Source organism: Centruroides vittatus, unplaced genomic scaffold (assembly GCF_030686945.1).
Source record: "Centruroides vittatus isolate TY-2023 unplaced genomic scaffold, ASM3068694v2 contig_882, whole genome shotgun sequence".
NCBI classification, from domain to species: Eukaryota; Metazoa; Arthropoda; class Arachnida; order Scorpiones; family Buthidae; genus Centruroides; species Centruroides vittatus.
In genome coordinates, this window is record NW_027122574.1 from 636,832 (window position 1) to 741,033 (window position 104,202).

At 35.5% G+C, this 104,202-nt stretch overlaps 4 protein-coding genes across 7 annotated transcripts; all 4 read left to right on the forward strand.

The window, feature by feature from the left end:
* The first annotated feature begins 4,929 nt into the window (after positions 1-4,929).
* Positions 4,930-56,658, forward strand: LOC136983415 (protein bicaudal C homolog 1-B-like). Of its 2 annotated transcripts, XM_067280135.1 has the most exons (20): positions 4,930-5,188; positions 7,640-7,686; positions 7,853-7,922; positions 9,189-9,268; positions 9,359-9,514; positions 9,595-9,648; positions 10,710-10,943; positions 19,195-19,413; positions 22,446-22,503; positions 22,594-22,667; positions 23,374-23,545; positions 28,069-28,167; positions 36,206-36,292; positions 45,937-46,093; positions 47,052-47,140; positions 50,328-50,446; positions 50,519-50,597; positions 54,666-54,811; positions 55,675-55,771; positions 55,840-56,658. In XM_067280135.1, the coding sequence occupies exons 1-20, from the start codon at positions 4,966-4,968 to the stop codon at positions 55,959-55,961; spliced, it is 2,382 nt and encodes a 793-aa protein (XP_067136236.1). In that variant the 5' UTR covers positions 4,930-4,965; the 3' UTR covers positions 55,962-56,658. The 2 variants fall into 2 exon arrangements, with proteins under 2 accessions (XP_067136236.1, XP_067136237.1); XM_067280136.1 differs by lacking the exons at positions 55,675-55,771; positions 55,840-56,658 and having other exon boundaries at positions 54,638-54,805.
* A 10,655-nt stretch (positions 56,659-67,313) lies between these two features.
* LOC136983422 (docking protein 2-like) lies at positions 67,314-71,970 on the forward strand. The gene is made up of 7 exons (XM_067280158.1): positions 67,314-67,477; positions 68,544-68,916; positions 68,997-69,070; positions 69,137-69,351; positions 69,415-69,578; positions 71,406-71,729; positions 71,797-71,970. The coding sequence occupies exons 1-7, from the start codon at positions 67,397-67,399 to the stop codon at positions 71,829-71,831; spliced, it is 1,266 nt and encodes a 421-aa protein (XP_067136259.1). The 5' UTR covers positions 67,314-67,396; the 3' UTR covers positions 71,832-71,970.
* Positions 71,971-76,684: 4,714 nt separating this feature from the next.
* LOC136983426 (uncharacterized) lies at positions 76,685-79,079 on the forward strand. Its single transcript, XM_067280163.1, has 5 exons — positions 76,685-76,979; positions 77,042-77,162; positions 78,026-78,142; positions 78,208-78,396; positions 78,458-79,079. Exons 1-5 carry the CDS (start codon positions 76,749-76,751, stop codon positions 78,772-78,774), a joined length of 975 nt encoding a protein of 324 aa, XP_067136264.1. The 5' UTR covers positions 76,685-76,748; the 3' UTR covers positions 78,775-79,079.
* Positions 79,080-79,700: 621 nt separating this feature from the next.
* Positions 79,701-84,410, forward strand: LOC136983420 (protein NDNF-like). 3 transcript variants are annotated; one of them, XM_067280153.1, is made up of 4 exons: positions 79,701-79,740; positions 81,073-81,270; positions 82,645-82,760; positions 82,829-84,410. In XM_067280153.1, the coding sequence occupies exons 2-4, from the start codon at positions 81,086-81,088 to the stop codon at positions 84,169-84,171; spliced, it is 1,644 nt and encodes a 547-aa protein (XP_067136254.1). In that variant the 5' UTR covers positions 79,701-79,740; positions 81,073-81,085; the 3' UTR covers positions 84,172-84,410. The 3 variants fall into 3 exon arrangements, with proteins under 3 accessions (XP_067136254.1, XP_067136253.1, XP_067136252.1); XM_067280152.1 differs by lacking the exon at positions 79,701-79,740 and adding an exon at positions 80,252-80,329; XM_067280151.1 differs by lacking the exon at positions 79,701-79,740 and adding an exon at positions 80,411-80,707.
* The last annotated feature ends 19,792 nt before the right edge of the window (positions 84,411-104,202 follow it).

A 104,202-nucleotide genomic window follows, 5' to 3' on the forward strand; every position in this document is an offset into this window, starting at 1 on the left:
AAAACGTTGAATGTGTTAGTCACATTTTAAAAGTAAGTCAATTATTTATGCAAATAGATTATTTTTAATTATATTTTATTGTCTTGTTAATATATTAATGCAACTAATCAAATACAGGCTTCGAGTATAAAGTTTTGTTGTAACAATTGAATTAATTAACACAAAACAAAAATTTTAATATTAATGTAAACAAGTAAATAAAATAGTTTTTATTAATTATATACATTATATACAGTAAACCTTTACTGTATAAATAATTCAAACTTCGCATAAAATGGGTTTGAGACACCTTAAACCCAATAAAGTAAAAAGAAAAACTGATGCCCGTGATATTTGCCTGGAAAGTTAGACAACTCGTCACTGAAAAATACTAAATAATACAAAATAGTTCATAAAAGTTATAGAACCCCAATCTCAATGTAAGCACATAATTGGTTACATTTATAATATATTTTAAACAATATGTCCGTGAAATGTATGTACCAAATTTTCGATAAGACAAGCTTAACTTCTCCGAACTATTTGGGATACTTTGCAATCCTAACTTCTTCCATTAAACTTTCCTCCTTGATTAACGATTATCAATATAGAGGTGTAATATTACGAATAATGTATTTACGAAAGGATATAGGAGCTTATGCTTTCCTTTAACCGAAAACACCACGTGTATAAGTCTTTGTAAGTCGTTCTATAACAAACTTTTAGTTCAAGTCTATTCCCTCGTGGGCTTCCAAGCATTTGAAAAGATAGATATTGCCGGAATAATGTTTTGATCTTATATACAGTCATATTGTAGTCTGTATTAATTGTATTGTTTGTAACTGCAAGTAAAGATCGATTCGCATCGTTAACAAAACTAGACCAAAGAACGTTAAAATAAATAATGAAGTTTTATGGCATTTTTCCTGAAATGAAATAATGCTAGCACACCGTATTAATGTTTCCGATATTATTGTTTCAGGCAAACGTCATAAAATATCATTGGAATTAAGAAATACAAAGTGATCCATTATAAGTTCGAAAGATTATTTTTTTATCGATTACAAAAAAACTCAAGCAACGATTTGCTTATCTTTTCCAGCTGTTACGAGATTTTATTTAAAAATTATCTTTTATATTATTAATCATAATAAATAAAGTTGTGTGTGGCGCCTTCTATGAGATTTTATTATAAACTTTTTTATATTATTAATTATTATAAAACGACCCAAAGCTCAATTTTGACGATAAAGATGACTTTTATTTTTTAATAAAAAATTGTAAATGCTAATAAATCTTCATTAAGTCTAACCCCACTTGACGTACGACACACGATCCCCCCCCTCTATCTCCCCATCCTCTCGACCTTTAATTAATCATCAAAATTTTTAGATTATCAATGCTCCTTATACATAAGCTCAAGTTTCGTTTAATATCCCCATTCAGGGATATTAAACAAAATAAATACAAACACAAGCACACATACATACATATCCACGGAATTTTCTCCTTTATTGGGGGTTCGGGAGGTTTCGAAACGTAATTTGCAAAGAATTCGGAGTGTCAAATTTAACACGATTCCAATACTTTCCCTTATTATGTATACATAATAGCAATTATAATTGGTGAGCCAAAAATCTCTTCCTTACGCATGAACTTCACTTATATACTCTAATATACACCGTATAGCAGGATAATTTGACATAACCATCCAGAGTTTATTATAACAGACATTATTTCAGCACCATAGATAATTACGTAGATTTCCTATCTTATCACTATGACTGTGTAAACTTATTATTTTAATCAATAAGTAAGTTTTTTCTTATCCGTGACTATTATTGCATAAAGTTTACTTTTCTTTTCTATCGTCTATTTTTCTCTGGCCATTCTACTTATATTTCTATTACTACTATTATTATTGTATTATTATTACCGGTATTATTAGGCTACTATGTTTTTTCGTAATTATACACTTATAAATAAATATATATACTGTATTTTGTATTATTGTTAACGATAATAAATTTAATTCAATAACGAGAAATCTTAAAAAAATTCTGCGACGAGTTACGTAACTTTCCCAGCAAGAGTTAAAATTGTGTGTAGCGCCATCTGTTATTAGATTTTATTAAAAATCTTTTTTATATTATTAATTATTTTAAAATGGTAAAAAGCTTAATTTTAAGGGTAGAGATAAGTTTTATAAAAAAAAAACAAAAAGAATTTCAGTAATTATTTATCGTGACATCGTAACAATTCCGGCTGCAATTTTTATGCATATTTTTTAAATTTATTTAATTTAAAATACACGCTCTTCATCTCAAATTATTAGTATCATGCCATTGTATATAATACTTTTTCTGTTGGCAACAGAGTCTCATTCTGTCATCTAACTCCTTGAAAATTTTTGAACTTTTGAAATAATGTGACTTCTGGTTGTCATTTGAAGTTCGTGTATAGTTAATTGGGGCCTCCTACGCCTAAGGATCCCATATCTGGTTTCGTCTTTCATCTATCTAACTCCCGTTCTCGATATTAAAGAAAGACAGACGGACATACAGATAGACTGATAGAAAGCTTCAGAAAAATCCTTTAGATTTTTCTAAAGCATTCGATGCAATAGATATAGCATTATTGTTAACAAAAGTGAATAAAATTTAAATGAGAGTCCAAGCTTATATATAGAAAGTTACTTAAACAATATATCTATAAATTAAGCCTACGTAGTAAGAGAAAATGGTAGCTATTCTAAACCCTTTATCTAAAGGTAAACCTCCGGAATTCAGTTTTTGGCTCAGGTTTTTATTTATTTATTAACCTTTCTTATTGTATTGTAATTATTATTAATTGTATTCCATTGTAATTAATCTTATTATAATGTATATAATTATTTTTAATCAAAAACGAATTAATTATAAATTTGCTTCTAAGATTCTTCTTTTTATTGTTCACATGATACACTTGAATCACAAGTGTATTTTATATTCCGTTTGTATTTCTTTAATAATTGGTGAGATACTACCGTTTTAAATTCAATGGAAAAGTGGATTCAGAGCCATAGTAATACACTGGCAACGGGGCAGGTGTCAAGAGCACGAAGGGTGCTTGGTGCCCCTCATGCCTCACATTAGTTTTTAAGTCTTTAGCAAACACGCACCGTGGACTAAAAAGCGAATGAATTGCCAAGGGCGCTAAAACATTGTTACGACTCTGAGTACGTTGCAGTACAGTATAGTACTGATACTTTACTGAACTAACGCGAAATATAGTACAATAATTTGTTTCCAGGTATCAACTCAATAAGTAAACTTCATATTACAATTACTTTTTCCCCCGAAAGTTTTTTCGTAGTGTGATAAATCTTTTATAGTACCGAGATACTTAAAAGTATCTCGGTTGCTAGAGTGTTCACGTTATCATTGTGTGTTTCTACCACTGTTAGATAATACAGTTCGAAATACATATGATGTACTGTACATACATCTCTTCGATAATAAAAAAGATCAGTGTAATTTTATTATATTCATTATTTTAAAGTAAACTTTCGTTTGAAAGTTGAGATTTGCTATTGAACGAATATTTTCAATAGTTCTTTCTACAGGGAATTCTGAGCACCCGCTCTCTAATTATGATCACCGTGTATTATCGGATACTAAAGGAATTTCTTTGAAACAAACCGGAATAATGTTTTTTTGTTGAAAAAGCTTGAGACAATTGCATCGGTTAATTTATACCAGTGGTAGTTCCCTGGGATTTAAAGAAGACTTCTGGTTTTTCTTTGTTTACTATATTTTATTGATTATCTTTTATCTCATTCGATATAGCCTACTGTATTCAATGTGGGTGCTTTTGGTTTCTAAGCATTTCGTTACTTTGCTGCACACGAATTCCACCATGTTTAGTTCAATTAGGACAAGATGATTTTTTTCTAATGAAGTGATCTCAGTGAAAATTTATTGACAGGCAGAATATTTTTGTTTTTCTGTAGAGAAGATACAACTCTCTATTTTGAGAACATTAACAGCTTTCAAGTAGTATTTAAGGCTGATTATAACCTCTTATAACTTCCGGATGACGGCATTAAAACGATAATGCTTTTTCTATAGGAAACTCCTTTTCCGTAAGTTCTCGAAAACGGAGGCAGAACGTTTGGAAAAGAATTTTCCCATAGAAAAAGCATTATATTTTAAACCTTTTGTGTGTCAAGTTTTGCAAAATTATTAACAATGGCAATGTTTGTTTTGTGTAATAACAATGACATCTTGATTAAATAACAGAAATAATAATTATGAGCCAGATTTCTTGCTTTACATTCTAATGCAATTTTTTTTATTTCGTTAGAATATTAGGCTATATTTTAAAAATTTTCTGTACAAAATAATTTATAGTTTTATATTCTATATAATGCTTTATGTCATTTACGTTGAGGCATAAACAAACGTGTTCAGATTTAATTCATATCATAGATAACGTGTAATCCCTTTTTCCTAAGCGAATACTTACTTGTAGTATAATTATGTTAAGAATTATAATATAAACTTGTATAAAATTAATAATTCGAAAATACTTTATATATATATTATAAATATGTCTGTGGTTGACTTCACCTATCACACTATACTTATGGAATTTAAAATCACGTAAAGTTTGTGGCACCCTTTGATTCGATGACGCATTGTATTATGGTATCTTTTGGTGCTGTTTTTATTTTTTAAAAGGTATGAGAAATAGTTTTATATGCTGTAATTCTTTATAATTTTTAAATGAAAACAAGACAAAAACTAGGGACACGTGGACCAGATTTGTTAGATTACATCCCGGGGGGAAAGGTTCGGGGGACGTTTGGCTTATAAAGTCGTTCCGGAAAGCGGAAAAGCCATTTCCGACGGGAAATGAAAATCTCCCGCGATTTTTCCCGTGTCGAAAACCCGAAAGACACGAGAAAGGCCCGCTGCCGGAAGAGGGAGCCTCTAGACCAGCGGGATGGAACGCGCCTGCGCGACCGAAGTTATATCGGGCGGTGGCGCGAAGAGTGGCGGTCAGTGCGAAGCTAGTCGACCAGCGGAGCGGAACGTCGGAGGAATGCCGGGAGAAAGATATCGAGTGTCTTCGGAGTCGTCGGCGGGGTCGGCGGAGGGTAGGCCCGCCGAGACGGTGGAGGAACGAATCAAGGTCGACAGAAGGAAGATGGAGTTGCTGATATCGGGTGAGCGCCTCATCGCCATTTTACTCGGCCTGCGTCCGGATCCGAGCCACCGCGACCGTCCCGGAGTCAAACGGCGGGCCGGAACCGGGATCGACTTCCGGGAGGTCCGATGGACGAGTGTCGGAGGAGTCCGTCGACCCCCCTCCCCCGGGCCACCCACGTTCGGGTCGAGGCGATAAACTGACGGCGTGGCGTCGGTTTAAATAGCCGCGGACACCACGCCGTACTCTGTTTATCCTTCGCCGGTCGCGACTCCACCTTCCCCTACCCTTCCGGCTATTTTACACGCGGTGTTTAATTCACGTCTCCAGCGAGATTTTCCCGAATTTCCAGGCAACCGCGCGCCGTTCTCCATCAGAATTGTTTTCGTCTCGCTTCCCGGATAATAAATCGCAGGCGTTGATCTTCGTTTTCTCTTTTAACGTCGCCGTCCGAAGTTTTTTATTTATTTATTTTTATTCTTTTTAAATTTTTTTCCGCTCGTTTCGTTTCGTCCTTTGATAAGTCTGGCGATAATTTCCTACTTCGCGCGCCACGAGAATTCCGTCGGTGGCCTTTCGGGTCCGTCGCATCGGGGGCGCGCGATGGGCGGCGGGGAAAAGTCCGGCGAAGCCGTCCCGTCTCGACATGTGGTTTATGCCAAAGGACGGATTTCCCCCGCGGAATTCGCGGGCGGGGCGTCTCTCTCTCTCTCTCTCTCTCTTCCTAGTCGAGGCCGGGACCAAAAAATCCGGACGGACCCGGCAATTATTTACCGCGAAAGCGGTGCTTCTCCGCCGTCGGGAGATTTTCCTTTCTCCTTGGAAAGACCGACCGACGCTGACGCGCGCCACGCGCGGTAACGGCGTCGCCTGGGATCTTATACGCGGCGCGCCGTCTCCGTTTTCGGCCATCGACTAAAGGATTAAATGGGGGAACGTCCGTCCGTGTCCGGAAAGAAGAAAGCGTCCGGTATCAAATCTGGAGCGACGAGAGTCGGCGGAATTAAAGCCACCGAAGGCGTCGGCGGCGCAATTATTAGTCGACGCCGTTGTTGTTGTTTTTTTTCGTGGGTTTAACGAGCGAGAAGATTACTCCCGGCTCCCGGCAACGGCCACCGAGCAATTACAGAATTATTTAATTGCGGGTTGTAGCCGAGACGCGAATTACGGTATCCTCCCCGCCCTTTCCCAGAAGCCTCCTCCTCCTCTTCTTCCTCCCGCTCCGGGATTAGCTGGGAAAAAACGACGCGCGGCGGAAGCCGGTGGAGAGGCGGCCGCTAGTTAATTTTAGCTGGTTAGCGGCGTGGTGGATTTTTGCGGCCCGATCGTCACCGAAATAGAAAAGCGTCCGAGGGGGACGACCGGGTGGGAGGAGGGCGCGCCTATTTATAAGACGGCGCCCCCTTTTTTTACGGGGGCACGACGACAGAGGAGGACGGGCGGTCCCGATTCGCGCGGCCTTCGTCGACCCTTTCCCCGTTCGCCTCCCCGCCACGCGAACCGACGACAAAGACCTCCATTGAAACGGTCCGGGCGACGCCGAGACGCCGATTCGCTCGACCCCGCTTCTATCGCCCTCTCTTCCGGTGTCGGGAAGATTTTTTCTTTCCGTTTCCGCCTCTCCCCCAAATTCCTTTCTCCGCCGAGGACTCGTATCGTTTCTCCTTTCCGTCGCGGATTGGTTAAATCTAATTCGTCTCGGAAAGTTCCGCCGAACCGTTCAAAGTCCGTCTTCCGCGTATTTACCCAACTCCGGTGCGGGGATTTTCTCTCCCTCTGTCGGATTTTCCGCCCCCGCTGCCATCGAATTCGGGTTTATCTTAAGGGAAGGCGTGGCCGGGTCCTAACAACAGAGGAGGGTGGCCTTCTCGCGCCCGGACGACATTTTAAGCGTACTTTTTTAGACCGGGTGGGAAAGTAAATGGCGTGAACGTCTTCGGACGTCGGTCGTTCCGAAAAAAAAAGAAGTCCAGCAAAGACCCGATTGTGCGTCTATAATTAGTCGCCCGTATCCGATGGCCGATGGTTAAATTCCCCCTTCTTCGCCCGGGCCGCTATAATCCTCTCCGGTCCTTCCCAGAATTCGGCGCGCCGACCTTCCCGGAAATCCCGGCCAAGATAAATAATAACCGCTCGGCGCGTGGCCACGCGCCGAGCGGCGTCCCGTGGTGGAATCCGGAGGCCGGAGAGAGCGATAAAACCGGAGCGGTGGCCGGGGAGAGGCGGCCATGTGTCGCCTTGCAACCCGATATCGGCACATCTGTCCGAGACGCGGTTAATTGGCTGCGTCCGGCAACGGAAGAAAGTTTTTTCCCTTCTGCACGAAAACGCTTCGTTGTTATTATTCTTCCCGGTTTCGCCTTACGTTTTCTCTCTCACCCCCCTCCGAATTAAAACTCGCGCTCCCGTCGGTAATTTTCCGGGGAGGGTTCTCGGACGCCTCTCTGACCCCGAGCTTTTCTATTCGCAGGTCATCTGTCGGAATGTCGCATGTCGGGACCCGAATTCTTCCTGGCGGTAAGTAGAACCTTCTCGGATGCGAAGCCCGGGCAAAAGAAGGAAGAGGGGGGACGTAAATGCAGATAAGAAGAGTGGGAAAGTTTTGCCGTCGGCTTCGTATCTTTGTTTAGTTGCGCGTGTAGTATTTTCCGGAGCCGCTGATAGAGCGTTTTTGGTTGGACAGGTGATGCGGCAGACGGACACGGTGGTTTCGTGGCCGGAGAGACTGAAGATCGGATCCAAGTCGAAGAAAGGTAAGTGCGGGTTTTCTTCTGTTCGGAAATCGAGGATAAAAAGGAAACCGTTCGATTTAGCCGTAATGATTCATTTCCCTTCGATTCGCTTCTTAAAAAAAACAGCCGCGGGTGTCGATCGCCGGACGACGTTTCCCGTGATCCAATATTTTGTTAAATCGAGGTAATAGATCCAGGATGTGAATACTTAGTTTAATAAATGTGTTGTCGCGCGTCGGATCGTACGTCCGGCCCCGTGCAAATAAATCTACTTAGGCGAGGCTCGCGAGGTTCGACCTCTTCCGTACGTTTAGTGAACGAAAAGGTCCCGTCTTTTTTCTTCCTCCCTTTCGAGTGGGATTTTAAGAGGTCGACTCTCCCCCTCTCTTTCTCTCCGAAACGGTCGAAATTTCGTGGAGGCTGCGGGTCAGAGACATTTCTAAATCCGGCGGAGATCTCGTCCGGATATAAGTTGTTCGGGGGCGACTTTTTTAAAATCTCTCGACTTTTCTCGCCTATTTCGACCTTCCCGGGGCCGGAAACCATCGATCCGATGCGTGGCAATTTGGAAAACGGTTAAATTTAAAAGAAAAGCCTAGTTAACCGGTTAAAAGACTAATAATTCGAGAGGAGCGAATGTCGTTCGGGGATTTATGAATGAAGAAAGAAGGGTGCCTTACTGCGGTGTCCCGTTACGTGACGTTTTTTCCACTCGATGTTTTTCTTCGCCTATTTTTTCCGATGACTTCTTTATGGCAACTCTCTATTTATAAACTCCTACCTATCTTCCGCCGGGCGGTTGCAAAACGCTTAAAGGAGACTAAACTTAATTCCCGCTCGACGTTAATTTTCTCCCTCCGGATTACCGCTCGATCTTACGAATTATTTTGTAATTTCTCGTCTTATCCGAAAGACCAACGGATTTAAAGACTATTTCGGAATATATCCGTATCTGTTCTCCCCCCATGGAAGAACGTTTCAGACTAGGCGCTGGTTTGTTCCGAAGCGAATTCGCGGTTGTGACGTAGCCGAGAATGTCTAATTATCTAATTACCATTCGGAGTATCTCTCTTTGCATCGAGAGAACAATCCAAATCAATGCGCACCAGGAAATGTGACTGGATTTCCTGCTTAACACTTTGTTCTGCCTTCCTTCCTCTTCGATTATCCGACTCCCACGGAATTTATTTGTTTTAAACGTGGCTCAAACCCCCTCCGGTATTCGAGTATACGTTACGTCTAATAATGTTTGAAAATAATTTAATCTTCTTAATGAAATATTTCCAGATCCACAAGTTAAAATAGAAGGTTTGCCTATAAATGTCGGAGTAGCGAAGGAAATGATTATGCAAGTTCTAGATGTTAAGGTAGACTTATTAATCGCTAATTAAACGGGTCTCTTTAGGTTCGTCGCTTTAGTTTAATTATTTAACGTATAACTTTTTCTTCCGTTGCAGAAGGACCAAGTGACCTTAAGGATGGACATTTCCTATACCGATCATTCCCACTTGATCGGTAAAAAAGGAGAGACCATTCAAAAGGTCAAAAGTGATACCGACTGTCACATTCACTTTCCCGATTCTAACAGAAACGGAGTCGTCAAAAGCAATAGAGTATGAATAGAATTTTATTTTATTTTATTTTTCAGAGTTTTATTAAGTAAATTGTTAACACAATTCCCGATTTAAAATAGGTGACGCTTACCGGAATGGCGGAAAACGTCGAACGGGCTAAATTGGCCATAAGAGTAAGTGGTGACGAACTTACGTTATTTGTTTTCTCCGACGTATTGTGTGTGTAATTTTTACGAATTTATACCGGGACATTTTATGATAAAATCGCAGTGCCGTAACTAGCCGAGAATTTGAATTTAGGTCCTTTAATTAATTAGTTTTGGGAAAATAAAACAAATATTAATACATGCATTTTTGACCTCCCTTCCGAGTGGATCCTGTGCGGGTGCACCCGTTGCACTTGCACTGTGAATAAGGCAGTCGAGACCTTATCGGACCGTGCCGGTAGGAATAAAAATGCCAAAGGACCGATGTTATACACGTGACCCTTTGCGAGATATATCCTTCCGAAATCAGCCCATCTGGAATTTTGAAAACCCTAAAAATGGGGCAACGTTTTAAAGCGAAAAAATCCGGAACTGTTTTTCAAAATAATGCTAAAAATCATCCGTTTTCCATTTTACTAAAGACCACTAAAAGCTCACAAAACAGCCATTTCACCGACTACTTCCGTTATATTTATATAACCTACTATATATACTTGTATATAGTGTGTGTGTATATATATATATATATATACAGTAAGACCCCTCTTAACGCGGGGGACGCGTTCCTAGATGACTGAGCGCTAAACGAAACGGCGTTAAATGGGGTCATCTTAACACGTAAATAATGGGGATAAGTGAAACAGAACAGAGAATAAGAAAATTTATCAGTTGTTTTTTGTAACATTGTTAAATACTTTTTGCTTAGCTCCGGCCATACATTCTTTCCGGTAAGATGATTTTGAAATTCCTCTCATTACTCTTGCATTTCGCTGGAAGAAATGCTTTTTCTTGTCGCTTTACTTTCTTTTTCTTTGCAATTACCCATTGTAAAAACGTTATACTACCGCGTAATACCGAAACAGCGTTAAAAGCGGGGTCTTCCCTTATATACTAGACTATATCGCTGTATCTCGCAAAGCATCACGTGTAGACCAATTGTTCTCTTGATTTGTTTACTCCTATGAAAACCGCCTTCATTTATACTTATTTTAGTATTTAATGTGTTAACGATATTTTTGCGTTTACAGAAATTGATGCCGATAGTTTTAAAATTGCTCATTCCCTCGCGTTGTCTGAATGAAAAGAATCAGACCGTATTTTCTGACATTTTGAGAAGTATAAGAGAACGACATCTCAGCTTTAAGTTTAATCCTCCTGCCGATTCCATAAGAATATTGGTGATAAGGGGTCAGAGAGCCGAAAAGGAAAAATTTGAGGAGATACTCGGAAACATCGACAGGCTGGTGGCATCCAATCGACAGGTGGGTTTATGAAATTAAGCACACGTGAGTTAATGTTACCTTAGGTAGCCAAGATGGAGGCTCGTCTCTAATCCCAGCAAGGAAACAGTGGGATGCGCGTTCTAACCTAACCTATTCTAATAAATTACCATAATTATTAGCAACCAAATTATTAGAATAGAGTAGGTTAGAACGTTCGTCCCACTGTTTCCTTCCTGGGATTAGAGACGAGCCGCCATCTTGGCTACCTAAGGTAACATTAACCTTTTAATGTAAGATTTTATTTTGGATTTAGATTATTTTAATGTAAATAAATGTGTAATTTAAGATTTAAAATTAAACAAATATGCAAAAACAATAAACAATACCGGAAATCTTCGGATACAAAGAATATTGTGATGAGGAATAACTACTAGGGAAGAAAATATGGAATAAATTTTTTGTTTTTAATTTGCATAAATATTAAATTTAATTATTTAAACTCTTAATTAAGCAATATTTCTGGTAAATTATTTGGTGCATATTATTTATAAATACCTCTTAAGTTCAAAATATATGTAAATATATGTAAATTGTAAAGTAATGATGTAAATTGTTTGAATATTTTGTTGTTATATTCTCAAGAGCAAACAACAGTTAAAAATTTTATAAAGATTAATTTAAAAAAAGTAATATTTTTGTAGCATTGTCAATATATTATTTGATTTAAGTATAGTGAATACTGTATCAGATTTAGCAGATACATGGCTGAGGTTTCAATTTTAAACCTCCATTTGGAAAAAATTATAAAAAAAATACTTGTAAAAATTAATAAATTATAACGTATAATATATTATGAAAAAATACAAAATACTTCATCTGAGCATAGTAATATGAATATCAATGTATTTTTACTCTGATTAAACAGACACTACCTTCTGTAGACAAAGGACAAAAGTTTTCTGCCTATCCTATTCTCCAAAACTTCTATAAGCAAACAATACAATGGATTACTTGCTTCTTATGTACAGCAAATTGCCAATTAGTTCATGGAAATTGCAACTTTGTCTTCAGCAAGGAATAACAAAACCAATTTTACTGTAAACTAAATGATATAAACTGGAATTAAATTCCTATAGCCTACTTTTGGTCGTAAAGACATCGCTAAATTTCAAAATGAAAATTCCAAAACTCCTCTGTTATGAAAGATTGAAGTAAATGTGAACTCATAATCATATTTAAGGAAGATTAAGAAAGATTAATGAAAACAAATAAGATAATTTTTATCTACCAACTTTGGGAATCATTGAAATGACAGCAATTTTGGTAGTGGAGGGAGGCTAAATCTTCATCAATGGATACTGATAAAGATAAGTAATTAAGAGTAAATGTTGCAAAGCAGAAATTATAAGAAGCATCTCTTAACATTTGCTTGCCCATATCTATTATTATACTACTGATTCTATACTGCTCGCATGTGAGATTCTGAAGCAATGTATCAAATCGTATTCAGATTCTTTCCTGGCCCGTCCAAAAATTTGTCGACATGTCTCGACGAACATCAATTGTGAAAAATAATCAGCATGATTATCAAACATGTTTGGAATATTGCAGTCTCCCAATTGGTATTGGAACTCCATTAAAAGTTCTTTGATGAAACAGAGTGGTTATTCGTGTCTGTAAGACACAGATTTAAATAAGATAGATGAAACTGCTTTATTATAGCATAACACACGAGTACAAGTGATTTATGGGGGAGCTTTTTAAGATAGTGTGGACCGATTACAGTACCACATGGCATATTCACCGCATCCAATACAAAATAGTAAGTTTACTTTAATTTTAGCATTCTAAATAGTTTCGAACAGCATGAAACAATATTATGAGACATAAATTGATGTCAGATATGATTACTCGTTTTTATTTTATTTTTTAAATGTTCTTTTATATGTAAATCACAAAATGAAATCAATAAATTTCAAAGATTCCTGTAAATTTTCAATACATACTTTATTAGATAAATTCAAATCCCTCATCAAGTTGAGATATTTGGGATTAAAGTATGAATTATCCTCACACTGCACCCACACATTCTGTCAGTATTATAATGCAATAGACTTTTTTATTACTAAATATAGCATTATCTTGGTAACCATCTGGCATAAATGACCAGCTTTTACAGATCTCAAATATTTTATATATATGGATGGGTGTCAAGGTGGATTTTTGGCAGGAAATCTTGTTCTAAAACTATTGTTCTGCATTGTGTTTCTCATAATTTGATTTTTTTTAAAAAGTTAGTTAATTGTAATATTTTATTAGTTTCATAAAAGTAAAATTTTATTTTTTTAGATGCAGTAGCTCCTCATTATATTCATATGTAGGGAGACAAACCAAATAAGGGCTATTTCAGATAACTGACATATCTATCCATTATTGGCTGAAAGTTGAAGACAAAAATATATTCAAATGAGTGATTATATAAGAGGTTACTGTACAGTGGTGTAGCGAACATAACTGGTGCCCGGTGCACGACACTTTATTGGTGCCTCCCCTCCAGAAACACATAGTTTGTCTTGGAGACCATTTGGGGTGCAAGGGGGTGTATCATGTACCAGGCTCCACTCGCAGAGGGGTGCCCGGTGCATGATACACCCCCCTTGCTATGCCACTGTTACTGTATTGTATAATTGTTTTTAGATTTCTTGATGAATAGTAATAAAACTGGAGTAGTAATCTATATTTATATAACAACATTATAAAATAATTAAAATGATTATAGTAATTTATTTATTGACACTTGTTAGTGTATATAAATACACTATAGTGTATTTATATTATTAAATTTATGAAGTGAAAAATAACATATAAAATAAAACTTAAATTTTTAATGCTTTCTCTATATGTACATATTATTTATAATTTCAATTGGAATATATACAGATTGCTCATAAAGTTATGGTGGTATGTCAAATGCTATATTTATTGTAAAATTTTTATGAATGTGCACTGAACAATCACTACATTAGGAACACTTTCAAAATAATGAGTTGGTTCGTGTTCCTCAGTGATCGTGGTTTCGCAAACACTGGAGATGGGCTCTACAAGATGCCGAATATCTTCTATTTTAAACTGAACCCGTGCTTGCTTGAGCAGTTTATTCAGTTGGTGCACATTTTGTGGAGGAGTGGGTGACAACTTGCCACACATGTTCAATAGGTTTGCAGTCTGAGTTTGGGGGCCAAGGCAGTGTGTGAAATTCATTGTTATGTTCCTCCAACCATTCTCACCTAGTTACATGCCATGTTTCAACTTAATGCACATCTTTGTCAGGAAACGTAGCCTGGAGATATGGATGAATGCCTAACAAGTTCCTGTATTGTTCACTATTCAAGATTTGTGAGTTGATGAGCAATGGCCCCAGATCTTGCCAAGAAAATGTTTCCCATACTATGATATCACCACCACCAGCATGTTGAACTCAATTGTGCAAGGGGGTACAACTTTATGCTGTTTGCCAGATCAGACTTGGCCATCACTGTGGTTCAGCATGAAACAAAACTCATCACTCTAGATCTGTGGTTCTCAATCTTTTTGAAGTCGAGGAACACTAAACTTTCACCTTTTTTTCTGCAGAACACTTACAATAAATCAGCTTTAAAGGAGGGGTGGCAAACCTTTTTGAAATCAAGAGCACACTCGGTCTAGTATAAGATGTCATTGCCATTTGCTGATTACATTCCCATACAAAAATTATTTTAGATCGTGTTGCTTTTTTTTTCCAACACTTTTTAATTGTATATTTAGTTTTTTTTTTGTGGAATGCTTGAAGTGGCACCCGTGTTTCATGGACTATGAATTGAGAACCAGGGCTCTAGATCAATGGTCGGCAACCGGTGGTCCGAGGACCATTGATGGTCCGCAAGAAAATTTGGGTGGTCCGAGAAGAAATTTGGACATTGTTCAACTGAAGGTTACACGAAATATTATGAAAGAAATGCAAAATGCTTAGTTGCATTTTTCACTTTTTGGGATTTTTTATTTGAATCTGAAACTAAATACAAAGTGACTGTTATCAATAAATAATGAACAATAAACAATATTGTGAGTGCGATTGTCATCCTTCGTGGAAAAGCACTAAGAATCCATTTCAAACAAGCAGCAATGAACTTTAGGCTTGCACTAATTTGTTATAATTAAACACACAAGTTTCATATTAATATAGTAAAATTGAACTTTTATGATCATTAATCTACAGATTTTGTATCGTTTAAAAAAATTCATGATAGTAGTCCGCAGGATTCAAAATTGTGAGTTTAGTGGTCCATGAGGTCAAAAAGGTTGACTGCTGCTCTAGATGACCTTCTTCCACATGTCTAAGGTCCAATGACAGCTTTCCCTTGCCCATACAAGGTGTTGTTTTCAATGACACGTGGTTAACAGAGGCACCCATGCAGGTTGATTGCTATTGAACTCCACCCTAGGCAAGTACAGTACATCACATGGTCATTGGACAAGACAGACATGTTTTTGACAATGTTGTACTGGTGGTTAAGCTGTTTCACTGGCACGTCTTTGTTCAGATGTCAGATAGTCATTGGTTCTGAAAGCGAGTGTCTTTGTTTTTCTCTTTTTTCCTGCGCCGTCTATCGGTCGGAGTCGGCACATTGCCGACAGGCACCACAATGTTATTGTCTATTTCAATGACTAATATTGCAGGGCATTTTATTTTTAGCAGTGCCCACCTCACATGGTATTCTTTTTTTGAATGAAAATTTAATATAAAAGAAATGAATTAAAATTTGCTTATTTCTTTGGCTTTTAAAATAATACATAAATTCATGAAGGTAAATGTCAAAAAAGTAATTTTATTATTAAGTTATATTTTTTTTAAATTTGGGTGAGTTTGCGGTATATGATTTTACTTATATTATAATGCTATAAAATTATTTTCATATTTAATACATATTAATTTTCATTGTATGATATATGAAAACATGTCAAAAGTGTTTAGGACTTACTAGACTAATAGGTATATTTCTAGGCCAATCAATATAATAACGTTACTGGTATGGAATCAAGACAGTGCTTAGTGTAGGATTTAGGTAATGTATTATGCTTAGCTGCATCTCTACATAAGTAATATTGTGGTAATTTACTAGGATGTAATATTCTATATATAGTAAATGTTAAAGGGCAATTCTTCAAAACAATTTTTTTTAATTAAATCTTTAAATAGTTCATATTAAAAAATTAAACTTATAAATAAAAATGGGACAATTTTCCAAACTGGGACTGTCCAGGAAGTCTGGTCACTTTACTTTTGTTGCACCTGTAAAATTTGATTTTTGATGCTTATGGTGTTTTGTGTCAGCATCAAAATAGTTATTACAATCATCAGGTTTTAAAGTCCGCAACTTCCAAAGTATTGAACTGGAATGTCTACAACATTCGTTGTCAAAATTGGGCTATGCAGCAGAACTCCCACGCTGCAGTATTGGGTGTTTCAGTAATGATGACTTAGTGTATACAGATTCCTTTCAGATTTCTAGAACTTGTATTATATGACTTTACATACCCAACAAAAAAGGACATAATTTATGTGCCGCCATTACATCTCCGATAGAGCACTGGGACCACATTACTGTTGCAATTGCAATCATTCAGCAAAATATGCTACAATGCATGGGGTGAACTGGACTACCATTTGAACATGTTCTGTGTGCATTCTTTTGGTAACGTGACATATCTGTAATCCAATAATATAAACTTGGATAGTTTCTAGTTCTTTTGCTGTATCTATCACTTATTAAATCTGAATTATTGTTGTAAATACAGTTCCTGAAAATAATTCACTGTAATATAATAAACCTATATTTCTGTAATTTTTATATTTGATTTTAAGAAATTTTTAAATATAAAAAAAATTGAAATATAGTTTTATTTTTTAATGAATTCAAAAAAAAAATGTAAATAATGTAGCCAAGTTTGGATTCATTAGTTGTAACTTCTGGATAGTCCTTTATTTCTATACCTTGACTCTTTAAATGTATGTAATTTAAATTTTATTGAGTGAAGGATAGTGGATTATTTCCAGGAAAATCTGGAATTACTGGAAATTGCTGGTCCATTAGGGATCTTCAGGTGTCAAGCAATTGAGGCTACTCAGGTTATCTTAATGAAGGATCATTCTGTTAGTCTTCCAAGGACAGTCCACTTCACACCTGTTGATTCATCTTGACAAATGTGATTCCTATGATATTTAATTAAACCAAAACTTACAAGTTGTTTTAAACCTGTATGTTTTGGTTTATTTTAAAATGTTTGTGATAATTTTACTTTATTTATTCTAATTTAAACATTGCTATTTTTATTATTTTCTGTTTATAATTAAGATATAATTTTGAACATAAAAGTATACTGTGTATCAATATTTAAAACTGTTTCAGCAATTTTCATATATTGTTTAATTTGGTAAATTTCAATAAAAAGGTTTCAGTTTGTTTCTAATATACTGAAAATTACTTAGGGATTATTCTGTAGCGCTACTCCACTATTGTTGTTTTATGTGTTTTTTTTTCTTCCATGTATATGTATTTCCTTTTATTTTGTGTTGGTGTTACTATTTGTATGTTAATCCATGTCGTGTATCAATTTTGTGCCTTGATGACACCTTTTCCATGTGGACTGTGTGCAAGCCTGTTGCATGTAGTGTGTCATGTGTGGGAAAATGTATTTCCTGATGGCAGGATATATAAATTATGATGATAGCACCTTGTAGTGTCACAGTATGGCAACACTTCTCCCCACAGTTGTTAGTCTCTTGGACCTTCACAATGCCGAAATGATCAGACTCGTGCATCGCATAGAAAACATAGAATCTCTAGAGGCTCTTGAAATATACAAAGTTGGATTACATACTAACTGCATCAATTCCAAGGATGTGATTAATACCGTATTTTACGGACTATAAGACGCACTTTTTTCTTCGAAAAATTGCATCCAAAATTCAGGTGCGTCTTATAGTCCGTAAAATACGGTATTTTTTTAAAAAATTGCTTGAAAACTAAGGCGCGTCTTATAGTCCATAGCGTCTTATAGTCCGTAAAATACGGTATGTCTCCAGCTTGGAAGTTCTGTTACGAAGGGGAAGACAACCCCACAGTCCTGTTTAACGTACACTTCTAACCCTTTATTTGTGTATATAATAATTATATTCTTTCATTTATGCTATGCATACTACATATGTTAGCAACACGTATGCATCCATGGCAACGCACGCGCACAATGGTTTTATACGCAAGATTGGAAATGTTCCAAAAAATTTTTTAAATTGTTGCACATAACTGTTCTTAGAATCTCAGTATTTGTAAACCTGATGAAGACCGAATACTAAGGTCGAATACGCTTGTTATTTCAATTAAATATTTTTACTGGATAGTCAAAGGTTTCAGTGAGTCATTTGTATATTTTCCAGTATCCTCACAAGAAGGTGATTAACCTTTTCTCAAGATATGTATGCAGTTTTGTAATCAATCATTCTGTGAACAGATTCTTGAGAAACAGCTTGATAATGGGACATTTTCTCAAATTTTTCTGTGGCTTTAAATCTGGTATGAAACTCTAACTTGAGATTTTTTTATCACTTTAAACTTCAACTTAACAAAGTTTCACTGTAATGTTATTTGGTGAATAGCCTTACTTTTTATTCATTATTTGAAATTTATTTTAATGTTACTGTAATATTTTTTCTTAAAAAAAATACTCAATATTTCCTTAAAAGATGTTATTACATGATTTGAAATTTGTCTTCAGAATACAGTGGCGTAGTGAGCGGGGTGCAAGGGGGTGTATTATGCACCAGGTGCCACTCGCAGAGGGGTGCCCAAATGGTCTCCAAGACAAACTATATGTGTTTCTGGAGGGGGAGAGGGGTGCCAATAAAGTGTCGGGTGCCAGTTATGCTCCGGGCGTCAGTCATGTTCACTACGCCACTGCCAGAATAAATTTTGAATTAGTTGTTTGTTTGTAGCTAATGTAATTTTTGTAATAATTTATAAGTTCACTGTTGCTATCAATTATATAAAATTGTAAAATTACTCAAAAGTTTTGTTAATTAGAGAATGTTTTATGTGAAATTTAAAGGGCAGACACACAGACGAATTGACCAAAACTTCAGCTTTTTTATAGTTGAACATTTATTTAAATGTTACAGATTATATATTAAGAATATTTATTGCAAATATATTCATATAAAAAATTTTAAACAAATTTTTAAATTTTATTTTGTTAGGATGAAATTGCAATGGAAATAGAAATGGCAATATCACATAATAATAATTTCTTCAAAAAGGATTTGCCTAATAATCCTATTTTGAATCGTATCATGCAGTCAACAAATACTACCATTAAGATGCTGTTTCTTAATCAAAACAATGATGTGACTAAGTCTACGATACACATTTTAGGTCGAAAATTTGAAAATGTTTACAAAGGTTGGCAGGAAGTCATGGTAAGAATTAATTATTTTTAGTTTTATACTAACTATTGTTTTTATTCTATATATTTGCTTTTGATTAAAATGAATAATTTGATTTTTATTTAATAGATATAATTAACTTGCATACTGGATCTGGCTTATGTCAACCAACATACCCAATGTGTGTTAAGATGAAAAAAACTAACCTTTGAATGATTAGAGGTAGAAGAGTGATGTGTAATTAGCACGATATTATGATTTCACTCTGCAAGTATAGTTTAAACCAAATTATCATACTGGAAGAAGTATGTTATGGATAGAAGGCAAACTTGAAACCTATTCCCTGTATGGTTCTGTAAAATGAAAATATTTTTAAGCAAATCTTTCTGTAAACAATTAAGTTACTTTTATATAATTTTATTGCAAATTGCAAAATCTTCTAAATATTCTGGAGATGAAAATGGATTTTCTGTAAACAGGAATGGCAAACTCCGTTTCTTACATTACAGTTTGAAAACTGCAAGTGCCTAATAAACTGTAGTACAGTTGACTCTGTTTTCCAGCTTTCTTTTCCAGTTTCTCTGGGGTTGCAGAGTACTGTGGGAAGCTTAGCCTCAAAAAACTCATTAATTACAGGTTTGACAAATGCAAGTACAGTATTATCTGCAGGCATATTGGATACTTGGATCCAATTGATTAAACTGAATAGCATTTGGCCAAAGAAGCACTTTTACTATTACTCTGTTACACACTACAAATACTTCTGCATTTCATAATTTTATTTGTTCTATTATTGTGAAAGGAAAACCAGGCAAAACTGCATCAAAACATTTTATAGCAAGGTCTTGGAATGGGACAACACAGTGGAAAATGGGGGTTTTGTTGCAGAAACTTACCTACTTAAAGGTTTGTATTGTTTCTTATGAAGGTTTCAACCCTTTTCAGAGATAGAGCATTTGCTCTTTAGAGGAAAATGCTCTACTTCTACACAACTGCAGCTGTAACCAAATATAAGCACGATTGTATTTAATATTTCGAGGATTAATTTTCCTGTCACAGCACATCTTGGGTATGTTATGCAACATATGCTGGACCTAGTATAATATGAGTTTATGAAAAATGTCTACATGTCATTACATATATATCTTATAATATTAAAAAGTAAATGTCAATACTGTAGCAGTCAAGAGAGTAATTACTAAAAATATTTGCTGAAGCTTCTGAAGAAGTTTCATAAAAAATTAAATATGTTTCAAAAACATTTAACACTAGAACCACAAAGACTTTTTACTACTAGAATCATCACATGGTTAGATTTGATCTATCACTTCAATGTTCTGAAAAACATAATTGAAAATTCTAAAATGAGAATGGAAAAATTACAATGGAACCTCGCTTAACGAGCATAATTCGTTCCAGAGTCTTACTCGTAATGCAAAACACTCGTTAAGCAAAACAGTTTTTCCCATAGAAATTAATGTAAAATACGATAATGTGTTCCATGCCGAGAAAATGCTCAAATGTTTCATGTATAACGTTTATTCAAAAAAAAATTGTACAATATACACTGTTAAGCATATATTGTAGTGTGAATCATCATCATCTCTTCTTCTAGCGCAGAATGAACCATCCTGGAATGAGAATTTGATTTGCAGAGAACAAAAAAAATCATAGATAATATGTTTGATAAACACTCCAAATGATATGCCAAATTCTTGGGTTATGTAAAGGCTACAGTTAAATATTAGAAATTAATTAATTTGACTAGAGGTAGGCAGTTATGCTGCCATCTCATATTAAATTTAATAATTATAAATAGTTAATTTTTAATTCAGACATTTCTAAAATTTAATTTGGAATCGGTCATTAAATTCAATGACCCAAGAATTTGGCATATCATTTAGTGTGTTTATTATATAACGGGCTATGGTTGTTGACGTTTATAAGTAATATCTGTGAACACAAGTTTGGAAAAATATGTGATCACAAGCGACACTAAGATGCTAGCGGAACGAGTGCTAAACGCAGACTGATGGAGCATGCCTCATACACACAATTTGGAACTTCCCCTCTCCTTGTCACTCATTATGCAAAACATTGCTCGTTAAGCAAGGCAAATTTTTATAATTTGTTTTGCTCGCTATGAGAAATACTCGTTGTGCGAGGTTTCACTGTATTTGAAAATGCATATTAATTTTTTTAGTTTTGACAATATCTTTAAACTTCTTTCAAAGATGACTATTTTTGATAATGACAGTTTGAGAAATGTTTAAAACATGCTCACTTCAAATACATATTACTAGAACTAATATAGTTCCTTTCAGACAATTACTTTTGAAAATAACTATTTTCTTCCATATATAAATATTTTTTACCTAAGGTAAAATATGGTCAAAAATGATCCCTTCTGGCAATTCTATGTAAACAGGCATAGAGATCCAAGAATAAAGTTTATTTAAGAATCATTATTTAAAACAGAAGAATCAAAATTTAAAAAATTTTATGAGTTTTTCTAAAATAAGTTAGATTTTTCGAATTTCATATGTGATTAAAAAGTAGGTGAATAGCAGTGGTGTAGCGAGGGAGGTGCAAGGGGGGTGTATCATACACCAGGCGCCACTCACAGAGGGGCGCCCAAATGGTCTCCAAGACAAACTATGTGTTTCTGAAGGGAGGCACCAATAAAGTGTCGGACACCAGTTATGTTTGCTATGCCACTGGCAAATAGGTCAGAAATTAATAGTTATGCATAAGCCATTTAAGCCGTAGGCCAAAACGATAAACGAAACTGTCAAATTTCATCGGCTGCTTTTATTATGTAATTAAAAGAAAATTTTCCTTAAAGATCGTATACAATTTAAAATCAAAATGTATCATAATAAAAAGTACATTGGTACAAAAATACTGGATTTTGTAACTTTATTTAAATTCTACGTTTTTACACTAGTCTAAGCTTTTTTTTTTCAAATTTTTATTTAAAATAATGCCGATTATTTTATTTAAAAAATATGAGATACAATTTTATATATTTAATAAATAAATCTGTTTTTTTACTTTAAAAATAGGATCATCTTCCACTATCTGTTGAATTTAGTGTGGACGCAAATCGTATAATTGACACTGGTAAATAGATTTATTTATTTTTTTACTTATACAATAAGATGGAAAAATTAGCAAAATTATTAAATTTTCCATTTAAATGCATTTTTTTAGTGACACTGAACAGACTTTTTCAAGTTCTTAATATCTCTATAAATATAAAATCAAAGACAAGACATACTGAAAAGGTAAGAAATAATTAATAAAATATCTCAATTATAAATCAGTTTTTGTATATTTGATTTGTATTTTTGTATAATTGTATACATCAAAATTTGTTCTTTATTTTATAAAATTTTGGAATAGATAATTTTATATAAATATTAGTACAGTATAGTATATAGCCCTTTATAAATGAAATCAAGTGTTAAAAAATGTCCATACTTAATTATATCAAGCAATCTTTATATTCTTTATTTAGAAACATGTTTCAGTATATAATAGTGATATACCGGTACGATAATTTTCGTGCCAAACACCGTATAAACGTTGCAAAAAGTTCACCGAGTTCGGCATTATATCCGCATTTACTTGTCGCAAGTACTTTCGACGAACCTTACTGTCGTCGTCTTCGGGCGAGTGCATAAATTTGCCAAAAAACTTTAAAAAGGAACTAATCCGATGCAGAATAGAACGCATAAAGCTTTACCAAAGCCGTTAAGAACGTAAAGCGAAAAGCCTCGCTCGAAGACGAAGACAGTAAGGTTCGTCGAAAGTACTTGCGACAAGCAAATGTGGATATAACGCCGAACTCGGTGAACTTTTTGCAACGTTTATAGTGATATACTTTTTACATTTTAAACTTTAAATTTCTTAAAAGAAATTTCTGAACATTTCAAGATTTTTCCATGTTTTGCTTTTAGAACTTAAATTAATGATTTTATTTTGTTGCAGACTGTGATTATAACAAGTTACGAAAAGTTTTCAAAAATTTTGTTTGAAATCAGAAAATATTTATTAAATGAAAAAATTTTGTCAATTCAAATTCCCGACATGTTACAGCGGAATTCGATTGAATATTCTCGCAATTTGAACGAAGCACTTTTAAGATTAGAAAAGTCGACCGGTGAGTTTTAAATTATATACAAATATTTTTATATATTATATTTCTTTTTTTTATTAACTTGATACATTATTTATTTTATTACTTTCCTGGCTATTATATAGTATAACAGAGGGAAAGTGTGATAATCATTCAAAAAACAATTTCCAAGATTTTTATATTTTTAGACTTGAGATCTTGAAACATTTGAGAAATGCAAAAAATATTTGGTGGTGTTTTCTCTATGTATGAATGTTTGTGAGAGGAGAGCACAATTTTGTTTACCCACTTTGAAGCTTAATAATTCCTGTGCCTTTTGTCAAAAATTTCTGAAATTTTGCAGAGGTTTTTTCATCAGGGATTGATGCTATTAAATTTTGATGGTTAAAGGTTGATGGGTTGGAGATGGAGAGGTGGAGAAAAATCTCTTGTCTTCAATTCCATCAAAGTATTTAAAAGCTCTTTCTATTGAAAGCAATGCTAGTGATTACAATCTTTCTTCTGACTGAGTGTTCCTTGCAAATGTATGAATTCACTTCATGGTTGAAAAACTATACACACTCAACAGACACACTTTCAGAAAAAGTTTATTAGTAAATAGATTTTAAAGATACATGCCAAAAATGTGATCTATTAAACATTAAAATTGTTTTTTTTTTATAAAATATTTAACTTGTCTCAGGGTTATTTTTACTACTATTCTTTCTGGAAGTGACATGATGCTATTAATTGCATCCAACTCATCAGACTACATATGAAAAGTTGAACTTTATTTTTCATTTTTCTGGTTGGATGTATGAAGTAGTCACCTTTTTAACTAAACAAAAAATAAGTGACAAAAAACCTGTGAGAGTCAGACTTCTAATTACATGAAAATGTCCTTTTGAGTGAGTTCTGTTATCTGTGAAAAATACTTTGCCTTTCACAGATAGAACTGCTTAAAACAATGTTATTCTATAATTGATCTTTAGTCCAGATGCTTTGAGTGTTTGCTATTTTTTGACAAATTGATCTTTATTCGTCTCAAAGTGCAAAAATTGTTAGTTTATTGTGTCTTATAGGTTAATTTACGATAATCAGCAGCTATGGTGCTCACTTGCTGTAAATAATTTAACACTTTAATTTTGTGCGAGGTCCTTCACTTATTTGACTTTATTCATATTTTTCCCATTAGTCTTTTACCTTCAAAATTCAACAAACTAACTAAATTCTCTTAAGAAACAACAATGACATTTTACAGTACATATACTAATAAAAAGCATTTTACAATCTGTAAGTGTACATACTACAATTGTTTCAAAACAAGTCACTTAGTAAACAGTTTAATGCATTAAAGTACGTGAAATTCATGAACAGAAGTTTCATACTTGCACATTTTTTACTGTATTCATCTATACATTAAATTCTCTTTTATTTCCTACATATAATTAGTGTGTTACATCAAAAACTTGACTTTAAACCATTTAATTCGGGTGATGTAAAGATGCGATAGATCATAAAATTCTTTGTTTAGGTGATACGACTTTCTTGACTTTCTTGTGGAAACAATGTATAATGAATGAAGTATGGATTTGATCAATTAGAAAGCATTAAACTAGATAATCTTGAGAAAGAGTGACACAAAATAAATTTTAGTATGATATATGCCACATCATTGAGTAATACAAACTTCAAGAGCAGAGTCATTAACATGAAATTCATAATAATCTAATGAACCTCAGCATTATTATTTGAAAATTTGTAATTTCAATTTTAGTTTAAAGAGAACTTAAAACATTTCATAACAATTTATAGTGATTAGAATTTGAGCATTTATATATATATATATAGGTATACCTTGTAATATAGTGGATTAGGTTTAGCAATAAAAACAGCCCTGTTTTCACTTGCCAGTGTATACAAAAGCATAAAAACTTATACTATAAATATGGTTTTAAGTGCACTAGCTTTAGGCCTAAAAACAGGTATTAAAAATAATTCCCAAAAGTTTTTACTTCTAAATTTTCAATACTTTCCTTTCTCTAAAAAAATCATGAATGTATTGAAAGCACTTAATGAACATTGTAAAGCAAGGTATGCTTATATATAACATATGTTATAGGCCTATATGTTATAATCAGTGGCATGCCATGACATTTGATGACAGGGAAGCCGTGTTTCCATAAAAATTTTAAACAAATACTGGAAATGACAAAATAAACAGTTTGTTTATTTTAATTTTAAAATAGATAATCTTTTTGTTTCGTGTCAGTTAAGAACTTAGAGTTGTTTTTATCATTATTTTTTATAAACTATTTGGCAATTTTTTCCGAAAAGTCAATAATTACATTATTATAAAAATCTCTTGTCTTCGATTCCATCAAAGTATTTAAAAGCTCTTTCTATGAAAGCAACACTAGTGATTACAATCCTTCTTCTGACTGAGTGTTCCTTGCAAATGTATGAATTCACTTCATGGTTGAAAAACTATACACACTCAACAGACACACTTGTAGATGGTACTATAAAAATTAATGATATTAAATCATATAATTCTTTTAGTACATCTTTGTTCAGATCATCATTAATTATAATATTTTTTATGTCTAAGAGTGACTTGCCAAAATAGTCTGAACATGAATATAAATGTTGGAATTCATTATGTAATTTAGATAATTTAATGGAGAAATTTTTGATTTTTTTACATAAAGAATAAAAACTCGCTTCGGAAAATTCTTTCATAATATTTAAAATTATTAACATCTAAAAGTGATAAAAGTTCTGAAGATTTTGTCTGAAAATTTGTCAATATAATTATAATTAAAAGAAAATTATAATTAAATATAGCTTTGTAAAGAAACATACATAAAAATAAAACCTTTATTTTTTAAATCTTGGAACAATCCACTTAGTCAAATAGCTCCCTACGAGTGAATAATGAATAAAATCATTAGAAGCATTGTACAATATTTTGGTGTGTGGCATCCACCAGCTAAACTGCCAGAGGTTGGTGCTCTGTAAAGCACGTTCCCAAATGCCTGTAATCCGGCTGCCTCACACCATTCAAATATTTTCGTCGTGGAAGCTATCCCATATTCGACAATACGGCACTTCCGTTGGGAATATGCATATACGAATTTATATTCGAATATACAATAGCAATCGTATCGTTTTTTCACACGCATAGAAATTTGTAATAAAATACATAAAATTAATATTTTATTATAACTGCATTAAGTAATTCAAAGTACGTTAAAATATGAAAATAATCGCGCAATATGTATTTATATTTTAGAAAATACAAGGGAAACGGCATTTTCACAACTTCCACGGATGGCACGCCACTGGTTATAATATATAATGTTATAATTTCCTATAATTTTTTAAAATAATATTTTAAATATTTACTTATCTCTTTTTCAATCTCTGATTTTCTTAATGAAATTTTTATTTTAATGCTTGCCTTTCAATCATTTTTAAGTAAAATCATTATGAAGGTAAGATTTCATTTATTTAGTAATGATTTTTAAAAATAAATTAGATTTGATAAGGAAAAAGAATTTTAAAAGTTTTCATTTTATTACATGTAGAACAAAATGCTTTTGTTGTAAAAACTTAGAAAAGTAATCATTTGCAGATAACATTGCACTTATAAATAACTTTTGAAATATATCAAATTATTTTCAGTGTTACCTAATATGCTCAATTAAAATATGCTTTTCTATGATTCATCAAATAGATGTTTTAATTAATTTGTACCAATATTGATTTCTTATCAATAAAATAATATTTTAGACATTTCAAAGTATCGCATTTTTATTTTGAAAAAATCCTCAAAACGGTCATTCAGTTCTTTTTAACCAAAATTTATTGATTTAATTTGAATGTAAGATAAAGCCATTGAAATGACTAGAAGTTTCGTTTTTATATTTATTTTACTATATTAAAAACAATTAGTCAAACCTTGATATACCGCTCTTCTATATACTACTAAAGAATGCTGCAAGCAGCTCTGTTGATCTTCTCCATAATTATTAGTGTTCCCCTTCAAAATTTGTATATCACTAAATGCATAATTTTGCATTGCATTTGATTAAAAGTCGCCAGATATAGTGATGATAAATTCAAACTTATGTGCAGACTTCATTACTAGATGTAATTATTATTATTTCGGGTACTTCAGTCTGTTATCAATTTCAGAGGTGAGCAAATGCTGGGCAATAAACAAATTCGATTGTAGTTTACAATGGTAAATAATTACCAAAAATAAATGACAAATGGAAAATCTTTGAAGAAATACATTTATATAAATAGCTGTACATATTTGAAAAATTTAGAATTTATCTGCTTTCTTAAAGATCAAAATAAGGAAAAGGCTTAACTGAAATTTATTTTTTCATCTTGATCTCCAATAAATTTATACCATAATTTATATAATATATTGCTTTAGTATATAAAATAATGCTTTTTTTGTACAAATTTTTTAAAATTTATTAGTACCAATCATCATAAATAGTTATGTTTGTAATATATAGAAATGTAAATTAAATATGAAGTTCTCTTTATAGGATACCATACTAATTTACAGTTGAATAATTATGCACCAACGATGTTATATTCTTCTAATTTTTATCCTGACATTTGGTCTACTCAACCATATTTACCAGGTATGTTCTTATAACCTACTCCTTTTATTTAATTATGTAATTAAGTGTACTGTACATAGACCATTGAGAAAAATATATATTTCTTTCTGGACTATATATACAAATGAGTCCGACTCCTTCTGTCCTTTCACACGCTTTGTGAAAGCGTGTGAAAGGACAGAAGGAGTTGGACTCATTTGTATGTATAGTCCAGAAAGAAATATATATTTTTTCTCAATGTGAATTCGTCCTGGCAATTTTTTAATACATAGTGCATCATTTATTTGCCTTCTTGGTGCTTAGACCATTATTTTATACTAAAACAAACTAACTTGCATAAATTATGAGATATGTAATGGTAAATTGATCTGTGGATTATAGGCAGGAAATTATGATATTATATAATATCCTAAGTTTATTGAACTCAATGGAACATGTGTTTCTTTCACATAGCTTTTTATTTAAGACATTTAAATTCAAATTTTTCTCAGAACAGTCTGTTAATTCCGTCATTGGTAATATTTTATCAAATAACAAAGTATATTGCAAAATTCAAAATTATTCTGTTTATTGTTCAGTCAATTTTAAGCTGGGTCATATCTCCAAAGTGAATTAAAACTCAAAAATTATGAATATATGGATAATTTTCTCCACCACAAGTTAAATTCAGGGTGGGCATTCCTAAAAAATAGAAGGATTATTGGAATAATGTCAGTTAGCATGGTAAATATTTTTTTTGATGGGGAAAATTAGTTCCAAAAATCACCAATATGTGATATTTGTATACAAAAGAGCTGCAAACAACAATGAAAATGACAATGTGTTTGACCTGATATAACACAATTTAGCCAAGTAACAATGTTTGCATTGTTACTTGGCTAAATTGTGTTATTCACTGAGAGGTAATTTCCATTCAGATAACACAATGTGGAAGGACCTGATTGAAACACTCAATGTAATTTCTGATTATGGTCTTTATTTAAATTCCTGAAAGTCATTTTTGTTTTTTGTATGTCAATCAACTATTGTTTATTTTTGGAACTCATTTTCCCCATCAGAAACTTACCATTCTGATAATTGTTCCATTTTTTTTATTGAATGTTTAAAGTTTTATGGACTTTTTGCCAACCTTGTATATCAGCGTAATTAGATGATTGATAAGTTAGGATTATGTTATAGCAATAGCAAGAACTTGAAAATTTGTTTCTGTACAACAAACCCCTTTGTAAATTAACAAATCAGACTTACTCCTTTCAGGATTATAACCACAAGCAAACTTTTAGCTATTAGATTTTGCTATTTAAAGTGTGGAAGCAAAATACATGTTGACCGACAAAGGAGAACATACCAAACAAATACTAAGCACAGTATATGGTTAAACAAAGTATTTTATTTTGCAGAATATGTACAGATTCTTTTGGATTCCAATTCAATAGTAAATAATTACAACACTGCGGCAGCAAACAATGTGCACCGATTGCGCCATATAGTCTCTTTTGTGATCATTTTATAGTATAACTAGTACTTACAACTAATGTAAACTGAGGGAAGATACCATTTCATTTTCTTGGAACTCACCAGAAGTGACCCACCTTTTGGCAGTTCCTTTTTGTTCTCTCTCCTCATCACATAGCTTTGTAGAGAATTTTAAAGTTACATAGAGATGGTTAAAATGTTATCATATTTACAAATATTTTAAAAAGACTTCCATTATTAATTAACACAGATTTAGATACAGGCCACTCTAATCCGATGATCTGACATGTTCTTTATGTCAAGTCTTACCCTATCTAGCTTGATGCAGTCATATATGACATGGTCAGGATCTTCAGTCTTATCACAGGTGCTGCAAGTATTGGTACTAGAGTGTCTGTGCCTGTATAAATAGTCATTAAAATTACCATGATAGGAGATGAAGTTGGTGACACATGTAAATATGCTTATTATGAACCCTTTGATGGACATCTGGGATAAAGGAGTGCAGGACTCTACCCTTCTCATAGCCTTGCCAGGTGTTGCAGTAGTGAATTCTGATCATCAGTTTAACACAACATTGAGCCTTATTCCTTGCTTGCCAATGTATCCACCTTCTTGTTTCCTTCAATGCTTGTATATTCTCTTTAAACCAGCAAATATTAATTGAATTCTTCGAAGTATCAAACACAAATTCGTGTTAATACTTTGATACTTCGAAGAATAATACAACACGGTTTCACAAAAATCAACAATTAATTGAATTATTAAGATTACCTGTCAGATTTAGTTTTTCCCATATCTTGTTAGTGAGAAGATTTTTGCTATTATCATCTTTTATAGCTGCTATTGCAGATTACTATCTGTACAGATGGTAAAGGAGCTGTTTCTGTTGTGAGAGTTGATCCAACTGATGGCTTCCTTAATGGCTAGCATCTCGTCATGGAAGTTACTATACAGCTTGTTGATTCTTCTAATTTGATGGTAACAATTCCTATTATTGTGGTAGTAAACGATGGCTGCACTGGCCCCCTCGTGGCTTTTGCAGCCATCAGTGTAGATTTTCTTCATCCCTGTGTTTTTTTAGTTGATTTCTTTGATAACTGGTATACTTCCGATTGGAAGACATCTTGTAGTTAGAGTTGTCTTGTCGATGCAGGCATCTTTGACATCAATGTATGATGGGATGGTGTCCTCGGTGAGATGACGACATAGAGGTCCCTTTTCTGTTTGATTATTAAGTCTAAAGAAAGAGAGCCAGCTAATACCTGTAAGGCATTATTTGAGATATTAAGAATTACTGGTTCATATCATACTACTCTTTCTCTTTACATGTACTGTACAAGGTCTGTCCTATGACTATGACTCCAGACTGATACTGCATAGGAAACGATCGGGATGATTGTTCCATTATAGATGGACATCAGAGCTTCACCAGAAAGGCCCCAGTCCTTTCTGGCCACCTTCAAAATCCAGGCAAACATGTTTCCTGTCTTGTCTTTAATGGTACTGGTTGATGATACTTGATGTGGTCACTCCAAGGTATTTCAATTTGTTGTTGATGTTAATATTCTTGTTGTCCATTTTTATTGAAGGGAGTCTTCTATCTGCTTTAAATTTTGTAAATATTCATCCTGCCAAGACTACCAGCATTAAAACACTCTAATTTATTATTCCGTCACCATTTATGGATTTGATTATGTATCCTGTTTACCTTTCTCTCTAATTCCAGTCTGCATTGTGCCAAGTAGATGAGTATCAGGTAGTTGGCATACACCGTGATGTTTTCCTTATTTAGGATGTTCTGGTTTAGCAGGTCATCCAGCAGGATGCTAGCAGTGCTCCAGTAGAGCAGGCGGAACAGGATCCTTGTGGACAGTCAGTTGTAACTCTTTTCTGGACATGTGTATCTCAATAGTTTAAGATGGCTTTGCTGTTAGTGAAATAATCGCATACTAACCTGTAAATATTGGCAGGACAGTTTAGAAACCCATAACTATCGTGGATAAGGGGCCACCAAGCATTGTCGAATGCCCCTTGAATATCCAAGCTTATTGCTATTGTCCAGATTGCTTTGTTTTTGTTTTCACTGATTTCCTTTCTACCTTGTAGATGGCATCTTCTGCACCAACACCTTTTCTGAAACCATATTGCCTTGGGTTAAGCAGATGGTGGACACTAAGCCAAGTTGGTAAGATGTCTGGTGATAAGACAATCTAACAATTTTCCTAAGATTGGTAAGAGGCAGATAAGACAGTAGCTCTTGATGAAGTCAGGAGGCTTGTTGTTTCCTTTGTAGATAGGAACTACATCAGCAACTTTCCATTCACTTGGGTAAATACCAAATGTGAGACAGCAGTTGTAAAGATCACAGAGGATGGTTGGGAGCCTAGAATGTATATTATCAATGATCTTTATGGTTAGCTTATGTCCCCAGGTGCCTTACCATTTTTAAGCTTTCTTATAGCCCAATCTATTTCATTATTAGGTGCCATTGGAATGATATTTGACAATCTTAATCAAAGGGGCATAAGGATTACTCCTTATGCCCCTTTGATTAAGATTGTCTTGATCCCAGTCGTCATCCTTGAAAAATTCCTCCAACAGACTGAGGTTTGTAGTATGATTACCATCCTTGTTCTTGAAATCTATTAATTGGAACTTAGTTTTAATTTTGTTAGTACTGATTTTGTATAAAATACCCATGGATTATCAGAACTTTCTCCAGCTTTTAAGTTTGTTACTATAGATGTGGTCCTTGTACGCCTTTTGTTCTTCTATATATTCCCTTTTATACTGCTGTTTTAGTTCATCAGAATGGCAAGTTTAACTTCATTTTTAAGATATGAAGGTATCAAAGTTAATGTTATGAATATCCAGATCCTTGCTCCACCATTTCACAACTCTTTTGTTTTGTTTGTACCTGGGAATAAATTTACTAATATTGTTACTTATGTAAAAGTCAGAGAGGTTGTATTTTAGATATCTATGATCAGATAGCAAAGCTTTGGCACATACTTCCTGGTCATGGATATGTCGTGAGGCTAAATGATTGCATATAGTTAGATCTACATTGGATGTCTCGTTAGAACTTTCGAAAGTAGGGAGATGCCCAGGCTCATCGAGTATAAACAGGTCTTTCTCATTAATGAAGTTTTCAACTGCCTCACCTCTGCCTCACCTGTCGTTGGTCTCCTCGTTGAACCGAAGGTATGCATGGGCATTCAGGTCACCTGCCATCAGGACCTTGTGAGTGTTCTTATAAGTGTCCACTATGTCATCTGGGTCCTCCAACACGTTCTGAATATTGGCTTCTATTGGGATGTAGATACTGCCTGTTATCCATTTATATTTGTTGTTAGAAATCTCGGTAAACATCTGGAATTGATTACTGTATTTAGGTATTACCAACGATAATATTAATTGTACCTGACTAACTATCATTGTTCATGGCGCCATGTCCTTGCAATGGTATAGTTTTCTCATCTTGATTGACCATCTGAGTGGGGTGCCGCTTCTTTGATAAGGCTCCTGTATGATCAGAACATCCTCATCGCCATAGGCACAGGCAAAAAGTTGGGAGACGGCCGCAACTCCCCTCCCTAGATTAACTTGCACTATGTTGATTTTAGTCTCTCTAAGGTGATATGGGCTGTTGTTTTGGTGGAAGCTCTAGAGGTAATAGCTTTGATAATCTTCTGCCTTTTAGTGGAAGTGGGTGGGATGGTTGGCCTTGTGGACAAATGTAGCTGCTTTACTCCTGATTCGGTTTATGCAGTTTGGAGCTATACTTTTGTTTTTATACACCAAGAACCTGTAGTCGCCACCACAGTGGTTACAATAATTCCATTCACTGATACACTCCCTGGCAAAATTGCTGTACCTACACTTAAAACACTGTATTATATTGTAATGGTCTTCGACAGAGCAACAAACCCAGTCGAGGTTTATCTTCATCTTCAGTAGCATCCTTTGGAGCTTCGGCGATGCTTTGCATATCCAGTTGTTCATTTGTGGTTTTTTTCTCCCATTTATTTTTAATACTTATTTCCTTCTTAAATTCTTCTATATCCTCTTCATATTGGCATGAAAGATTGTTGGATCAAGTATGATGACACACACACATATTAATTGTACCTTAATCTAAATTTATTTTGTATACTAGTACTTTTTACATATTAACAGGACTTATCTGCATCCATATTTTCCAGTATAATAAGTCCTGTTAATATATAAAAAGTACTAGTATACAAAATAAATTTAAATTAAGATAGAAAGGACTCAAAGGCATAATAATTAATTGTACCTTACTATCATTGTTCATGGTGCCATAAATGGCTATCTTTGGTAAAATCTTCTTTGGCTCTCCAGCTAATAGATTCTGAATATTAATTATTTCTTGTATTAAATCTTTACCTCTATCTTTGCCCTCCTTTTTCACCAGAGGGCTGCAGTTCCTAATCTTATGCACTTTGGTGATTCCTATCTTCAGACTACTTGGGTTCAGGTTGTCTTTTATTTTCTTCTTGATGGTTTCTGCATCTTCTTTATCATCTGAGCTTTCTATTATTATGACTGCACCCAGCCTGGAAGAAGAGTTAAGACTTACCTTCAACTTATCAGTGAATGTCTATACAGGTTGTTTCACTATAGAGTTCTCCAGTAGTTTGTCAAGCTTCTGTGTTATCTCTGAGTTCAGTATCCTTCATCTTATGAGTGTTGATGAAAAAAATCTAGGACATACTGAGAGTGTATTCTTGCACCAAATTTTGAGTTTGGGTTTTCCTCCATATATTTTTTAAGTTCATCTTTGGTGGAGAACAGTTTTGCCCTACTTACCTCTAAAGGCTCTTGGTCTGTAGGTGTGGTTCCATCCCCACACATAGTAGGAACTAAGGAAAAAGGGATAATAGTGTAGAGCAGTGGTCCCCAACCCTATGCCCGCGGGCACCATAGCGCCCGCCAATCGTTTTACGTGTGCCCGCCACTGTGCGACCACGATAAAAATAAAAATATTTCGGTTTTCAATAAAATGCTATGTAAAAGTTTTTTCACTTTGAATGATTAACCATTCAAAAGTAGAAATGGCGTCCAACACAGATGAAAGCAGAAAGCGAAATGCGACCGATCTCTTTTTCCCCTCCGCCAAATCTGCACCAATGCAATTTCCCATACCTGAAATGAAGTAAAACGGTCCGTTCTGAATACCGTAAGATCAAAGTAGGGAAACGTGTAGGGCCCGTAACTTGGAGTGACCTAGAAATTTCAGCAGTCGTTAACTAAAAAAAAAAAAAGGTTAACAGCCATCCGTGTGTCAGAAGTAATCTTCGTCACGATATCTCTGGCACCGTCTACAAATATTTCTGGGTGACACCACGATATCTGCACCAGGTGTCACCCATGCTAATGTGACATTATATAAGATTTGTTTAGAAGCAACTTATTTAAATGGGGCCCCAATTTAAATTTTGTCTAGGGCCCGCTAGAGGCTTAATCCGGCGCTGTTAACTATGTCCAAATATAAATTCACCTTGAAAAAATAAATGGTGCCTGTCGTCCAGCCGGTATTCTAGAATGTGCTCTTACGTACAAAAAGGTTGGGGACCCCTGGTGTAGAGAAATGGTAGTGAAAACTACTATTTATGTGCTGCTTTTAGCACCCCCCCATCTCTGGGGCAACAGGGCCACCACGGGTAGGCAAGCAGCAAGTCAAACACATTGTGCAATCGACTAAATAGCGTAGTGTTGAACGACACTAAACAAAATAGAGTAAAATAAAGGCTCAAGATAGCTTCAGAATAGCTTTGATAGTCACACACACAAAACGCTCAGGGACTCGGCCCCAGAGAAGATACCAGGGAGAGTGATAAATAGTGAAATAGGTATTTCATTTTTTCCTATATCCTGGGATGTACAGAACTTTGCACAATTTCAGTGGGAGGCCACATGGAACTCGCACAGACTGATGACTCATTGTCATATTCCTTTGGTTATCCTTTATACCTAGTTGATACTCCTTTTATTGTAACTATGATAAAATTCCATTTCTTTTCAGACTAGCACTGTTCCTCCAGTCTATCTGCTCGTGACAATGAGGAGCACAGTCTTCTACATCTGTCCACTCTGATTCCAGTCTAAAGAATGTCCCACACTTTCTCACTATCTTTATTTTCTGTAGTTCCATGAATTGGTCCTCAGCACTCAAGGGAAAAGAGTTAGAAAAGAAAGTTCTGGAAGTGAGAAGGAACAGAGAACAAAGGGAAATATTCTAAAATCTATGATTAAATTAATACATAACTAATCATGGCATACTGCCACAAAAGCAAACATTTTATAAAATTTTTTTGCCATAATATTTTCAAAAATTTCAAGACTAATTCATCATTGTATTTATATAAAATTCTGCCAGTCTTGAATCAATACAGTTTTAATTAAAATTAAGTTTTACAAATACTGCATTGAAAAGTACAGAATCAATCTTGACTTGCACATATATATATGCTCACACTTGCACAATCAAAGATGGATTAGTTTAATTTAATAAAGCTGTGTGTAATAGTAATATATAAATATTTTTAAACTTTAGTGTCTCCAGATAGTACTCCCGATACAAGTCCAAGAAATTCTCCAATGTCGAACCTTTCAGACAATAAAGAAGATACTTTTGGTTCAGGTGAATTATTTATAAATATTTATGAATGTTTCATTTATAGGAGCAGTATCTGCTTCATTAGATTTAATATTTTGTTACTTTATCATTAATTTCAAATATTAAAAAATTAAAATAAAATCATAATTTTAAGAATTAATCCACATTATTTACATAATAAATTTACATAATAATACAGAAGCATCCTGTGTATAAGCTGCCAGGATTTGCATGTCCTATAATTTTCCAACTAGAAACAAAAAATTACACTTCATATTCTGTAAGGATTATTACCAATGTTCACTCTAATATTTTTGTAGCTGAGCAGAACATATTTCTCCGAGCAAAAGATTTTTGCTTAGCATATATATATAAAATCTGATTTTTTCCTATAAAAATTAAAATAATTAATTATAAAGTAGCGATTAAAATTCATTTTAAAACATACTTCCATACAAAATATTATCTTTTGTCAATGATTTAATGTATTTAATCGAAATATACATAGCAATAATCATGTTGCAGACAGAGTGAGAAATAAGTAAACAACAATTCAAATCGGTGTGCATGCTCGCCTGCGCTGCGCACAAATTCTCGTGCACGGCCACGCAGCTAAGCGAGAACATTGATTATTACATCTAGAATAATACTGCAAATTGCTAAACAACTTCAATATGCATGCCTTTGTGACACATGATTTCCAAGAAACAATCATTTTCTTCCAAGTGTTCTCCAACATTTGCAATGCAATTACAGTAAGATCCTGTCCACTTAATGCTGATTCGATATAATGCAGTCTGCTTGAAGCCTAAAAAAATGTTCAAAATTTACACTGATTCAAATTATTGCTGAATTTCATTGATTCGTATATAATACAATTATTCCCAAACACAAACCAATCAGCATAAGGTGTCAGTTTGTCATAATGCTGCACTTTTTTTAAATCTATGTTTGTTTGGTGAAATTTGGAAAAAAAAATATTATCATGAATGCCATAAGCAATATCAACTTTGCTTGGCAAGAATTAACTGATAAATGCATGAACGAAGTATGGAAGTAGTTATGGCTGGAGGTATTTAAGGATTTTCAACGAGAAGAGCCTAGGTTGACCAAATTGTCAACCTAATCGATACAGCAGGACTAGGAGATGTAAACTTTCAAAAAGACAAGCAGGATATTGAGGAGTTACTGCAGTTTTCTTGTGAGAGCCTTACCAACAACAACCTTCAAGAACTGGTGGAACAAGGAATTTATGTCGAACTGGAAAATAATGATTCTGAAAATGAAGAACCCAAAGAATTTCTCTACAGATTTCCTTACTAAAAGTTTGGTAACGACAACCGAAACTGTTGTAGCGAATGATCCCGATTTTGAAAGGAGTGCAAAAGCAAGATGAGGTGTTTTGAATGCAATCTCTTGCTACTGACATTTGCTTGAGAGAAGAAAAAAGCAACAAATGACACTAGATGACTTCATACAAAAAATGAAGAATTTCAAGAGAGCCAAGACCTTCGTCACAAAAAATGAACTTTACATTTCTGTGTGCATATGTTCATTTTTATATTAATTTGCATAATAATAATGTTAAATAAACAGATTTTACTTTAATTTTTTGGGCACATGTTCCCCTACCTCTATTTACTCTGTGTTAAAATGACCTTATTTAACAGTTTCATTTAGTGCTTTGTCATCTAGGAATGTATCCTCCACATTAAGCGGGGTCTTACTGTATCTCTGTCACAGCAACAATTCAACATTTCACTTTATTGAGGAAAATCACAATAGTGTTGTAAACAATCTCCTTCATATATTCTCACAGAGTGACATAATATTGAGTTAATTTAGAGGTTACAGAATTAGTCTATCATGCCAAATCCCACAATCAACAAAACCTTTAGCACCTACTAACGAAATAGGCACAGAATAAACTCAATCTTTTGGTGTTAATAATTTGTCAGTCTTCTGGCTTAAGGGTTTTCTGATCAAATAGTCTATAGTTATGATAATTTACCATCCCTGATAAGCAAAGCATTGCTTCATCTCCAAAGGTAATTATCATCAGCTTTGAGTTTTGGTAAAAAAATTCTGATAAAATTGGAAACAGCAGAGTTCATCAACCAGCTATAAAGTTATCACAGAAGTGAAGGCAGTTATGAACCACACCCAAACAGTCATTTGTGGTATACCTAATTGCAAAGAAACTTGTCTAGTTTGAGAAAGTGTTTCCTGGATTGAATCTAATCGTTATTCTCCTTTTTTGCTGCTAAACACTACTGTCTCTTGAAATTGCTTTAACCAACATCAGTATTATCTGAAGATGGTTCTGTTCCAGAGGTCTGCGATAATATTCACTTATATTTTGAAAAACCAAATTCCACACATTGCTATCTCTTGAACAGTTACCATTTTCAAGTATGATATCATATACTCAGTTTTATTTCCCAGACATTATCGCAATGAGTTAAAACTGCTTACAGAATGCTTGTTGTTTCCAGTTGTAAAATTATAGGACAAAAACGCCAACAATAATTTGGATTTACCCTATATATAATTTGAAATCAATTTATTGAAATATTATTTGATAACTAAATTTTTCTTTTACACAAATTTCTTGAATAACCTTTGCTTGGATACTGATTGCAGCACCACTTTTATGTTTATTAGAGTAAAATTGCATATTTTACGGCAGAGCTGAAATTGAATAGAAAGAATAAATTGCCAAATTCAAATAATAATAATTAATAACAAATTTGGAAATAATAAAACATTTATTTATTTTTAATCGTAAACACACAAATCTCAAATTTATCATTATTTAATGCTATAATTCTGCTTTGTTGTTCTTTCAATAGTGTTGAACAACCTTAGCCCTAGTGTTAGCCAGTCCACATCTCACTTTAATTTCCAATGCACCTTACAATTTATCATATTCCAGGAGTCCAATGTCTGCCAACATTTTGACATTTTTAGATTGGTACCTTCAGATAGTGCTTTTTGTTTATTGTCCTAGGATACTCTGCTCTACTGTGGTCCACATATCTTTTTATTGTCACATTTAATTAAATGGATGGCCAATCTATTTCTGCTTAATTCCAAATGACTTCTAGTATGCAGAATATTTTGGAATATTTTGTTTTAATAAGTATTTGATTTCCATGGTAACTATTGAGATTCTGGCAATGACATCCATTTTCTTTTACTCCTTTATCAGTAGTAACAAAAACAGTAAACAGAAGGATGATAACAAACATGCTACAGTAGTGTGTTTGACTTGGGCATGGCTTCCCATATAAATTCCAATGATTTAATATTGGTTGAATACCAAGTTGAAATGAACATATGATGAGTTTATGTAATGAGGGTTGATGAGACAGCTTGAGTGGTATCAATGAAAGGAAATAATATAGGTAGGTACAGTTCTATTTCCAATGCCAGGTTGTTAGAAGAGTTGGCTGGCAATGAATTGGGTCTTTACATATATATGATGGAGCCAGTCATTGAAAAGGAAAGTTGATTCAAATCAGTCAGTACTAATATCTGTTATTGAGAAATTTGAAAATTTTATTGCTATGAGAAAGAACTTGATAGGAACTATTGTAAAATGGTTTAAGGAGATTCTGAATGGACTTCAATGAAAGTATGTGTAGCTTTGAAGAAACAAGTGGACAAAAAATAGAAATTTGTACAATATTTGCATCTTGGCCATAGTTATAACTTTAACATAAAGGATTTTAGTTGTCCTGCATAGGCAGAAAAAAGTGCTATAAACCTAATTCAGAAGCATTATACTGTAATGGCCTGATTGAATGTCATATTTAAATATGGATCATAGGCCAAGCAAGTAATGTAGGAAGTGTGGTGTTAAGCTATTAAGTGTCACACTACCAACTATTGGTGTGAAACTTACTGTTTTTTTAAAAAGGATCTAAAACTTTCTATGCTGTTATTATTCCATATTACTATTCCAGGAAAGTCATGGACATGTACCAAATCAGAACCACTATATATTACTTTTCCATATGTATAGTGAGTGACTTCAACAAAGAGGACTCAAACTTGCAACCCTGTTTAGTAGTAAGATGTGTGGGAATTCCAAAGTGGACTGTATAGAAATTCCAAAATAATACACTGTATCTGGACTGCTGAAATATAAGATTAAAAACACATAAGCAAGAGGAGAAATTTAGGCCAATTGTAGATTTTAAATTTTCGGTTTTATATAATTTGGAGCAGTACATTAAACAACAGTTAAAATATATTGAAAATTCTATTTATAGTGTAGATAATGCTGATATTGTTATTAATAGAATAAAAAAGTTAAAAAAAGAAAACACGGATAAATTAATGAGCCTTGATATAAAAAATATGTATCCCAATATAAATTGGGATTTAATTAGAGATAGTTTAATAGAATTGAATGTAGAAAAAACTTAATATGAAAATTATCACCTTAAAACATTTGTGCTGGACAATTAAACAAAAATAAAAACGTTTTCGATCGTTTTCAACGGTCATCTTCAGTTACAACTCAAATTAAAAAAGAACGATAAAATGGAATTAAATACGAAAATAATAAATGCGCATGCGCAACTATAAATATATCGCACATGATGCCTAATATACAGAATAAATGAATAAAATTATGTAAACAAAAATACGTGGCCGCATCTCTTGTATGTTGTTATTGTTTATCTTTATAAAACGATTTCCATGCGGTTGATAAAGAATTCCGCGTCTCTATGATTGATACATCCCGTTTTTTCTTGGGCTTTATATATTTCTAGCTTTTCTAGATGTTTGATTGTATGTCTATTGTTCGTCGGCTTGATGACAGAAGCTTGGTCCCACAATACCTCAATATCTTGTTGCTTGGCGTATGAAGCTAGAACCGTACTGTCCAGATTCTTATTAATCGAGTACTGGTGTTCTTTGATTCTTTGCTCTAAGTGCCGTAAAGTAGCTCCCACATAAACAATATCCGAATTAAATCGTTGGTCCTTTATTGGTATGGAGTAAACCCCGTTAAAGAGTTCCGATCTTCTCTCTTCTTGTCATTCCTTAACAATTTGTAAACTGTCGGATTACGTCGGTAAACGATACGTATATTATTGGCCTTAGCAATTTCGTTTATCATTTTGTTCAAGAAGGGATAATAATTGATTACCATCTTCTGTTTACCGTTATCCGCGGGAGAGTGATTACTTCGATTCTGGAACGTTGTGATAAGTTTTTCTACTATATTTCTCTGGTAACCTTGTTGTGTTGCTATTTCGAGTATGTAATCCAATTCTTTATAGGTATCACATATGTTTGTGCAATGAGTATAGGCACGCTTGATCCAAGATCGGAACGCCGCATACTTAATATGCCTGGGATCCACCGATTGATTCGGGATGATGATAGTATTTAGACCCGGTTTCCGGTAAATGTTCGTCTTGATTTCCCCTTCTCCGCAGGTGATATTAATATCGATGTAGAAAAAACTTTAATTGATTTGATACATTTTGCATATAAAAATAATTATTTTAAGGTGAATGATAAGTTTTATAGACAGATTGGAGGGTATAAGTATGGGGTCAAAGATGGGGCCAAAATTAGCAGAAATAGCTATGATTAATATAGATAAGAAAATAAATAACATTAAAGGCATAAAATTAATTAATAAGGCATTAAACATTATACATTCCTTTATAAATGGTATAAATAAAAAACTACAATTTGACATTGAACTTGAAGAAAACAAAAAAATTAATTACCTGGATATCACTATTGTAAACAATACTAAAAAATTTGAATTTATAACATACAAAAAACCTTGTGATGTTAAAAAAAACTACGAATTACAATTCTTACATACCTGATTATATAAATAAGAATACATACCTGATGGAATTAAAAAAGATTTACACACGTATAACAGAAGAACATAATATTAACATTAAATTAGAAGAATTAGATAATAAATTCATTTTGAATGATTACCCAAAATTTAAAATTAATAAGTGGAGAGCTGGTTTTTTAAAAAATAGATTTAATACTAAATATAAACCTGAAAAACAGTATAAAAAATTTCCATACATAAAAGATATATTTGAAAATATTAGTAAAATCCTTAAGAAAGACAATATATGTTTGGCCCCGTCTTTAACAAATAAGATTACAGATAATGTTTCTAGATATATTAATAGATGTAACCTTAATAATATAGATCAGTTAAAAAAGACAGGTATTGTGTATAAAATAGAGTGTAACTGTTGGAATCCATGTAGTTATATAGGAGAAACTGGTAGAGTATTAGATATATCGAATAAAGGAACATGAAGCGGCTATCAGGTTGAGGTATAAAAATTCACCTTGGTATGAACACACGGAAAATAATAAATGTAAAATTAATCGCGATAATATTAAAATTCTACATCATGAAAGGGATATATATAAACGTAAATTTAAAGAACATTTAGAAATTAAGAAAAACCAAAATAATTTAATAAATATTTCTGATGGGATGCAAATCGATTCTAGATGGTATAGTGTGATAGAGGGCGCTATACAGTGATGGAATGGAGATGATGTTGCGATTGATTTAAAAGTGGTATTTTAATGTATCACTAGTGGGTTTGATTGTTCGCACGCTATTTATATTTTAGTGGTATGTATTATATTAGTTATTGTATATACTGGTTATTTACAAAAAATGTCATAATGTATAATGGTTTTTAATAGTGATGTTATGCAAACACTTCAAGTGCATTTTAAATGGAAAGCAAATGGTTGGATGTGTTGATGTAGTGGTAGCTCATACACAACTTTTACTTTAAGAGTAAGTAAGTGTGACATCTTGTAATGTATTTGTGTCATGTGCTGGGTATTATACCTTCTCTTTTATGTTTTTTTGAAAAATTAGCACTGAGGAGGGGTTGGATGAATATACCAACCCGAAATGCATATGTCATTTTTTAAGGAATAAAAGAGAGTTCATAACTTAAAGTTTGCTGTGAGACCGTCTACCAAACACCTTTTGGATTTCAGAGACGAATTATATACATTCCAAAATAATGTTTCTGGCCAGTGGATGAATCTTTCAACATAGGTGAAGCAGTAGGAATAGTCATACAAAAGTGGTTCCAAAATGTCCAAATGAACATGTTGAAATCTTTTAGACTGCAAGAAGGTTCCAGGGAATTATGTTGTGTGGTGAATCATCTTTGAATACTGATAAGCCAAACAGAAATATGTCCAGTTAGCCACTTTCATGTTTGAGGAGTTTAGAAGTGACACATATATCCAGGTGTGAAAGATCAGAGTTGAAAACTTTAACAGTGAAGCGACGAAAGCATGTAAAGACAGTTCTGACTGATACATCACAATAAAGTTAGTACTTTTGTCAAGCTAAATTTGTTGGACTGCAATTTGAAAAAATTGTAGACCTATAAATTCCCACTGTTCATCCATCTTTCCATAATCTCTAGAACAGAGTTAGATAGACAAAAGATGAGACCAGATATGGAAACTTTAGGGAAAGGAGACCCCAATTAACTATATACGAACTTCTGATGCAAACTGGAAGTCATATTATTTCAATTCAAACATTTTTCCCTAAAAAGTGTTAGATAGATGACTGGCATGACTCTATTGTTAAAGGAAAAGTATGGTATATAGGGCAAGCCACTACAAATTTGAGGAGGGAAGCATACATTTTAAATTAAATAAATTAAAAACATGATTTAAAATTGTAGCTCAGCACTGTGACAATGTCACAATAAATAATTGCTTGTTAGAGATTAGACTATTACAATCCTCTACTGAAGGTGCAGTCAGTGGTACCAGCAGTGTTTTCTTGTGGATGTAAGCAGCAGCAATCAATAATGGGTGTTTGTTTCAGTGTCAAACAATCCAATAAGTAAAAATTTTGTCCAACCAAGCAAAGACCTTGGCAAAGTTGGTCTTGTGGTCTATGGATGGCTGTGAGCAGCAGGAATAGATCAGCTGAAAGTGTCCTTTGGGATAGTCTGTACAATGTTGACAGACATTGGTTCCAGGAGATCATTAACTTCCCAATTTTAGATTATCATAATTACAATTTGGTGTGACCTTTTATGCTTGCTGATAATATTGGATGTGAGTACATTGACTCTCTATGGCTGCAATAGTTACCTAAGATGTTATCCTTAATTTTGTTCAATGATAGCTCATTCATATGGTGAAGCAATTGAAACTTTGCAACCAAAACCATCTCAAGTCTTGTACCAGTAAATGCAAGCATTTTTCCTCAATCTGAGAATCTCTTGATAAGCTTAGACTTACTTGTTAATGTTATACAGTATATATTTGACATTATCCTATGTTCCTCATGAGATCTGCTTGTGCTAGAATTTCCCTTTTCAAAGTAATCACAGTGCCAATTATTAGAACTATAACTGTAATTTCCTAATTTTCAAAATGACAAACTCATAATGCAAGTGTGAAAATTCGAACCCGACAGAACCAAACGCTAGCAATAAAATGTTTTATTGTTTGGTTCCCACGGAGAAAACATGAATAATGAGGAACAACACTCAAATAACGCTGGTTGGTGAAAAAGCAAAACGTGACCCGAGATGATAAAAGGGCGACGAGAGCAGGAAAAAGGGTCGGTTACATAGTGTCCTTTCGATCGACTCCAGGTCGGTTACGTAGTGTCGATTAGACAGTGTGCGTGCGTCCCGAGTCCCGAGGGAACCCGACATCAAACGAAGGAATACCTTGTTGAGGATACTTTGACCTAGAGGAAAGACCGGCCCGGATCACAAGGTATGACTCCCCAAATTCGTGTAAACTCTCCTTCCACGTATCCGAACCATAGGCAATGGTAGCTTGCCCTATTGTACCTTTAGCTCTAGTCTCAATAAATTGTTGTTAGTATTCGTTGTTAATGTCATTTATTCGAGTATCGCTGCCGCCGCTCTATCGTCCGACCCATCCGCTTCCTCCACTCACGAACGCATAACGCGTAACCCATCCGAGCCGCCATCTTGACGTGGGCAGGTCTCACCGACCTGTTAGCCGACAAAAAGGAAGGTGCGACTCCGTCCACCTCCAGGCGCACCCACACAAGGTTCACCTTTTGAACAGGGAGCTTGGAAAGCAATGCAGTAGACAGTAGAACTTTTAGTGAGTTCTTGCTCATGACAGATTGTTCTTGTAATGGAGTTAAGAAAGATTTCTTAAAAATGCAACAACTTTCTGCATATGAATGTTGGCTCATTGGTTTAGGTTTAGATTACTCCTTCTCCAAACTTTTGTTTTAATTTTCATAAACTAATACACTCTAGGAAAGGATTGATAGGCCCAGCAAGAATGAAGGTGGCTTCTGTCAAATTTATAAAATTTCTATCCCTTCTTTTAAAGAACAAATTTTAATAAATTAGAAAATATTTTTAATTTTATTTAATTATTATAAAATTTGATTCTTTTTAGTTTAAATTTAAAAAAAATATATATATATATATATATTTTTTAATCTCTTTAGTTTGAGAAGTTCTTATTTTAAGTTTATTATTATATATTTAATCATTTATTTGAAATTAACTGTTAATAAACACCTAAGTATTGAATTAAATATCAGTAGTTAGACATAAATGAATAAAAGTATCTAAAGTAAACTTACTGAAGTAATTTTTTTATTTTAGTGGTTAGAAACTCAGTTCAAGATAATTCTAATTATATACATGTTTGTACCAATATTTGGTGCAATCATGAAAAATGCATTAAATTAGACATGGATAAACTTGAGTCAGAATTTGATACTATTTGGAGAAATGGACAATCATCTACATCTGAGATAAAGTGAGTAATACAGTAATACAGTAGATTCTCTATAACTCAAAATGGAAAGGATAGTTTCTGTAACACAAAGTTTTCTCTACCATTATTGTATGAAATTATCTCCTCCTTGTTTTCAGGTTTAGAGAGAATACCACATTCTTTCACGTCATCTGATTTTATTGTTTTTACTTTTCTCTACATTATGACAAATCTTATATTATTGAGAAAATTTTTGGTTCTCTCATTTGGAAAAAAAATTGTCGCTATCAGTGGTGAAAAACGTCAACAAGAAATTCAAATTTTACAATAAAATACAGACAGTATGAATTTTTAATTTCAAACGAGGAGATACACATAGATGTATTAAGAGTTGTCAGTATGTTGTAATTTTAATGAACAGATCTAAAAATATAAAATTGAAAGCTGTTCATTAAAATTACATTTTTAGATTTTTAAAATAACAAAGCCATTTTTGGGACGAGACTAAGACTCGGAGAGCCTGAGCAATGCATTCACCAATCTTGCACTTGTGCTGAGACTGTTTATAGGAACAGTCTCAGCATGAGTGCAAGATTAGAGAGTAATTAAAATTAAGAGTAAAATTGTTACTTTGGATTCAGAACAGCATTAAAATTTTGGATTTTATGCTGCATGATCAGAAACATAACTCTAAAATAACAATCTTCAATTTTATGATATTGTACATTCACTTGAAAACATTAAAGAAAGTGCACAAAATTAGATACAAAATAGGGTTTCTAGATTTTAAATTTTGAGTTAGTTTGAATTCAAAACTAAGGCAACTTATACAGCATAACTCCTTAAAGTCAATGCATTCTAAATCAGGTCAAAAATAAAATTTGAAATAGGGAAATTTGATTTATTGAGAGTCTACTGTAATAGTTTTGTACTTTTGAAAATTACAAGTTTTACAAAATTATATTCTTTGTGTTTTATTTATATATATTTATTATTTCAGAACTCATAATTCTGGAAACAACAGAGAAAATCTAAATGGGAGAGAAATAAAGCAATTTGATTATGGTCTAAAGATGTGGGCATTCAATGGTAACTATTACAATAAGATGTGGCTAATTGTTATTGATAGATTAGAGGTTGGAATGGCTATTTTTCTTTTCTAATAAGGTAAAAAAATGTTACCCCTGGAATGTTCAGATGGTTTAGAGGCTAATAGGTTCAGAAGTTAATAACTTTCAAGTGCACTCATTGCCATAAAAATTACAACACCGAGGAGTTGTATCACTGTGAAATTTGAATGCAGATATGGAAAGGATTACAGTTTTAGTGTGATGGTTCATTGCGTAATGCCAGAAGAGGATGTTAAAGTGCATCCTCCTTGGCCTATAAAAAAAGCACACAAAGGCATCCGGTCTGTAGTTTACATGTTTCAGAGAGTTGCTGTATTACTAGATGTCTTTACATCACAATCAAAAACCATACAAACAACTAACCAAGTTTGAGAAGGGAAATGATCGAGTTGAGTTGAGAAGCAGGATGGTCATAGCTTGCCACCTAGGCCATTCTGACAACACTATAAGGTGGTGTTGGAACTAGTTGACGAGAGACAGCTTGTGCACACAGTGTCCAGGCTCAGGATGCCCTTGGCAGACCACTAGCCAAGAAGACCAGGTGGTCCTCTGACAAATATGTACACAGCTGACTGTATTGTTGTCCACCATCTGGATACAGGTGACACAATCATTACAAGCCCCTATGACTGTCCATACCATTTCGAGATGCTTGGATGAGGAACATTTGGTATCGCAGCAGCCATTACATTTGCTGCCATTGACACCACCCACTGTTACACTCATACATGTACAATTGTGTTTGATTCCAACAACTCTTTGATGTGCTAATTTTTATGACAACGAGTGTATATTAGTAATGGACACAAATAATAGAAATGATCAACTCCAAAAACAACCTGTTTTGTTTGATTAATGATTTTAACTTACAAGGGAAGCTTACAACATGGTCCTCAGAGATTTCAATAATACTGTGTATGGGTAAACCTTGATACAAATCTTTATTGAGCAATGGGAGAAAGCATGCTCTTCAAACTTTTAAGAAAATCAAAGTTAAAAAATCCTGGGCAACTTAAGATTTTTGTGCAATCTTTTACAGAAAACCGTGTGACTCAGTACAGTGACTGAATTAACTTATTCACCAAATCATAAACCAGCAGACTTGCAAATAAATATATATGCCAAAAATTTCTTTGTATGCAGTGGCATATCCAGGATTTTGAAAATATGAGTGCTGCTCAAGGAAATCAAGGCACATGCACCCTGTTGTTTTTTAGAGAATGTTATTCAACTACCATAAATACCTCAAATATTTTACTTAGTGTCTAAGTATTTTACATAAATATAATAATGCATATTGCATGATTTCAATTTATTTTAATTTTAATGTAACAAAACTGACTTCTTTGGTATTAAGGAGATGCCGCAGCACCATAAGAAACTCCCTTGGATACATGCCTGTTTGTATAACATGCACTCAGCAACTGGAGAGATTGTGTTAATTTTTAGTTAGAGAGGCTTACAGAACAACTCCACAAAAAACTTATTCACAAGTCGCTTGGGATTTTTTTTAACTTACTGTACCTTTATGCATATTACCCAGGTTATTTGTGTTTAAAATATGAATTAAAAAGGACATGTAATCCGCCTTCTTTCAGTTGCAATTACGAAACAGAGTATAAGGCTGGGTAGCTTATACTCAGTCTATGCAAATGTTTTAGCAATATTCTGCAGGTTATAAGCATTAAAAATACAGTAATCCAGTCCTTGTTATGTTTATGAATTGATATAATAGAATCTATGATAGAATTTAATAGAATGGATATAATAGGAAATATGATAGAATAGCATAATAGGATTGTAAATCAGAAAGAACAGAATTATGAAAGAAAGAAGTTTGTTTGTCATAAAATACAATTTATTTTTCAGTTCGAAAAGCCATCAATATGTTGCTCTCCTTTACTCCATTTAAATTGAAAAATTTATAGCTCAGGTTTGGTTAAATCAAAAAAAAAAAAAATTATTTGACCTTTATAAAAAATTTATCTATATCTGATAAGAAGTGTGAATTATGTCTGTCACCTATGTCAATCTTTTCTTTCTTTTGTATATATATAATAAATTAATATTCATTATATATATTGACCAATCAATTTTGGAAGTTTTTAAATTATATTTCTAGAATAGAAGTGTACAAGATGAACACAATTTTCTGTCTAAATATTTAAAAATATCAAGAAATTGCTTAATTAATAATACTGACTTTTGTTTAAAAAATGTACAAATATGTAATTAAAATATTATCTTTAACTATGCCTCTTACAAAAGGATTGTTCTTTTTACTAATAATGTTTGAGATCATTAATATTTTTGAATCTCTCATTTGAATTCTTTTTGTCTCAACTATAAATGCATATTTTAATAGATGAACTTTATACCTGGGTATTACCCTTTATAATTAGGTAAGACATAAGAAATCTAGAAGTTAACTAGGCATATAAATAATAATGTTCAACAATCAACTAGGACATAATAAAACAAATAGGGTTAAATAAACAAATCCAGAAACTTAATAAATTTAAAATTGAACATGTTCTAAGTGTATCTTGTGTGACTTCAAAATAGTGTTTTATTTTTCTGTATAGAAAAGAAAAGAAAAAAAATTATTTTTAAAGTGGTATATAGGAATGGAATATAAATAATCAATGCCTTTAATATTGATTTTGTGATAACCAGAAATCATTTGGAATATTTTTAATTCTGCCCATGTTAAGACACAGAGAGAGAAACTATTGGTCTATAGTATGTTATCCATTAATTTAATAATACCCTTAATATTAATGATAAGTCTAACCTGTTAACAGAAATCTTTTTTGCTAATATTAGAATGTTTGAATTTTCTTTATTACTAATGATAAAAATGCTTAGTTCTTTACATTGAAATTGTTTCTAGAAAACAGTTTCTTCAATATATTTATTTTTAATATGAAGGTTTTTTTTGTGTATGTATGTAAATAAAACTTTAAAATATTTTAAACTATTAATTATATTTTTCCAAAATATTCAAATAGTATTTTTTAATGCTAAAGATTTTTTTTTAAATTTCGATAAAGTCAAAAATTATTTGTATAATAAAAATACAGAATTTTATTTTGCATATAAGAATTTGTAGAAAGTAAATCTGAACAAGAATTTTTTTTTTCAAGCAATGAAACAAAATCCAGTGGGTTCTCAGAAAAGAAGACCCACAAATTTTTGGTGCGGTGGAGGATTCTCAAAATCGATGTACGACGTGCATTATCCTTCCATACCATCCTACATATGCGTATGTTAATTCATTTTACGAAATTAACATATGCTAACAGATATATTTGTAATTATGAAATTATCATTACAGCCATTCCAGTTAAGAAGAGTAGAGAGAGATTCTAAATCCGAACAAACTCAGTCATCTGTTGGTTTAACTAGTCACAAAGGTAATTTTTTTATAATATACTTTTTACTAAATGTTTACGTAAAAATTAATAACTAAGAAAAAGCAATTATCCATTATTAGTTATGCCATATGTTTAATACACAGATAATTTAGGTCTGTATTTCTTGTTAAGAGCTTAAAATAAATCACAACTGTACTTTTTTAATGCAATTTTGAAATAAAGCGATCTTATAATTAGTAATAATAAACACATCTTACTGTATTTTAGACAAATAATTAAAATAGTCAGCAATGACCTTTTCTTTTTTTTATCTTGCATGAACATACAGCTGACTAAAGTGAAAATACCACATTAACATACTTTTCCCATGTTACAAGGAACAAAACGTTTACTATATGACATTTATAAATAACTTATGTGAAATAATGCACACGGTTACTTGAATAATACATATTTATAGATAACCTTTGAAAACATTTTTTTCGTTAAACGATAGTTGGAACAAAAATACTTATTTTAAATAAATAATAATAATCAACGTATAATTTATGTGCTTTTTTTAATGAAATAATACATTTTGTGAAATACTACATCATTTGTATGAATCTCGTCTATGCACTCTGTATTAACAGCTGCATAAATCACAACTGTAATGCAAATATATAGAACTTTTTTTATGTAACAACAGGTCAGTTTGTCAAAAACTGAAAAATGTGTATGCTAATTCTGTCTGTTACTGTTTAATATGTTTCTCGTCGTCTATAAAAACAAAAGTAAATACTAAAGTTGTCTGCAACAGGGAAGAATTAGGAACACGATACATTATTTATAGGGGAAAAATAGAAGTATTCTCTCTAGAATTTGTTATTAATAATTAAAATCTTAATTTGTAGTGTAAATGATAAAAAAATGACACTGTTTAAACTTAGATATTTTAGATATATTGATGAAATCAAAGTTTATTTCAAAATTACAGTGGCAATGGGCAATGATTGCCCACCTTCCGGAGACAATAATAAACATCATATCCAAATAAAAGTAAACGAAGGTTAAATTATATTTGTTCACAACTTTTAATTAATATATTAACAGTTTAATTTTGGGAAATATAAGAATCTAAATAGTTTTGGAAGATAATTTTATATATTAAGGTATGAAATAAATTTCATAAATAATTTTTATAATGTATAATCCACCTGATTCCAGCTTCAGGTTGAAATAATTCGTTTCTAATTGGAATGAACCGGATAGAATAGTCGTGTATCATTCGAATTTGAAAAGACCAGTAAAAGACATGGGCTGATCCATCCAGGCTTTGGATAGTTGTATCTCCTCCTTAAAGTTTATGCAAGGCTGGCTTTAAATATTTCAAATGGACTCTAAGGACGAGATACAACTATCTAAAGCAGGGATGGCAAACATTTTGAGATATCATGCCTTATAGTAAGCATATTTAGCTTTAAAGATGTTTATGCTTGCGGCTTGCCAAAGTTTTAGATTTCGAATAACGATATTTAAATAAATTAAACGTATATGCTTTAATTAGAATAAATGTAAAAAAGCTGATTGAAAAAGACAGATGATAAATCGAAATCATATACGTGCCACAGGTTGGTCACCATAATCTAAAGCGTGGAGAGGATGATACGATAACGTGGATGGATCAGCGCATGTCCCTTACTGGCCTTTTCAAATTTGAATGCTACACGACTATTCTATTCGGTTCATTTCAATTAGAAACGAATTATTTCAACCTGAAGCTGGAATCAGGCGATTCCGAAAACATTTGTTTCATCTTCCACGTTCTACTGGATGCTGAAGAGATGTGATTAGAAGTTAGAAATAATTTTTGCAAGAATGTGAATCCCAGTAAAAATTGTAACATCTTGAACTCCTGGGAAATTTCTGATATGTATGGCTTCGGTCTTCCTATTATGGGCTCGCTAAAAAGGCCCTCTTAGTGCCCACTGGGCATAAAGTTTTAAAAATATAAAGCGTGATCCTATTATATTGTATTCTCAATACGCATCACACCGATCTACTGTATTAGGTAGTATTTACGGCATTAACATTAAATCTCAAGTCGAAGATTCAATTACTTGCAATTACAATTGTAATTTGGTTTGATTGTCCATTTGTTGCTTTGCTATATCCTATCTGCGAAGAGGAATGCTTCCCTGGAGAACTTTTTATTGGAAAATAGCATCTATTTAGGTGTTAGGCACATGAAGAAAATCCGGAAAACTCCACGTAGTCAGCCCATTGATGAGGTGCGAACCCACAACCAACTACCAATGTTCAGTGTTTTTATGACTCGATCATTGATGGCCTACAATTGTAACCATATTAGTTTAAAACTTATCAGCAATATGCAATATATATGTATGTTTAGTGTAAAATACAAATTGTGTTCACTTTAATGAAAATCGCTATTCTTTTGTTAATATACTCTGCATCATTGGCAACATGTTGGAAAATTCACTTTGATTTGTATTTCGCAACTAAGTGCTGTGTCAATTTCTGTTTACTTCTGCAACATTCCCAACGGCACCGTATTCATTTGTTTATTGCGAACAAACAGCCATTAATAGCAAAATGAGTAAAGCAACTTCCCAAGCAAATGATGACAGTTGTGGATAATGTGTTAAGCGACAATGATTTTTAATGGAAGTTCACGTCTAACAAGTAGAGAGAATTTTGATGATTAAAACGTTCTCCCGTTAATGTAAATTATAATTGTTACGTTTAGAATATGGTGAAATCTAAAGCTACAATTCAAGCTTTATTGCTAAATTTAATTATAATTATTTAAAAGATTCTGGACGAAAAGAATTGGCCCGAAGCGGGACCCGAACTCGCAACTCCCGCTAATCGAGTGTAGTCACTTATGTCTAATTAATTTAAATATAACCATACTCGTAGTAGTAGTAATATAGCCCGATGTAATTCTGAAATCGTTTGACTTTAATTGAGATCTTTTAATTAATTGTATGCACTATATATAGTATGCAATAAAAATAATGATACGGCAGATTATTTACAGATCTTAAAAACCAGTAAAAATAATACCACAAACGAATGGAGGTATTTTTTAATCGCATCCTATTGCACTAGGTTCTTAATACAATGGCCTTTTCTTTGATTTATTAACTAAAGTTATATTATTCACACGGTTTTTGGGCTGATCTATAAATTCCCACTGTCGTCCGTCCGTCCGTTTCTCTCTCTTCTTAATCTGGAGAACGGAGTTAGATTGATGAAAGACCTGACCATATATGGAAACCCCGATTAACTATACTTGAACATCTGATGCAAACCGCAGGTCACGTTATTTAAATTCAAAACTTCTCCCCTGAAAGCAGTTAATAGATGACCAGTATGACTCTATTGTTAAAGGAAAAGTACGATGTACAGGGGCAAGCCACTACTAATTTGAGATGGAGAGCATATATTTTAAAAATACGATTAAAAATTGCAGACCGGCATTGTGACCATGTCACAATAAATTATTGCTCGTTTCAATTAAATATCTCAAGCTTTTAACACCAAATTAGACGGCCGGGTGATCGAGGCGTCGTCCTACCTCTCTGGGGGGCCCGAGATCGACTCCGGTCGTTCGAAAACTGCCAAGGGTTTTTCCGGGGATCTGTCCCGGATCTGTGTCGGTTCTCCTCCCTTACCTTTCGGCCTCCCCATTGTGGGTCTAGCGGACCAATGCTAGGTCGGCTTACGCGGGTACAGAGGGCGACCAAGAGGCGAGGGAAGCCAAATCTTAAAATTCGTAAAACAAACTTACAAAAATACTCTGCCTTCAAGAATTGCAAAATGAAAACTATCAACAGTTTCTGAAACTAAATTTGTAATTCTAATTCAAATGAATAAGACTGAAGAACAATTTCACGCAAGTAATATTTCTCAGAAGTTCGACGTTTTTTTAATTAATACCTCTAGTAAGTTCTCGTGTTTGGCCGAATGCTTCTTAAGCTGTATAAAAAAAAATCAATATTTTACTCGTCTTAGATATATAAATAGTTTAATTACTTTTAAGCGTAAAAAAACTGAAAACGTTTTATTTGCAGTAACTGAAAATAAATATTATCTCTACAGGAGATAATTTCTTTAGCACCAGCAACTGTTTTGAAAGTCTGTCGCAGAAGCCGGTTCTGTCCGCCAATCAAGACATCAAGGACCTGTCTCACCTGCTGACTAATTTAAACCTCGAAAGATACATGAACAACTTCCTTTTCCACGAGGTAAATATCTTATTTCTAACCAAATTCTTTAATTTATGATTAACATCGGCACTGTTCCTCCCGGGACTTTTAAAATGGACGTGTCGCCCAGCTAATTAATGACAACTTACACATTCTATTCCTGTTTATGTTACTTTTCAGTAAATGGAAATGGTTTCGTAAAGTATTGTCTACTCCAACTTAAAAGTCGTTTTCCATTTCTGTAGGGCTGTAAGAAACCAGGAATCATTTTTTGTTTCCAAATTATGTTTTTGTACTGATTCTGAAGTGTCACTTTTATGTTTCTGCAGTATTTTCTGGTAATGTCGAAGCTCAACGTCACAAAATCGAATCCAAATGAAACGTCGATCGCTTGCAACGGAATAAAAAATATATACCTCTGTTAGGAAGCTCTTAGATTGCTTCCAAAGTTAAATATTGACAGCTAGGTTAAATATGCACAGACATCACGCTCAGACGGACTCGAGCATTATGTACTGTACGTACTGTACGTACTGTACCTGTGGCTTGAATAAGGACGAATTTCTATAATAAATCGACTTACTCGTTAGTGGCAGTGATCCTCTCAGTACCATTCGTATCCCAAGAAGTTCAAAAGATGAATTGCAATGTTAGAAATAAATTCGTTTATTTAACAGTTGCGTTAGGAATTATTAGGCGTTTGGGATTCGATTTTGGGCTTTCCCCAAATATTTTTTGGATAGAACCTAGAGATTCCGGATCGACGTCTGCGGTGGCCCGGGATACCTCGCGAACGAATTACGATGGCATAAAGATAATTAAACGCTAGAGATAACGGGGAGCTTCTCGATAAAGCGCCCCGTAAGTTTTCTTTGTGACGAAAGTGTGTTTTGTGTTTGCAGATCGATCTGTCCGCATTTCTGACGCTGAATGAGAAGGACCTGAAGGAATTGGGAGTCAGTAAGTCGGCCAGAGACAAGATGCTCTTCGCCATTTCCGGTAAGAGGGATGGTGGTCTCTTCCGACCGATGTTTTATTCCCTCTTTCTAACATTTCCGCCGTTTCAGACCTGAACGAAAGGAGAAATCTGAGAGAATCTTCGCCCGATCCTGCCGCTCGACCGGGAACCGAACCTCTGCTCCTTCGCCTAGCCAGACAGAGACCCTCCCCCGTCTTAGGCGACCCTTAATCCTTTCCTCCTGTTCTTCGGTCGCGCACCAAAAGTGCCAACCTCGTCTCGCGCGTTGGATGCCAGACCGTCGGGAAAGATGCCAAAAACGAACGGCCCACCCTCCGAAAAAGGGGCGAAGACGGAAGCCCGTGCACCGCCTTTTTCTTCCAGGCGACACAAACTGGGAGGCGCGACCTCTACCGTCGGAAAACGGCATTGCCGTGGACGAGCCGAAAAGACGCCGAGTTCCTATTCTGTACAGACTTCGCGAATCATTTTTATACGCAAAAATGCGGATATTTAATTCGGTAAGCAACGCAAATTCCGCCCGGGCGGAAAATGTAATCCCGCGGAAGGAAAAAGTTGGAAAAAAAAAAATTAGTGATAATTAGTGCAATATTCTCGTGCCAAAGACCGTCGCGTCGCACAGGATGCGACACCAGTCGCGCGTCGAATAAGAAAATATTCGCGAACCTTCATGTAAATATGCGAGACTCGCTGCTCTTTTGTACTTTTATACGTACTAACAATACTTAAAGAGCCTTAGTCGTTTTATAGAACTTTTACATCTTTATATATGTTGTATCCGTGTGTTTAGAACCCGTCACGTTCTGTAATCGAAAGCGACCGCCGGAAAGAAGCCAAAAAACAGTGTCGAGTACAAAAGTGTCATTTGTCCGGCGACCCGTAAATAAATTGTGATATCTTTTGCTAATTACGTCAATTTTTTCAATTTTCGTTACGGAAATATGCACGTACACACACACACACACACATATATACATAACTTATTAACGACAAACGAAAGCGTGAAAGTTAGAAATAAATTAAAAATATCCCCAGAAAAGTAGTTAATTGTTAAAATGCAAACTTCATTTCCGACTGTTCATCCGATTCATTGTAGAACAACGTTGAGAGATAAATATTTTGGATAATCATTATATATATTAGTAATATTTTTATTAGATACATGGAAAATGGAATATGAAGAAAATAGAATTCGGACTAAGAATAAAAAGAAGATAAATTTTACAGTTTTCCTTATATAAAAGGACTGAAAAGCAAAATAATTAAAATTAGAGCAGGTAAGCATCAATTTAATTCCTTTAACTAATAAACTAAACATTATAGGAATAAAAAGAAAATTAAGTGAAGAAAAATGAGAACAGGTGTAGATTGAAACGTGATTGTAATAGAAATACAAGAGTATACGTTAAAGAAGCAGGGAGACAGTTGAAAACAAGGATAAAAGAATACACGACAGCGTTAAGACAAACATCGACGGTCACAGTGGATAATATATGAAAGAAACAATTTAAAATATTACTATATAAACGAAACACCAAAAAAAGAAGAAAAAACATTTTGTCATAACGGAAAAAATTGCAAGAAAAAATGTAAATGTAATACTTGGACACAGGTATGTGTCTCCGGAATGGCTCATCGCCGTAGATGACATTCCGAAAATTGGTTAATACCTTTCAACATACAATATGCATCGTATTTATCTATATACTGTTCTAGCAATTGTCAAATTGATACTGACAAGGATTGTTGAATCAAAATGCATTTGTCACAACAAAGACATCGAAAAGTAAACTAATTTTTATTTGATTAGTCTTCAGTGTCTATTTTTCAATCAGTTTTATCTCCGATGAACGGTTCGAAAAAACTTTTTAAAGACCTCAGTCGCTTTAAGTTAATCTTAGTTTTTAGTGTTTTAAATGCAGAAACTATCCCATTACAAAATGTAAAAACGATAGAATCGGATCGAATAAAATTTCTCGTAAATATGTAATGCCACAGAAAATTTCCCATTAAAACCGTAAAACGTTGTTTGTTTTGGCAACGCAACACTTTGGGCGATCTGCCTAGTGGGGGATGCCTTCCGAGTGGTCTTAAGGGTGACTGCTCCCTATTTAGGCGTTAAAGACGTGGAGAAAACCCGGAAAACTCCACGTGGTCAGCCAGTCCCGGCCAGGCGCGAACCCACGACCGAACTACCAGTGTTCAACGGAACTGAACCGCTTGGCCTGGTGAACAATGTTGATATAAAAGACGATAGAAATAAATCCGGCCGCTGGCCTTCCGACCATCAGTGTTACCGAACACTACAAATTATAATGTTTCAAATACTGTTAAGAATATCTTATGTATAAACACTGGCATTTAAAACTGTCCGAACGGATAGTATAAACGGGCGTTCATCCGGCGATAAATGTTATTTACAGTTTAATCACGTTTTCGTTAATATATCTTAAATTAATAAATTGTATTTGTTTACTAAGTTAAACCATAAGTAATTTCAAAGCAAAAATGCTCTAATAGGTGTTTACGTAAGATTAAAGAGACTTATTTAGGTTTGCAATGATTAAAATCATTTTAACCGAATAATAAATTTAATAATTTGTATAACACCGCACAACATTGAGCAATTGTTTCTTTATATTTCGTTTCAGGGGATTTTAGAAATGTTCCTAAAAAGTTCATCTGAATAACAGTTCCCCCTCTCTAGAAATACTCTAATTTATAAACTCTCGTAATACATCTTAAAGTACGGATTTTTATATGAATCTGCTTTATAATAAAGTATGTAATTTTACATGATTGAAATTAAGAAATGTTAAAATGCCCCCCCCCAAAATTGTGTCTAACACTACATTAATACTATGTTTACAGCAGCCGCTTCCCCGTTAACAGAGCAGTCCGTTTAAACGAACGCAATGTATATAAGGGAGCAATATTCTAAGAAAGATAAGAGAATCTTATGGTACAGGGGACAGGACACATTGCTACAGGGTTCTCTACACTATAGTACTTGTCGAGATTTGTTAAAACATTACGAATGACCATGAAGTAGAACAAGGCAATGACGAAACAAGTGGTTGGCAAATCAGCGAAACCAGTTTTCGCATAAAGGTGTAGTTTTATTTAAGCTGGCAGAAGAAAATTCTATGGACTAACGCATTTTATAATACCCAGGAGATGATGAAAGAAAACTACGCGTAATCTTATCCAGAAGAAAATTATAGTACTGTATTAAAATTTGTTAAAGCTGTAATCGATACTCTGCGTTTTTTACTGCAATATCCAAAGTTTAAATACAACGATTATTTAAATATTTATTACAATAGACGAACTTTCTATTGACAATAGATATTGTGGGATTTACAGACACCGATTTGTATTTACAACCTGCGTGATATACTTTTTTAAAAACTCCTTTAGTAAGCCCCGGTGGTGAGGGAAGAACTCGTACGAAATTACAGCAGTGGAACTTCATAAAACATCCGAATCTAAAATGTCTCGAAATAATGAGAAATTCGAATGACGCCACAATCTGTTATTAATATACCCGTTTATGTAATGTGGTAGATTCTCGATTATCGCTGTGACGACAAGAAAAAAGAAGAAATATTTCATTGGCTGATATCCGTCAAATCGTATAATTTGAAATTGGTGGTGGGTGGTGAAAAATCGATGGCGGAAAGAGACACTAATTGTCGGGACACCCGATAGGTCGTCCGTCTTACCTTATTATCGCGCTAATCACGGATCGACTTTCGTTTTTAAAACGTGCTCTCTTCTTAACGGAAGTATCGACTACAGTTATTAAGCCCGGTTCCCATAGATCTACGTTTCGTTACTGTCCGTCAAACGTGTCGATCCGCGCAACTAACGAAACACCAAATGTGTCTTCCGGTGGGATATCCACGTATTTTATTTTCTTAGTTTCTTTCTGTATTCGGTACAGATTTCTCCCATAAACGTCGGCCATCTTGGAAATGCTTTGTCTCGGAAATTAGTCGACCGGACAACCACGATTAGTTGACGGACAGTGACATCGTTTACCGTAATACTAAAGACTATCCAGGAAGCTTTAGGAATTTAAATAGATTTTAATTGTCACTTGTCTTTTTTTCTATTCAAAGTATCCTAGAAAAACCTTTTTCTTTTTTGTGCTTGTTGTAGGACCGTTGGAAAAACCACCCCGTAGTCCTGTAATAGGCCGAATTAATCATGGAAAACAATCATAAAATTAATAAAATTGAAGGAATTAAAGTATACAAACGATGTGTAGCTGATATAATATATGATGAAACTGTAATTAGAATAAAAGAAATAGAAGAAAAAAACAAACAACATAAATAATAATGTAAAATTTAAAACAGAAAAAGAAAATAAAGACGAAATAAATTATTTAGACATAGTAATAAGAAGGAAAAAAGATGGTTTCTAGTCTAAGTAGAATACAAAATGTCATTAACTACAATTCAAACATCCCTTTATATATCAAAAGAAAATATATTTAATATGGAATATCTAAAAGTTCAAAACAGAACAAGTATAAATAATGATAGAACAAAAACATAAATGATCTAAAAGAAAAAAAAATACGCTAAACGACTATCCAAACAGATTATTTTTTCTTCCCATTTCTATATTAAACAACAAAAGAATATAACAAACTTTAGATATGTGGCATCAGAGGCTATATTAGAGGATTATTCGAAAAAATCGATGAAGAATTAAACAAAAATTTATATTAAACTAGCTCCCACTTACGACAAACTACATAGAAGAATTATTAAAAAATCAATCCGAGGGAAAAAAATAAAAATATATGACACAAATAATGCCGTGTATTCGATCACAAGCACTTATAACATAGGTGAAACCAAAAGAAAAATTAGATTAAAAGAACACAAAATTATTTTTCCGTTTACAATGCAGGGCTACAGTTTTTAAACACACGTTTTTAATTTTTTAATTTAAAAAAATATGCTCTCCATCTCAAATAAGTAGCAGCTTGCCCCTGTACATCATACTTTTCCGTTAACAACAGAGTCGTGCCGATCATTTATTAACTGCTTTCAGGGGAAGATTTGAATTGAAATAATCGGATGTTCTAGTAAGGGCTTCCTGCCCGTAAAGTTTCTATATTTCGTTTTGTCTTTTATCTAACCCCATTCTCGAGATTAAAGAAAGACGTGCCAACGGATGGACAACATAGGTCAATATATTTTTTTTTAAATTAAATGCGTGACAATCAATAATTGCATCTAGTATTTTGTTTAAAACCATATTGAGGTAGATATCCAATTATAACCAGTAAGAAAGGACACTACTTTTTCATCAGAGGCTACTCTAATACTCATTGCTGATATAAACAACGATGAGAGGGTAACTAGATCTGTCTTTTTATACATCTGTACCATTACATTACGTCTAGAATTACTAGGAAAAATTCCAATTTAACAGGAAGATTAAATAAATCTGCCAACGAGTTGCGTAGCTTTCCCGGCTGTTATGAGATTTTATTTTAAACACTTTTTAATTATTAATAACTAGCAGGTAGGCCCGGCGTTGGTCGGGCAAAAGTAACAATAGCGAAGATTGAGATTATTACGTTATAGTCACAAAAGAAAAAGAGTAATTTCATCAACAAACTAAGTACTGTATTTCTAAAGAAAGGTCGAATTTGAAAATCGAATGTTCTAATATTGTTCGATTTTCACGACGTGTTCCGATTTTATCGTTCGATTTTCATCGAATGTTCTAAAGAAAAACCGAACTAATCTGTTTAAATTTGAAAATCGAATGTGTTCTAACATATTACTCTTTCTCTTTTTTCTTTTGTTTTTCCAGAGCCCATAAATCTTGCACGTCGCTTTCTCTTGTTCTCCATTGTTACTTAACACTTCATTGTTACTTCACTTTGGTACATAAATCTGGTATCCTAACTGTGTACCAAATTTTCAACTTTCAACTCCTAACCGTTTTAGCGAATATTAAGATTATTACGTTATAGTCAACCTTACCCGTTTTTACAGAATGCAAGAATTGGGTCCTCCCTGTCTCCAGACTAATTACAGAATTTTTAGATAGGTCTAAAAATATGTTCGATTTCCCGCAAAAACGAAAAATACTGCATCTGCGTCTTGCACGTCTCTTTCTCTTAACACTTCCATTGTTACTTAACACTTCCATCAACAATGGAAGTGTTGGAAGTGGAAGTTGGAAGTGGAAGTTGATGGAAGTGTTAAGACCTTATTCTGTCCCTCTCCCCAGTGGGGAGGAATTTCGAAAAATCCCTTCTTAGTGTGCGTTCTCGTGACGTACCCTAACTGTACCAAATTTCAACTTTCAACCCCTTACCGTTTGGGCTCTGCGCTGATTATTATTATTTTTATGTTGGGTTAAGTGAGATATACTCGGTTAACACCGGTGGCTATGTACTATGCCGGACCAAAGTCAAGGCATAGTAACCAAAACAGAAATTAAAGAAGTGTATCAGTGTGTGTGTCTGTATTCAGGAATTTTCTCACAATATGACATGTATTCAATATAGTGGCCTTCTGTAGTGTAATGTGTTTCTATTCAATTGTAATGTGCCCAGGCTTTTGTGTAGTGTGTGTGGTATGACACCTGTAGAGGAGAGAACGACAGGTACAATAAGTACCCTATCCATCTTCCACAGATGCCTTATTTCCTGGGCGAGTTCTGTGTACTTGCTAATTTTTTCAGTGCATGCGTTTTGTATATTGTGAGTGTTTGGAATGGATATGTCTATAATGAATGCGATTTTATTGTGTTTGTCAATGAGTGTGATGTCTGGTCTGTTGTGGTAAATTGTTTTATCTGTGATTATGGCTCTGTCGTAGTACATTTTGTGCGTGTTGTTTTCCAATACTGTCTGTGGAATGTATTTGTAGTATAGTTCGTGGATGTCTACTAATTTGTGTTTCTTTGCAAGTTCTTGGTGTATTATATTTGCTACTTGATTATGTCTGTGTAGATAATCTGTCTGTGCCAAAGAGCTTGCAACCAGAGGTGATGTGTTGTATAGTTTCTGGCATGATGTGACATTTTCTGCATGTGTCAATCATTTGTGAGTGTTGCATCTTTGAGTATGTGTTTTCTGTAGTTTTTAGTATTTATGACCTGATCCTGTATGGCGATCATGAATCCTTCCGTCTCCCCAAAGAGGAATGCCCGAGCTAACCAGCTGTTTGACGCAGTTTTATTATTATTATTATTATTATTAACTCATCTCGATTATATATAGAGATAAATAAAATTAGATGTGGCGCCATCTATTATGAGATTTTGTTATAAAAACTTTGCTATTTTATAATAATTAAAAATATATAAAGGACTTAATTTCGATCGTAGTGATGAGTTTCTAAAGATCTGTAAATGCTAACAAGTAAAATCGTCATTAAATCTGACATGTGACTACCCTCTATCTCCCTCGACCTGTCATCACCAAAATTTAACAGCATTAATTCCCCTTATACACAAGCTACCGTGCCAAATTTCGTTTCTTAATCTTCACCTCTTCCTGAGATATTAAACGAAATAGATATAGATGCCAATACGAACACACACAGACACTTCCGCGGAATTTTTCGCCCTTTTTTTGATTATTTTGAGTAAATTAGAAGAAACAATTAAGGTTAGTTATCTCATTGATTCTATATTTAATGGTTCTATTTTTTACTCCGATTCCATAGCATTAAATCGGGACTTAAAAGCCTCCCACATCCTTACATTTTAGCAATTTCGATTAGTCGGGATACTCGAATTTCCAAGTGTAATGTCGACATACGTCGAAAAATAAACGGGTATTTGTTTTGTTAACCTAGTGTCTAGGTGTCTCGCTTCCAACACAATCCTCCATCCCGAATCCCACGGCTCACGTAACGAATTCGAACGAAATTAAACACCCATCGCGACTCGAAGGGACACAGTAGTGGCATCAAAGAAGTGCCGACCCTAAGGTCACGACATCATCCAGTTAAAATGTCGAAGACGTTTACTAGTTACGAGCCCGTATTTAGTAAAATAATTTCCACTTGTTTCGCCGTTATTACAAGATGAAACGACAGTGAAGCGTTCCCTCAACACGCATTTAAAATAATTTATTGAAGAAATCAGTGTATCCATCCTCTAAATTAAACTGGAGTTAGGGAAAGTTGCGCACACACACACACACACACACACACCATTATTGTTCCTCTTGGTCAGATTTATGAGGCAAGCAATGGCTATCCCTTGTGCAGGAATTCTATGGAGAGAACAGATGCAACTCACAGACCAAGACTTTGCCGACAACACTACATTGATATCAGAAACGCGCTCAAAGATGCAGAGTATGACCACAAGTCTCGAACATGCGGTAGAAAGGGTGGGACTGTTCCTGTACGTTTCCTGTACTGAGTCGTGTCGATCGTCTAACTAACTTTGTTAGGGGGAACTTTCTGAATTGAAATAACGTAATCCGGGCCTTTTGTCCCCATGCTTTCCATATCTGGTCTCGACTTTCATCTATCTAATCCCGTTCTCAAGATTAAGGAAGGACAGACAACGGACGACAGTGGGCTTTTATAAGTACTGTGCCATTTTTTTCAAATCGCAGTTCAAAAACTGTTCTTACAGAGAATGTAAAAAAAAAATAAGTCGAAATAAAAATCAGATGAGAAATACTTGTATGATAAAATTGATGTTAAATATAAAAAGATTCATAATGATTTAATTTTAAGACACTAGGAGAAAGTTAAACACGAGATTGAAGGAACACGTGTCGTCAATTAAATTAGGTAGATATAGACGAGTCCCCTTGGTTTTTGCATTGCACGGTACACGGCCGTACACTATTATTATTTTTTTAAATTTTATTCCTCTTTACGTTCTTAAATGTTTAAAAACAAGGAATTTCAAAACAAAGTTTTGAAGAACGTATTGTCTCCTGATTAAAAACAGACTGGGTTATAAGACAAACTCGGGTTTATCGTTTGATAGCCTTAATTGAAACGTCAGTATGTTTTTCTGCATTTATATTTTTATAAAACTATTTTAAATACGGATTATTTGTTACAAAATGAAGAAGTTCAGTAGACTTTAGATATGAGAGACTTATTTAAAAAACATAAAAACGTATCCATGTACAACAAATTTAAATTATTTTACACTAAAGAATAAAATAGCTAAAAAGTTAAATCGATGAGCCAATCAATATAAATTACTATTCACACTAGTTAATGTTACCTATGGTGCCAACATGGCGGCCAACATAACCTATTCTAATTACCATAATTATTACCAACAAAATTATTAGAATAGGTTAGGTTAGGTTAGAACGTGCGTCCCCACTGTTTTTTTCTTTTTTTTTCTGTTTCCTCGAATCAGAGACGAGCCGCCATTTTGGAACCATAAGTAACATTAACCTATACGCTATTTTATTCATATTTATACCAAATTATTCGCATCATCACATTATTTGACGCGAAAAGGGATTACCTTACGGATTTATATTCGAGAGTATTATTATTTTTCGGAGGGAGCTGTAAAATGCCTCCGCTGCGCTCCCATCCTTAAAGATTGCCCTTTTTGCCCATAGAATAACGTTCCGCCGTCCGACGATTCTTAAATTTCTTATCCCGGCTTATTCTACAAATCAATTTCTACGCGTTTATCGTAACAATACAAAAAGCGTGTACAAATGGAGTAAGGATAACACCAAATACTCCATGGTTTATTTTATTATCGACGACCCTCTCTCCTATCCGTCTATATCTATCAACGCATAAAAGACCGGACTTACCGTTTCTCGCCATTATCGGATTAAGCGTTGTCTCTCACTTCCCGATCGTCGCCTATCCTCTCCGCCGTCTTCCTATGCAAATCGTCGAAACACCTGACTAGTAACCTCGTAAAAAGTAACGCCTCTTTTAATAAATGCGTTTAAAAAAAATGTTATTTAATTTTTTCTCCGTTCCTCGGATTATTATTTGCCAGCCAATTCAAATGGACTATTGTTTATTTTGTTATTCGAGGAGCTAAGAATTAAGGCAACTCGCTTCCTTCTTTTGTTAATTTACTATTTAGTATATACATAAAGGACATTTTTTATCATTAAACACAGGAGTTAATCTGATGATAGAGTGATTACACCAATTAGATGTACTGTACTTGAACTTTACTTCAGTGGAGATTATTTTTAAATTGTAATAACAATTTGAAACTTAATACAGCTGAAACCAACTATATATTACTTAAAAATAAAAAATCTAGATACACAACCAACGAATAAAAAGAATATCATTGCGTAACTATAGATGAAAAACTTGCATATAAAGAATACTTGTAATAGTTTGGCAAAACCTAATGAAATTCCGGGAAAGTGTTCTTCCATACAATATCTACCGAAGTAAGTTACATAAAATATTCACGTGCGGAATACGCGTATGAAGAACTGTGCCCGAAATTTTAGATTCAGTTTTACTATTTACTACTAATTTTATATTGCTATTTTATTTGATGCGAATCTATTGTTCTAATTCTAACCGCCTTGTTTTATTTATTGTTTATTTCGACAGAGGATAGAGCATAGTAAATACTTTTTAGCTCTCTTCTCAAAGAAAAAAGTAAAGAAAAAAAGATGTAGTCGTGACCGAACAAACAAGCGATAAAATTTCTTTTACCTTTCTCTTCCTTCCCTTTTTAATTATCCTTCACGTTTATCGTAGTAATGGAAACACTATCATCATACTTTAAACTAGGACATCGCGATAGAATTGCAGCGGAGCCGGAAGGAGTGAAACCATCCCTGCACCTGTTAAGTTCAGAACAGGCGATTCTTGTATAGTGCCTGACGGATGAGGATAGATGAACTTTGCACTTGCCGCCACAAAAGAGGCTATCCTCGTACCTGCGGGCCACGGGAGACACGATCCCAGAACAAAGCAATCGATGGCGATTTTTTTGTTCGTTTTTCGCGCCTATTTTACGTAATACTGTTTTTATTTTTGATCCCGGGTCTAAATTTCGTTAGGCGCGCTGGTCGCGTCAAAGAGCACGGACATTGTCACTGTAATACCTTCGTTTATCGAAAACGAAGTCGTGGACTCCTATTTTTACTTTCCTGGCTCTGTTATATATAAAAGCGAGAAAGTATGGCCATCGATCGAAAAATAACCTCCAAGATTTGTACATTTTTGGACTTAGGGGACCTTGAAACGTCGAGAAATGCAAAAACATTTAGAGTTTTTTTTTCTGTACGGATGTTAACGTGTGTGTGTTTATGTGTGGCACGATTTTGTTTACCCTTTTTCAAGCTTAATAACTCATGTGTTTTGAAAACGAAGATTACACGCGGAATAATCATTTGGGGAGGAGGAGGAACTTTATTCTTCGATTCCCCGCTCGTTCGGTCGCCATTTTCCTCCATAAACAAGAAAGGATTAAAATCGAAACGGAAACCTTTCCGGGCCGTTCTGGTCGTTCTCCACTCGGTTCGTTTCTCGCGCCGAATCTCCACCAATGGCGCCGCGGAGGGCGCTGCATTCGCCCGTCGCCCCACCCGCGGCGGGTATTAAAGAGACCGACGGAAAGGGAGGTGAGAATCCGAGGAGATCGAGCGGGCGTGGCGGCTCCGGGTAAATAGCCGGATGGAAGGCGACTCGGCGGTGGTCAAACGGGGCCACCTCTACATAAAGCGCCCGCCCAGAAAATGCTGGGACAAGCTGAAGGTGAGCCTCTTCACCTCTTCTCGAGTCAGGTGTAATGCTTCTATATTTAGCGCCACGCGAAAAATTTCCCGACCACGGCAACGTTTCGTTCCCGAACGATTCCGATTTTTGTCCGGAGGTCAGTTCCTTTGAATAAATAATAAGTTAACCGCGGAGATTCGCGCGAATCCCTGGCGGAAAGAGGGGACGAGTTATTAGGACAGGGCGCGAGGAAGTCCCGCGGGTAGAGTGAAAATTCGCAGAGGGAGCGACATCGTCAAAGTGACATTGGGGGATGGCGAAGCGCCCAAGGTCGCGACTCCGCGGATTAAATGGGAGAAACTACATTCCAGGAGGATTAACTTTCTTCTTTCCGGAGGGAAACACCACGTCTTCTCTTCTCCCATCGACAGAAAGTAGCGTTACGCTCTCGGTAAAGCCTCCCGAGGTAGAAAGATTGGGCGCAGGTGGAGGGGAGAGGGAATCTCGATGGAAAGCCACCCGGATTTAAAAACCCGCAGGAAACTTTTAAAACCCAGTCGAAAGGTTAATTAAGACGTTCACCTTTCGTTGAGATAATTCGGAGATAGGCAAATCGCCTCCTAACCGACGCGTAGAAGCGTGCCCGGGCGAAAGGGAGAGAAAGAAGACGGGGAGGAAATGGAAAAGGCGTAGAGAGAAGAAAGAGCGGCGGTTATTTGCTTAGGAAAACAAACCGACGAGGGTGAGGAAAGAGAGAGGCCGACGACCCGTCTCCCGGGCCGAACAAATATTAAATCTCGGAGACGAATCTTCTCCTTCTCCCGCTCTCGGACATAATTAAACTTCGCCTCGGTGCCTCGACCTTCCTACGCATTTCTCATTCCTTCGCTCTCCGAGCAATGTTTATCCACTCCGGTAGCTTTTTTCGATTTCTTCTTAAAACTCTTCCGCCCCCTCAAATCTACGTAAATCTGCCGAAAGAAGGCAAAGGGCCTTTCCGTTTTCCTTATACCGGTTCCGGTTCCGGTTCCTTCGGTCGAAAAGTATAAAAACGCGGACGGGTCTTGTTTTCGACCCTCATTTACAGTCTCGTCTCTTCCTTCAGGCCTGGCATAAACGGTATTTCGTTCTGCGAGACGAGACTCGGCTGTCCGATCCTCGCCTGGAGATGTACAATGGGAAGGAACCTGTCTCCTTCGGCTCCCGACGTCCCGAGATGACCCTGGACTTGGGTGGTTGTCTGCACGTAGGATACAGCGCCGAGTCCACTAGATTTCCCTACGCCCTGGTGCTGGTGTGCCGGGGCAAGTCTCCTCTTCTGTTGGCGGCCGAGGACGAGTTGGCCACCAGATCCTGGTTGCTGGCCCTCAGCCTCATCGCCCGCAAAGAGTACGGAAAGGGCGTCTCCAAACGTCTGATTCCTCGACGCGACGTCACTCCCGACGGAGACCATTTTGCCGAGACCTCTTTCCCCGATCGTAAGTTCTTTCCCTCACTCGTCTCCACCATATTAATTAATACCAACGAGTGCCGATTCCTTTGTTTTCTTCTATTTTAGGTGCGTGTAACGCCTGGCGATCCGACGCCACCCGGAGTCGTCGGAAGGTGTCCACCTGCAGACTGGGTGATCCCGTAAGTCTACTTATTTTTCCTTCCTCTCCCATCGACTTCCGGACTAAGATGTAATTCCTTCTTTAGTTTCGGGTGACGGTCAAACACACCGAAGATAGCCGAAAATCAGGCATCGGAGGCGAAGTCCTGATGATAGTCTGTAGGCACGGGGTGGGACTGGCCAGGCTGGGCGAGACCGAATGCTTCCTGTTGTGGCCCGTGGCTTACCTCAGACAGTTTCGGCACCAGAGCCTGGCGGGAGGATGGTCTAGATCCACTCTGGTCACCCTGGAGGTGGGCAGGTAAGTCATCTCCGTGTATCAAATCCGGATGGTGGGTCGATAACCGATTCTTTCTCTCCTTAGGAGGTGTTCTACCGGCGAGGGAGTCTTTCAATTTAAGACGCAGAAGGGCCGCGAAATAATTGAGGTCTTAAAGAAAATGGTGGAGTTATGGTCGTCCAGAAAAGCCACGTGCGGAAGACGTCACTCCAAACAGGAACTGGAGACCGTCACTCCGTTGAAATCGGGTAAGATTGCCGTTTAATTTATAAAAAAAAAGTAAGAAACGACTTTCAGATGGCGGAATTGGAGGAGGAAACGTAAACTACAGACGACGTTGGGTGCGGACGAAGCCGGTTGGCCCGTTTATGGTTTTCGATTTAAAAATAAACGTAGCGGGACCGTGCCAAGTCACCTTGCACATCTCGGCCAACTCCTGCTTTTTCGTCCGACGCAATCAAATTTTAATTAACAAATACTGTTTATTGTATTCTACTTAATCCCCAAACTTCGTTACACAACGTGGTGGACGGATAACGAAATTCCCTCCGATCATTCGTCCAATCCACTCGAATTGCAACGCAAACAAACCCGAAATTCCACGTTAGATACTACGGACGTCGAAGCGCGGAGCGCTGGCAGGAACGAGTAAAAAAATCGATGCTGTTTTTATCTCGACCCTCGACATTGCCTCCTTTCTTCCACACCCGTAATGGAGATTCACTCATTCCATTTTCCACTTCCATTCGATCTACGTCGCGTAATCGCTTTCTTTCCCGGAAAACCTTCCCTTCCAACTCCGATCCCAAATCTCATCACTTCCGGTTAATCGAATTAGTCAAAACCCCGGCGGAAAAGGTCTTTCCGGTGGTAAATTGTTTCGACTTTAACAGAAAGTTTCGATTTCCGAGAAGTATCCGAAAACAATTACTCGGGGATCGAATCAGGACAGATCGAAAACCCTAGGAATTCTTGGAGGGTGATACGTCGAGCTCCCCTCCTCACCCCCAAAATATTAATTTGTGTTTGTTCTGACAAGGTACGATTCATTTTAAATAAGTGTACACCACTATTTTCATTACACTTACCGGCATCATTTTGCAACGGTGAGAAATGACATTTTAACACCATATTATACATATAACAATAGAACAAAAATACGAATAACTGTAGGGACTGGGCCTTAAGCGCCGGAGGGTACTTTACCGTTCTTTGCTTAAGGGATTAAAATTTCTAGTTGCGCTACAGTCAAGAATCCTCTTTAACAGAGGGTAGAGGTACTCGCGGCGCTATTTAGCAAGTGGCCGTGTGAATGCGATTAAAAGCGAGTTACATAACCGCTGAAATTATTAAATAGAATTTTTCCAGGAATCTACGAGTACAGAAGTGAAGAAAATTATTCATAAACTCTGCTATTTGTTTCGTATAAGAGGTCGAATGGTATACGACATCTCGATCGCAACGTTCCTTTTAAATTCCCTCGACATAAATCTAAAAAACGGTTCCGCCAATGTCTATTCAGACCGTATCCTACTCATAAACAACAACGTCCTTTTGCCACCGGAAGAAGGTATTAAGCGATTTCTTCTCCACGTTTTACGGAAATTTTCAAAAACAGTTCTTTTTCTTTTTTTTTTATCTGTAATTGAATCGCGGGAGATGCGGACGAGTCCACGGACGGAGGAAGGAAGGAGAGTGCGTTGGCCGCCATAAGTAACCAAGACGACGAGAAAGGCGAGATGCCGGAGAGACGGCGGACTTAAACTAATAATAAATGTGGAAAAAGCAATTCGTTTATCCATTTTCCACGAAAACCTCGACGTTATTTAATTACATTTGCGGTTGGTTTGTTTCTCTTCCAGTCTTGTTTTTTTCCTTTCTATATTTACCTATTCGATCCTTCTTAATCCCGTGTTTTATCTCGTCACTTTCTTAAATAACTTCGCCGTTATTTATTCTGATGCAGACAAACAAAGTAGGCGAATTTTCTGCCGGATGGCCACTCCGTAGGACTAAATAAATCCTTCGTTTGTGGTATAATAAATAACAGAAGTCGTTTGTGGTTCTTCTTTCAGGCGATTCCGATCCGTGCATCCCGTCGGTGTCCTTACCCGATGCCTGGCAGAAGACCTGTCCTCCCGACCGGTCTTCCCGAGAAGACCTCAACTATATCGTTCCGGTCATCGAACATTCTCCAGTCTTATCCAAGCGGAAGTCGTCGTGCGACGTCATCAAAGGTCGCATGCTACATCCTCTGTCGGCTCAGGAAGGCAGCACCAGAATCGGAAGGTCGCTGCCCACCACCCCCGATTGCCTGTCGGTTAGGAATTTGGGAGAGGGGGACTCTTCCGACTCGGAACCGGAAAAGACGGTGACCAAAACGGAACCGGAAGACGAAGGTGAGTGGTTCTTTCGCTCGACCGAAATTTTCGGTCGAGCGAAAGTACTAAAGATCGTATCCGGCAGGTTACATCGAAGTGCTTCCCACCGATCCTCACTGACGCCCGGACGATCGTCAAACGCACAAAGGACGAAATCCTACAGGACGATCCGACGTCTCTTTAGATGTTCGTAACCGAATTAGTAACTGATGTACATATGCTGATTTATTTATTGTTTAGTAAAATGTTTATTTGTGTACGAGCGCTTCTCTTTCCTCTATCGAAACTCCTCTTTCCCCTCCATTATTTTGAATCCGTCGGAGCCGTAAAGGGCGAAGTTCTCCGAAATCGTTTCGTCTGTGGCTGGCGGATGACGCTTCTCTATTTATTCTACTGTGTATTTATTTTAAACCTTCTGGTGACGATGCAGTGAGAAAAGTAACGTCGGAGTTTAACCTCCATCGTTCCGTTTCGTCCGTAACGAAAGAACAGAAGCGGAATACCAAGTGTTACGACTCTGAACATTTTCCGAAAATATTAGACAATAGATTCCTCGTATAATGCGCGGTTCCAACTTACACTCTGCCCGTTGGGGAGATCTTACAGGTTTTAAAACCCTAAACACCTGGAATTTACGTCACGTATCGGTCGATTGTTACGGATCAAGCGATTGGTCAAGACGAGAAGATTGGATCGATCGTAAACGATCGATAAGGAAATTCGACGATTACGACGGTCGAGTCGCCATCTGTTAGTGACGTTAATCATTAACCTACGTTATAAGCATTTTTAATATTCAACTTTAATTATATATAAAAATAGATCTTTTATAAAATTATAGAAAAATTATTAAATGATTGCTTAATTTTCCGATAAACAAAAATTTTAAATATTCATTTTAAATTGCTATTATGCAACTTCTAACAAAAATTAGTACAAAGAATCACCACAATGGCACTTTTAGCGCTGCAATCAACGAAGAAGCCGTTTCCTTGGCGTATGGACTGCTAAATATCTCTCTACGCAGCGTTGAATGGTGGTACTTTAATTACGATCACACTGTATGTATGCTTATATAATGTTTATTTAAAAAAATATATGCTCTTAACCTCAAATTAGTAGTGTTTTGCCCCTGTTCGTCCTATCTTTTCTTTAACAATAGAGTTGTGCCAGAACGCCTTTCGGGGAAAACGTTTTTTGAGTTGAAATAACTGTCGTGTTTTGTTGAAAAAAAAACAAATATAGTGTTTTGCAAGTAATTGAACGTGGCGCAATCTGGTGGCGAAAAATGAAAACTTTTTCCTCGGCAATGGTAGCATCTTAGGATATGGATGAATAGAGAATCGATATTAAATAATTTTTCACCATCGATTTTTTTTATTGAGTAAGTCTAGTTTTCATTAACCTTGTTGGTTAATGTTACCTATGGTTCCAAGATGGCGGGTCGTCTCTGATTCCAGCAAATAGAAGGGAAACAGTGGGGACGCACGTTCTAATCTAACCTAACCTATTCTAATAAATTACCATAATTATTACCAACGAAATTATTAGAATAGGTTAGGTTAGGTTAGAACGTGCGTCCCCACTGTTTCCTTGCTAGAATCAGACGAGCCGCCATCTTGGAACTATAGGTAACATTAACCACTGCTATTTACAGAAATTAGCTGATAAAACAATTCACAACAGTTACTCATACGGGGAAAAGAGCTTTTTTCGACCCCCTAAGAAAAATATGATTTGAGAACGTAGTATATAGAAATAAAACAACGTATATTGGCTCATAGTAATAATAGACTTTTATTTTCACTTTAAACATCAGTGTTAAGTTCTCCAAATTTATGGCTTTTAAAATCATGTTAATCCAGTTAATATAAACACAAATAGGTGTTGAGATTAAGGGATGATCTCAATTTATTTGTTAATTTTGTAAAAGAACAGCGAGAGTCAACTGTGTGCATGATGAGGCTTGTAATGATGGCACCATCCGGACACCACTCCACAGCTGGTGTGATGGTCTTGGATGCCATCACATACGACAGCCGGTAACCTCTAATAGTGATCCAAGAGTTACCAGTTTGTTAGTGACATCCTGTAGCCACATGTGTTGCCTTTCATAGCAGGGATACCATGAGCGATTTTCCAACAGGACAATGCTCGACCTCACACAGCAAGGGTGTTAGAGAACTAACTCCGCCACATTGCCACAGTTTTCTGGCCTGCCCTGATTTGTCATCGTTCGAACATGTCACCTGGGATGAAGTTGGACAGCCTAAGAGTTTGGTCAAGCTAGAGAACTGCTTACAGCAACTGTAGACTGAGATACTGCAGGACACCATACGGCACCTCTGTGCATCCATGTCTATATCACATCATGTATTCACGCAAGAGGTGGCCCAACAGGGTACTAGAATCTTCTTTCATTTATAGTTTTTCCTGCAATAAATGAGATCGTAGACCTATAAATTTCCACTGCCGTCCACTGTCTGTCTGTCTTTCCTTAATCTCGAGAAACAATGTTAGATAAATGAAATTCAAGAGACACATGGAAAGCTTATGGGAAATAGGCTCCGGTTAACTGTACATAAATGCCCGATGTAAGCTGAAAGTCACGTTATTTCAACTCAAAAATGCTTCCTCTGAAAAGAGTTAGATAGCAATGGAGTCGTGCCGGTCATCTAACGGAAAAGTATGATGTACAGGAGCAAGCCACTACTAATTTGAGATGGAAAGCATATACTTTAAATAAATTAAAAATATGATCAAAAATTGCAGCCCGGCATTGTGACGATGTTAAAGAATTGCTCATTGGTAATAGGTTACTACAGAATTAAGCCATTATGTGCTTTTTAACATTTCCTCTAAAGGAAGCGAAATGATATTATTGAAACCGCGATAGTCGTTTTCTTTAATTTGTGAATTCCGTTGCCTCTATTCTACATAATGTCGGGGTGTTTCGTGAAAAGTTTTGACTGAATAGCGAAGACTTTTAATAGTTAATTTAAGATAATTCAAATGACAAAGTAAACAATTCAATGCAGTATTTAATTCGGCCACCAAATTACTAACGTCAGAATAGTGGTTCACAATGACATCGTCGAAAAATGTTACAACAAAACAATTCTGTAAAGAAGTTATTACATCATTGACATATATATCGTATAATATTGGACCCGATATAGATCTCGCGAACACCTCTGGTTACTGAAAAAGCATTTAAATGGTTATTCTCGATTTTTATTTCAGAACCATTGTAAAACAAAATCACACGATGGCTTTGACAGCAAAATCGTAGGATGTATCGAGTCGGAAGCTTTAGACAATTCCGCGAACATCACTACCAATAATTTCACTATTGTCTACATTTGTTGATTAGGTGAAAATGCCAGGAAATGAAATTTATTATGCGAGCAATGAAAATCAAGGCCTGTCGAAGTAAGGTCGGAATTTGAAGCAAAATTCATGCTGTACATTGTAATTTCACCAGCAGGTGTTTTGAAGCCATTTTTTAAAGAAGAGATCCCTTGCAATTGATGCTGACATGTACCGAAACGAATATTTAAAGAAAATTCGGTTAATGTTACTTATGGTTCCAAAATGGCGGCTCGTCTCTGATTCCAGCAAATAGAAGAAAGGAAACAGTGGGGTCGCACGTTCTAACCTAACCTAACCTATTCTAATAAATTACCATAATTATTACCAACAAAATTATTAGAATAGGTTAGGTTAGGTTAGAACGTGCGACCCCACTGTTTCCTTTCTTCTATTTGCTGGAATCAGAGACGAGCCGCCATTTTGGAACCATAGGTAACATTAACCGAAAATTCTAATTCCTTTACTTAACAAAAATCATCAAAATGACGATTTTATCTTTCGGCCTGACAATGCATTGTCTATCTAAGCAAATTTAACCGTGGATTTCCTCAAAGCGAAAAACATTCCTTTTGTACCCGAGAACATAATCCGTCAAATCTGCCACGATGACGGTTAATCGTGGATTTCTTTGGATATTTGTGACAAATGGTATACAAGAAAGGTTGGCGAGCAAAAAATACCATACAACTGATCCGAGGAATCAGACTTTCACTTTAATTTTGACACGAAAGCCAACGAAACGGAGGGAGAATGTATCAAAATAAACTTATATCGCATGGGCCATATGATCGTGTTTAATAATTGTATATTATTGTAAATAAAATTTCTTTTAAAAAAATGATATATAATATTTAACAGTTTCTTCAATTTTTCGATAAAATATTATCCTTTAAAAACAGTCCAGATTTGTTTTTATTTTGCCCCGTATTTCAGTTGCCCCTGTTAATATAATGGTTGAGGATTTATTATCTGAGCTCGATTAAAGAGCAAATCCGAATACTGCCAGTTAAATCCGCCTTCTTTACGATAACTAGCAAACGAATTTGCAATTGACTAGAACGAACAATCACGACACACTAGAACAAAATTGAGTAACTAATCTATATCTAGAAATGAGAAGGTATGTATGTTTGTTCGCTATACACTCCTAGGCCTTTCGACCACTAGCCACGAAACTCGGCAGTTTCGTCAACAAACTACTAACTTAGATAACGTCGTACGTAAAACACTAAAATATTTATTGGATTTCTATATATTAATTAATTTTTTGTCTATATTGGATTTACTGAATTTACATGTAGCGCCATCTATTGGCAAAAGTTTTTAAAAACCAATAAACTAAATATATTCTTTTTTTGTATGAATTATAATTTTAAAAAAACAAAATAAATAAATAAAAACTTACGTTAACCGTCGAAATTTTAAGGATTTTTTTAAAAAACTGGAATTGGAAAGCAAACCCGGGGGATGTTTACACCGTCATCTCCGCTTCCGAAGGGAAAGCAATTAGCGGCTGGCATCCAATACGTTCGTCTGGTCTCTCGCTGCTGTTTTGATAAGATTACGTCTATGTGCTTCGTAACGGAAATCCCTGTCGTTATTTCCTCACTCGACTTCTCGTTGGACTCCTCATTCGCTGCGGCAGCAAACGAACGAAGAAACGAAATGAAAGAAAGTAGACGGCCCGTCTTTAATACCTTCTTCATTTGGGCCGGAGTCTTTGTTTTCTCCTTCTTAGTTGTTCTTATAACTTTAAACGCCGTTATTTTGCACAGACTGGGAAATAGCGACGTCGGATCTTCTGGTCAAAGTCCGGATTCTCAAGGCTTGAAGTCCATACAACAGCAACTAAATGCCTTAAAACTCTTGGTAGCTAGTAGGAATATCGAAAAAATGGTGAGCGAATCTGGGAAATTTAAATCTTATTTTTCTAGATTTACTAAAATCGAAAGTTTCAGGATCGACGAGTGGTGGATTTGCAACAAGAATTTACAAATAATCGAGAGGAAGACACACAAGACGAACAACTAGGCATTAAAGCTAGGCAAAGGAGAGAGAAAAGTGTCCATAAAGAAATCGGTAAGCTGGTTTTTAATATAATTACGTACAATATTAACATTCTAAGTAAAAACAAAAGGAATTTGATCGAAAAAAATACACAGTTTCCCACTTTCGACTTTAAAAATTGTATCCGTATGCTTTTATCTATTATATTTATTTATAATGCGAGATAATGGAGGGGAAGAAAAAAGTGTGTCCATACTTTCGACTGCATTTTCCATAATATTTAAAGTAGTTCTCGTATTATTTTTTAATGGTAATTTATAATATTAGATTAAAAGATGCGGGATCTCAGGAAAATTGCTGCCAGTGCGTTAGATGATGGTCCAATACGCGCAGTAAGTTATGGATAGCGATAGTTACTGAACCCGTTAAAGTAACTTCTTTCAGTGATGGTTCTTGTTGTGTACAAAATCGTTCAGTCCGTGGGTTCCGTTCCAATCGGTGTTGATATTCTTTTTCGACAAATAATAAACACTCAATTCCTGGTATTCCAATATCCGTTGACGTTCCGATAAACGTGGAAAGCATTTCACTTTCAATAATACATTCGTAATCACACTTACATCTTACGCAATATATTTAAGTACTTACAAATATCTTATGCAATAACTGTTCCTTAGAAAGCAATGCTTTAATATTTCCTTAAGGAAACGTCGCTTCCTTGAACAACACTTCCCGATATATTACTGAGTGTTTTCGTCTTATCGCACGAACTAATTTTAATTACGAAAAAGAATGGTATTCTTTAACTAACTTTTGGAACCTAACCCTATGTTTTGTGAACCGTGTTATACGGGGAATGTCCCAACGCTAAACACGCACCTATTTAGTCGACATTATCAAATAACTAAGCTTAATTTAACCGGTTACTTTTGCAGATATAACCGCTTCTTTCCAGCAGACTCCTTATTTGAATGGAGGTACAAGTACGTTGTACACTCGATGGGGAAGAGTAAATTGTTCGCAAACTCCTTCCACCACCACCGTCTACAGCGGTAAGTAGATTACACAAGTCGATAATTTGAAAAAGCTGGCGTATCGAAAATATCGAATTCCCTAGGTATAATTGGCAACACTCACGCGGGACACCAGGGTGGAGGATCCAATCATCTATGTTTACCTTTCGTACCCGAATTCGGATACCAACAAAAAGGATTGCAATATGCGGTCGGCGCGGGAGGGAGTTTAATGCAAGGAGTAGAATACAGGGCGGAAAACATTTACCCCTTCAAGAACGGAAACAACGGCGGTAAGTAGAATTGCATTCCCTTTTTTTGATATTTCAGAACACAGTGTTTTTTCTCCTCCAGATCAGAGCGTAAATAAGGAGGATGCCGTATGTTCTGTCTGTTACGTACGTACCAGATCGGTCACGCTTATGATACCGGGCAAAAGAAGTTGTCCGGAAGAATGGACGTTGGAATACGTGGGATATCTGATGGCCGCTCACTTCAAAAATCACAGAACGGATTTTATCTGCGTGGACGAGAGCCCCGAAGGAAAACCGTCGGGGGAGAACACCAACGGGGGAAGTTTCTTATATCCCATAGAAGGAGGATGCGGAGCGCTTCCCTGCCCGAATTATCGGGAAGGACTGGAAATAGCATGCGTGGTCTGTACTAAATGACGCATTGTTTTTCCGCGCGCTCTTTCTATTTCCGGGTGAGAAAACCGACAACGACTAGAGGAAATACGACGATGACTTTCTACTTTTTTCCCCCCTCTACGTCTAGGTTAAAATTCGGAACTTATGATGTCAATATACGAAATTAAGACGAGGAAGATTCGAGTTTTTCAAATCATTTGTTGTCCAAAAGGCAGATTTTTCTTTACGTTTATCTATAACTGTACATTTAATTGGTATTTTATTATGGTAGAAGGGTAAACTCCTTCGCCGTTAGTAAAGTAAAAGAACGTTGAAAAAAGTCGAAAGGGTCAATCACTTTTAAAATTAATTTTGTGTACTTTGGCACGCGCTCCGACGAAGTTTGTCATTCCCCACTCGAAGCGCTTCGTAAGTAAAGAATGCTCCGAATTTCATTTTCGTGTTCGTTATTTACCGAAAAAAATGTTTTCGAAATAAAAAAAAAGAGTTATCGGAATGCGTTACGATCGAAATTTAACGTCACTCAACGGCTGAAAATGGTTAGATAAACCTATAAAAACGAAGGGAAACCAATCCCGAATGGCAGTGGGTTTGCCAACAACAGTCGGAGCGACACATTACCCGCCGAAAATAGTTTAGTGTCAAATATACGAAATATTGTCGTCTATCAACAGAAGAAAAAACACAGAGATTTTTCAATCGGTTTGGGAAATATTCGACACTTTATACGCTTACCGCCCCCTGATCAGTGTATGGTAAGGGTTGGGTGTTAGCGAAAGCCCGTTTTGGAGTGGTTTCCCCAGTCGGCGATTCAATTAACGTAGTACGACTACTTGACTTTTACCAGGAATTCTCTCTCTCTCCCACGCTTAATTTCCAACCCAATTATATTTTCGAGGTAGATAGGCAAACCTCCTATACCCACCAATCCGTATAATTTTAGAGGAGAAAGTCTTCCGACAAATCGATAAGGTGGAAGTATCACAGGTAAAAATCTTTTATTCTTTCTATGTAAGTTCGTAGTAACCATCCTTCTTGTAAAACAATGCTCCTACGCGCAAAAGGAGGCGCGTTACAAAAACACGTCGATTCGTTCCGCCGTAATGCACAGTACAGTATAGTACACAGTATAGTACTGTACTGTCGGATAAGACAACTTAGTTTTTACAGGCTTTGATTACCCTTGGGAACAGTTTACGCCCCGAATTTTACGAAATGAATGAGTGTTTTCTGGGGAAAACGATTTAAAAAGGTGAGTATTTCTTTTTTAAGTGATGTAGTAAAAAGTACCTTAAATAATAATACGATTACCGGTGGAACGACGCTTCAGCCGAAGGTCAAGAAAAGGCTTGAATGAGCCACGGTCCTCCGCTTCTGCCTCCAAGAAACGGACGGTACCGCCGCCCACGTCGCCGCGCCGCGTCGCTCCGTCGGAGGCGCGTCGGTGGGGCGGAAGAGCCAGAAGTCGGTGGTCGGATGGAACGGAGAGGGGAAGGAGAGACGAGCGGAGTTAGACTCGGCGCCGGACGGCAAAAGAACGGGGAGAAGAATGGAATAGCCTCGACGTTAAACGGCGGTAGTTCCCTTTCCTTCCGGTAGGCGCCGCGCGGCCGGAAGCGGCGGCGAGCGGGGAGGGGGCGGGTCCGTCCCGGCGGGGGAGGCCAACCGGAGCGGAGGAGGGAGAGGACCGCCGACGGCCCGGGAGGAAGAAAGATACGGCGGGATTTATTCTCCGCCGGGACCGAGGGTAAACGCCGCTTAATCTCGTCCCGGATCGGCCAACGGAAGGAGCGCTTCTCTCGGTTAACCGGGAGAAGGCGAAGAAAGCCACGGGCGTCGGAAGAGGCGAGAAACGACGGTCGGTGGGTCGGAGCGAGAGAGAAAGGGGAGGACCTGAAAGGAGAAAAGCAACGCCGACGGGAGGTAGCCCTTTGGATCCCCGCCGTCGATAACGGTAAGGCCGACACGGACAAGAAGACGGAAACTCCGGGTAGGAGGGCGCGCACTGGGGAACGGCGGCAAAGTCTCGTCAGACGGCGTGGAGCGGGCGCCATCGCCCCGGCAGACTTTTCGTCGGCCCGGGTCGCCGGCGTCGCGCCGACTGGTTCGGGATGACGACGCCACGCGCCGGAAGGGCCCGGCTTCTCTCGCGTATTTCGGGGCCGGGCGCTCCCGGCCAATTCTTCGTCCTCGACGAAACCTTAATTATTTTTCTTTCTTTCTTCTCCGAGAATTTAAATCTTTTTTTTTAATTTGGCGCATAAAAGTGGAGTGGGTGGAAGTTGGTCGACCGTTCTCATCGCGCCTTTGTCTCGGCAGGTAAAGAGGTGTCATGGTCCGGTTTCCGCTGGTGGCGCTGCTGCTGGCCCTGGCGCCGCCTCCGCCGGGAGCGACCGCCGGAGACCCGACGCTTCCCTTCTACTTTCCCGACTACCGTCCCCAGGTCTTCTACGACAACGGGGCGCTGCCCGAAGACGCGGAAGTCAGCCTACGCCTGTCGGCTGCCGGCCCTCGCAGGTAAGCTTTTCTCTCCCTCCCTCCGGCGGTTCTTCCGGCGCCGCGGCGCCGGAAGATCCGCCGCGCCGCGTTGGGCGTCCGCAAGGACACGGCCGACTCCGAAAAAGTCGAGAGAAGAGCGAAAACCAAAAAAAGGTCGGCGCGTTCGACGGCCCGTTGGCGCCCACGCTCATTTCCGTTCCGGAACGGTACTCGGTCTATAAATTATTCGGGTCTGGGATGCGAACGGCTTCCCATTTCGCGAATAAATATAGGTAAATACGCGCCTTCCGACGTCGGTTCTCTATTTCCGGAAACGTTTCTTCTCCCTTTCTCGCTCCGCGGCGAGGGCACCCTCCGACGTCGCGCCGCCACCGGTTATTCCCGCGCGTTTCTTCGCGCCTCGGCTCAAAATACCGGCGGATATTTTTAAGCCGTCCGAACCGTAACGGTTACGTAACTCGGTCGAGTCGGTTCGGTCCCGCCCTTCGTTTCTACCTCGGCGGTCTACTTTCCGCCGTCGTCGGGCCCGTCCCGGCGGCAACTGCTTTTATTAAAAAGGCCAAAGAAGGGAAGTTACGTCAAGGAAATGGCGTCGGGTGTCTCGAATTGCCCCTACGAATAAGGGAAAAGACCCAGTCGGAGAATCTTCCGTTTCGCCTCGTCCCTCCCGTTCCCATTCTTCGCAAATGCGGAAAGGAGGTCGAACGTAATCTTGTCCTCAAAAAAGGAAAGTTCCGTTTTAATGCGGGCGAACTTATTTTGGCGTTTGAATGCCGATCAGCCGCCGCCGCCGCCTTTTTATTTGTTTCATTTTTCCGCATATTGGCGGTTGCGCCTCTTCCTCTAACCGTTTAAACGTCGTTTTCCACACCGGCCTTAACGGAGATGGAGCCTTTTTCCCCGATTTAAACGTATTTTTTACGCATTCTTTTGCGAATTTCCCGGCCACCAGCGGGGAAACCCTCCAGTCGCCCCGACAATTACGTCGGACCGCCCTCGCTCTGTCTCTCGTTAAGAACGTCGCCGACGAAAGGCGTCGACGTTTCTACTTTCCGAGAATCGTGCCACCCTCTTTAAAAAGTCCGGTTCCATTTCCCTCCCCTCCTGCAAGACTTAAAGAAAAGTCGTTTTGTCCTCTTCCGCCGAGTTTCGGGAGGCGAAAAACCGCCTTTTCGCCCCATATCCGGTACGTCGCGTGGCCGAGTGGCGAAGGGAAAAAAACCAGAACGTTCCGGTTTTTAAACCTTTAACGTTTTCTATTCTTAAATACGAAAGGAAAAAGAGCGGTCACCCGCTCGTCCCGTTTTTCCCGTATTACCGAATTTCCTCGGTGACGTCGACCACCCACGCCGGTAATTCCGTTGTAATTAGAACGCTTTCCCACCGTTTCAGAGTTTATTTCTTGTCGGAGAAGGAAGGACGACCTCTGACCTTGACCGTCACCCCTTGTTGGCGGCCCGTCAAATGGAGATTATCACTGGGAAATTTCCCTCTGCCGGGTAGAAAAGGTAAGAAGGAGACACACTACTTTCTCTTAAAGACTCGCCGGGACTACAGACTTTCCTTTCTTCCCCAGAAACGTGGCGCAACCAGTTGCCGGAAAAGGGTGTCTCCGAGAGATCAACTCCCCTAGCCTCTTATGTCGGCTCCGAAAGGAAGATTTATAGCAAGTCGAGAAGTTCGGCGGGTCTCTACGTTCTGGAATTGGAGAGCGAAGATGCCGACGCCGACGTCAGGATCCACGTCACCACCGGGTCCGAATTGAACTCTTATTATCCGCAGTTACCCGCCGATTCTAGCGTGGGCGTGTTAAAAGTTCGCCGGAACAAAGTTCTATTGACCTGGAAGGCCAGTCCCGCCGAAAGCAAGCCGGGCCAAACCGTGTCTTACTGCCTGTCCGTCGATCAATCTCGCAATCGACGTTCCCTGTGTTCGGTCCGGCCGGATGCTTCCCCCACTCTACCCCCTTCGACTGGTTTCGGTTTTTCGTGGGAGAAGTCCAAAAGGAAAGTTTCCAAACTGTCTCCGCCGGAGCACCGGAATTTAACCTGTGTGGGGCGCAAGACCTGGCACATGTTTCGAGGACTGCAGAAGGGATCCACCTACTACTTCGACGTCTTCGTCGTCGACTCTCGCACCGAAGCCAGTTCCGCCTACGACGGGGTACGAGTCACCACCAAACGGTCCAAGTCGGTTTCTCGGCTGAAGGATGGTTCGCTCACCTCTTTCTCTCTCGATGCTAAAAATAGTTACTCTGTTTCCGTTAAATATCCCGTCACCGCTCCCGATAAGAAACTGTGGATTTTTCTGCAGTCTTGCACGGGCCCCGGGCCCGTCACTATTCGAGTAAGCAAGGACGGAGAAGAAATCGTCTCCTCGGAAGTGATGGACACCAAGACCCTGTCCGTCGTCCCTCCCTCCAACGGTACCTACCAAATTTCGGTAGAGACCACCAGCGAAAGTCCTAGAAGAGCCAGAATGTGGGTGGGAAGAAAATTCCACAAACTGCCTTTCCCGGTGCTTCCGGAAGACAAAAGCGTCAAGATATTCGATACCCTGACCACCTGCGATTCGGTGACTCTTGCCTGGCACTCGACCATAGACGAGAAAGTAAAGTATTGCATCTACAAACGAACGGCCAAGGCCGGTTTCGTGCGACTCTTTGCCAGTCCCCAGAACTTTTGCGAACAATCCGAAGAGACCGAAGAGGGTCGCGAACGAGTCTTGTGCCGAAGATACCATCGCTTCAGTCGACAACGTTTCAACAACGTCATCATGCAGAGGGTGAGGAATCTAAAACCTTCCTTCACTTACGTATTCGACGTGAGGGTGACGAAACACAACGCCAAGACTCTATCCTACGAAAGGGTGTGGGTCACCACCTCCGGCAACTGTTCCTCTTCCAAAGGAAGACGATGAACGGTCCCACTTCGTCTTCGGATATTTCGAAGAACGACATCATTTGTACAGAGACGGATCCGATTCAGAGTCCGTCAGCTTTATTTATGAAAAGTGTACATTAGAACTTTCGCTTCGGCCGACGAATCTCGAGCCAGAGAGAGAAAAGACAACGCCTTGCTCTGTATCGACGAACAATCGAATGTTGCCAAAGACATTACATGTAATCATCCGTTAATAAATTCTTATCGACGTTATAATGCCCGTCATTACCGTCGTCCCCCCCGCTTATGCTAGCAACTAGCAATTACGAAATTCTTTAAAACACAAGAACACACAATCAGATTGTTGATAAGTTTCTATTCCAAAGTCGCGTGATCGGAATGGGGGAAAAAACCAGATAAATGAGACGTCAATTTAGATTTATCTATTGGCATGTGCACGCTTTCATGCAGACGATTCGACGAGGATTTAAAGGGGGAAAGAGAAAAGAAACTGGATGCGAGTTTGGACGTCCCGTCTGTTGGCTGAGTTCTCGTCACGATTCGGTGGTCCCGTCACAACCAGTCGACGTTCCCGGTGACATTTCCGATAAGGAGGAGAGGTCGAAGGACGCTTTTACCTTGCTACCCTCTAAAACCAGACCTAAAGGTACAGGTGGCAATTCGGTCTATTCTAGGATCGTCTCGTTCTTCGGCGATGACTTGCCAAACTATAATAAAAATCCTGTCGGGGTCACTTCGCTATATTTAAGATTTAAAAAAATCTCTATGCATTATTACTTTTCTCCCGGATTTTCCTTCAGTTTCTGCGAGATACACGGGTCTATTCTCGCACCCAATGCCATTTTATTTTTGAGTCACTCGTCTTTTTAAGATAGAAACGTTCCGGAATTAATTTACCTTCCTCGAAATAGAAATATTCATAATTTTAATACACCGATACGGGTTTAAAACGAAAGAGTCCTTCGATAACTGTATTTATTTCACTCGTACTTTCACTTAACACAACAGAAAACGTGATAAAACAAGTGTTAAAGTCTAAGAGAATTACGTCGATTCTTTCTCGCACAGAAGAAATAAGCGCATCCCACTTATCACTCGAGTTAATAATAGATTTGTATTTGTTACCGTACATCGATAGATCCCTGCCAAGATCCACTAAACGATTGTAAAATCGGGAAAAGATTTCTTCCATCATCAATCGTACTCCATTTCTTCGTCACTAACATTAGCATCTTACATATATATAAGCCCTGTATTTTTAATTCTCAGTCAATTGTTTACTCCACGCTTCTCTGTCTCCCGTCTCTCAGAATCCAATTTAGAAGCCCTAAAATAGCATCGCTGGTGAGAAATTCCTTACGACATTCGACTTTTTCTGGGAAATTAATGCGTTTTTGTTAACAGCGTAAGTAGAGGAAAACGTTCTCCAGATTGGTGAAAACAATTATTTTTTCACCCCCTGTAAATAGAGCGACAGACCGACGAGAGATTTAAAAAAGAAATGGCCGAAAACAAGGAAAACAATTGGTAGAGTGAGGGATTTATCAGTTTAGGGAGAAAAACTGCAGCGAAAGATCTCCCGAAACTTGTCGGAAAGATAAAAACTCGCTCGTCTTTTTTTTACGAGGACATTTATACCAGAATAGAACGAAGTTTATCACCTCGAAATACGAAAAAAATCCGTAACGTTCGCGTCAATCTTAATCTCCCGCTACAAGACCGGGGTAATTGATATACAAGAAATAAAAACCAAGTTAATAGTGTGCCACCCGCAAATATTTAAATTCGTCAGCGTGAATTACAAACACTTCAAACTCGCCGCTCCAGAATGCAACGGGGTATTAGATTTAACACTCCGAAAGGCAACGAGTTAAATAGTCTTAATACTAACGAGCCAATCTGTAGAGGAAAAGCATATATTATTTATTTAAATTTATGCCACTTCTCTGTGTTGTTTTCTCGTGTAATAAAACCGAAAGGTTCCTTCCTAAACGACTCCCCAGAAGGGCAACACTTAAAAGAGTTTTTCCCGTGTAAAAACAATAGGAAAAGAGAGAAGTACGAGTTATTAACTAACATATAGAGTAAAACTATTCTTTTAATAGGAACTTGTATATATCTATACAGTTTTCCTCTTCCTTTCTATCTGGAACACCACTACAGAATATATTTTTATGGCAACCGACTTAACTATAAAATAGTATCGAAAATTTATTGTTTTCTTTCGCTAAATTTACAAATATAATTAGAAAATTAAAAGAAATACGGGTTTTACTCTAAATATAAACCATACAGTGTTTCTTTTTCTTTTTTCTTTTGAGAATAACACCGGATAAAAGAGAGGATATATGTTATTTATCCTCTCTTTTATCCGGTGATAAATAAAAATATATAAAAGAGAACAACTTTAGGTAGAGGAGAAGATATGACGTTTAAAAGAACAACAACGATATACGGCCGTCGCCATACTACTAATTATATTCTACCAAAAATGGAAACCGAATATAGGTCAAACGTTCATTATCTTTAGATTAATAGGAATTTGAAACTTGTTTTTTTATATATAAAAAACAGTGTCAAATAAACAAAAATTATTATATAATTTCTAAATATCGCAGAAGAAATGTCTCCTTTGGCTTCAATTATTTATTAATTACATAACGATTTTAACATTCAATTCTGGACAATAGAGTAGCTCCGAAAACACATCGATTTTAATCGGTAATTTTCGGGTATTTCTGACGAAAAGGATACAAGTTAAAGTAGGTGGGTTTATAAAATTAATTAATTAATTTGAATTTTTTACAATAAATACACTAAGAAGAGATTTTCGACACTAAGGAGGGACAATACTTCTGTCGTACGTTGTATGCATAAGTATGATTTTATTCTCATTTTCAAATAAGATCTGGAAAAAGTACCAGTTTATGTATGCAGTAAACAATATAAATAGAAAAGTTTTAACGAAGAAACTCGTTTTCTGTGTCTTTGGAGTTATTCTTTCCACATTCCCACGACAGAATAATGAAAACGATTTAAAAATTATAATGAACGTTTCATTGAATTTTCACTCACTTCCGTTAATACGAGTATATCCCACATAATAATATACGTGTCTATAAATAGAAAATTACAATTCGTAGCCTAGTTATTTAAATTTTAAACGTTTTAATTTAATAAGATAGGTTTTAACTCCGATATAATTTAAATAACATCTTCCAATGGTTAACTCTTTAACTCTCTCGAAATAATATTTACATCTTTCGGTGATAACTTAATAAAAGACCAAATATCCTGTAAAATTACACTGTAAATACCAAGTCTAATTAAATCGTTATCTTCTTTTTCTTTTTCATAAAGTAATAATATCCAGATGTGAAACGAATCGAGAAATACTTTCGTACGCATATGGCAACGATCTCGCATTAATAAATTAAGCATTTAAGTCTTTAATCCCTTTTACCATACAGATATTTATACAATAATTCCCTTATTTTTTGATAGAATCATTTAAAAACACCGTAAATACAAATGGATATAACTCGAGCACTTATCGAAGACGACTATAACGAAGCGACCTACGTTATAGGGTGACGGCGATATATATATATATATAAACAGATGTTTAAAAATATAAATAGCCCTATATCACGATTTACGGTATATTTACTTTTTCTTAACTTAAATTTCCTGTTTTTTTGTTTACACAAGGGAAAGCGATATTCGTAGAGAATGAATCCTTTTATCACTTTGTTTGATGTCTTTAATACTACAAAAACGTATTAAAGGCCGTATATATAATAATCTAGGCCGTATATATAACTCGATACTCAACGTATATAAGTTAAACAGCTAGTCACAGGTGAGTCAAGGTAAATTAGTTACGCACGTCACTCAGCCAATTCTAGCTGTCACCTCGGAGTAATCGTTATTCTTCGGTTCATAAACGTTTCGTAGAAAAAACAAGAAACCTTCAGCCGGGGGAAAAAAAAGGTGAATTGGCTTTAGGACCTCTTTTCTTCCGCTTAAGGATGTTAGTCTCGATTTTCTACCGATATTTCGGTGGAATATTTAAATTTTTAAGTCGGAATAGAGAGAATTTTGTAACGTATCCGGATATCCGAACAGGGAGAGAGAGAGGGGATTTTTGTGAAAGATACCCGGGTGGACCCCGTGACTAAAATTAGAACTATCTACTGAAGTAATCTCCGACTGAAAACTACTATCCTGCGGCAGACGGAAGAGGGACGGATTCTTTTTTTAACTACAAAACTATATAAAAGCCTAATATTAGACGTTGTCGGACCGAAACCTTAGAACTGAGGGCACATATGTTCTAAGAATGCGGCCGATTCGGCAATTTTCATTGTGTACGGCCGATTATATAAGAACTTTTTCAATTCGCCCGGTGAGAATTTTCTCTCCTTTTGTCCTTCCTTACGGAATTCGGCGACTTTGGCAGAGTCAAAATCGTATTATTTACTTAAATGACTTAGTACATATGGATTTATCCATAAAATTATTAAAATGTATACGAAATAATTAAATCTAAATATACAGTGTATATATATATAGGCCTATATTCCGTTGAAAACCGAAATAAAAATTAAAGTATGGCCTTGCAAAATAAACAACGAAGTGGAATGGTCCTTATTAAACAATTAGCCGGAGAAAGATTTTATCGGATGATTGACTCGACTTTACACTACAACAATCAATTATATACGATCGATGGCTGGTAGATAAGGACACCACCTCAACACGCCCATCCATTTTATTATTTACATCGTTAAATTAACACCGGGTAAATATTATGATCGGACGATCTCGCGGAGTGAAATAGGTCGAAGATTTCGCCTAATTTATTTAGCTATAAGGAAACAATCTTATATAACTATCGAAAGTTCAAATTTTGGTAAAAGTACGACGTCGTTAATAGTTAAAAATCATTTATTTCTTCGCTACTGATACTCCATTCTACTCCTACAATTTCCATTGTTTATTATTAAAATCCTGGCTAAATAATGTTTCGATTAGGAGAGACGGTTAAAATTAAAATTGCTTTATCCTGCAGACCTATTAAATGTGATTGATATCCTATCCTATAGATCCATGTGGCCTAAGGCTGTCTCCCTACATATTGTGTGAATCGTAATTGATGTCTCGTAGGATGCTTTTTGAATGTGTTTATAAATAGAAAAATTAAGGATCCACTTATTTGGAATTCACTAGACAATATACTTCGTTACATAACATCCCTGTTGGTAATTTAATTCGATGTTGACGTTAGAGCCAATAACGGTTTTGAACAGAGGAGAATTTTCTGATGACAATACATTATAGAATTATGACAGTCTTCATTATCACTAGAAATAAGCCAATAAAGGTTTTCTGTTTCTCTAACTTCATACACAGAAGACACGAGAACAAATTCGTGATGTCGTGTCGTGTAGTACAGTCTTTTTTTTATAAAATAAATAAATAAATACAGGGCGTATTTATTTTTATATCCGTACAAGATATGACATGGCCAAATTGTACTAATGAGCATCGAGCACGTAACTCTAATCTTATGCTGTATATTTTATTAAATAATAAACATTTATATCGGTATAATGCATTTGTAATTAAATATTGAAAATTGCTGCAGATATCCGTAGATTTTAAACAAGATTCATTAGAGCACGTATTTATTAATAAATACAGTAGTCTCCGCTTATTGTAATCACTCTTGGATTCACCTATACAGATAACAGAAACTTAATCTAGTGTACAGCGAGTAAATAACGATCAAAACAATTAGTGTTTAAAACAGCGGATAAGACTGATAACAAATTAACAATAACTGATGCTATCAGCCACACGTTGAGGCCGATAATGCACAGATAGATGAAGATACTTATCTGAAGAGTGTGATAATTATAACCAAATTATGAATACAATAAGCGAAGTTTCTTATACGTATTTTAACTTTGTTTTGAAATGTGTTAATTCCGATAACACGAAGTGACTCGTTTACAATTCGTTGTTGCATGCAACATATCCTCGTATGATGCTATCACACGGTTCTTTGTACTATTGACAAACCTATGTATTACTGAATTATTTATTTAATCTCGCAAAGAATTGACACAAAAAACACAGTTTATATAATCCACGATATTAAATGTAAGTGATAGCACAGGACTATATAAAGAAATGTATTTTTCCTATGGAAACCATAGCTAAGAAGGATGAAATATTTCTTCTAATCTAACCGAGAACAGATGGGTCTAGATTCGGATTAACAACCTTTAATTTTCTTTTATTGAACACGTACATTATGACATTTCGGTATAGCAATTTTGAGTTCGTCAAGTTACACTATTTTAAATAAACTCGTAGTTCTTTTACCTTTCATGTTCTTCGTCACATTTGACAAGTTAGTAAATCGATCCTTTTCACTTAACTCATTATTAATTTAATAGCACAAATTTAAAAAAAAACACACATACAAATGTTGTTTTTATTTTATACTTAAGTCTATAGTACTAAACTCTAACTCTATTACTTTAATTTTAATATCTGAATAATACATTTCATTAAAATGAACACGTCGACTTTACGTGTTTCACCGTTCACACTTTTTGTATACATTTTGTTTACTTTTTACTCTTTTTGTCCCGCATTAGCAATAGACTTTTTAAATTATATTCGTCATGAATTCGGCCAGGGAGAGACCATAGTGAAGGACGTATCCCTACACATCCGTCGCATTGTTTTATGTATTTATTTAGTCATTCTTTCAACAATAGCAAGTGCGTTACGATCATTTAGTAAATCAAAGTAAGTGAAAACACATTGACGTTCAAACCATATGTATACAGCTATTACTTGACCATCTGTTTCATCCGTGTAAAGACCGACTAAACAAATACAACTTAAAAAAACTGTTATGCAGCGGTTAAAGTACAGAATTTAAATAAATATATTTAATAATTAATAGAAAATATTTATATTAATGTTTATCTATAGGCTATTTGTTCCCCATGTTAAGTAGTCTCGTACATTTCGAGTAGATCGGTCTACTCTTCCGAATAGATTGGTCAGTGTTTAAATAAGCACTGACACAATTAAAATTGTGTGTGGTGGCATCTGTTATGAGATTTTATTAAAAGAGAATTTTGTAATGTTATTTTAAGATGCTTTTCCTTCTTACGTAATCCACAAATGTTAAATTTCTCGAGAACTTATCTACAGGATGTTTAGATAAAAACTCATTTCGACACAAAGTGACTACAACTTCTTTAAAACAGTTGATAAAACAACGTCCTGTATAACAGAATAAAGGCAATCGTGGGGTATTATAGCAGAATTCTCTGGAAACGATTACGTAGGTATCATAGTGGTACCATCGCAAGTTGTAAACATTAGTTAAATCGGGCATCAATACACAATGGTTATACGGCTAGTACTTTTCAGAAAGACCAAACGAATAAGAACAACCAAAGTACAGTAGACCCTCGTTATACCGCGCTTGTCGGGAGACAAAAAGAGCGATATATCGGATCCGTGATATAACGAAGCGCGATATAACGAGGGTCTATCACTTATATAAAAATATATCATCCTAGAGTTTACAGGTTTTTTTTAATTATATATTTCGAACCTTTAGGCTTATTTTTAGCATCGACTTACACCTGTACAATCTGGAAAAAATATATGAGCGTGCCGATTGATTTATTCTTTACGGGCGTATAAAATTTCAAGAGTAAGTGTGTTTGAAAAAATTATTGCCGCATACTTGTCAGCAAAGACGTTGATGTGATGCTAGGCAATTCGCCCAGAACGAAGAAGTGGGTTTACATCCGAAAGAAGAATTATCACAGAAATTTCGGAACTATCTAGGACATACAATAATATATGTAACGAATTAGTATACCTTTTGAAAATTACACAAATGTGCAACCTACATACCTAACCCTTCTGTATTAAATTCTTTTTCCGAATATAAACCTACTTTTCAATCCTGGAAGCATGGCCCGGTGTCATCACCGAGAAGTAACCTACAAGGAATTCTTCTATTCTAAATAGACACCGAACACGCTCCGGTGTAAAGAATTGCATTCTTCCTCCTCCGGGAAATTAAATCAATTCGCACTCGTTCTGTTCAAGATTTTCTATGCGACAGTTATTAAATGATAATGCCAAATATCTGTTAGGTGAAAATGATAATTTTTAATCATATTAACCTGTATGTGTATTGTAATATAGTTTTCGGAACATTCCCGCCGACCCGACGGCGTCATTTCTTCCGAAAAAAAGGAGACTCCACGTTGTCGTGACAATCATCCCCGTAACACACATTCGTCGATCCACATTACAGTGTTAAAAACTAAACTAACTAAAACGAAACGAGAATACCAGAAAGATTTATTAGGCCTACACGAAAAGTTAAAATTTAGTACCGTCGCGTATATAAGTTGTGTGAAGTTATCGCTCCAGTTAAAGTAGACTTTAATTATGGGCCGATCTCGAGATACGTCCGTTTTATTGTTTCTAAAATGGGACGAGCTAGCGCCATATCTGCAGAAAGGGAACGGAGACAACCAGGAAATGGGTCGGTAGAGCGAGGGTCGAGTCTGATTATTCGAATCGGTACGAGGTGTTCGGTTCGGAGTCGTCGCCGTTTTCTATCTTAAAAAACATGATAAAGAGGTAAATTAGTGAAAAAACTGGCCAATGAACCTGCTCCTAATATATATATATTTATATTTATACGTTTTTTTCTATTCTTCTATGGAGAAACTGTGCTACGTGCCAATGTTCACTGTGCTAGTATTTAAATACAATGTAACGGTAAAAAATTTTGCTTTAATAAAAAAAAAAAAGTTAAGAATAGTAAGGACCTTTCGGATTAAATTAAGAAGAGGAGATATTATCACGTATCTATTTTCTAATAATTGTAAATAGATATTGTCCAAAGTATTATCATCCTTGTGTTCGGTATTCTTCAGTGATCGAAATTCATTAAGATGTGCAAATATTTCAATCTAGGATTTCAATAACAATAATATAATTCACAAAATAAATTTTTCTAAACATAAAAACATCGTAGATGAAGGGACGATTCTAAAATTATAACGCGAATAGAGAGAGTTACGGGGCGCTAAAAGGTCGCGAGATCGTTATCCCGAAATAAATCCGATAATTCCGGCTTAAGAGGTAGAGTTGACAGTGACGAATTACGGATTTAGAAGTCATTCGGCTAATCTCATTCATTTGTTTATTTTAATTTTCGGCTTTAAGTCGGCCTTTACTTACTTTTATCGTCATCTCCAAATCCTCTCCGGATGTTGATAAATTACAAAATAAAACGTCTGTTTATAAATGGTTACGTATTAATTACTCAAGATTTGTGTAACGTACTGTTTATACAATACACACAAACAGGTATTTCGGAATTTGGCTGGCTAATTTGATCGGAGCAATTATTAATTCGAACGGCTTATTTAAAGTCGTATTTAAATTGAATGCGCTGTACTTATAATAATTTATATTTTAACACTTCGCTATTATTTTTACGAAAGATAAGTGAGAATTAATGAATAAAGAGGGGAGGAAAACTCGCGCCATCTGGTATCCGTCTTAAGCATTAATTCTTACTTAAAATTACTTTTTTCGCACGTTGATTAATAACCACAACAAAATCGAAGCAATTTATCTCAAGAAAAATATACTCATAATATCACCATTCCATAATAATTTATTGACACTTGTATACACTAAGAATATCAACAGCACATCCGTAACAATGTGCTGTTGATATCCTCAGTGTAAACGTTCATTAAAATAAACTTTATTTTCGGGAAATTTTCTACTGAATTATCATCTAATTCCGCCGAGAATCTTGTTTAATTACAACTAAAGTTAATTCAAATTTCATTACAATTTATTGTTATCGAATAGAAAAGAAAATTTTGAATACAGAATTTCTAATTTCAAGAGGTAATTAATGACAGAATTTCTTATAAAAGGGGGGGGGAAAGTAGAAGAAGAGTCTTATTTAAAAATTTCCAACGTCTGAAAATCCATCAAAGAAAAAAAGTATTTAGAATTTAAACTAGAGAACGGCTTGGAAAAATCTTTAATAATGAAGTTTAATAATTAAACTAAACAAAATCTCTTTTCATAATGTTCCTAGAGGAGATTTTGAACCTTGAACCTCTGTCATCTATCAATGCATTACACAAAAAGAATCAATAAATCAACCTTATCTTATAACATTGTAAAACAAGTAATATTTTACGAGTGGAAGCAATGGCATTTATCCAGCTGTTTCTCGACTGAAATTTATCTAAAAACAAAACAGATACAATGTAAATCCGATACTCCAGCCTGAAGTACTTCGTCCACAATCAATTTAAACTTCTCTAAATGTAATTTCTCGCTTGTCGAAGTATCGCGTAGTTTACTACCGTGAACACACGAAATTAACTTTTCACATCCAAATATTTTTACATTTCGTCGCTCTTCGAGTTAAGGCAACGTCAGATAATAATCGAGAATACATTTCGTCTCAATTTATGCAAATATAAAATTTCCATCGGCGATATTTTTAAACGATTTATTTCTATCCCCACCCTGTGAATTTTAGTTAAATTCAAATACACTTTTCGACAGATTATACATATGGGTTGTATGAAGTTATTATATATGGGTTATATGAGGTTATTATATATGGGTTGTATGGGTTATTATATATGGGTTGTATGACGGATTATATGGGTGTTCGACAGATTATATATATGAGTTGTATGGGTTATTATATATGGGTTGTATGACAGATTATATGGGTGTTTGACAGATTATATATATGGGTTGTATGGGTTATTATATATGAGTTGTATGACAGATTATATGGGTGTTTGACAGATTATATATATGGGTTGTATGAGGTCATTATATATGGGTTATATGAGGTTATTATGTATGGGTTGTATGGGTTATTATATATGGGTTGTATGACGGATTATATGGGTGTTCGACAGATTATATATATGAGTTGTATGGGTTATTATATATGGGTTGTATGACAGATTATATGGGTGTTTGACAGATTATATATATGGGTTGTATGGGTTATTATATATGAGTTGTATGACAGATTATATGGGTGTTTGACAGATTATATATATGGGTTGTATGAGGTCATTATATATGGGTTGTATGAGGTTATTATATATGGGTTGTATGACAGATTATATGGGTGTTCGACAGATTATATATATGGGTTGTATGAGGTTATTATATATGGGTTGTATGGATTATATGGGTGTATGACGATTATATGGGTGTTCGACAGATTATATATATGAGTTGTATGGGTTATTATATATGGGTTGTATGACAGATTATATGGGTGTTTGACAGATTATATATATGGGTTGTATGGGTTATTATATATGAGTTGTATGACAGATTATATGGGTGTTTGACAGATTATATATATGGGTTGTATGAGGTCATTATATATGGGTTGTATGAGGTTATTATATATGGGTTGTATGACAGATTATATGGGTGTTCGACAGATTATATATATGGGTTGTATGAGGTTATTATATATGGGTTGTATGGGTTATTATATATGGGTTGTATGGGTTATTATATATGGGTTGTATGACGGATTATATGGGTGTTCGACAGATTATATATATGGGTTGTATGGGTTATTATATATGGACACACTAAAAATAAAAAATTTTTAGTTAAATAACAAGTAAAAATTATACTCTTTCCATTTCCGACTTCGAGGATTCTATGAGCCAAAACAAGACAAACAAATAGCAAGCAACATAAATTAATAAAATAATTGTTGTTCCTTGCTATTTGTTTGTCTTGTTTTGGCTCATAGAATCCTCGAAGTCGGAAATGGAAAGAGTATAATTTTTTACTTGTTATTTAACTAAAAATTTTTTATTTTTAGTGTGTTAATATTACACCGATCCATTGGTTTTAATAATTGATATTATATATGGGTTGTATGACAGATTATATGGGTGTTTGACAGATTATATATATGGGTTGTATGGGTTATTATATATGGGTTGTATGGGTTATTATATATGAGTTGTATGACAGATTATATGGGTGTTTGACAGATTATATATATGGGTTGTATGGGTTATTATATATGGGTTGTATGACGGATTATATGGGTGTTCGACAAATTATATATATGGGTTGTATGATTATATGAGAAACATGGCCTTTTATGATTAAATTAGCTATATAGAGGTATATATATTTGTTAATTTAGAAAGCTGTTTTTAAATTAAGAAAGATCTGTGGTGTTTACTACCATCATACAACTAATTCACTAGTTTAATTACTCGGCAAATTTACTTATCAAACGATTTGCTTAAATCGCTTTCCGTTGCTAATTTTGTTTTATTAACAAATTAAAACACTTAGCGGAATTCGAATCTGTTTAAATCTTGACAGGAACACAAGTTTGTCTTTGCCTGAAATTGTCAGATTTAAACACCTTCCCTTCAAATCTTCAAATTCTTAATCTCTCGCTCGTCAGTATCAAGGGATGAAAAAATAACAGGATAAATTTACAGTATATGTAGATAAATCTATTTAAAACGTTAAGATTTTAAATAGTTTTAGTTACTGAAATGGTATTGAATTTATTCCAAGAAATATTAGCTACTCTCGGAATTACAGAATGACCTAATAAGTTGACAAACTCATACTTAATTCCTTGACGTTTTTGATTTCACAAGGTCATCTTCAGAATACGAACAATCGATACGCAAAAGAATCTTTCGAAATGGAAAAATCATCCCACTCGGTATCAAATAAATTAAATTCGTAACGCGATATTGATATATTAATAATAATAAAAAGATGTTTTAAAGTATGAAGATACTTAAGATACTACTACAGTTGAAAGAATTGCGCTTTTAATATCGAAAAAAAAGGAAGGAAAATGAGAAACAAAAACGTATGTAATTTAGTATAAAATGCAACAACGAATGTCATTTAAATAAAGAAAATGGAAACAAGAATGAGTTTTATACCAAGGAAAGCGCTTAGGTCTTGGTCGATTAACAATCTACTCAATGCTTAAAAGAACAATTTAAATAAACCCTTTAAATTTTATTGTTAAACATAATGGAAAATGATCTTTACACTTCGATTCAGAGCGAACAAAACTGAAAATTTTCCATTATAAGTACCCATTGGAGTGCCAGACAAAAAATTTTCGGGTTCATCAGATTTTCAAAAATCGAGTGTGGTAAATGAACGTCCCTTTTTATATTCAATTATCGATAAGTTTATAACACTTTAAACGATGCGTATGTATTTATTTTAAGTCCAACGGCTTTACGCTAAAGTTTGGGGGTCAACTCCCGACTCCCACATGTAAGTACCGTACGTAGAAGAGATTCGTAGACAAAATGTTAATGCTTCTGTTTATCTTTAAAAATTAAAAATAGAAATCGATAAAGCAATGTTAAAAGTAATTAGCCTAATAAACATAATAATATAATAAAAATCATTAGCTTAAACACCACACTTTTTCTGTATCTGTTCGTGTAGTGTAACATTCTTGTTCTTTCCTAATTAGTGACGAACAGACTGATATGATACAACGATGTTGAACTTTGCAATTGGAATCTTATCTTCTTTAAAATCTCCCAATTTTATTTTGTTATTCATTCTTCGGCTTTTCCGTTTAATCCACCCAAAGAATTTTTTTTCACTTTATTTTAAGGTTGCAAATGTCAAATTACAGCTTCGAATATCCCTTTTGCTTGTTTACTAGGGCCTTTGTGAATTTTTCTGACAGATGGCAGCACGATTCAAAAATTGTATCGATTCTGAGCACTCCCATCACCCATATAAAATGTTTCAAGTAAAAAACTCTGCAACCTTAGTAATGAAATTCGACTAAAGTCCGTCCTACCTCGCTTGACCTCGTAACATGTGGCTTATTCGTGGTAGAATGAAAACTACACTGGTGGTATCTGAAATTTGCTATCTTGGGATGTAAACAAACTCAAAGTCATGTCAACATTGAAGAAAACTCCGAATATATTCACTACTTTATAGTATGTATCATAATGGATTCGTATGTATATAAACAAGGGGTAATTGGGACACGTTCTTCCCTTTTTATTCGATAAATTTATTATAATATACATGTGTAAATGTCTATTAATAAACAACTTAAAGAACTACTTTGCACCAATCTAATTATAGAGGAGTTTTTTTTTTTTTTAAATAAATTTTAATAAATGGCTTAAGGATTTTTTCTAGTATAGGAGAATTTGATTCTTACTACAGTAAAAGATAGATCAATAATGGTAATTAAACGAATGGTAAGTTAGAGGAATAAGAATACAAATAGAACGTATCTTCCCCCCTCCCTGGTAATTTTTTTAAATAAAATATTTGCTGGCCAACGTTAAAACAAAGCTAAAAGATAATAATACGATACTTGCTGCATCTTTAATTATTTATCTAAATTTTTCGTGTTTTCCCCCCAAAAATGCACCCCTATTTTTGAATTAGGACGAAAATTAAATTGTAAAAAAAAAATTCTTTTATAGAAGTGTAAAGAATAAAATTGTTACACTGAAAAATTAATAACAAAGTCTATGTGAAATACATAAATCCGGTACAATTTATATGAATATTGTGTTACTCGACAGGAAAACCGGGCAGTTAAGACACATAAATTGGGCTCGTACCTCTTTCTCGTTCGTTGACCCCTTTAATCTTAATAAAGTAACTGTGATTTAAATACGGGAAATATTCCGAGTGAACAGATACATCTGGTTCCAGTCTGTATTATTAGACTGACATTACTTCTTTTCCATTGTTTCTTGTTCTTTCATTGCATCGAAACAGTTATTAAAATAAATTATTCATACTGTCTACGTGAATTTTTAATCACTATTGCGTCATAATATCGCAATTCTAATCACGCAAAGATAATTATAATTATCTGGACACGTATAACCTCGTATCTTTTACAATATTTATCTCCCATACCAAAGAAAATTTTAAGTTATTTCTAATCGAAAACACACGAATCGTTTATATCAACGTCAACAGATGGAGTCACATACAATGGCTATGTTAAAACATAAGTAATTGCACCATGCGACTCCTCTAACAAAGGAGTAATTAAACTGTATCATTCCTTAAGATAAAGCTGTTAAAAAATTAAAACTTGTAATTATATAAATAAATTTATTTTTAAATATTTAATAAACTATTGTGTTTTAGATAAACAATAATAATAAAGTTGAAAAGAACAAATATATAAGTTATTATGGCATCCTTACAAGTAGGTATCCAGCTATATCATCAGTTTTCGTGGAAAACAATTTGCTTCTTCATACATTACTAGATATTTAATTATTCAATTATTAAATTTACTACCAACCGAACAATTATGGCAAATTATTTCAAATTTCCATAATAAATTTCCAAATTATTTGTAAAATTTTATATTAAGAAACGTGGACGACTTTACAAAAACTTCCCGTTAATTTAATTAGCTAATTTAAACTTATCTTGTGCATAAATCAAAAGAAATTCATTTAAAAAAAGACTTTGGATTTCTGCACAGAAGAAATTAATTTGGAGAGTGCATTGGAGAAGCTCGAGAAATATTCCGAACAAGGGATAAGAATTATTAGTTAATGTTACCTATGGTTCCAAGATGGCGGCTCGTCTCTGATTCCAGCAAATAGAAGAAGGGAAACAGTGGACGCACGTTCTAACCTAACCTAACTATTCTAATAAATTACCATAATTATTACCAACAAAATTATTAGAATAGGTTAGGTTAGGTTAGGTTAGAACGTGGGTCCCCACTGTTTCCTTGCTGGAATCAGACGAGCCGCCATCTTGGAACCATAGGTAACATTAATCGAATTACTAACTAGATGTAAATAAATTTTACTAATTCGTTTCTGATGAGCCAAGCATTCGTGATACATCAGCAGTTTAATCTATTAATGGATAATAAGCACACTTTTCGGAAACAATTACAACGTAATAGTGAATACAGAGGAAGAACGGATATGAATTTTAATTATGCTCTAATACGAAGAGCACAGGAAGAGCATGTTGAGACTTTACATCCAATCGCTACAATGACGGATTTCCCATTTTAGGCCCACCAGGCTCAACCGTAGAGTCGCAAAAATTTAAAATAATAACAATAAAATAATGAAAAAATAATAATTTTAAATAATTCATGCGTGTATAAATTTATCGTCCCTCTATTGTAGCGCTAATACACGCACGATAGTCCACTGAATGGGCAGAAAAAATCGTCTACTATTCAAATTTCGAAACTTACGATTCAATTCGAATTGATCGTACGATTGATCATACGTATTGATCATTCCACAGTGGAGGGAAACACATTTCACGTGTTTTCTAATGATTTGAGGAATTTCGGAATGGCTATTAACCCTGTTATTTCACAAATTATTCGATTTATTTCTCACACAATTATTCTTTTTTCTCTTCAAAATTACGGTTCATACCGTAACGGAGCTTACAAAACTATTTGTTCTACCATTACACAGAAATTTTTACATTAAACTTCTTAAACAAATTAAATATTCAATAATCGCGTATGGACGTTCTTATTACTTTATTCTATTTTCAGTTAACATTTTTATTAACCCATTCATTAAATTTATTTTATATTCTGTAATTATGTAATTTTCTAAAGATATTTGTATATAAAATTTTAAAATATTTTAAATTTTATAATGGCTTAACTTAACGCGAGTTTCGCTGCTGCAAATGCTATTTTTGATGCACAGTTAAAACCAAATAATAATAATAAATGAATAATATTTCAAATAAAGCGTTTTGTTTAACACTTATTTATTATAAAATACACCCAGTAAATAAAAAGTTACTCACCGAGAAGGCGTTGAAATCGAATGAAACTTTCTTAGTGCGAACATAATGATTACAATAACATAGCAAAGGATTCTTCCTTTGTTATGTTATTGTAATGTTCCTGTTCCTATGTTCCTGTTCAATTTTCATAAACCTTTAGCATCTTGTAGGACAAATTGTCCCATATAGTCCCATAAATGCTCGATGGATGGACACAGGAAAATCAAAGAAGTATGACATTTCCGGAAAATCATAGTTGTGTGCGGCAGAATATAAATATTATCTTACTGGAAAATAGCTGTTTGCAACCCTGCCATTAAATACAGAAAAGGAGCGATTGACTAAATGGCTTCCCAGATCAGCATGCCAGCAGTACGGGTAGTGTGGCACTCAACAGAAAAGGCGAGATTGAAGCGCTCGTGCCTGCCAATGGTACGAGAACAGAGAAGGTTTCGTAGTGATGTGTCCACCCGTGTCTGGATGGTAGACTAAGACGCCGGTGCAGCTGTTTCTGCTTGTGTCACGATTAGACAATCATCTCGCATAATGGTCTGTCTGAGACATTTACAGGCTCGCCGCTGTGTATGTGTGCCCTGACGTAGCCACTGTCCCAACACCGCTCAGTCTAATCATAACGGTCTAGAAGGCGAAGAATTCGGCGAAACGGCCACGTGTACGCCGAAATTTACGAACACAGTGAGCCTCTGAGAATCTTTTTTACAGAATACTGAAGTAGCGATTTTAAGGCCCTCTGGTGGCTTTACACAAATCGGTCCACATTTACACGCCCGATTAAAGTATATTTGCCTATAATTAATCATCCAACCTTCAGATAATTTTATGCATATTTATAAGTTTTGTTGACGTAATACCACTCGCAGAGAAGCTTTATGACATGATCTATAAAAACACATCATCTGGACATTATAAATGTCAATCTTATTTTAGTCAAAGTAAACTTACGGACATAAGATGATTATCTAATATCGGAAAGCTTAAAATAATAAAGATTTATAACGGAAGGCATTTATTTAATGCCGAAATCAGTTACCTTCTCTGGAAAATTAAAGCGAAACTAATGTTTGAAGATCATTAAGTGTCTTTAAATAAGAATATTGGTTGTCTTTCTCGCAAAATCACATAATTCATTTGATATAAAATTCATCTTTAAATTTTCCAATTTGAATATTAGAAATAGAATTCTTACTGTCACAAATTCTCTTTACACGAAAATTGTTATCGGAAAAGACTTTTGTGGTTAGAAAATTTGCATAATTATACAAAAGGGCTTATTATATCCTGCATATCGGGAGAGAAACCATATGAAATGGTGCGATATAACCAAAACAGATAGGAAGATGTGTCTATCCATCTGTTTTGTCTATTTTCGCTCTCCGTGCCGACTTGTTTTTTTTTTCTTTGCATATTGTATTGCGTACAATGGCAGTGTCAATGGCAATATTGGAAATAAGGTAATATTTCTTTGCTAGTAGAAAGTCACTCCCTGCCAATATTTTAAGGATACATTCTAGAGTCAAAAATAAGCCAAAAATCCTCAGTAAATTTTCGTTTTTAAACCAACATAAAACCTTTTTCAAATTCCCTGCAAAAGTACTAACATTAAAGTTGTCATTTTTTAAAAAGTAATTTTATATATTTTTATCCTTCTATCAACGGATTGAGGTAAGTAAATGCTGTCCAAGTAAGCCCTACTGTAATAAATGTAAACGAACCTTATTCTCTTCAATATTTTATAGTATCCATCTATTTTAATAAAAAAAAAAACAAATAGCTGAAAAGCAAGAGTTTTGTAATTCAAATTTGCTTTAAATAACACTTCGTATTTTCCAAAATTAAACAAAACACTTTACTTTGTTTTAGTTAAAATAAACTGGCACTTTGTTACTTAAATACGAGAAAATTATTTCCATGAAATGTAATATAAAAATCTGACAGAATGTCGATACTGGCTGCCCTATCTATGCTTAAATATGTTTACAGTTTTCTTGTATTGACAGCTACCTTTATAATATTGAATCTCATTTGTGACGACTATTTTATTGCCAAGGGCCTTGGCAATAAAATTGTTTTATTGCCTTGGCCCAAGGCAATAAAACAATCATCACACAAATCCGATTCAATATTACAATTTTGCGTTTACGATGATATACCGTGTGATCGTAATTACAGCTACCCCTATTCAAGTATATTTAGCGCTCCAAAATGCAACCAACTCTGGTACGGTGACATTTCGGGACACGCGAAAAACATTTCTCCACCAAAAAAACTTTAGTATTAAACTCACCATTATGGATGAACTGCTGTTTTGTTGCTTGTAGCAACAAAACAGGGAAAGGGAACTGGGAAAGGGAACTGCTGTTTTGTTGCTTGTAGCAACAAAACAGCAGTTCCCTTTCATAAGCATACGCGTTGCAGTCAAGTTCTAGATATAAATGACATTCTTATTAGCTTCGATGGTCCATTGTCGAAATGTGCAATTCTTGAGAAGCTATTTTATGAAAACAGCATCAGCACTTCCGCTCTTCGCTTACCCACCAGTGACCAGTGGATAAAACCACTGAACACTGGTTCACGCCTCATCAATGCATTGATGAGGCGTGAACCAGCTGCATAGAGTTTTCGGGTTTTCTTCACGTGTATTATGTTACCTTATTGTCATGCCTATTATCATGCGTTATGTTACCTTAAATTGTCAATCCAATCTAATCCTCTCAGTTCAATTTGACGAAAGTGGACGTCTGAGGGTTCAATCCAGAAGAAGATGCAAACCTATCGCTCCATAAGTCGTTCGAGCTGTTACCACAGTTGGTGTTGAACAGCAAATGAATAATGTTGTCGGCTCCAGTAATGTATTCTACACTCAGCATCACAGCAATTCTATGGTCTTCAATATTAAATTTTCTCTATATTTTGCTTCCTAAAACTAAAAGAATAATTATAAAAGCGACATTATAAAAGACGATAATTTTCTTATAAAGCAGAGATTATTGTTCGAAAATATTGCATTTTTTAATACGTAACGGTTATAGAGATTTTATCGTTTATATTTGCATTATTCAACGAGAAACGTCGTGCAGAAAATCCATTACTCTGTCTA

Excerpts from the sequence above, each read along its gene's own strand:
- LOC136983415 (XM_067280135.1), top strand. The coding sequence starts at position 4,966 with ATGGAACGCGCCTGCGCGACCGAAGTTATATCGGGCGGTGGCGCGAAG. Across the intron at positions 7,923-9,188 it reads CGGATCCAAGTCGAAGAAAG|ATCCACAAGTTAAAATAGAA; the intron begins GTAAGTGCGGGT and ends AAATATTTCCAG. Across the intron at positions 10,944-19,194 it reads TGGTGGCATCCAATCGACAG|GATGAAATTGCAATGGAAAT; the intron begins GTGGGTTTATGA and ends TTATTTTGTTAG.
- LOC136983422 (XM_067280158.1), top strand. The coding sequence starts at position 67,397 with ATGGAAGGCGACTCGGCGGTGGTCAAACGGGGCCACCTCTACATAAAG. Across the intron at positions 68,917-68,996 it reads CGAGACCTCTTTCCCCGATC|GTGCGTGTAACGCCTGGCGA; the intron begins GTAAGTTCTTTC and ends CTTCTATTTTAG. Across the intron at positions 69,352-69,414 it reads GTCACCCTGGAGGTGGGCAG|GAGGTGTTCTACCGGCGAGG; the intron begins GTAAGTCATCTC and ends TTCTCTCCTTAG.
- LOC136983426 (XM_067280163.1), top strand. The coding sequence starts at position 76,749 with ATGAAAGAAAGTAGACGGCCCGTCTTTAATACCTTCTTCATTTGGGCC. Across the intron at positions 76,980-77,041 it reads GTAGGAATATCGAAAAAATG|GATCGACGAGTGGTGGATTT; the intron begins GTGAGCGAATCT and ends CGAAAGTTTCAG. Across the intron at positions 78,397-78,457 it reads CAAGAACGGAAACAACGGCG|ATCAGAGCGTAAATAAGGAG; the intron begins GTAAGTAGAATT and ends TTTCTCCTCCAG.
- LOC136983420 (XM_067280153.1), top strand. The coding sequence starts at position 81,086 with ATGGTCCGGTTTCCGCTGGTGGCGCTGCTGCTGGCCCTGGCGCCGCCT. Across the intron at positions 81,271-82,644 it reads TCGGCTGCCGGCCCTCGCAG|AGTTTATTTCTTGTCGGAGA; the intron begins GTAAGCTTTTCT and ends CCACCGTTTCAG. Across the intron at positions 82,761-82,828 it reads CCCTCTGCCGGGTAGAAAAG|AAACGTGGCGCAACCAGTTG; the intron begins GTAAGAAGGAGA and ends TTTCTTCCCCAG.